General features: G+C 39.4%; 3 protein-coding genes across 6 annotated transcripts; 1 reads left to right on the forward strand and 2 right to left on the reverse strand.

The window, feature by feature from the left end:
• The first annotated feature begins 14,187 nt into the window (after positions 1-14,187).
• On the forward strand, positions 14,188-45,425 carry LOC115219279 (transmembrane protein 180). Of its 2 annotated transcripts, none has more exons than XM_029789441.2 (7): positions 14,188-14,366; positions 27,625-28,714; positions 37,047-37,173; positions 38,270-38,363; positions 41,470-41,641; positions 43,064-43,257; positions 44,953-45,425. In XM_029789441.2, the coding sequence occupies exons 2-7, from the start codon at positions 27,813-27,815 to the stop codon at positions 45,168-45,170; spliced, it is 1,707 nt and encodes a 568-aa protein (XP_029645301.1). In that variant the 5' UTR covers positions 14,188-14,366; positions 27,625-27,812; the 3' UTR covers positions 45,171-45,425. The 2 variants fall into 2 exon arrangements, with proteins under 2 accessions (XP_029645301.1, XP_036365079.1); XM_036509186.1 differs by lacking the exon at positions 14,188-14,366 and adding an exon at positions 23,065-23,370.
• Positions 45,426-65,772: 20,347 nt separating this feature from the next.
• Positions 65,773-97,694, reverse strand: LOC115219222. The gene is made up of 5 exons (XM_029789357.2): positions 97,383-97,694; positions 76,878-77,115; positions 73,886-74,021; positions 71,616-71,779; positions 65,773-66,659 (listed from the first exon to the last, which is right to left on the reverse strand). Exons 1-5 carry the CDS (start codon positions 97,499-97,501, stop codon positions 66,225-66,227), a joined length of 1,092 nt encoding a protein of 363 aa, XP_029645217.1. The 5' UTR covers positions 97,502-97,694; the 3' UTR covers positions 65,773-66,224.
• Positions 97,695-104,893: 7,199 nt separating this feature from the next.
• Positions 104,894-120,472, reverse strand: LOC118766041. 3 transcript variants are annotated; one of them, XM_036509188.1, is made up of 3 exons: positions 119,901-120,472; positions 109,545-117,709; positions 104,894-104,912 (listed from the first exon to the last, which is right to left on the reverse strand). In XM_036509188.1, exons 1-2 carry the CDS (start codon positions 120,324-120,326, stop codon positions 109,586-109,588), a joined length of 8,550 nt encoding a protein of 2,849 aa, XP_036365081.1. In that variant the 5' UTR covers positions 120,327-120,472; the 3' UTR covers positions 104,894-104,912; positions 109,545-109,585. The 3 variants fall into 3 exon arrangements, with proteins under 3 accessions (XP_036365081.1, XP_036365082.1, XP_036365080.1); XM_036509189.1 differs by lacking the exon at positions 104,894-104,912 and having other exon boundaries at positions 109,342-111,303; positions 111,343-117,709; XM_036509187.1 differs by lacking the exon at positions 104,894-104,912 and having other exon boundaries at positions 109,342-117,709.
• Positions 120,473-126,640: the final 6,168 nt, after the last annotated feature.

A 126,640-nucleotide genomic window follows, 5' to 3' on the forward strand; every position in this document is an offset into this window, starting at 1 on the left:
CCCACTCACCCACCCACCCACCCCCACAGACACTCACATACAGGAGATCCTTTACAATATAGTTAAAAAAAAAACAAATACAATGATAAAAAAAAGAAAAACAACTACACAAAATATGATAAAAAAAAAAACAATCTCACATTTTATTTTTCATGAATTTAATTATTTTTTGTAATTTTTTTCTGACCATTGATTTTTAAAAAAATTTTTTTTTGTTTCCGAGACAGAAAAACAAAATTTATTTAACAGTGAAAAATAAAACATTTTTCTTCCTTTCTCTCTTTTTTTAAAAAAAAATAATAATAATTAAAACAATGTTTTATTAAAATAAAAATAAAAGTTTACTTTTTTTTTTAAAAAAAAAAACATATATATAATGACAAAAAAAACTGCAGTAATAAAAGTCTTTTTTTTTTCTTTGTGTTTATAGTGGGACTTTTTGTGTATTTTTTAATTGCTAAATTTTAACTTATTTTCATGTTATTTTTTATTTACCTTCATATATATATATATATATATATACATGTGTGTGTGTATGTATGTACGTATACATGTTTGTATGTATATATATGTTTATATATATATTTATATATATATATATAATATATATATATATCTGTGATTTTTGTTGAGGGGTGGGGATGTCTGTTTTCTCTCATATTAAGTTTATGTTTCTCTTTGAGTTAGATAGATAATCTCTGGATTAACTTATCTGTAATATCCGCATTGCTTTATAAGCATTGCTTAACTTGCCGAAAAGTTCAGTCTTTCTTCTCTTTCTTTTTCTCATCATCTCTATCTACCTATGTCTGTCTAGCTATTCATCTGTCTATCTCTTCCATTTTCACTTTCACTTTCTCTCTTCTCTTCTCTCTCTCGGTCAGTCTGTCCAGTGGTTAAGCGAGACATTTTGCTGCCAATAGCTCCAGCACAACTCTTCTCTCGTGCCAGAATTGATCTACAAGTGACATTTACACATTTGTAAGAAAGCATCTGTCAATACCTCCGTGCTTAGGGTAGTAACAAAAGGAGAAGAAAAAAAAAATGAAGAAAACTTTTTGTTTTGTTTTTTTTTAAACTTTCGATGCTACTGTTGCTGCTCCTGGGCCTGCCAGCTCTCCATCATTGCTAGTTGATGCTGCTATGCTAAAACCAGTTGCAGTAGAAATTGCTTGGTCAACTTTAGCCTATTTGCTGTCCTGCTCAATTTAATTTTTATTTTATTTTTTTTTTTTAAAGAGAGCCTGGAAGCTACACTTACCAATATGGTTGTTGTTATTTAGCCCCAGGTCAGCCTGTGATTAGGCAGGCCTATGTATGATCAAAGGTGTTCCAGCTGTGACAAACACCCTCTGTCTTTTTGTATATTTGAAAAGGTAAAAAAAAAACCTACGTTTTTCCATTGTCTCTCCTTCCTTTGTTGAGATAGTAGGGTGCGATTTGAGGGACTTTGGCTTCTGTTTCTAGCAGGATGAACTACTGCCTAGAAGCTGCCTCAATAGTGGGCTGGATTTTTCAGAAAGAAATGGTTTTTATTGAAATTTGTTTTTTTTTTTAAAACAGATTAATCGACAGTTTTTTTTTTTTTTATTTTTGTTAAATGTGATTGTGGTTCACAAGTTGTTTAATTCTTATATTTTTCAACACCACAAATTGCCCTTCCATGTTCGGTTTACCATTTCAGTAAAGACGGACACTGCTTGCTGGTTTCTCGAGTCAGAATCAGTCAATCACCAATTTTTGTTCACTGTTTATTCTACAAGGGTGATTTCTTTGACTTGGCAATCTGGTGTCTCTGCTCTTTCTTATTTTTATTTCACACACACACATTATATATATAATATATATATATATATATATTATATATATATATATATTATATATATATATATATATATAAATCATTACATTTGCCACCTGATCATAGCATTAAGTGACAACTTTCCAATACAACTTCGATTGAGAGGCAATACACTATTTTAGTAATTTTTAAGCACATTTTTTTTTCCTTCACAACAGATATAAAAAAATATATTATTGTCAGATTTTTTTTTTTGTGAAAATTTTTTTAACATTTTTTTTTTCAATAAAAATGTCTTGCAGCTGTATCTTCATTGTTTTTTTTCTTTGTTTCCTCTTTCAAAAACTTTAGGGTTTTTTTTTCTACTCCAACAAGCCCCAACTGAGATGCATATAGCTGTATATCTCAATGCTCCTCCAGGAATTTCTGTGTGCCTTCATTAGTTGTGGCAAATTCTCAATTTCTATTTCTTTATTGCCCACAAGGGGTTAAACACAGAGAGGACAGACAAACGGATTAAGTCAATTATATCGACCCTAGTGCGTAACTGGTACTTATTTAATCAACCCCGAAAGGATGAAAGGCAAAGTCGACCTCGGCAGAATTTGAACTCAGAACTTAAAGACAGACGAAATACCTATTTCTTTACTACCCTCAAGGGGCTAAACATAGAGGAGACAAACAAGGACAGACAACGGGATTAAGTCAATTATATCGACCCCAGTGCATAAGTGGTACTTATTTAATCGACCCCGAAAGGATGAAAGGCAAAGTCGACCTCGGTGGAATTTGAACTCAACGTAACGGCAGACGAAATACCCATTTCTTTACTACCCACAAGGGACTAAACACAGAGAGGACAGACAAACAGATTAAGTTGATTACATTGACCCCAATGCGCAGACGAAATACGGCTACGCATTTCGCCCGGCATGCTAACGTTTCTGCCAGCTTGCCGCCTTGAAATGCATATACCTGTATATCCCAGTGCTCCTCCAGGAATTTCTCTATGCCCTCATTAGTTGTGGCAAATTCTCAATTTCATGTTACATGTATCTACTCACCCCTATTCTCTGACACATCATCACCACCATCCTTATTTCTCTTTCCATCTCCACTTTGATGATTCTCGCTCACTCTTGTATAATAATAAATAATAATAATAAAAGTATTGTATACAGTGCTCAGGTGCACCACAACTTGTCAGAAAGTGCATATAAAGTATATGCAGTAATGTACAAATGTCTGGAAAGCGAACAATGTATGAGTCAGATACATGCTTGTGTGTGTATGGAGGGGAGAAAATCAAGTGTAGTGTTGGCAAATCTCAGAAAGCATGGAAGTTTTGAAGGATGCAGTGCTCTAACAACTGATGCCGGCAGTTTGTTCCATGTTTCAGCAACTCTCAGCGTGAAAAAATAATGTGGGCACTATATTTTAAACCTGTGGTATAGACACTCACACATCATCCCTTATCTTTCCAAACCTTCCTATACTTCACACAGAGTTTTTGGTATATAAGTTGACCTGCCCTTTTAGGCTGTAAATTTTGGTTTGAAAATTTCAACTTGCATGCAGAAGTCATGTAGCTTCTCTATAGCAAGAAACTTATTCTGGTCCCAGTATGGTCATGAGTTCAATCCCTGGTGACAGTCTGTCCTTGAGCAAGACACTTTATTCCACATTGTTCCAGTCCACTCAGCTGGCAAAAATGAGTAGTACCTGTATTTCAAAGAGCCATCCTTGTCACATTCTGTGTCGTGCTGAATCTCCCCGAGAACTGCATTCAGGGTACATGTGTCTGGGGTACTCAGCCACATGCACATTAATTTCAAGAGTAGGCTGTTCCATTGTTCAGATCTGCTGGGACCCTTATCATAATAACTGATAGAGTGTCATTCTGGTCCCTTCTTTAATACTTTAACCCTTTTGAGACCAACCCAGCTGAAACTGTTTCTGGCTCTGTAGTACAAATGCCTTGTTTTCATAAGTTTTGAATTAAAATCTTCCACCAAGCCTTAGCCACAATTTATGTTCCTAACTCTAGCTTAATGATAACTAAGTTATTTTACTAAATTCTTTGTTATATTTAAAATTAATTGAAAGAAACACAGAGCATCTCAAAATAAATATGGTAACGAAAGGGTTAAACCTCTCATCACCTACCAGAAATCCACCTCCTTCACTAGCACTGATGCTGCAAAAAAATAATTAAATAAAAAGCATCCAGTACAGTTTGTAAAGTAATCTGCATCAGGAAGAGTACCCATCTGTAGAAACCATCTCGAAGCAGACAATGATGTATGCTGCAATCTTCAGATTCACTGAATATTATTACCCTGTCCAAATGATGCCACCAACATGGAAAATGGTCCTTAAAAAAAGACCTGATATTTCTGCTGGTAACATCAGTACAGCTGAGTGACCCTCATTTTCTATAAGGATGCTGACCCCCCACCCCCACCAAAAAAATAATAACTTCTGAGATGCAGGTGTGGCTGTGTGGTAAGAAACTTGCTTCCCATCCTCATGGTTCTGGATTCAGTCCCACTGCATGGCACCTTAGGTAAGTGTCTTCTACTATAACCTCGGGCCAACCAAAGCCTTGTGAGTGGATTTGGTAGAATGAAGCCCGTCAGATATATGTGTGTTTGTCCTTTCATCACTGCTTAACAACCAGTATTGGTGTGTTTACATCCCTGTAAGTTAGCATTTCGGTGAAAGAGACCAATTGAATAAGTACTAGGCTTTGAAAAAAATAAACCTGAGGTCAATTTGTTCAACTAAAACCCTTCATGGCAGCAGTCAAAGGACTGAAACAAGTAAAAGAATATGATAAAATATAACATCACTGCAAAAGCAACGACCAGTAAAGCCCACCCTATGTTGAGCAATGAAACAAGTAAAAGAATAAAAAAAAAAAACTATGCCATTTTAATCCCGAGCAACGCCGGATATCTCTGCTAGTCTTAATTAAAACTTTTCATCAAACTTTCATGTTGCAAACTTCAGTTTACAAACAACAAAGCTTCTTAAATAGATCCTTCGTTATTGTCAAGATTAATTGAAACAATAGCAGAGTAATTTAACAAAAATTAGGCAACAAAAGAGTGAGATGCTGGACCTTTGAGATGAGATGATAATAATAATAAGATGAGAAGATGATAATAATAATAAGATATATTTTTACGTGCCGGTGGCACTTAAAAAGCACCCACTACACTCTCGGAGTTGTTGACGTTAGGAAGGGCATCCAGCTGTAGAAACTCTGCCAAATCAAGATTGGAGCCTGGTGCAGCCATCTGGTTCGCCAGCCCTCAGTCAAAATCGTCCAACCCATGCTAGCATGGAAAGTGGATGTTAAACGATGATGATGATGAATGTGTCAGAGAAATATAGTGCTTGTGGGACTTAGATAGAGACAGTGGCACACATTATGACAGCATGTCCCAAGTTGGCACAGGAAGAATATAAGAAATGGAGGCATGACCAGATTGTAAAAGTTATACACTGGAAACTGTGCCAGAAACAGGGATTTGATGCTGGAAACACATGGTACAATCACCAAGTTGAAAGAGTACTGGTGTCTGGGGCATTGGGAACAGTAAGCAAAGAATATAGACAAACGGCTGAAGGAGATTGAAATAGAATGCCTGGTAGAGCTCTTACAGGAAGTTTGTCTCTTAGGGACAGCAAGGACTATCAGGAGGGTCCTGAACACTTGAAAGACTGCCGAAAACTTTTGGGTACCTAAGGTTATACAAGTAGTAACCCGCTATCCACATAAGTCCTAACAGGAATAAAACCAAGCGTGAACCAAATCAAAATAATAATAATAATAACAATAATGATGATATATATATATATATATATAAATAACTTACTTGGAGAAGAAGAAGACAACGATGCGTGCAATAAAGGATTGAGGTGACTCCTCCTAAAGATATAGAGTCAAAATTAAAAGACGAGTGCTATTGTTATCTAGTGAACGATATTTCGACATCTTGTGTGTCTTCAACTGGTTCAAAAAATAATTCTGTCAATCTACTTCATTTTGGTTAATATATAAGTTTGACTATATCTTCAGGAGGAGTTACCTCCATCCTTTATATATATTAACCAAAATGAAGTAGATTGACAAATTTATTTTTTGAACTACCTTGTCATGTCTGCACTTGTACTCCTTCTGCACAAGATTTCCACAAGTACTAACAATGTGAGCCACACTTCCGACCCTCTTCCCACACATTTTGCTGAGGTTCATTGAACTTGTATGGTATATATATCTCTTCACTGAGTTGGTATTCAATGCCTGATCCTGGACAGTGATTATTATTATTATTTTAATATTTTTGCATTTATAATTAGTCAATCAGTAGTGACATCAACAAAGTGAAGCATATTGTGTTTTTCTTTGTGTGTGTTTCTTTATGTGGGTGTTTAGAGCTAATCATTAAAATAAACTTGCCTAACATATGGTATTGATTCATTCATTGTTTAAGTTTCTCATTTCTCATTTTCTTGTTGGTTTAACCCTTTTGGCATTTAGATTACTCTGTCAAATGTAACGTTTATTGAATCAAATTGCTTTGAATTATACAAGCATTATCTCTCAGCTTCAAGATTTCAATGACGTGACTGTTAATTTTTAGAATTACACAGTAAGGTTGGAGTCAGTTTAAACAGAAAAACAAGTAGAATATTTTAACTGGATACGGCCAGTTTAAATGCTCTTTATATCATCAGGAAAATAGCATAGATCGAAACTTGTAGCTTTAAACATATGGCTTATGTGAATTAGAAAAAAAGTCAAAATCAAAATCAAGCTGTTTCTAACGATAAATATGATTAGGTTCACAATATTATATATGTGTATATATGGTGGCTGCCCCCTCGTTATCGAGTATGGCCATTGCACGAAGCTTAATCAATTTTGTTATCATGCAATGCCTGTGCAAAAATATTTTTTTTTAAAGTGAGGAAAGGCTGTGCACTGAGTCAATCCCACTCACTAAGCAACAGCAGCCATAATCCGAAAAGAAGAACAAGTCAACATCATCAGTAACCACTGAGCCACAGGTTTTATGTCGGAGTTATCCCAGTTACCTGAGTTACCTTCTCCTAGAAGGATGCCCTAACAAAGGCTAGGAGTCCTTTACTCCCAATGGTTTAACCGCACGATCGGGCATTCAGTCCGATTATTTCTATGTCCCCGCGCATGATACAGCCTTAAGACATTTATTGGATGGCCGTTGACTCTCAAGAGTTCCTCCGCTCTTTGACGGGTTTTGTTTTTTATCCCGCAGGGTGTCCAATAAACACCCTCCTCACCAAGCAAGCTTGGTGGGGTTGCCAGTTTAGTCGCCGATGACCCGACCATGCAACAGGTTATACTGGGTTACATGTTACCAGTAGCACTCGAATTTGACCTGACATATATACATGTGTGCATATATATATATTTCTTTACTACCCACAAGGGGCTAAACACAGAGGGGACAAACAAGGACAGACAAAGGGATTAAGTCGACTACATCGACCCCAGTGCGTAACTGGTACTTAATTTATCGACCCCGAAAGGATGAAAGGCAAAGTCGACCTCGGCGGAATTTGAACTCGGAACGTAACGACAGACGAAATACGGCTACGAATTTCGCCCGGCGTGCTAACGTTTCTACCAGCTCGCCGCCTTAGTGTGTATATATATATATGTGTATGTATACATCATGTGTGCATGCACACACACATTGTTCAAATTGTCATAAAGCTCTTCATAAAAAATGCAAAAGTCAAAATTTGGAAACACTTTAGGCAGTTTTGTCAAGTGGTAGTTTAGTAGTAGTTCTATCAGATTATAGTCCTAATATGCTAATGCAATAAAGCTAAATGTTCTTTGTTCATGTATATCTCCTCTACTTTAAATGCCATTTCATGTCAGAAGACAAAGCAGTCCTTCATATATCCTTCAGCTGAGTGCATCATACGAAGTGGTTGATCTAATAACTGGTAACTGTGAAAGAAATGCTTACTAGATGTGTTGATAGTAGATTTAACATTAAAAAAATATCAAATCAGTTTTATTTACTTCAAATATTTTATACTACTAATAGCCCAACAATTATAGAAAATAATGAAATGTTGGAGTCAGCCGTTGTAACGATAAAAGTTTGTTGTTATAATTGCTTACTATAGGATGTGAAAGATAAACAATGCATAAAGTTTTAAGAAAGTATTTATTTACTGTTACGTTACAATACCTTGCCTTGACAGCCAGGTTATAATAAATTCAAAAGCATGCAAAGCAAAGTTTGTGTTTTTGTCCTCTTCATTGTTTAGTAGTAAATACAGAGAGAGATAGAATGATGTTGTGAGAGAACAGAATTAGAGCTAGTGAGAGTTGTAGGGTGTTGTCTCATAGTTGCTGATAGAAAACTTTATTTCTCCCCTTAAGCAAGGTTCTAGCTGGCCAGCCAGACTTCATTCTCATTGAGTCGTCGCCATGTGACTGAACTCATTGAGTCGTCACCGACTGATTTTTGCTTGGGGTGTTCTTGCTTTTATAACTATCCAGAAGGACAGATATATCATTGAGAACAATAGATTTAGTTGGTGGTCTTGTTATCTCTATTCTATCTTTTGGTGAAGTAGAAGAAGTTAGAAAGGGTCAAGTAGTGAAGACATTATTTCGGCCTAGCTGAAGACAATCCGGCGAATATCAAACTGCTGTCACAGAAAAACCATTGTTCCACTGTGGGAAAAGTCCTGTTGCAGTATTAATTTAAATTTGGCTATGGTGGATCGAATCCACTTCATGCATGCAAGATCCACTACATGTTCAATGCAACTGTGAAATCAGTGCTATAGTACAGCAGTGAAACACGGGCTAAATGGATGCTACACAAGGTTGCTAGAAATAGCCCTAAGTGTGAAATGGCAGCAGCATCGCTTGACAACTGATGCTGGTGTGTTTACGTCCCCGTAACTTAGCGGTTCGGCAAAAGGAAACCGATTGAATAAGTACTAGGCTTACAAAAAGAATAAGTCCTGGGGTCGATTTGCTCGACTAAAGGCGGTGCTCCAGCATGGCCACAGTCAAATGACTGAAACAAGTGAAAGAGTAAAGAGTAATGTTTATAAATTGCAGCTCAGATATTCTATTCCCCCACCCATCCACCCATTCCGTCCCTGCAGACGATCGCATTTAAAAATTCGCTACTACCATTTTCAGGACTATCTCCCACCACAACTCCCTCCTCTTAGAGCGGCTTCAACGTGGTTGCTTGACATGCTAAAAATAGCAGCTAAGTGTGAATGGGACTGAATGATTGGGGCACGCCGAAGGCATTTCTTCAGGCTGTTCGCATTGTAAGCACAAGGTCGGCACTTTTGAGGGGAGGGGTATGGTCGATTATAGCAATCCCAATACAAGTTCAAATCCTGCTAAGGTCAATTCTCTGCAGGGTCGATAAAATAAAGTACTAGTTGAGTACTGGAGTCAATAAAGTCGACTAAACTCATCCTCTCAGATTTTCCGAGCTTGTACCTAAATTACAAATAATTAATACTGTTCCGTAAAATTCTGTCGAGGTCAACTTTGTCTTTCATTCTTTGAGGGTCGATGGTACCGACCAACCACTCTTCCTCCCAGAATTTTTAACCTCGTACCTAAATTAAAAACTGTTTTGTAAGAATCGTTAGAGCATCGGGAAAAAAATGTTTAGCGGTATTTGTTCCAAGCTCTTAACATTTTGACTTCAAATTCCGCCGAGGTCAACTTTGCTTTTCATCCTTTCAGAATGGGTAAAATAAAATAGCAGTCAAATAATGAGATCGACGCAATTAACTAACCCACTCCCATAAAAAAAAAAAAAAAACTGCCGACATTGTGCTTAAATTATTTTAAAACAATTACCGTCCCGTTTTGGACTGAAAGGTTGGCAGAATCGTTAGATCGTCGGAAAAACAATCTGAAAAAAAAACCCACTTCATGACATTTCTTCTGAATCTATTCGTCCTTTGTTCAAATCCTGCTATGTTTAGCTTCGCCTTTCGTTCTCTGAGGTCGATAAATTAAAGTACTTGTTGAGAACTGGAGGCGGTAGTATACCCACGAAACTGTTGGCCTTGTATCTAAATTAGAAACCATTATTATTAAGGCGGCGAGCTGGCAGAAACGTTAGCACACCGGGAGAAATGCTGAGCGGTATTTCGTCTGCCGTTACGTTCTGAGTTCAAATTCCGCCGAGGTCGACTTTGCCTTTCATCCTTAAATAAGTCGATTAAATAATATAATCGACTTAATCTGTTTGTCTATCCTTGTTTGTCCCCTCTGTGGCTAACCCCTTGTGGGCAGTAAAGAACTAAGAAACGTTAGCGCGCCGGACAAAATGCTTAGCGGCATTTCGCTCGTCTTTACGATCTGAGTTCAAATTCTGCCGCGGTCGACTTTATCTTTCATCCGTTCGAAGTCGAGCTCTGGGGTCGATGTAATCAGCTAACCCTCTCTCACAAAATTTCAGGCCTTGTTCCTATATTGTAGAATAAATTACAGTGTAACACAATTTTTGTCCTTGGGAAGCTAGTTATTTCTAAAAAGTAGGAAAATTGGCTAATATTTCCTTCAAATTTTGCTTTTGTTACATTTATTCAAACCCCAAAGAATTCCTCTCAACATATGGCTATGATGTTCCCCCACTACTCCTATTCATTGTGTAACACGATTTTTGTAATTGCTCCTGAAAAGTTTGAAAATTGGCTAATATTTCCTTCAAATTTCGCTTTTATTACATTTATTCAAACCCCAAAGAATCCCTCTCAATACATTGTTACGATGCTTCCCCACCACTCCTGCTCATGATCAGAGATGCATATATTGTCAACCACTAAGAGACATGCTCAAGTGATTAAGGTAAGGAAGTCTGCGGTATTGAGCACAATATTCACTATAACGATATTTCTGCTTCAGCAACTCAGCACTGCGTCTGAAATGTAATGGAAAATAAGTCAGTTTCAAAACATTGATATCCAGGTTACAAAAGCAAAGTTTGAAGGGAATAGTAGTCATTTCCTTTGATTTCCAGATAGAAACAAATCGGAGGCAATACTTACTGACCAAAGACAAAAAAAATGAAAACTAAAATTTTGTTACACAGTGTTATTAATGTAACACCAGCTGACAAAATCGTTAGAGCATCGAGCAAACACTGTATGATATTTTCTTTTGGCTCCGCTTCTCAATAAAATAAAGTACGGGTTAAGTTCTGGGGTTAATGTAACTGACCATAACCCTTCCATCAGAAGTGCTAGAAACGTTTATTGTCGTTACTATGCTGTGTTTTGAGCGGTTTCAGTCGCGTATCAGTTTTTCTGCGCGAGGAGAATTTTTGACTTCTCGCTCAACCATTATCCACTTCTGGGGGAAGAACCGATGTGGAGTGGTCTTCTGCAACTCCTCTCCCATGGGGCAACGCAGCCAAACTACAAACACAGCGAGAGGAAGGAAGGAAGGAATATAGATAGATAGATAGATAGACAGATAAATAGATAGATCGATCGATAGATAGATAGACAGACAGACAAACAGACAGATAGACAGACAGACAGATGGCAGACAGATAGATAGACAGATGACAGACAGACAGACAGATGACAGACAGACAGATGACAGACAGACAGATAGATAGATAGATAGATAGATAGATAGATAGATAGATAGATAGATAGATAGATAGATAGATAGATAGATAGATAGACAGATGACAGACAGATAGAAAGATGACAGACAGACAGATGACAGATAGATAGATAGATAGATAGATAGATAGATAGATAGAGAGACAGATGACAGACAGACAGAGAGATGACAGACAGATGACAGACAGACAGACAGACAGACAGACAGACAGACAGACAGGCAGGCAGACAGACAGACAGACAGACAGACAGACAGATAGATAGATAGATAGATAGATAGATAAATAGATAGATAGACAGATGACAGGCAGACAGATAGATAGATAGATAGACAGATGACAGACAGACAGACAGATAGATAGATAGATAGACAGATGACAGACAGACAGATAGACAGATGACAGACAGACAGACAGACAGATAGATAGATAGATAGATAGATAGATAGATAGATAGATAGATAGATAGATAGACAGATGACAGACAGACAGATAGATAGATAGACAGATGACAGACAGATAGATAGATAGATAGATAGATAGATAGATAGATAGATAGATAGACAGATGACAGACAGACAGATAGATAGATAGACAGATGACAGACAGATAGATAGATAGATAGATAGATAGACAGATGACAGACAGATAGATAGATATAGATAGATAGATAGATAGATAGATAGATAGATAGATAGATAGATAGATAGATGACAGACAGACAGATAGATAGATAGATAGATAGACAGATGACAGACAGACAGATAGATAGATAGATAGATAGACAGATGACAGACAGACAGATAGATAGACAGATGACAGACAGACAGACAGATAGATAGATAGATAGATAGATAGATAGATAGATAGATAGATAGATAGATAGATAGATGACAGACAGACAGATAGATAGATAGACAGATGACAGACAGATAGATAGATAGATAGATAGATAGATAGATAGATAGATAGATAGATAGATAGATAGATAGATAGATAGACAGATGACAGACAGACAGATAGATAGATAGACAGATGACAGACAGATAGATAGATAGATAGATAGATAGATAGATAGATAGATAGATAGATAGATAGATAGATAGATAGATAGATAGATAGACAGACAGATAGACAGACAGACAGATATATATAGAGAGAGAGGCATCAACGTCAATATTTGTCAGGTACTTTACTCATCAATCACGAGAGGATGAGAAGTAACAAAGTTAAATCGTCAGCGGAATGAGAAATCAATCAGAGAGCAAACAACCTGAATAAATATTCCAAGGACACCCAGAAGTTTCTGTCAATTTGCTATCGTCAACGGTCGATATTAATCGACGGAAACATTCGCCTAAGATGCTTTAGCAAGCCACAATTAAAATAATGAAACCGGTGAAAGAAAAGCAAGTATAAGCAAAGAGGGTTCTGTCACAAACTAGTTGCTATTGGGGCATACCTACACAAATGTGCCCCACCTATTTTGTTTCCGCATAACTTTCAGAAAAATGGATATTTTTAAATGAAAATTTCTACAAATACCTTTCGGATGGGCGTTATCGGGAATTGAATGTGAAAAAGAATGCATACGGGCATGTCACGATTTTTTAAAACTTTCAAGCTTCATTTTGTAGATATATATAATGTGTGTCAGTACACGCCCAACTTTTTTTTTTTTTCACAACAGAGATCTTTTCACTTTGACCGGCAGATTTTTAAAATAATTTCTTTGTAACTAAACACTTTTAAACTTCGTATACTGGTAGAATGTGTTACATAAAACATCTTTTTCTCTTGGCTTCCTTGAGAAAATTCTGTAGTTTGTAAGCTATTTCTTAGATTCCTACAATCGTAATTAACATCATTTTGCATAGAAAATTTTCTTTAAAAAAATACTCATTTTTCTGAAAGTTATGAAGAAACGAATGCAACTCGTGTGAAGTAATCGAAACTCTTCTCCCATTTCACCCCTAATTCTAATGCTTTTTTTTTGTTTTTTCACAACAAATTTCAATATAATAGGCATAGGAGTGGCTGTGTGGTAAGTAGCTTGCTTACGAACCACATGGTTCCGGGTTCAGTCCCACTGCGTGGCACCTTGGGCAAGTGTCTTCTACTATAGCCTCGGGCCGACCAAAGCCTTGTGGGTGGATTTGGTAGATGGGAACTGAAAGAAGCCCGTCGTATATGTGTATATATATTTGTCTCGAATAATATTTTATATATATATATATATATATATATATATATATATATACAAAATGAGAAAATGGAGAAATATATCTAAATCAATCATCAACTATCAGTCAATCATCAACTATCAGATAATACCGAATCATATACTTTATTAAAACACTACACAATAGCAATGGTGTGTGTATATGTTTGTATGTCTGTGTTTGTCCCCCAACATTGCTTGACAACCGATGCTGGTGTGTTTTCGTCCCCTTAACTTAGCGGTTCGGCAAAAGAAAACTTATTACAAAGAATAAGGTCCTGGGGGGGTCGATTTGCTCGACTAAAGGGCGGTGCTCCAGCATGGCCACAGTCAAATGACTGAAACAAGGAAAAAGAGTAAAAGAGAGAGAGAGTATAATCGTCATTTATATAAAAAAAACTCAGTGGATGTAGCCGGAGGGCACGATTGTGTAGGCGTGTCTCTTTAGGCTTGGAACTAATATCAAGCCGGGAATATATATCCGCTGACACCGTTAGTATAAGCTTAGAGTGAGACAGAGAGGAGGGGGTGGAGATGAACCGACGAGCGACCAAGAAAAATATCAGCGAATTTGAAAGAAGAAGCATCAGAAAGCAGCCAGCCGTGAGAGATTAACAGGTTAATCCAGATTATGTCTAGGAACAACTGAAAGGTAAGCTTACTTTATTCATTATTGTCTCCACTAAAACAAACCAACAAAAACAAAAGCATTCCTTGTCTTTTTGTTGTTTATTCATACGTAAAATAGTTTAAACTTTCGAAATATTTCCTTATATATATATATATATATATATATATATATATGTATATATATGTAAGAAAATGAAATGGCAAAGGAATAAACGGGTTGCCTTATGTGAACTTCATTAGCTTTCGGCTGTTTCTCTGCAATGTTGTGGTATCATAGTTGAGTGCCTGCGTAACTCCTTATAAACTTCGTCGGAACCTCGAATACGAAGTGACATTTATTTGGGGGAAAAGAACTGCATTTCTGCGTGTATGTATGTATATATATATATATATATACCCACACAGGTACTATTTATATATATATATATATATATATATATACAAACATATATATATATATATATACAAACATATATATATACAAACATATATATATACAAACATATATATATACAAACACATATATATATATACAACACATATATATATATATATATATACAAACATATATATACAAACACATATATATATATATATATATATACAAACATATATATATACAAACATATATATATATATACAAACATATATATATATATATACAACACATATATATATATATATATACAAACACATATATATTATATATACAAACACATATATATATATATACAAACACATATATATATATATACAACACATATATATATATATATACAAACATATATATATATACAAATATATATATATATATATATATATAAACACATATATATATATATATATACAAACATATATATATATATACAAACACATATATATATATATATACAAACATATATATATATAATATATATATATATATATATATACAAACACATATATATATATATATATACAAACCATATATATATATATATATCAAACATATATATATATACATATATATATATATATACATACAAACATATATAGAGAGAGATATATAGATATTGATATAGATATATATATAGATATATATGTAAATTCCTCTATTTACATAATATCGAGGTCCCTTTCTTTTGTTGTCTTACCGTATATATATATATATATATATATATATATATATGCTTTTCCCTATATACATATATATATATATATATATATATATATATATATACATATACATATATAGGAAAAAGCATCACCAATGAGAAAGTAAATACCTATGCGTAAGGGATAAAAGCCTCCCATAAATAGAATAAGATTGTGTGTCCCCGTGTATATATATATATAATATATATATATATACAGAGAACCATCTTAGAAGCATTATATAGGCCCCCGTATAAATCAATACACTGAATCTTATAAGATTTATTTATTGAGGAGTCACCAGCCGCCTGTGCCCACACCTTAAGACGGTTCTCTCTTTCTCTCGATAAGTATTTCATAAATGACCCGTTCGTACTTCGGTGTGAAATAATTTTTTCCCACGATTTTTTTCTTTTCGGGTGCATTCAACGTATCTGACCTCCAAACCTGACGCGAGCCACTTTTTTCCTGGAAAAGAAAGGGGGAAGGGTAGTTCGGGCCTCGGAGTTTCTCACCTGCGGAGTTTGTTTCGCGAGTTTTTGTTTTTCTTTTCCGGGTTATTTCGCGTACTGTCAACGAATATAACATTAACATCATGCGGAAACGGCTCCTTTCCCCAGAAAAGGAAAGATTTGGCTGCTATTTCTAACCACATAACAGCTCTTTGCGACAAAGGATGCCGCTATTTCGCTGATATATAGATTCCGGGTTCAAATGCCGCCGAAAGCGACTTTGCCTTTCAAATATTATTCGGGGTCGATAGAATAAAGTAACGGTCGAGTACTAGAGACGATGGAAATTTTAGGTTTTGTCTGTAACTAGGAAGACTATATATATATATATATATATATGTCTTTTGCGTGTGTTGTCTAGCGCTGATCAAAAGCTGTCAATCTAACTTTGACCATCACATCTTAGTTTTTACAGGCATGGTTTGAGAAATATTTGGCTATTGTTTCTAGGCTGTCAATCGACCATGTAGGGACGTGTGTCCCCGTCTCCATATCCTTATATATTAGCAACTTCCTTCATAACTTCCTTAGATTTTGACAGACGTGTATGTGTGTGTGTGTGTATTGTGTACACCTGCACATATAAGCGTATATATGTGTGTGTGTGTGTGTGTGTGCTTGTAACCTTTTAACATGACATGCTATCATAGAAGATGTGACCCTCATTCACTATGTTAACAAGTGTCACATTTTGGTGGTGCAAAGCTTTCTTTCTCTTTTGTACTTTCGTCGCTTTAATTTCTCAATAATATGTATGTCACAAGCAAACAGATGTTTTATTCCGTGTACATATGTATTGATATATAGTCTAAACACATACATTTATTTACACAACTATCGTGTTATCAAGCTGACGATCTGGGCTTCTCAACGTTATCACTCGACCAGCTTTTAAAATAATAGCGACCAAATCTCCCTCAAATAATACTGTCTTAGAAATAATAATAAATGAATAAGACTCGTTGAATAACGTAGTTTGGGGGTTCCCTGTTCATCCAAAAATGACAAGGTGGACACGGCTAGCATGCCTCTGGTATTAGACTACTCGATTACGGATGACCTGGGGTAAATAAAACAAATCAACAATCACGTAAGATTGGTAGCGGGTGGGGTTCAAATTAGACGTGTACGTGTGTGTGTTTTGTTTTCAATTACAGGTGCAAGTTGACGACACACAGCTATACATAAAAACACGCACCACTGATTCGTATTGTCCTCATTGTTGGTTATCAGATCGTCCCGGATCCAGAAGCTAACGAATTTAGTTAGGTACAGAATTCGGTTAATCGTTTTATTAGTCGGGTATTATTGCATAACATTTATATACACCTGAATGGTTTCTGACTAAAAAGAATCCTTCTCCCCCGCGCACACACGTATAGACACATCGTGTATACATATACACATATAATTCGTTTATATATAAATAAATGTATACATACTATCACACACAAGTATGTGTGTGTATATATATGTATATATATATATATTATATATATATACACAGGTATGTGTATATATATATCAGAAGGTTTGGAGATGATGTACAGGTATTATATATTAGAAGAAATAAGGTACTCAGAAATTTAGATGGTTTTATATTTACAGATATTTATTAATATGCCACATGTTTTTAGAAATCATATATTAGCGCTTGCGTCCACTCTAGTGGAGTCTTCAGATTGAACTTTTTCAGGAAATTTGTCTCTTTTTATAGTATTATTGTGTAGGTGTGAAGAGAGATATAAGATAGTACAAGAGGGTGAGGAATGGGGGGAAAATGAGAGAGAGTGTGTGTGTGTGTGTGTGTGTGCATGCTTTTTTATCTGAAAGAGGTGTCAATGGAAAAGAGAAGGAAAGGAAGAGAGAAAGAAGAGAAAAATATGTGTTGACATCTTTGCAGCTGGTCAGTTCTTTCAATAGGAAGTGATTCTTAGCTTTTAGAAATGGCAAATCCAGGTGGCCACTCCAAGAGGGGTAAATGTTATTTTTCAAAACAGTGTCTTGTGTGTGTGTGTGTGTGTGCTTTTGTATCTGAATGGAGTGTCAATGGAAAAGAGAAGGAAAGGAAGAAGGAAAAGAGAAAAATATGTGTGTTGACATCTTTGCAGCTGGTCAGGAAGTGATTCTTGGCTTTTGGAAATGGAAACAGGAATCAAACATTGGATTGAAAGAACTGAACAGCTGTATAGATGTCAACACAATTATTTCTTCTTCCTCTCTTCTTTCCTCCTCTTTTCCATTGACACTCCTTTTAGATACAGACACACATGCACCCCTACACACATGTATATACATAGACACACACACCCTTTTTACTCTTTTACTAGTTTCAGTCATTTGACTGTGGCCATGCTGGAGCACCGCCTCTAGTCAAGCAAATCGACCCCAGGACTTATTCTTCGTAAGCCTAGTACTTACCCTATCGGTCTCTTTTGCCGAACCGCTAAGTTACGGGGACGTAAACACACCAGCATCGGTTGTCAAGCGATGTTGGGGCGACAAACACAGACACACATATATGACGGGCTTCTTTCAGTTTCTTATTTCTTTACTGCCCACAAGAGGCTACACACAAAGGGGACAAACAAGCGGATTAAGTCGATTATATCGACCCCAGTGCATAACTGGTACTTATTTAATCGACCCCGAAAGGATGAAAGGCAAAGTCGACCTCGGTGGAATTTGAACTCAGAACGTAGCAGCAGACGAAATACCGCTAAGCATTTCACCCAGCGTGCTAATGATTCTGCCAACTTGCCGCAGCTTTTCAGTTTCTGTCTACCAAATCCACTCACAAGGCTTTGGTCGGCCCAAGACTATAGTAGAAGATACTTGCCCAAGGTGCCACGCAGTGGGACTAAACCCAGAACCATGTGGTTCGTAAGCAAGCTACTTACCACACAGCCACTCCTATGCCTATATATGTATGTATATATATATAATAGAAATATTAAAATTACTAAGTCTCTCTAAAGGAGATTACAGCAGCGTTACTGGAAATTAATAGTTATCGCCATTCTAATATGGCAGTCTTGTAAATATAAGACTAAAGCTGTCACTGGTTAGCTCCATGAGGCCACCGCCTCTAGCTAGCTATTTGACACACGAACCTGCGTCCATTACAAGTAAAAGTATGGAGTAGATAAGATCTAGGCTACATATGTTTCATAGTGAGTGGAATCTCAGAAGTGATAAATATCCAAGTGAGGTGTATACCGCAGGGCACTCTTCAAGTCAATGATATCTTGATTAAATGCAAGTTTACATTTTCTTAAGGAGGTACATGTCAACACATGGAAGATTCAATCAGAATATGATACACATTTATAGGTGCAGGCATGGCTGGGTGGTAAGAAGTTAGAAGTTAACTTCCCAACCACATGGTTCCATGTTCAGTCCCACTGCCTGGCACCTTGGGCAAGTGTTTTCTGCTGATGTTCCAGACTGACTAATGCTTTGTGAGTGGATCTGTTAGGTGGAAACTGTGTGGAAGCCTGTCATATATATATATATATATATATATATATATATATATATATAAAACTAGTGTACATTTAAACACAAAAAGAGGTGAGCCTTAACAGGTTGCCTTACATGCTAGAAAGAACAGTCAAAAGTTCAAACCACAGTTAAGAGCAATTTCGAAGGGGAATGAAAAATAAAAACATTTACCATGTTTTACAGCTGGACCTTAGGTTTCAACATTTAATTAACAAATAAAATAGTTTGCAAGGTGAAGTTCTCATCAGCAGGTATACCAAAACATTAACATATAAATTAGAGACAAAATAACACGTGCTTCATCCTTATATATTATAAGTTTTCAAATCTACCATGCAAGCACAATTTCAATTAGCAGCAAATAAAAAATTAATGTTAGTATTAGTAACTGTATTAATATTTAACAGCTTGTTATTATGTGAAGAGATAATTTGTTAACAGGGAAAAAATACACTCATCTATTTATATATATATATACACACACACACATACGAAGGGCTTCTTTCAGTTTCCGTCTACCAGATCCACTCACAAGGCTTTGGTCGGCCCAAGGCTATAGTAGAAGACACTTGCCCAAGGTGCTCCGCAGTAGGAATGAACCCAGAACCATGTAGTTAGTAAGCAAGCTACTTACCACACAGCCACTCTTGAGCCTATATATATATATATATATATATATAATGTGTGTGTGTATACCTTCCTGTCCATAAAGGGTTTAAGTTTATGGCTTATCGTCAGATCCCAAAAATCTGTTGGCACGTGGCCTCTTAAAATTTTGGAGCCAATCCGACCCCATCTAGTGACCCATTCCAATCCCAAAATGAGATAAACAAACTTTTCACATTTCAGCTTTATAGATATATATCGCGGAGTAGATGAAACAGAGGCGACTGAAGAAGGGGAATTTTCCGTGTGTTGTATGTCCTGTACTCTATTTTTTCGTTGTTTAAGAAAAATGTCCACTTCCTTGGTTTTGTGTTTGTTTTCGTTTCTCATTGTGTTCGACGTTTTTTTGGTGTCCTGTACCCATATATGCGTGTATATATACATGTAGATGTAGATACGTACATATATGTATGTATATATGCATATGCTTTATTTATTAATTTATATATATATATATATATTATATATATATATTTATATCATCATCATTTAGCGTCCGCTTTCCATGCTAGCATGGGTTGGACGGTTCAACTGGGGTCTGGGAAGCCAGAAGGCTGCACCAGGCCTAGTCTGATCTGGCAATGTTTCTACAGCAGGATGCCCTTCCTAACGCCAAAGCCCTTATATATATATATATATATATATAATTATATGTTAAATAAAATGAGACAACAAAGCCAAAGTTGTGTGGAATTTTCAGGACATTTACAAAGAGAAACTTAGTCTTACAGCTGTTTCTGGGACGATGTGAGATGGTTAAATAGAGGTAAATATTTGAGTTCAGTATGAGGAGTTATTTTGGAAAAGGAAGCAAATAAGGAGTATATAGTGAAATAGGAGAATGAATGTAGAAATAAAAATGAAAAATGATGTTATAGCTGCAGTTCCATTATCCAAGGAAAGTGGTGTGTAGAAGTGGTAGAAGCACTTCCTGTTCATATTTCTTTATACATTTTTATTTTTATTTCTTCATTCTCCTATTTCCCTATTTTCTCCTTATTTGTTTCCTTTTCCAAATTAACTCCTGTATTGAGCTCTAATATTTCCCTCTATTTAACCATCTCACATCGTCTCTGATGAAGGGATCATCATCATTGTTCAATGCTGGCGTGGGTTGGATGGTTTGACTTAGGACTGGTGAGCCAAAGGCTGCACCAGGCTCAATCTGGTCTGTCAAGGTTTCTACTGCTGGATGCCCTTCCTAACGCCAATCACTCTGAGAGTGTAGTGGGTGCTTTTACGTGCCACCGGCACGATGGCCAGTCAGGCAGTTCTGGCAACGACCACGCTCACACTCAAAAGATGTTTTTACGTGCTACCTGCATGGGAGCCAGTCCGGTGGCACTGGCAATGACCATGCTTGAATGCTGTTTTTCACATGCCACTGGCACATGTGCTGGTAAGGCAACGCTGGCAAAGATCATGCTCAAATGGTGCTTTTTACATGCCACCAGCATGGGAGCCAATCCATGGCCTTGGCAACAATTACACTCAGATGTGCTTTTAAGGTTCCACTGGCATGAATGCCAATCAGGTGGTACTGTCATTGACCACGTCAGTGATTTTGGTTCGTTTACACTTGCCTCAATAGGTCTTCGCAAGCAAAGGGATATCCCTAATATCTCAGAAACAGCTGCAAGACTATCTTTTTCTTCATGAATGTTCTGAAAACTCCACACAGCCTTGGCTTTGTTGTCTCATTTTATTTAACACTAGCACTATGACCCGGCGTTGCCAGGTCATAGTGCCAGTGCATACATATACAGCTGCATGCATGCGCACATACACGCGAGTACTGTCCAAATCTCCGACCAATCACATACAGCTAGCTGGCATTCAATTGGTGTATCAAGTTTCGGGCATTTTCATTGGGTTTTGGATAGAAAATTCACAAAAAAGTCACTTCTATTGATTTTTTTAATGGCTTTGCGGGGTGACTTTGTGGGGAAATGTAAAGATATGCACGACCACCCTTGGACGGTTTTGAATGACCATAGAAAGTGCGAGCCCTCTAACTGAAAAATTGTGGATTTGTATAAAGGACACACACACAGACAGACATTTTTCCGTTTATATATAGAGACTAGCAGTTGCACACTGTGTGTGTGCGTTTGCGTGTGGTGTAAACCAGACTAAGAAAAGCATTTGACACACACACCAGAATGTGAGTTTTCTGTAAATTTTGCTTAATTGGAGTTTAAATTTTAAAAACTGGACCTGGCATGACGCGATGCATTGTACTCTTAAAAATGCTAGGTAAATTGTAATTGAAGAAATCCTATATTGTAGATTTGTATAACTCCCAAAGGGAGGCAGATAAAATCTGCCTTTTATAATAAGAGATATACATGCTCATACAAGACTCGCATTAGACTCCTCACTCATATAATTATCGAAACGAAAGTTTAACTACGGTCCTTCCATAGCATTTACATAGCGTTACCTGCCACCTTGGGTCTTCTGGATACCAATACTTCTCATATATATAATTATGTATATGTACAGCGTGGCCCAAAATTAGGTTTACAATTATCACTTAGGCACTTTCAATTTCTTTTAAAACATTCTATTACATTTAAATTTCTACCTTACAATTAACTAACTTAGCATAGAATACTGGTTTCATACTTTATAATTAAGATCTAAATTGTTGATATATGAATGTGAAAGAGATAGTTGAAGAACTGTAAACCTACCTTTGGGCCACCCTGTATATATGTGTGTGTCATAATTTTTCTTTCTCATTTTGTACGCATGTCTATATGCACATGTGTGTGTATGTATATGTACACAGACACACGTATGCATATTCTTTTTTTTTTATTTTTTTATTTTATTTTTTTTATTAAAGACTGTGTATGAATATTCACACGAGTATCCTAAATTATTTGAAAGCACAAACGATTTCTGAGTCGGCCAAGCTTACCCTAGTTTCCTATTTCTCAATTTAACTGTGGAGTTAACTAGTCGTTTGTTTTCTCTTAAAAGACACAGGATGGCTGAGTGTTATTAAGACAAACACGACTGTGTGTCAATTGATTTTCCTTTCAATTTTGATTGGTTGTGTGACAGTTGTTATTGACATTAGGAGGCTAGATAAGACAAGACAGGCAACAAAGCTTTACAGTCATAGTTTGCTACCTCGTGTATCCAGGTCTAATTTTGTAGCTATTAGCCCTTAAGTACTGGAATCCTCAGAGCTTCATTAAGGTAAGTGTATTGTTTTACATATAGTGAAGGCATGTGGGTAAGGTGTTTGGCACATGATCACAAGGTAGTGAGTTCAATTTCCAGTGGTACATTATATCCTTGAGTAAAACACTTTATTTCACATTGCTTCTGTATTTCAAAGGACCGGCTTTGTCACATTCTCTGTCACGCTGAGAACTATATTTAGGGTATTCATGTCTTATTTCTTTATTGCCCACAAGGAGCTAAACATAGAGGGGACAAACAAGGACAGACAAAGGGAATAAGTTGATTAGATCGACCCCAGTACATAACTGGTACTTAATTTATCGACCCCGAAAAGATGAAAAGCAAAGCCGACCTTGGCGGAATTTGAACTCGGAACGTAGCGGCAGACGAAATGCTGCTAAGCATTTCGCCAGGCGTGTTAACGTTTCTTATTTCTTTATTGCCCACAAGAGACTAAACACAGAGGGGACAAACAAGGACAGACAAAGAGAATGAGTCGATTACATTGACCCCAGTGCGTAACTGGTACTTAATTTATCGACCCCCGAAAGGATGAAAGGCAAAGTTGACCTCAGTGGAATTTGAACTGAGAACGTACTCACAGACGAAATGCTGCTAAGCATTTCACTCAGCGTGCTAACGTTTCTGTGGGCTTGCCACCTTGTTAAAGGTATTCGTGTCTGTGGGGTGCTCAGCCACTTGTGTGTTGGTTTCCTGGGCAGTTTATTATCTTGATCTGATCAACTGGAACCCCTGCTGTCATAGCCAATGGAGTGCCAATTCATTTGTAATAAAATTTTTAAAAAATTTTTTTTTATGGGAATACATTATTATTTAAGAACACCTGTGACTGACAGGAATTACTCACAGGGGACAGTGCATCAAAAGTGATTTAGTGTTTACATATTCAACGTAGTGAGCAGGGCTGAATTTACATATGAACTACGTACCCCAAAGAGAGGGGGAAAGAGAGAGAGATCTAAAGCTTGTAATTAAGAATTTAAAAAAATATATCTATAGCAATCAAATAAATCATTTGTAACATGTATTTTACTTACTCTTTTACTTGTTTCAGTCATTTGACTGTGGCCATGCTGGAGCACCGCCTTTAGTCGAGCAAATCAACCCCAGGACTTATTCTTTGTAAGCCCAGTACTTATTCTATCGGTCTCTTTTGCCGAACCGCTAAGTGACGGGGACGTAAACACACCAGCATCGGTTGTCAAGCAATGCTAGGGGGACAAACACAGACACACACACACACACATATATATACATATACTAGCAGTATCGCCCGGCGTTGCTCGGGTTTGTAAGGGAAATAACTATAAAGCATTTTTAGAGAGTTATAGCCAAATAATAGCAAAAAGATGGAAAAAAATTATGGTAATTTTTTTTTTAGTTAAAAAAGGTGGAGTTGCGTCCCCTAGACAGTTTGCGGTTTGTGTTTCTGATTCTCGACCCCATGTCGAATTTATCGATTTTTTTCAGAACTGGGGGAACTTTTCAAAATTTTCGCTGCGTTAGTTTTGAATTATGACATTGGGCTATGTGTGTGTCAAGTTTCATCAGAGTCGGTTGAAAGCCGTGGTCAGGGTGAGGGTACAACCTAACAGACACACAGAAACACGCACAGACAAACTGCCGTTTATATAGAGAGAGATATGACAGGCTTCTTTCAGTTTCCGTCTACCAGATCCACTCACAAGGCATTGGTCGGCCCGGGACTATAGCAGAAGACACTTGCCCAAGATGCCACACAGTGGGACTGAACCCGGAACCATGTGGTTGGTTAGCAAGCTACTTACCACACAGCTACGTTTAAATTTTTTAATTGCATAGAGTTCATTTAAAAGTATTGAGCCCTTTTTTGATTTATTGGGCTCTTTCAGGTTTAAAAAGATATTAAATTTGATTGAGTCCCTCTGATTCTACCAAGGCCTTTTAAGTTTAGAGGCTTCTTCAAACTGTTTAGGGACCCCCTTTATTATCTTAATACAAAATTTGTATTCACAAAATCATAGAAACTCCCAAAACCTATTAGTACAGGGCCCCACCCGGTCTAAATCCAGCCCTGGTTGTGAGCAAATTCTGGGACAAGGTCAGCAATATTATGCGTAGGGGGTTAGTTGATTTACATCAACCCCAGTACTTGATTGGTACTTATTTTATTGACCCAGAAAGGATGAAAGGCAAAGACAGCCTTGGTGGGATTTGAACCTAGTACACAAGGCTGGAAGAAATGCTGTTAAGCATTTTGCCTGACATGCTAATGATTCTGCCAACTCACTGATTTAACAATAATGATAATAATCCTTTCTACTATAGGCACAAGACCTGAAATTTTGGGGGAGCTGACTAGTCAATAACATTGACCCCAGTGTTTCACTGGTTCTTAATTTATCGACCCAGAAAGTCGACCTTGGTGGAATTTGAACTCAGAACATGAAGACAGACTAAATGTCACTTAACATTTTGCCCAGTATGCTAACAATTTTGTCTGCTCACTGCCTTAATAATAATAATAATAATAATAATAATAATAAAAATCGTATTAACTGGAACAGCTCATGTACTGAGAAGAGCATTATCGTTGTGAAAACAACATCCATCCATGAATTTATTTATTTATTAATTTTTTAAGTACATATTTTGTCTGTGAATTTGCGTGTGTAATCTGGTAATACATACAATGAGCTTCTCTGCCCTAGGTGTATGGAAAACACTCGGCAAGAAATGGAAGAAAATTTGAAGAAAGAAGGAAAATAATAATAATAATAATCTTTTCTGCTCTAGGCATGGCTGCAGTTAGACGACTGAAACAAGTAAAAGAATAAAAGAATATCTACTAAACTAGATGTTTTGAATAAAAATTAACATCAAATTTGGATGGCAGCTTTTAATATAGATTACTGTGAAACAAGAAGTTTTTATCATTGAACCAGGGACCGTTTCAGATGGGTTGGTACCAAAAGGTTTAAAACTGAACCACATACAGTATTTTGGAATAATAAAAGGTCTTGAAATGTTTCATAGAACCAAATTATCTTTAAGCTTTTGGCATTCAGATTTCTCTGTCAAATGTAGTTCTTATTTATTCTTGTTGTTTTGAATTAATCATTCATAACTTCGAAGCTTCAGGATTTTGATGCGGTGGTAGTTTATTTTTAGGTTGACATTGTAGGATAAGTGTGAGGGGCTGGATCAGGCCAGATTGACCATAAAACAGGTAAATTATTGGGCCAGGTACAATCAGTTTAAATGCTAAAGGATTAAGAGTGGATCAACAACTTTATTCTGTAATTTGATTTTAATAAAATGTTTAGTTTCCTCTCCTTGTTGTACTCCTACATTGAAATGCCATCTCAAACTCCAGTGGGTGCCAGCACCCCAGGGTGGGGATCTTTGATGCAGAGGCTTCCTTATTGATTCAAGGTACCATAAATCCTCATGTATAATCCACACTTTTTTCCCAAAATTTAAAGGTCAAAATCCCTAGTGCGTACTATATACGAGGTTAAAAATGAAAATTATTTTCTAAGCAATGTCCGAGTCTCTATTTGCTGTCTGGCAATGTTTATTCAGACGCATTTTGTGACGTCCGGCACGAAAATACCTCAAGCTAAGCCTGAAAGCAATGAAGTCATAAAAGAATCATCCATAACTTGCAGTAAGCAACATTTATTAAAATAAAAGTATTCAGAACACAGAATAACATATAAAAACAATTTGCATACATATTTACATTCCCATATAACAGTTAAGAACATCACCATTATTGCATTACGCATGTGCGGAAGTGTTTGTTCAACTAGGTGCTGCTGGCTTAATTACGCACGACTCAAGCTAGAGAAGGGGTGCATATTATACACAAGGTTTAGGTTTTTCAGAGGTACAGCCCCCTAAAAATCCCCTACGTATTATACTCAAGGGCGGGCTATACTCGAGGATTTACTGTTAGAGCTGATCAACAACTTTATCCTGTAATTTGGTTTTAATAAAATGTTTAGTTTCCTCTCCTTGTTGTACTCCTTCCTTATCTCAAACTCCACTGGGTGCCAGCACCCCAGGGTGGGGATCTTTGATGCAGAGGCTTCCTTATTGATTCAGTATAGTTGAAATATTTGCATTTCAAAGGCAGACAGTCTATTATTCATCACTTTAAACTTTGTCTTTTAAAATAATTCTCCATGGTTTATCTCTTTATTAATTGTCTTCTCGTACTTCATCTGATTTTGTCTTTGTTCTCTTTTTCTTTTCTTTTAGAGCCCAGTCCGATGAGAGAAGAGAAATTCCTGAGAGAGTCTCAAAATTTGTAACCAAATGAACCCAGAAACAAGAAGCATCCCTTACTCTATACAAGACACTATTCAACTTTTGAATGCTTCTTGTAAAGCAACACACTTCTTTGATTATATCTTTTTGTTTGTCTTACTATTACAAGTCTCTTTGATATGATAGAATTCCTGGGAGACTTCAAAATGGCAAACACAGGCATTCCTCTGGATATTTGTTATGGTTCATTATCATTGTTCACCACAATTCTTCACAACATTTTCCTTCTCTACCATGTCGACATGTTCGTGTCCTTTTATAAAATCGACAAACTTTCCTTTTGGATTGGGGAATCCATATTCCTCGTGTGGAATTCCTTGAACGACCCACTTTTCGGCTGGCTCAGCGATCGCCAATACCTCTCACCACAACCAACAGCATTTTCTTTCAAAAGCAACGAACCGTACTCCAAAACCAATACAGGCTCCTCGTCGTCGTCCAAAGAAGAAAATCTCTACACATACAACAAATCCAAATACAGCGAAAAGACATTCCCATCGAGTTATTCCAACTACAGCAAGATCAGCAACCGACAGAGCAATCAAGAACTATTACAGTCCGAACCGAATTCTATCAATGCATCGATAATATCACACCGCCTCAACTCCCTTGCATGGAATGGACCCCTGTTTGCTATTTCCTTTGCCCTCTTCTGGGTATCGTGGCTGTCACCTGGCTTACAGTTTGTCGTTTGTCTCTGCCTCTACGACAGTTTCTTGACTTCGGTTGATCTCCAGCACAATGCTCTCTTAGCGGACTTGGCCATATCAGCGGACGTACGGACACGGCTTAATGCCTGCAGTGCAATCTTTAGTGCCTTTGGATCTGTGTCAGTATTTGTATCTTATGCTGTTTGGCACCGAGAAAACCTTGTATCATTCCGTGCCTTTTGTTTGTTCCTATCCGTTTTATCCATCTTAGGGTTCTACGTCGGAATCCGTCTCCTAAGGACAGCAGCCATTCCTCTCTGTTCAAAAACTTCATCTGTGACTGTAGAAAATACACAGTCAAAACTTTCTAGGTACATTTTTTTTAAATCTAAATATTTTCATCACCACCACTATCATCATCATCCTCATTTTAATGTTCACTTTTCCATGCTTGCAGGAGTTGAATGAAATTTATTGAGGCAGATTTTTTGTCACAACCTGTCACCTGTTTTCAAGCTTTGTAAATATTTTCCCCAGGAGTGGCTGTGTGATAAGTAGCATGTTTGTCAACCACATGGTTCTGGATTCATTTCCACTGCATGGCACCTTGGGCAAATGTCTTCTACTATAGCCTCAGGCCGACCAAAGCCTTGTGAGTGGATTTGGTAGAGGCAAACTGAAAGAAGCCTGTCGTATATATGTATGTGTGTGTGTGTGTGTATATATATATATATATGTGTGTGTGTGTGTATGTGTATATGTTTGTGTATCTGTGTTTGTCCCACCATCATCGCTTGACAACTGATGCTGGTGTGTTTACATCCCCGTAATTTAGCAGTTCGGCAAAAGAGTCCAATAGAATAAGTACTAGGCTTACAAAGAATAAGTCCTGGGGTCGATTTGTTTGACTGAAGGCGATGCTCCAGCATGGCCGCAGTCAATATATGTGTGTGTGTGTGTATGTGTATATGTTTGTGTATCTGTGTTTGTCCCACCATCATCGCTTGACAACTGATGCTGGTGTGTTTACGTCCCCGTAATTTAGCAGTTCAGCAAAAGAGAGTGATAGAATAAGTACTTGGCTTACAAAGAATAAGTCCTGGTGTCGATTTGCTTGACTGAAGGCAGTGCTCCAGCATGGCCGCAGTCAAATGACTGAAGCAAGTAAAAGAGTATGGCCAGACACGTTTTCAGGTGTGCTGCCAAATTTTGAAAAGAATAATAAGCGTACTGCAAGTGGAAAAAAGGTTGCGGATCACTGCTTTAGAGACTGAAAGCTTAATTGCATAGACAACTACTACTGATTGTCCTTACAAAAGAAAAACATGATCAGGTTTTTAAACAAGTGACTGAAACCTTTTGTGTGACTTGATCTTATCAGCAAATGAAGATGTCCCAAACAGGTTGTTGCAGCAAATTTTTTTCCTAACTGGGCCATGATGAAAAACTTCTTTTTTTTTTTTTTGCCTTTAACCCTTTCGCTACTGTATTTATATTGAGATACTCTGTTTCTTTCAATTACTTTAAATATAACAAAGAATTTAGTAAAATAACTTAGTTATCATTAAGCTAGTGTTAGGAACATAAATTGTGACTAAGGTTTGTTGGAAGATTTTAATTCAGAACTTATGAAAACAAGACATTTGTACTCAGAGCCATAGGCGGTTTCAGCCGGGTTGGTAACGAAAGGGTTAAGAATTGTTTCTCTATTATATATTTTAACCCTTTCATTACTGTATTTATTTTGAGATGCTCTGTGTTTCTTTCAATTACTTTAAATATAACAAGAATTTAGTAAAATAACTTAGTTATCATTAAGCTAGTGTTAGGAACATAAATTGTGACTAAGGTTTGTTGGAAGATTTTAATTCAGAACTTATGAAAACAAGACATTTGTACTCAGAGCCATAGGCGGTTCAGCAGCCGGGTTGGTAACAAAAGGGTTAAGAATTGTTTCTCTATTATATTTAACCCTTTCATTACTGTATTTATTTTGAGATGCTCTGTGTTTCTTCAATTACTTTAAATAAACAAAGAATTAGTAAAATAACTTAGTTATCATTAGCTAGTGTTAGGAACATAAATTGTGACTAAGGTTTGTTGGAAGATTTTAATTCAGAACTTATGAAAACAAGACATTTGTACTCAGAGCCATAGGTGGTTTCACCGGGTTGGTAACGAAAGGGTAAGAATTGTTTCTCTATTATATATTTTAACCCTTTCGTTACTGTATTTATTTTGAGATGCTCTGTGTTTCTTTAAATTAATTTTAAATATAACAAAGAATTTAGTAAAATAACTTAGTTATCATTAAGCTAGTGTTAGGAACATAAATTGTGACTAAGGTTTGTTGGAAGATTTTAATTCAGAACTTATGAAAACAAGACATTTGTACTCAGAGCCATAGGCGGTTTCAGCCGGGTTGGTAACGAAAGGGTTAAGAATTGTTTCTCTATTATATATTTTAACCCTTTCATTACTGTATTTATTTTGAGATGCTCTGTGTTTCTTTCAATTACTTTAAATATAACAAAGAATTTAGTAAAATAACTTAGTTATCATTAAGCTAGTGTTAGGAACATAATTGTGACTAGGTTTGTTGGAAGATTTTAATTCAGAACTTATGAAAACAAGACATTTGTACTCAGAGCCATAGGCGGTTTCAGCCGGGTTGGTAACGAAAGGGTTAAGAATTGTTTCTCTATTATATATTTTAACCCTTTCATTACTGTATTTATTTTGAGATGCTCTGTGTTTCTTTCAATTACTTTAAATATAACAAAGAATTTAGTAAAATAACTTAGTTATCATTAAGCTAGTGTTAGGAACATAAATTGTGACTAAGGTTTGTTGGAAGATTTTAATTCAGAACTTATGAAAACAAGACATTTGTACTCAGAGCCATAGGCGGTTTCAGCCGGGTTGGTAACGAAAGGGTTAAGAATTGTTTCTCTATTATATATTTTAACCCTTTCGTTACTGTATTTATTTTGAGATGCTCTGTGTTTCTTTAAATTAATTTTAAATATAACAAAGAATTTAGTAAAATAACTTAGTTATCATTAAGCTAGTGTTAGGAACATAAATTGTGACTAAGGTTTGTGGAAGATTTTTATTCAGAACTTATGAAAACAAGACATTTACACTCAGAGCTAGAGCCGGGTTGGTAACGAAAGGGTTAACCCTCCAACATGGAGTATAGGCCACTTATAGTTGAATTCCATGTCGCATAATTTTTCGCTTCTGTACTAATACTCTGCCATGAATGTCCCCCTTTCTCTTGTTCCTTTTGTGTTGATCTCCGCCATGAGTTCTTAGGCCTACCTCTCTTTCTATATCCATCCAGATTCCACTGTAAAGCACTTTCCGCTACATTTGGTGTGTCTTTTCTAATTGTGCAACCAATCCACTTCCACTTTTTCTTAAATATTTGCTCCCTAATCAAAACTTCATTTGTTCTTTGCCATAACTCCATATTGCTTGTGTGTTTGGGCCATCTTATTTTAAGTATACTACGCAAGCATCTGTTGATGAATGATTGTATTTGCTTATTTCACTTAACTGTTGTTCGCCATGTCTCAGCCCCATACAATAACACCGCTTTTGCGTTAGTGTTAAAAATTCTTATTTTGTTCTTTATTGAAATTACACTTGCGCTCCATACTTTTTTTAATCTACTCTCTTACTTACATTAAGTGATCAGATAACTTTGAAGGGGAACAGCAAGGTTGGTTTGATTTACACTGTCAGATTCATATGATTAAAGAGTCTGTGGGATTTGTTTTTCTTATCTAAAAATAACTAATTTAATGAATTTTAAATCAAAACAAATTTGATTGGTCTTATGCTGGTGGCACGTAAAAAGCACCATTCGAGTGTGGTCGTTGCCGGTGCAGGCTGACTGGCTCCCATGATGATGGCATGTAAAAAACACCATTCGAGTGTGGTTGTTGCCAGTGCCGGCTGACTGGCTCCCATGATGATGGCATGTAAAAAACACCATTCGAGTGTGGTTGTTGCCAGTGCCGGCTGACTGGCTCCCATGATGATGGCATGTAAAAAACACCATTCGAGTGTGGTTGTTGCCAGTGCCGGCTGACTGGCTCCCATGATGATGGCATGTAAAAAACACCATTCGAGTGTGGTTGTTGCCAGTGCCGGCTGACTGGTCCTGTGCCAGTGGTACATAAAAAGTACCATTCATGTGTGGTCAATGCCAGTGCCGGCTGACTGGTCTTGTGCCAATGGCACATAGAAAGCACCATTTGAGCATGGTCAATGCCAGTGCCAGCTGACTGGTCCCATGCCAGTGGCATGTAAAAAGCACCATGGTTGTTGCTAGTGCCGCCTGACTGGCTCCTGTGCCGGTAGCATGTAAAAAGGACCATTCGAGTGTGGTTGATGCCAGTGCTGGCTGACTGGCCCTCGTGCCGGTGGCACGTAAAAAGCACCCACTACACTCTGAGTTGTTGGTGTTGGGAAGGGCATCCTGCTGTAGAAACTTTGCCTGATCAGATTGGAGCCTGGTGCAGCCTTCTGACTCACCAGCCCTCAGTCAAACCGTCCAATCCATGCCTGCACGGAAAGCAGATGTTAAACGATGATGATGATGATGAATTTCAAGCTCAGAGCTCTCAAGAGGTCTATCAGGCTAATAATATTGATTGACCATATTTTTCAGCAAACAGGTCAATGTAGTATAGAGTGTGACCCTTCATACATTGTTGCTATTTTTCCCAAATCCTGTTGCATTTCACATGGAATTTTTGGTCCTTTAAAGTTGTTTTCTTGTCCAAGTTGACCTACCTTTTTGGGGGGCTGTAAATTTTGATTTGGAAAACTTGTATACTAAAAAATACAGTAATAGAATATCTTTAAAGGGTTTGCCAGTCCTCAGTCAAATCGTCCAACCCATGCTAGCATGGAAAGCAGACGTTAATCGATGATGATGATGATGATAAAATAGAGGAAGGATAGACTCTGAAGAGGGACTGACTTGGTTCAAATGCATGAAAAACCCTGTTCAAGAGAGGCCTTATGCCTGGGCTGAATGCATTTACTTTCTACCATGATATTAACATAAGCAAGAGCAATTCATCATCATCATCATTTAACGTCCGTTTTCCATGCTGGCATGGGTTGGACGGTTTGAAAGGTGGTGAGCTGGCAGAAACGTTAACATGCCAGGCGAAATGCTCAGTGGTATTTTGTCTGCCGTTACGTTCTGAGTTCAAATTCCGCCGAGGTCGACTTTGCCTTTCATCCTTTCAGGGTCGATAAATTAAGTACCAGTTACGCACTGGGGTCGATGTAATCGACTTAGTCCGTTTGTCTGTCCTTGTTTGTCCCCTCAATGTTTAGCCCCTTGTGGGTAATAAAGAAATAAGTTTGATTGGGGACTGGAAAACCAGGAGGCCACACCAGGCTCCGATCTGATCTGGCAAGGTTTCTACAGCTGGATACCCTTCCTAACATCAACCACTCCAAGAGTGTAGTGGGTGCTTTTTACATGCCACCGGCATGGGAGCAAGTCAGGCGGCACTGGTATCAGCCATGTTCGGATGGTGCTTTTTATGTGCTACTGGGGCACAGTAGCCAGTGGGGGCTGGCATTGACCACATTCAAATGGTGCTTTTTATGTGCCACCAGCTCGGGAAGCCAGTCAGATGGCACTGGCAATGACCCACACATGAATGGTGCTTATTACATGCCACCAGCACAAGAGCCAGTCAGGCTGCACTTGTATAGGTCACAACTACAATTTCCAGTTTTGATTGTGATTTGAATTTTTATTTTACTTGTCTCAATAGGTCTCTCCAAGCATGACGTGTTGTCTGACAATTCAAATTGTTTACGTTAAGTCATTCACTTCTTCTAACCTCACCCTAAGTACTTTCTCTTGTCCTTATTCCTTAGAAAGCATAAGAGAAAAGGCCAGAGCAGAACAAGTTTCAAGCTGTAGAGGAGCTGCATGACTACTCACTTGCTCAAACTGCTAGAAATAATAGTTAAATCTCATAACGTCTTTATAAAATGGGGAAGAGACATTGAATAAATACTGTCTCAGGTGTACTATGCCTGAGAAAGAAGGCAATGATCACATCTTGACTGTCTTTTATCAAATGTTTTGCAATCAGTATTGCTCTATTTTATCTTCAACTATCAACTTGCAAACACTTAATTCTGTCATATCAATGCCTTTCAATGTCACCAGTCTAGGAGAACTCTGGACATTGCTACCCTTTCTTGAAACTAATTCATTTAAAAAAAAAAAAAAAAAAAGAACAGCAATAATAAAATACCTTAGATCATCATCATCGTCATCGTTTAACGTCCGCTTTCCATGCTAGCATGGGTTGGACGATTTGACTGGGGACTGGCAAACCAGATGGCTGCACCAGGCCCCAATCTTGATCTAGCAGAGTTTCTACAGATGGATGCCCTTCCTAATGCCAACCACTCCGAGAGTGTAGTGGGTGCCTTTTAAAGTGCCACCGGCACGAGGGCCAGTCTGGCAGTACCGGCAGCGGCCACACTCGAAAATGGGTGTTTTTTACGTGCCACCTGCTCAGGAGTCAGTCCAGCAGCACTGGCAATGACCTCGCTCGAATGTATTGTTCACCCCAGTAAATAACTGGTACTTATTTCATCGACCCCGAAAAGATGAAAGGCAAAGTCGACCTTGGCGGAATTTGAACTCAGAACATAATGGCTGACGAAAAACCGCTAAGCATTTCGCCCAGCGTGCTAGCGATTCTGCCAGCTCTCCATTCCATTTGTTAAATTGCTGCATTTTTTTTCAATAAATCATCATCATTCATTGTTTTGCTGTCCATTTTTCCATGGTTGCATGGGTCAGATGCAGTTTATTGTGGCAGATTTTTTTATGCTTAGATACCCTTCCTGTCACATGTTTCCAAAGCAATAGGAGTGGCTATGTGGTAAGTAGCTTGCTAACCAACCACATGGTTCCGGGTTCAGCCCCACTGCATGGCATCTTGGGCAAGTGTCTTCTGCTATAGCCCTGGGTCGACCAATGCCTTGTGAGTGGATTTGGTAGACGGAAACTGAGAGAAGCCTGTCGTATATATGTATATATATATATATGTGTGTTTGTGTGTCTGTGTTTGTCCCCCTAGCATTGAATGACAACCGATGCTGGTGTGTTTATGACCCCGTCACTTAGCGGTTCGGCAAAAGAGACCGATAGAATAAGTACTGGGCTTACAAAGAATAAGTCCCGGGGTTGATTTGCTCGACTAAAGGCGGTGCTCCAGCATGGCCGCAGTCAAATGACTGAAACAAGTAAAAGAGTAAAGTGTATCACCAGACAAGTTTTTTAAAAATACTGCAAATGAGTAACATTCATTTACAACAGTCATACAGTGTTAAGGCAAGAGACACAAAGATACACACATACATACAAATATATGTGTATGTATGTATATATATATATATATATATATATATATTATATATATATATATTCTTTTACTTGTTTCACTCATTTCATTGCGACCATGCTGGAGCACCACTTTTAGTTGAACAAATCGACCCCAGGACTTATTCTTTGTTAGCCAAGTATTTATTCTATCAGTCCGTTTTGCTGAACCGCTAAATTACGGGGACATAAACACACCAGCATTGGTTGTCAAGCGATGTTGGAAGGACAAACACACACACAAACACGACGGGCTTCTTTTCAGTTTCTGTCTACCAAATCCACTCACAAGGCTTTGGTCGGCCCAAGGCCATAGTAGAAGACACTTGCCCAAGGTGCCATGCAGTGAGATTGAACCTAGAACCATGTGGTTGGTAAGCAAGCTATTTACCACACAGCTACTTCTGCGCCTATACATATACATGTATATATATATGAGGTAGAATAAGAAATAGAAAGTCCTTCGTACAATATTATATTTGAAAAAAAAAATGAATAGAATGGCTTTTCTGATAATTTTTCCACTTTAATAACGTCTAATTGTTAAAGTGGAAAAATGATCAGAAAATTCATTTCTATTCATCTTTTTTTTTTCAAATATGTATGTGTGTGTGTATAATGTATATATATAGAGAGAGGTGGGCAATAATGTGGATAAGCAAATTAAATATAACAGCTTGGGTTTGATAGACAAAATGTGTATATGTGAGAAAGAGACATCAGTCTAAGCTTGAATCATTAGAGTGCTACTAAGTGTTTTCTATACTTAGAATCTCTGGATCTCATCTGTTGACTATATATGTATATATATCTGTAAATATAATATGTGACAATTATTCAGTAGCCATGATAAAACTCCAAGTTTCCGGTCCAACATCTGAAACTCAGAGTTTTATTATGGCTACTGAATAATTGTCACATATTATATTTACAGATAAATTCTTCTATTTACATAATATTGAGGTCTTTTTCATTTTTTTGTAGTCTTACCATTTCTATCAATATATATACATACTACACACACACATACTGGTATCTTTGTTTCCATCTACTAAATCCACCACAATGCTTTGGTCGGCCCAAGGCCATAGTTGAAGACACTTGCCCCAACTGCCATACAGTGAAACTGAACCCAGAACCATGTGATTGAGAAGTAAACTGATCACCTAATTGTATGTTAATTTTCCTCTTTAACACAGCACAATGCTCTCTTTGTTCTTATTTTTACCAAAATGTTACTAATTCTTCGTTATTCTTCACAGCTCCCTCAACTATCTCCGTCATTTTGGATCCTGTTCAAAAAGTTCTACCGATGACCTTAAGAATTATATCCGTCAGTTAACGACTCATCAAAATTTTATATGGTTTGCTCTCATGAATCTCATCCAGGTAAGGAGAAGACACCTATGCAGCTACAGTGTGTGTGTGTAAACCTTCAGAATATTGTAATACTTATGTTTACCAACCGCAACTATAAATACATTTATCCAGCAATATTTTCTGTCACTGGACACCAGTATGGCCTGCCAATCATAATGCTTTTCTTCTGAACTGTTGGATTATTTTCTGTTGTATATTTGATAGGGGGAACCTTTCCCAAAATATAATGAAGGTATTAAACAAACTAAGTTTTGCATTGCTTAAAGATTTTTTCAAAAAAATATATTTCGGGTTTCCATGACATTAAGTAAACAAGATTCAAATCTCTCTCTCTCTCTCTGAAATTAGTCCATCATAGATAACTTTTCCTTAGAGAGGAATTACACACAAGACACTGAATTCATCATCATCGTTTAACGTCCGTTTTCCGTGCTAGCACGGGTTGGACGGTTTGACCGGGGTCTGCACCAGGCTCCAGTCTGATCTGGCAGTGTTTCTACAGCTGGATGCCCTTCCTAACGCCAACCACTCCATGAGTGTAGTGGGTGCTTTTTACGTGCCACCGGCACAGGTGCCAGGGGAGTCTGGCAGCGGCCACGATCGGTTGGTGCTTTTAACGTGCCACCAGCACGGAAGCCAGCCAAGGCGGTGCTGGCATCGGCCACATTCGGATGGTGCTTTTTACGTGTCACTGGCACTGAAGCCAGTCGAGGCGGCACTGGCATCGGCCACGTTCGGATGGTGCTTTTTACGTGCCACCATCACAGGTATCACAACTACTATTTCCATTGATATTTATTTCGATGTTTATGTACTTGACTCAATAGGTCTCCTCAAGCACAGCGGGATGTTCTGAAATCCAAGGTACCTCGAATGGGCAGGGGCTATGCGGAACTGGTGCAGTTGTCAATTTTTGCTCCTGCTGCATTCAGCAGACTTTTAGGATTTGAAAGCTATTTTGGAGCCAGTAAACAATGGCCACCATCTACCAATGCTTACCAAATCCATAACTGACGAACCAGTATTATCATAAATGTGAGATAAACCCCTCTTAGCATAGTTTTGATCTCTGCTCCCTTAATCCTCTTCTTTATCTCTTTTACAGGTCTTCCATTGTCATTTCAACAGCAACTTCTTTCCATTATTCTTGGATGTCATACTGGGAAAAAACGGCAATTCACTCGGAGCTCTGCTACTTGGTATGTCTGTAACCACAGTCTTTTTTTTATTCTGACAAAAAACTGAAAATCTTTGAATGTCTTCACCCTGTTTTACTGTCTTCCTGGTATTGCAGGAATAGCATAAATGTGATCTCTACCAGATTCCTGTTAAAGTGCTAGAGCCCCATGTTAATAGGGTATTAAGAGCACCATCCGAGTGTGATCGTTGCCAGAGCGGCTATCTGGCCTTCGTGCCGGTGGCACGTAAAAAACACCATTCAAATGTGATCGTTTCCAGCATTGTCTTACTGGCACCCGCACCGGTGGCATGTGTAAAAGATTCGAGCACATATAAGCACCCACTACACTCTCGGAGTGGTTGGCGTTAGGAAGGGCATCCAGCTGTAGAAACTCTGCCAGATCAAGATTGAAGCCTGGTGCAGCCATCTGGTTCGCCGGCCCTCAGTCACACGTCCAACCCATGCTAGCATGAAAAGCGGACGTTAAACGATGATGATGATGAACAACACACGAAGACAAAGAAGATAAAGTACTAAAACTAGATGACTGATCATGTTGCAGCTTTGTAGTCAAAATGTATTTGGGACTCATTGTTAATAACCCCCGCCAGAGCTGTAGTTTATTTTTGTCTTTAATTGAAAAAGAAAAAATGGATTTTTGTTAAGAAACAAGTGTGTAATGAACCCAGCACATCATCTTTCTTCTTCTTCTTGAGACAGCATTCACCCGGGGTGGGTTGAGCTGGCTTCATTCATCCTCAATGCTGCATCTCTCACAAACTCCGACCAGACCTGGCGATTTGAGGCTAACGACCGCATGATCTCCAACCACTCCTTATTCCAGCGGCGAACACTGTAGATACGGGGGCCTAGGTTGAGTTCCAGATCAGCCTTGACTGTCATCAGCCAGGTTTTTCGTTGTCCACCACATCGCTTTTGCCAACCCTGAAGGGGAGCTGGGGCAATTGCTTCGTCTGGTAAATAAGCAAGGCTGAAACCCTTTGCAATTGAGGAAATTACTGATGTTTCTTCTTCAGGCAAAGACTTTACCCTTATGTAGACAATGACAGTGATTTTGGACAATCAAACTGGCAAAAATAGGGAGGAAAGTTGCAATTCAAGCGAACACATATGGTCGTTGAGAGATAGGTCTATCATTGTTATTCTCCTGAATATTTTTTGTAACTCTGCCCACTAGTTTGCCTGCAATTGTTAATCTTGAGCTATGTAGGGAATTACTTATGTTTATGCTCAGGGGCCTAGGTCTGAAAGCGTTAATGAATTTAATTGGGGTATTTTAACTCGGATATTTATGCATGCTCTGACAGCAGATCTAGGGGTTCTGTTATATTTCTCTTGTTTTTTTTTTGTTTTTTGTTTTATGGCACTCTGTCAGTTACGATGACGAGTGTTCCAGTTGATCCGATCAACAGAACAGCCTGCTCGTGAAATTAACGTGCAAGTGGCTGAGCACTCCACAGACACGTGTACCCTTAACGTAGTTCTCAGGGAGATTCAGCATGACACAGAGTGTGACAAGGCTGGCCCTTTGAATTACAGGCACAACAGAAACAGGAAGAAACAGTGTGAGAGAGTACAGCAGGGTTCAACACCACCCCCTGCCGGAGCCTTGTGGAACTTTAGGTGTTTTTGCTCAATAAACACTCACAATGCCCGGTCTGGGAATCGAAACTGCGATCCTATGACCACGAGTCAGCTGTCCTAACCACTGGGCCATTGTGCCTCCACTTCTCTTGTTTACTTACAAAGAACAGAGTAATAATTCAGACAGGTGTGTTGTCTGTGGTTCAATATACTTCTCTCGTTTACTCGCAAAGAAGAAAACTCAGTGGTACTCCAGGCAGGTGAGAAGTCTGTTTATTCCAACTGAAAAACACAAGACTGTAATAATAACATAAACCAAAAATCAAGACACCTTGTGAATGTTCTCACGAGTTCCAGAACTTTGAATTCTATTGGCTGGTGATCTCCACAACAGGTTCACCAAGAGCAAGAAGGCTGGGTAATTATCCATAGACAGAAACTGAAAGAAGCCCATTGTGTCTACATACATATATATAAATGTTTTGCTGTGTCTTGAGAAAATGATTACTTCAATAACAACAACACATGCACAGGTTCAATTCCACTTCTTTACTGTTAGTTGGGACCATCAAGGATGGAGAGTCAGGACTGCCATTGATGGAAAGCTCTGGTGGACCTGGTCAGCTCTGTGCATGACGATGTCTCTGGAACCATTAACTTTATTGTGGGGATCAGTAAATATCAAATTAGAAATAATTAGATATTTGATGACTAAGAGGAACATATTAGTTAATGACTAATAGTATTTCAATTACTTCACAAAGTATGGGCAACAACTCTGGACATGTTTCTTTTTTACTGTGACCTCATCAGCAAATTCTAGTTTGTTTGTTTTTACCTCTGCCAAAGGAGGTTATGTTTTCATCGGTGTTGGTGTGTCCATCTGTGTGCAAAATAACTTAAAAAGATGTGAATGGTATTTGATGAAACTTGCAGGAAAAGTTGGTAATGACACAAGGTACAGATGATGAAATTTTGGTAGTTATCTGGGAATTTTTATGGATTCTTGAAGGATTTTTCATTTGTTATATCTACTTTACATGAAGTATTACAATGTTACGTTCTTTGATTATCTCCCTTGAAAATATGTTCATCATTTCCTCATAACCTATGGTGGCATTGCTGTTTCCAAAGTTTATTTTCGTTTCTCTATTCGTAATTTTACTTGCGGATCTATCTTAACATTCAAGTTTTAGGTAATTGTTGTTTCCTTTTAGTTGTATGGTGAAACTAGCTTGCTGTTGTCATTGAAGTATTATAACTGCTTCAGATGATTCCTGTTTTTAAAGGGTTTTTTTTTAAAAATCATATGACTGTGTTATTTTTTTTAACCCCCACCAAGGAGGTTATGCTTTTGCCGGCGTTGGTTTGGGAAATTGGGCGATTTTCAGCATGTGTGTATACAGGTGGAAATGAGCTGCTTGGCGGAGGTCTGGCTCTCCGAGTGCTTTTCTAGTTTTTCTTCTCAGTTGTTGCTTCCAGTGCTTCCTCCAACCATTAATGTTTTGTTTCTTTTCCAGGGGTCTCTTTCGTGTTCCCACACATCAACAACCTCTACTTTTTGTCCCTTTGCCGACGGCACGGAGTCTATAGAGTGGTTCTCCTTATGTTTGTTATGAAATTTCTATTGACCCTAACAATGTGTGGCATTGGTTCCAATTGTATCTGGGCCATCTGTATCTATATTGCAAGGTAAGTTCTTCTCACCATCTCTCCCTCTCTCTTTTGTATACATCTGCTCATCATCGTTATATTTACATACACTTCTTCATGGAAATTCTTTAGCATAGTGTCTCACCGTTTATTATTTGCCATTTCCTTTGTGAGATTCTATCCCTTGAGACCAACTTTCCCTTCTCCTCACATTTTTGTCTCCTTCTTCTGCTTAACTTTCCATTTCAATGGCTTTGCACATTTTTACCCAAGTGTCATCCTCTGTACACACCACATGCTTATAGCACTGCAGTACGCTAGCGTAGCTGGAATGTTGCTGCCCAGGTTGGCCCTTCCATCTTCCATTCTTGGCCCCCACAAAAAACACACATTGCCTACAGCAGACCCAAAAGTGGTGCCTCTTTAACAGTGTTGCCTGGGGTGGACAGACCCTACTGCCCCCTCCCCAGCTACACTAGTGCTGCAGTACCCTGTCGTACAAATTACATCCTTTTAGCATTTAAACCAGTGATATCCAGCCCAAATAATCTTCCTGTTTTATGTTGAAACTGACCAGATCCTGCCTCTCACACCTACCCAACAATGTCATCCTAAAACTAAATTTCCACATCAAGCAAATTTCAAAGCTATGAGGTCATGCATGATTGATTTAAAACAATGTGAATAAATAAGGATTACATTTGACAGAGTAATCTGAATGCCAAAAGGGCTAAATGAGAACAAGTTTTTTATATCATCAGGAAAGTGGGGGAGATCTAAGCATGTAAAAATAAACATATTGGGTGCAGGAGTGGCTGTGTGGTAAGTAGCTTGCTTCCCAACCACATGGTTCCGGGTTCAGTCCCACTGCGTGGTACCTTAGGCAAGTGTCTTTTATTATAGCCACGAGCCGACCAAAGCTTTGTGAGTGGATTTGGTAGATGGAAACTGAAAGAAGCCCATCATATATATGTGTGTGTGTTTGTATGTCTGTGTTTGTCCCCCGTACATTGCTTGACAACCGATGCTGGTGTGTTTATGTCCCTGTAACTTAGCGGTTTGGCAAAAAGTGACCAATAGAATAAGTACAAGGCTTACAAAGAATAAGTCCTGGGGTCGATTTGCCCGACTAAAGGCGGTGCTCCAGCATGGCTGCAGTCAAATGACTGAAATAAGTAAAAGAAAGAGTAGAGATATTGCTCATATGAATTAGAAAAAGGAACTTTGAGTATTAATCCTGTAGTATTTAAAACCCATATAGTCTCCCTGTTTTATGTTCAAACTGGCCATTTCCAGCCTCTTACACCTACCCTACAATGTCATTCTAACACTAAGCAATCACATCCTTGAAATCTCAAAGATAATTCATGATTAATTCAAAACACTATGAATAAATAAGCATTACATTTCACTAAGCAATCCGAATGCTAAAGGGGTTTTAATGTATCCTTAATATTTCAGCAACCGTGTCTTCACAGAAGGGACCTGTAAGCTCCTCAACCTCGTCGTCAGCGATCTGGTCGATGAAGACTGTGTCATACACAGCAGGCATCAACCGGTGTCGGCCCTGATCTTTGGAACTGTGGCCCTTCTATCAAAACCAGGTCAGACACTGGCACCCCTCCTGGGGACATGGATGTTAAGCTGGCAGACAGGTCAGTGATAATCTCCTTTCTTTTTTTTACCATTCTCTTTTCTTTTGCTTTCTCTTAAAAAAAACTTTTGGTGCCAAATTAATTACAGTTCAATCAGTCTTTCTGTTATCTTTTAGTTCTTTCAGTCATTGGGTTGCAGCCATACTGGAGCAATGCCTCGAAGGCTTTTACTTAAACAAATCGATCCCAGTACTTATTCTGTCAGGGCGGCGAGCTGGCAGAAACATTAGCACGCCGGGCAAAATGTGTAGCCGTATTTCGTCTGCCATTACGTTCTGAGTTCAAATTCCGCCGAGGTCGACTTTGCCTTTCATCCTATCGGGGTCGATAAATTAAGTACCAGTTACACACTGGGGTCGATATAATCGGCTTAATCGGTTTGTCTGTCCTTGTTTGTCCTCTCTGTGTTTAGCCCCTTGTGGGTAGTAAAGAAATAAGTACTTATTCTGTCAATCTCTTTTGCTGAACTGCTAAGTTAACCCTTTCATTACCAACCCGGCTGAAACTGGCTGAAACAAGAATTGAATCACTGTCCGGCTATGATGAAAAGACATGTGTCCAAGATGCCATGCAGTGGGATAGAACCCAGGACATCGTGACTGCAAAGCAAACTTCTTAACGATTCAGCCATGCTTGCATCCACGAAGGAAGTGATGTACTGGCATAGCTGTGTGGTAAAAAGTTTTCTTCCCACCCACATGGTTCTGGGTTCAGTCCCACTGTGTGGCACCAAGGGTATGTGTCTTTTACTACAGCCTTGAGCCAACTAAAACCTTGTGAGCAGATTTAAGTTAGTTTTCTACTTGAGTCATGTTAACTTATAAGGGCCGGTTTCCCGGTTTTCATAGCGTATATATATTCTCCACCAGTTCCTCACAGGTTTACTCATTTTTGCCAGCTGAGTGGACAGGAGCAACATGAAATGAAGTGTTTTGCTCAAGAACACGGGTCACCCAGTCCAGGAATTGAAACTGCAATCTTACAATCATGAGTCCAACACTCATAAGCCACACACTTCCACTGTGAGTGGATTTGGTAGATGGAAACAGAAAGAAGCCCATCATGTATGTATGTGTGTGTGTGTGTGCATGTGTATCTTCCATGTGTGTTTGTTCCCCCTCCCACTTGACAACTGGTGTTTGTGTTTTTACATCCCCTTAGCTTAGCGGTTCAGTGAAAGAGACTGACAGAATCAGTTACTAAGCATAAAAAATAAATATTATGGTCAATTGGTTCAACTATAATCCTTCAAGGTGGTGCCCCAGCATGGCCACAGTCTATTCAAAGTTTGTGTATTTACATCCCGTTAGCTTAGCGGTTCAGTGAAAGAGACTGACAGAATCTGTTACCAAGCATAAAAAATAAATATTATGGTCAATTGGTTCAACTATAATCCTTCAAGGTGGTGCCCCAGCATGGCCACAGTCTATTTAAAGTTTGTGTATTTACATCCCATTAGCTTAGCGGTTCAGTGAAAGAGACTGACAGAATCTGTTACCAAGCATAAAAAATAAATATTATGGTCAACTGGTTCAAGGCTGTGCCCCAGCATGGCCACAGAAACAACTGAAAAACACAAGATCTTAAACATTTATCACAGCAAATATGGTCCTTCTCCACTCTTTTTCCTTCACCGAAGGAATGTTGGAGAACAGATGTTCTAAATAGTTTCTTTTGCTTTCTCTCTTTTTGCAGGTCACGAACTGTTCACAGCCGCGTCCAGCGAGGTCCGGTCATCTGATCTGAGTTCAGACCCAAAGCACCGAATCGCCTGCTTCAACTTACTTGTTTACATCCCCATGGTGTGTGCCACATTCCAGATGCTCATTTGGCTCCTGAAGTTCCGTCTTCACGGACATCGACTGCACTGGATCAAAGCTGTTCGCTCTGGATCCTCATCTTTAGCTGTATAAGAACACTGGCTAAATTCATCTGTGTAAATGTATAGGGGCGGGGTGGGTGGGTGGGAATTATCATTCACATATACTCAGAGGTTGTATTTGGAGAAGGACAAATAATATTTTTTTTTTGTGTGTGTATAACTATGTATATACATATGTGAGATAGAGAGAAAGAGTGAGAGAAAGAAGGGATGAATGCAAGGATATCAAAATATTGTATAAGGCAGCTACTAAAATAAAACTGCTTTGTATAGACATCAATTTTACGATAGTCTATTGTCTATTTATTTTTGTAATGGTGCTAGAGGGCTGCCTTCACATATCTTTCTCTCTTTTCCAAATGGTGCAGCCCTTGTGTCATATTTTCCAGCAAACTACTAAATTTCTAAATTTCTCATAGGATTTATGGTCTTTCAAAGTCATTCCCTGAGACTCGGTCATCATGTAGGTGCAGGCGTGGCAGAATTGTTAGCACGCAGGGCGAAATGTTTAGCAGTATTTCGTCTGCCGTTATGTTCTGAGTTCAAATTCCGTCGAGGTTGACTTTGCCTTTCATCCTTTCGGGGTCGATAAATTAAGTACCAGTCACGCACTGGGGTTGATGTAATCGACTTAATCCATTTGCCTGTCCTTGTTTGTCCCCTCTGTGTGTAGCCCCTTGGGGGCAATAAAGAAATAAGAAACATTAGCATGCCGGGCGAAATGCTTAGCGGTATTTCATCTGCTGTTACGTTCTGAGTTCAAATTCCGCCGTCGACTATGCCTGTCATCCTTTCAGGGTCGATAAATCAGGTATCAGTTACACACCGGGGTCGATGTAATTGACCTAATCCCGTTGTTTGTCCCCTCTATGCTTAGCCCCTTGTGTGTAGTAAAGAAATAAGAAGCTTGCTTTTCAACCACATGGTTCTGGCTTCAGTCTCACTGCATGGCACCTTGGGCAAGTGTTTTTTTTCTATAGCCTGAGGCTAACCAAAGCCTTGTGAGTGGATTTGGTAGACGGAAACTGAAAGAAGCCCGTTGTATATGTGTATGTATTTGTGCATGCGTCCGACGGATAAGTAATAGGTTTACCAAGAATAAGTCCTAGGGTCAATTTCTTTGACTAAAACTAAAGAATAAAACAATTGCAGCGTGGAAGGTGTTTATAGGCCATTTAAGAAACACACAAAAACCATTAGATTCACTTCAACATTTAAATTTAATTTGCCAAATAAATGATCACTGATGCAGCGCAGAGTTTTGTCTGTGAACAGGTCGCGGTCTCAAAGCAAAGAAAATATTTTGACAAATTAAATTTAAATATTGAAGTGAATCTAACAGTTTTTGTGTGTTTCTTAAATAGCTTATAAACACCTTCCACACTGCAATTATTTTCATTCCAGCACACGATCTCAGATCAGGTCACTTGCTATGCAAGTACATCTCTGTAATAAAGAATAAAAGTATATCATAATGGCCTGAAAAATTCAACTTCAATGCCAGAAAATACGAAATCTCCTGCAGAGCAAAACGTTTGTTTCCGTTCCTTGATCTTAACTTGACTTCTTATTTTATTAGTTTGTTCATCATTGTCGACGATGACCAAAGATATCACCTGGGAGAAGATGAGGCGCAGTATGTCCAGGTATGGCTGATCCGTCTGGTGTGCGCTTGGAAGGGCTCTGGTGGTTTGCTTGGATTGAAGGCAAGGAGTTAGCTCTGGGCTTGTACAGTCCACCTTTTCTTTGTGCCCCTGCAATACTGTTTTGTTCATAGGAGGTAGAACTTATGTTGGTGCAGCTTCCCCAGGTAGGATGATCTTATGGTTGCATTTTCCAAGTTTTTGGGGGGTGGGGGTTGATCTTAGAGGTCTTCTTCAGTGAAGCTTTCGTTGAGTCATTGAGAAGAACCCATCTTTTGATTCTTTCCCGTGTCAACTGGAGCTGTGACCTGTCAATGCAGAGGGGTAGCAGCTTGACCTGGAGAAACACCCTGATCTCTGCACCCTGTCGAGTAACATTACTTCACACATCGGGTATTGTCTATATGTTAGACATGGCTGAAGCCCACTTAAGGGATATCTCTGATCATTTAAATAGATAATACATACATACATACGTGTGTGTGTGTATATATATATATATATATATATACACACACACGTATGTATGTATGTATTATCTATTTAAATGATCAGAGATATCCCTTAAGTGGGCTTCAGCCATGTCTAACATATAGACAATACCCGATGTGTGAAGTAATGTTACTCGACAGGGTGCAGAGATCAGGGTGTTTCTCCAGGTCAAGCTGCTACCCCTCTGCATTGACAGGTCACAGCTCCAGTTGACACGGGAAAGAATCAAAAGATGGGTTCTTCTCAATGACTCAACGAAAGCTTCACTGAAGAAGACCTCTAAGATCAACTAAGATTAATTTTCTCCTGTTTACGGAATTAATCTTTATTTGCGGTAGAAGCTTTGGCTGTTATTTCTAGTGGGTGAATGGCCTATTATAGCCGTTCCTTAATGGTTAATGTTGAACTTAAAAATGGTCTATGACTATTTAATTTTTTCCCACTGGGCCGCTGGTGGCAATAAAATTCTACAAAATTTCCCTTGCCACCCTATATTGATTAATTATGAATTTTTGGTAGTTCCGTAATGGAATCGACGGCTGATATTTATTTGCTGCCGATAAATTTGGCGCGAGTGCGACGATTTGAAAATTTTAGGTCAGATATTGCCTGGCAAGATTGGTATGCCTCGTGTAAATATCTGTTCCGACTTGGCTATTTCTTGCTGAAGAATCCGAGGGCTTATGGAAGATTGGCTTGATTTAATTTAATCAGGTTAGTTTACCATTAAACAGCGATGAAACGGTATACCGTACAAGAAATTACAGGGTAAATGTTTTTTTAATTTTCTCCTGTTACGGAATTAATCTTATTTCTTTAGAGGTAAGCTTTGGCTGTTATTTCTAGTGGGTGAATGGCCTATTATAGCCGTTCCTTAATTGTTAATGTTGAACTTAAAAATGGTCTATGACTATTTAATTTTTTCCCACTGGGCCGCTGGTGGCAATAAAATTCTACAAAATTTTCCTTGCACCCTATATTGATTAATTATGAATTTTTTGTTAGTTCCGTAATGGAATCGACGGCTGATATTTATTTGCTGCCGATAAATTTGGCGCGAGTGCGACGATTTGAAAATTTTAGGTCAGAATTGCCTTGGCAAGATTGGGTATGCCTCGTGTAAATATCTGTTCCGACTTGGCTATTTCTTGCTGAAGAATCCGAGGGCTTATGGAAGATTGGCTTGATTTAATTTAATCAGGTTAGTTTACGTTAAACAGCGGATGAAACGGTATACCGTACAAGAAATTACAGGGTAAATGTTTTTTTAATTTTCTCCTGTTTACGGAATTAATCTTTATTTGCGGTAGAAGCTTTGGCTGTATTCTAGTGGGTGAATGGCCTATTATAGCCGTTCCTTAATTGTTAATGTTGAACTTAAAAATGGTCTATGACTATTTAATTTTTTCCCACTGGGCCGCTGGTGGCAATAAAATTCTACAAAATTTTCCTTGCACCCTATATTGATTAATTATGAATTTTTTGTTAGTTCCGTAATGGAATCGACGGCTGATATTTATTTGCTGCCGATAAATTTGGCGCGAGTGCGACGATTTGAAAATTTTAGGTCAGAATTGCCTTGGCAAGATTGGTATGCCTCGTGTAAATATCTGTTCCGACTTGGCTATTTCTTGCTGAAGAATCCGAGGGCTTATGGAAGATTGGCTTGATTTAATTTAATCAGGTTAGTTTACGTTAAACAGCGGATGAAACGGTATACCGTACAAGAAATTACAGGGTAAAAATGTTTTTTTAATTTTCTCCTGTTTACGGAATTAATCTTTATTTGCGGTAGTAGAAGCTTTGGCTGTTATTTCTAGTGGGTGAATGGCCTATTATAGCCGTTCCTTAATGTTAATGTTGAACTTAAAAATGGTCTATGACTATTTAATTTTTTCCCACTGGGCCGCTGGTGGCAATAAAATTCTACAAAATTTTCCTTGCCACCCTATTTGATTAATTATGAATTTTGGTTAGTTCCGTAATGGAATCGACGGCTGATATTTATTTGCTGCCGATAAATTTGGCGCGAGGTGCGACGATTTGAAAATTTTAGGTCAGATATTGCCTTGGCAAGATTGGGTATCCTCGTGTAAATATCTGTTCCGACTTGGCTATTTCTTGCTGAAGAATCCGAGGGCTTATGGAAGATTGGCTTGATTTAATTTAATCAGGTTAGTTTACCGTTAAACAGCGGATGAACGGTTTTATACCGTACAAGAAATTACAGGGTAAATGTTTTTTAATTTTCTCCTGTTTACGGAATTAATCTTTATTGCGGTAGAGTAGAAGCGTTGGTGTTATTTCTAGTGGGTGAATGGCCTATTATAGCCGTTCCTTAATTGTTAATATATATATATATATATATATATATAAATAAGGGGTTACTCCATACTTTTCTAGAGTACAAATTTATTATTAAATCTCTGAACGAGATGTAAACAGTAACTGCTCGACAACGTAAAGTATACTAGCCATCTCAATATGGCTAACCACTAAGGGTGGGTGTTACTGTAGCTTTTAGACCCAGGAGATCATCGTCTCCAGCTGGCTTTAGGCACACTTTCTGTGCCGTTATGATATTTGCAAAGGGAGGTCATATTGCAAATAGCATAAGAGCACAGAAAGTGTGCCTAAAGCCAGCTGGAGACGATGATCTCCTGGGGCTAAAAGCTACAGTAACACCCACCCTTAGTGGTTAGCCATATTGAGATGGCTAGTATACTTTAAATTTATTATTCTTAAACAAGAATGTTGTTGATAGTGACTTTGAAGTTTTGGCCAGTTAAGCCATCACCTGACAATGGCTTAAGTGGCCAAAACTTCCAAGTCATTGTCAGTATTATTTTTTAAGAATAACCTCATTTGGATGGTGCCTTTTACATGCAAGTCAAGGTGGTGCTGGCATCAGCCATGTTTGGATGGTGCTTGGAAGATGGAGAAAATAAATAATGGATATATAGGCATATTTCAAGAATTTTCAGAGCCACATCCAACCCATTAACCATCCAGGAATTCATTGCTTGTTTGTTCCTTCTCGAGCCATGCCTGGCTCATAAGGGCCAGTTTCCTGGTTTCCTTGGCGTATAGGTTCCCCACCTGGATGGGACACCGGTTCGTTGCAGGTGACCTGCAGGAGGTAAGAGTGAGAGAAAGTTGTGGCGAAAGAGTCAGCAGAAGTTCGCCATTACCTTCTGCCGGAGCCGCGTGAAGCTTAGGTGTTTCGCTCATAATCACACGCATCGCCCGGTCTGAGATTCGAACCTGTGATCCCCTCGACCGCGAGTCCGCTGCTCTAACCACTAGGCCATGTGCCTCCACAATTCATTGCTTAAATAGCCATTAAATATAGTGGTGTAACATTATTGGACAGAGAGATTAAATAAGAAAGGACACACACACATAAAATCACAAAAGAAATTAAAACAGAAATCATTTCTCAAATTTTATTTTAAGTTCTTAAAAAAAAAAACAGGTGAAAAGAAAAATTTGTTAATTTTTTTTTCAATAATATTAAGAATGGGTAAAACAAAAACAAAACATAAAACCAGTTATTTAGTTAATATTCCACCCCCCACCCACCCTCATTTGATGTCCTGTTTCACGCTTTTTGTTTCATTGCATGTATGTATGTATGTGTGTGGGTTTGTATGTATATATGATTGTATGCATATGTGGGAGAATGATAGATTTAATCCGTCCACCCAGCTTCTTTTTTGGGGTTTTTTTTTTGTTTTTAAAAAAAAAATTACCTCTTGGCCGTAAGTTACCGTTTATTGGAAGAATCTCATCCGTTTTGCAAACACTCGGTCCAAATCTCTTGGGTTCGCTGACAACGTTACAGTAATCCCTTGCCATATCGTGGTTCACCTATCTGGAATATATCTGAGACCCCTTCGGTCACGACACAAACCATGGGATTGCACCTAGGAAGTTACCCTCCCAGGCACAAGTCCGGGCAAGGTTGTTTATGGAAGACCAGCAGTCGCCCATCATACCGGCCTCCCCTCTTTATGCCACTGATGTTACCCAAGGGAAAGGCAAAGGGGCCGATACAGTTTGGCACCAGTGACGTCGCAACTCATTTCTACAGCTGAGTGAACTGGAGCAACATGAAGTAAAGTGTCTTGCTCAAGAACACAACACACAGCCCGGTCTGGGATTCGAACTCACAACCTCACGATTGTAAGCTCGACGCTCTAACCACTGAGCCATGCGCCTTCACATATCTATATACATATATATCTGAAACAAATGCAGTTTATATATCAACTAAAAATTGGTTGATACTCACAAACACTCAGCACATCACGGATTTTTCTGGCTAATAGATGTAAATTTATACCTCTTTCTTTACTACCCACAAGGGGCTAAACACAGAGAGGACAAACAATGACAGACAAACAGATTAAGTCGATTATATCGACCCCAGTACGTAACTGGTACTTATTTAATCGACCCCGAAAGGATGAAAGGCAAAGTCGACCTCGGCGGAATTTGAACACAGAACGTAGCGGCAGATGAAATACCGATTAAGCATTTCGCCCGGCGTGCTAACGATTCTGCCAGCTCGCCGCCTTATAGATGTAAATTTATATCATGGACTCTGCAGTATATCGGGAGTTTCTGCAGGTGATGGGACTTTGCATTTTTTTAGATTTTAATTATTTCTGTGGGAGGTTTCGGAACGTAACGCCCGTGATAGTCAAGGGATTACTGTATAAGAAGCCTTGGTGTACTGCCTCCTTTTGCAGCAGGCAAACCACGAGTCATGGCATCTTCCGTTTTCTTCCTACAAGTCCTGGAGATTCTGTAAAGAAGATATGGGGACGGGGGGTTCTCCCCTCCCTTCTCTGACCAAATGCCAGAGGAAAAAAATAAATAAAATGATGGAGATCCAAACAAGAAAACGGGATTTAAAAAAAATTTAAGGGAAATAAATAAATAAAACTCTCCCAGTTGGCTTCAAATTTTGGCACAAGGCCCGCATGTTTAGTGGGGAACGGATTAAGTCGATTACATCGACTCCAGTGCTCAACTTGTACTTATTTTATCGACCCCTGAAAGGGATGAAGGGCAAAGCTGACCTTGGCAGAATTTGAACTCGGAACAAAAAGACAGCCAAAATGCTGCTAAGCATTTTGCCTGGCACACTAATGATTCTGTCAGTTCACCACCTAATTGATATGAGCCAATAATTGCTAACGAAGGCATCAGAACAGACACAAAAAAAGCAGAGAAGAACAGTACTACATACCTGACAATTTCAACTCTCTAAAACACAAACCCTTTAAGGACGGTAAAATAGGAATTTGTTGTCGTATTTACTGTTGCCTCCCCGACTCTCCTTCACCGCAAGCCAACTTGTCTTATTTATTCCTGGATTAATGAACCAATGAGGGAGCCCCCTACGTGGTTGCTTGTTCAACAAACAAGAAATAGCAGCCAAATAAATATTCCCCCAAATCACATCATGTAAATTTAAGAAAAGAAAAATACAGAAAAAAAAAGGGTTACACAAGACAATATAAGCCAGGGATAAGATATATATAAATTATGGAATGGTTAAGACTTGAATGATTGTGGTTATAGATAAGTTTGTAACTTGGTTAGCATTGCTAGTTGTTCAAGGAGCTCGTCTAGTAAACAAATAGACATTGGGTACATCTGCTCTGCTCTCAACCTAGGGGTACAATGATCTGACAGCTGGGGAGAGAGAGATAGAGAAACTGCATCAGTACTTGGTTGATACTTACAAACAGCTGAGTAAATTGGAGCAACATGAAATGAAGGGACTTACTCAAAAACAATGTACTGCCCACTCCAGGAATTGATCCCCTGACCTTGTGATCATCAACTGAACACTCTTACCACTAGGCCCAAGGCCCATGTGCCTTCCCCATCCAAACAGAATATGGCTTTGCATAAGAATAAATTTATGTAGCCTTGATTCACTGCCATACATATCTTTTACTTGATTCAGTAGTCAGACTGTGGCCAGGCTGGGGCACCGTCTTCAAGAATCTTAGTCAAATGAATCAATCCTAGTACTTATCCCATCAGTCTCTCTTGCCAAACTGCTAAGTTAAAGGGATGTAAATACACCAACACTAGCTGTCAAGCAGCAGTGGGGAACAAACACACACACACACACATAAAAAAACCTTGATTAATATATTTTTTAGTTATCTTTTGTTATAAAAGTTACAGGTAGAAGATAATCAGTGCCTTACCATGTCTACCTTCATCAAACACCTTGAAAAATTTTGCAAGGAAACAGAAAACACACCTTAGAGCTTGATGTGAGCAGACCATACGAGAAGGGACCTCAACTCCTGGCCAAACCTTCCTCTCATAAGAAACCTACAAAAGTAGCACACCAAACATTTCACACTTTGTTAGTGGGGTTGCAGGATCTGATATAAGGGCCTTGCAAGCAAGAACTATTCCAATACAATGAGATATAAGTTTGCTGTGGGGCCATTTCCAACAGCATCTGATTCTGTAGTTCAGCTCTCTCTCTCTACACATACACACATTTACCAAGTGGTGAAAATGCTGATGAATTATTTTACATGGCACCTGTGCCGGTGGCACGTAAAAAGCACCATCCATACGTGGTCGATGCCAGCACCACCTTGACTGGCTTCCGCACCGGTGGCACATAAAAACCACCAACTGATCGTGGCCATTGCCAGCCTCCCCTGGCACGTAAAAAGCACCCACTACACTCACGGAGTGGTTGGCATTAGGAAGGGCATCCAGCTGTAGAAACACTGCCAGATCAGACTGGAGCCTGGTGCAGCCTCCTGGCTTCCCAGACCCCAGTTGAACCGTCCAACCCATGCTAGCATGGAAAACGGATGTTAGATGATGATGATGAATGAAACTTGATATGATATCATCAATAATAATAATAATCCTTTCTACTAAATGCACAGGGCCTGAAATTTTGTGGAAGGAGGAGACTAGTCGATTACATCGACCCCCAGTCTGTAACTGGTATTTAATTTATTGACCCCGGAAGGATGAAAGGCAAAGTCAAACTTGGCGGAATTTGAATAATAATCCTTTCTATAAAGGGCACTGGGCCTGAAATTTAGGGGAAGGGATAGTCTTACATTAACCCCCAGGATGTAACTGGTACTTAATTTATCGACCCCGAAAGGATGAAAGATTAAGTTAACCTCAGAACATAGCGGCAAGCACCATACTGCTAAGCATTTCGCACGGTGTGCTAATGATTCTTCTAGCCCACTGCCTTAAGAATAATAAGAATAATGTTTACAAATTTTGCCACAAGGGCAGTGGGGATAGGCAATTACATTGACCCCAGTGTTCAACTGCTACTTATTTTATCGATCCCGAAAGGATGAAAGGCAAAGTCAACCTCGGTGGGATTTGAACTCAGAACGCAGTGACAGACGAAATAGCATTAAGCATTTCGCCCGGCATTCTAACGATTTTACCAGCTTGCCACCTTAATAATAATCCTTTCTAATATAGGCACAAGGCCTGGAATTTGAGGAGGTGGGGGGGGGGCTATCCGATCACATCAACCCCAGTACATGACTGGTACTTAATTTATCAACCGTGAAAGGATGAAAGGCAAAGTCGACCTCAGCAGAATTTGAACTCGGAATGTAGCGATACGTGAAATACTGCTAAGCATTTTGTCCAGGGTGGTAAAGATTCTGCCTGCTCACTGCTTTAATAATAATAAGTTTTCTAATATAGGCACAAGGCCCGTAATTTTGTAATAGGGGACTAGCCAAATACATTGACCCCACTGCTGAACTTACTTTATTGACCTTGGAAGAATTTAAACCCAAGATTTAAATGCCATTAAACTTTGTCCCAGAGGGGTAACAGTTCTGCCAAGCTTGCTGCCTTAAACAATGGTAATAATAATGGCTTCAAATTTTGGCACAAGGCCTGGAATTTGGGGAACGGGGTCGGTGTAGTTAGTCAATTATATCAACCCAGTGCTCGAATGGTACTTATTTTATTAACCCCAAAAGGATGAAAGGCAAAGTTGACCTTGGTGGGGTTTGAACACAGGACGTATAGAGCCTGAAGAAATACTGCTAAGCATTTTGTCTGTTGCGCTGCCGATTCTATCATCTTGCAGTTTTTGGAGAAAAACTAGAGGTATTACTACACATCAGCTGGATGTATAATTTTAGTAAATATGTATGAATGACATGGTACAGATGAGCTGAGAGATAAACTGGATTTAAGCAGAATTATTGTATTTTCCAGTATACAAGTTGAATTTTTCAGACCAAAATTTGCAGCCAAAAAGCAGTAGGTTAACTTATACACCAAGATGATTTGGCAGGACCAAAAGTTCCATGTTAAATGCAGCGGGATTTGGAAAGACAGATGTTGTTTGTTTACACTAGATGTTTATATTACATACTAAATAGATTTGTATGCCAGAAAATAACAGTGGGGTGGGAGTGAGAAACTGAAGGGTTTATGAATCTGGAATTTTGGTCACGTTATTTTGAATTGAAGCAAGGCAGGGCAAATAATAATAAAAAAAAAAAAGAGGAGCATTGCAAGCACCATAAAAATGGCCAAGAGAGGGATACATGGCAGGAAGGAGATAATGGTCAGTATACACTCACACCAGTACAACAGGATGACTGGAAGCTAAAAAGAAAGAAAAAAAAAGGATAAAAACGGCCATGGTTGGAGTAAGGATTTATCAACTACACACAACATCACCACATCTGTGTAAAAGATGGCAGGAGTAAAGTGGTCTCTAAATAACACTAAACAGCACTGCATGAAGATCACAACACAACTAGAATACATGGCAAGAACAAGAAACGGTCACTTATTAACAACAGCACCAGAGTATTACCAAAAAAAAAAAAAAAGTGGGTGAGACTTTGCGGCAAAGAGCAAAAAAATGTTAGTCATTCGTTAAATAATCAGCACCACAAAATTATCACAATACAGCCGGGGGTTAAATTAAATCGGTTGCCGTTCCTAATGACAACCACCGTTGGAATGAGCAAATAAAAAAACAACAATAGCACGTCAGGGTTCGATGGCCGGAGCGGTAAATGGTCATTGCGTACAACAGCAGCACAAGGTGACCACAGTACAACAGGAATACTTGGAATAGCACCATAAGATGACCAAAGTACAACAGCAAGGGGTGAGAGTAGGGAATGGCAAGGGTCTATAAATTTACAACAGGATCACAAGCTGATTGCTTCAAGATATGAAAAAAAATCATTTCAAATTTGTGCACAAGGCCAGTCATTTTGAGAAGAGATGACCAGTCGGTACTAAGTCAGAACTTGAATTTGGCTGGTACTTTATTTCAACAAATTCCAGAGAGATGAAAGGCAAGGTTTGAACCTCAGCAGAATTTGAACCCAGAATGTACAGAGCCACAAGAAATACCACAGGGAAACCTCACCAGTTATTTGCCTGTTTGTATCTTTATTCTATTACACACACACACATACATACATATATGTATGTATATGCATGTATATATATATACATGCATGCATATATATACATGCATGCATATATATATATGTACATACACACACACACATATATATATATACATACATGAATATATATATGCAGGTGGCACGTAAAAGCACTCACTACACTCTCGGAGTGGTTGGCATTAGGAAGGGCATCCAGCTGTAGAAACCCTGCCAGATCAAGATAGGAGCCTGGTGCAACCATCTGGTTCGCCAGTCCTCAGTCAAATCGTCCAACCCATGCTAGCAGGGAAAGCGGACGTTAAACGATGATGATGATTCTAGTGATTCTGCCAGCTTGCCATAATTCATGGCAGAGCAGCAGAGAATTATCAGTTGACACAGAAGATAGGCAGGTATTTATATGGCAGGAAGGAGCAGGAGATGGCCATAATGCTTGGCGAAAACTGAAAACCAGTGGACGGTAAAAACAAGCAGGGAAAGAAAGCATTATAGATCATGCATGAACCAGGAAGCGGGGGAGGGGGTTAATTTACTGGAAGACAGGGTTTTGGGGGTTCTTATAGACACAGAATGCAGTAAGGATAGCAAATGAGGAATTAGAACATACAAAATTGGTGAAACAGCTTTTGGGTAGAGGACGGTTGACAACATGGAAGGATCTTGTGGGTGAGATTGGAGAGCAACAGACAAACAAGATGTCAAACACACACACACAAAAAAAGCAATGGCAGGTGAACAAGTAGACAGAATTATTTAGTAGTTGTATAATTATTATTATTATGCTTGGGTGATTTTGGTAACTTAGTGCAAATTTGTTGATACAAGCATGGAAAGCCTGAAGTCAAGCAGCCAAGGTTCAAAGGACGTTTTCTATTTACTTATATATATATCTGTGTGTGAATTCAATTTGGGTATAAACCTTGTAGTTTACAAAGCTCATCTGCAGGTATTGGCTAGCAAATGCTATCGTACAATGAGATTTATCATATCGCTGGATACACATTTGCCATCCTGTGATATATTGTTCATTCTCGAGCCATACCTGGCTCATAAGGGCCAGTTTCCCGGCTTCCTTGGCGTATAGGTTCCCCACCTGGATGGGACGATGGTCCATCGCAGGTGAGTTGCAAGATGCAGAAGGAAAGGGTGAGAGAATGTTGTGGCAAAAGAGTCAGCAGAAGTTCGCCATTAGCTTCTGCCGGAGCCGTGTAGAGCTTAGGTGTTTCACTCATAAATACACACATCGCCCGGTCTGAGATTCGAACCCGCGATCCCTCGACTGCGAGTCCACTGCTCTAACCACGAGGCCATGTGCCTCCACATCCTGTGATATATAGAGTTTAAACATATAATAATGCCAGCGTGAGTAAAGATAAAAAAAAAATCCAACTTTACAGCAGACTACACCCCCTACCTTTAACTACTCAGTCGTGAAATGCGAACAGACCTGGCAAGCTGGAGCAAACAGTGTTGTGTGCCTTGCTCAAGGTGACGAATGGCTCTTCAGAATTAGTTGATAGCTCCTGTCACTTAAGCATCCAAATCAGCTGTGGATTAGGGGTAATCTAAAAGCAGAATACGCAAAATAAGAACAAAGTGAAAAACATTCTGGGAACCATCACACCAGATAAAAACGAGGAGATTTTCTCTTTGAGCCAAGGGTGGAGTGAGATGTGGGTATTGAATGGAAAAGATGCGAAAAGGTTGGAGAAAAACTTGAGGTATTACTACACGTCTGCTGGATGTATAATTTTAGTAAGTATGTACGAATGACATGGTACAGATGAGCTGAGAGATAAACTGGATTTAAGCGCAATTATTGTATTTTCCAGTATACAAGTTGAATTTTTCAGACCAAAATTTGCAGCCAAAAAGAGGTAGGTTAACTTATACACCAAGATGATTTGGGAGGACCAAATATTCCATGTTAAATGCAGTGGGATTTGGAAAGACAGATGTTGTTTGTTTACATTAGATGTTTATATTACATACTAAATAGATTTGTATGCCAGAAAATATGATACACATAGCACTAAGAGTACCATATGAGTGAGATCGTTGCCAGAGCAACAAGCTAGCCTTCGTGCCGATGGCACGTTAAAAACACCATTCGAGCGTGAGGGCATATTGGACAAAGAGAGGATGGTCTCGTTTGCAACATCTACGATCATAGGTTGCATAAGCAGAGTTGTCTTGGGGGTTAAAGAACAACATGGAAGCCTCAATGAAAACGTAGTAACCTCCTGTTATTGGAAAGGCATAACTGCCAACACACCTTCATGCAATATGACTGTCTATTTTGAAGTAGGCAATGGAATGGGAGGGGGTGACGGAGATACAGGGGAAAAAAAAACTGGTTGGTCATGGTGGGAAAGATTTCGATCATAGGTCTGCTTGATCTATCAAAGGTGACCTAGGGTTGTAAAACAATAATAACGATACAGGCTATGCTGATGAGAATTAAATTAGTGTAATTTTGTTGAGCAAGTCGGCTGGACACAGAGATGTGAAAATTACTTTGAATTAAATAAAAAGTATAAAGATAAAAATCCGAGATAGCTTTATCGGGAAAAAGTTTAAACCTCGACAGCGTATCAATATGAGATTCAAAATAAACACGAGAATTTAATAGATGTAGGATGTCACATGTGGGAGGGAGACAGAGAGAGAGAGAGAGATCATCTTTCGGAAACATTTTTTCACGCTAAGAGTTGCTGAAGCATGGAACAAACTGCCGGCATCAGTTTTTAGTTGTCGGAGCACTGCGTCCTTCAAAACTTCCATGCTTCCTGAGATTCATCAACACTACACCTGATTTCCTCCCCTCCATACACACGCAAGCATGTATCTGACTCGTACACTGTTCGCTTTCCAGACATTTTTACATTACTGCATATGCTTTATACGCACTTTTGACAAGTTGTGGTGCACCTGAGCACTGTATACAATAATTTCATTATTATTATTATTAAATAAAAGTCAATGAAAATTTTAATAAGTATGTGTGTGTATATAAATGTTAATGTTATTACAAAAAGCCAGTTCAAAGAAGGATAGCAACTGAACATCTACCAATAAGGAGATCACTACTAAAACAAATTTTATAATATATACATAGCATTTTGTATATCATACTTTATGCAAAAATACTGTAGAAATACACACACACACACTATATATATATATATGTATCTCTTGAGATCATGATTTCAGTACCTAGACCAGGTAGTGTGTTATGTTCTCGAGCAGAACACATCATGCCATGTTGCTCCTGCGATCACTTTGACACCTGATTCGTGGTACACAGTGCACCTGTTCAGGTAACATCGGCTTGATGGAGAGAGAGAGAGAGAGAGAGAGAGAGTGAGGTGACATGCTGCACGAACATTTGATCACTATAAACAAATAATTTTGGCAGGTCGTTTGGTGAAAGCTGGACACTCATATGCAGTCTTCAATGTGAGAGTCCATCTTTTAGGCTTTTACTTGTTTCAGTCATTTGACTGCGGCCATGCTGGAGCACCGCCTTTTAGTCGAGCGAATCGACCCCCGGGACTTATTCTTTGTAAGCCTAGTACTTATTCTATCGGCCCCTTTTGCTGAACCGCTAAGTTACGGGGGCGTAAACACACCAGCATCGGTTGTCAAGTGATGTTGGGGGGGACAAGCACAGACACACAAACATATACACACACATAAATATATACACACATACATATATATGACAGGCTTCTTTCAGTTTCCATCTACCAAATCCACTCACAAGGTGCCACACAGTGGGACTGAGCCCGGAACCATGTGGTTGGTAAGCAAGCTACTTACCACACAGCCACTCATATATATATATATAATCATGCACACTCATAAGTGGACAAATTAAAAATTGGCACTCAATGCATTTAGTAGGGGTTACAATTATTTTTTTAAGTAATAGTTTCGACATAAGCTCCATGTGACTTAAAGGGTTCATGGGCTCATAGAATAAACTCATCTGATACCGAGAGAAGAAGTAGATTTGTCCTACATGTCCATGAAACTTTAAGTCACATGGAACTGAGCCAAATTCTCATTAATATATATGTGCCACAGAAACCAGGAAAACCGATCTCATGAGTCTATAGGGATCAGAAAGAATCTTTATCCTATATACACAGGTACACAAACGTGTGACAGGAGTATGAGAGATGGACACTGGATTCAGGGGCAGTCAGCTGACTGGCCAAAGAAATCATTTAACCCTCAGCATTTTGTCTCTCCTATCCCCACTGGGTCTACTCACTTCTGCAAATCAGGTTGCTCCAGTCGAACCAGAATAAAATGAAAAAAAAAGGGGGGGGGGCATATGAAGAGGTCCAGCCCAAGCAAGGAGGCAAATGCATTGTTTGCACCAACGTTTTGTGCAAATCTTTTAGTTTGGGGTTCAAGTCTACTCCACCCCTGCCTCCCACCACAGTATCAAAAGAATTTTTATGAGATGAAGAGGCATTCCCTCAAGTCAACAGAACCATTGGTTCATGGATGGATGCATACGAATGGAGAAAAAGTTGAGAGAAATTGACATTATTTATAACCCCTGTGCCTGATGTACAAATATTGGAATCAGTATAAACTGAAATCACGTCAGTGTGCTCCCAACATATAAAGTACATTCTAAGCATATGGTCTTTCCCATGCTGCATCACTAATTAATGACTTTAGTGCTGGATTCCTAATTACACATAACTAATTATAGACCCTGGTTAAGAGGCTGACACCAATGAATGTAGATATCTCTTATCTATTAAACAAGGAACAAGCGTGTTCACGCACACATAATGGAATTTCTGCCTATCACAGAAATTTTTCCGCAAGGCTTTGGTTGGCCCAAGGCTGAAGAAGTCACTTGCCCAAGGTGCCGCACAGTGGGACTGAACCCCAAACCATGTGACTGGGAAGCAAGCTTCTTAACCACACAGCCAAACTTGATTACATAACAATTATTATACACAAACACACACACACACAAAAAAGGGTGCTGAAAAGTTCTTGGCTTTAAGAGTATTGTAAAAGGCGTAGTGGGAAGCCCAACCTTATGAGGTCTTTTGCAGGGTTCAGAAAAACTGAAGGACCGCTGCAATAAGTGTATGAATCTGAGAGGGGAATATATTGAATAAAATCATAATTAACTGATCCTCTTGTATCATTTTTATCCAAACCCAGGAACTTTCCAGTACCCCCTTGTGTGTGTGTGTGTATATATATATATATTTCGGCCAGGCTTGAAATCTGGCTGATGACAGTCAAGGCTGATCTGGAACCCAACCTAGGCCCCCATATCTACGGCGTTCGCCGCTGGAATAAGGAGTGGTTGGAGATCACGCGGTCGTTAGCCTCAAATCGCCAGGCCTGGTCGGCGTTTGTGAGAGATGCAGCATTGAAGGTGAATGAAGCCAGCTTAACCCACCCCGGGTGAATGCTGTCTCAAGACAAGGAGAAAGAAGATATATACACACACACACACACACAGTTGATGATAATCCTTTATCCAAAATTCAGAATCTTGTAAGGCAAAAGAAAAAAAAAAAAAAACAACTCTAAAAACCTGAAATGCTTCCTCTGCCCCACTCAAGTGAGAGAAGTGCGATACGTATAAAATTCCAGAAAGTGCTAAGAAAATTCCTTAGGAACGTGAACAGCTATTGTGAACCATGCTTCTAGCCATCAGCTGTTGCCCAACCTAAGGAATCGTCATCTGACTGAGGTTGGTCGATCAAAAGAGTAAATGGACAGATTTGTTTTGGTGAAAAGCACAAGCCTATCTCCACGGCCCCACAGCAGAGCAAACCTTTTTACAAGTGCATAATTGGAAATTAGTGCCAAATTTATATAAAATTATCTTCAAGGGTATACGTATGCATATTAGCTGGGTTGTGGATCTGTGAATGGATAAATATGTTTAGATAGGAGGGCTGTTTTCCTTCCTAAGATGTCCCATTTTATAAATGTAAATATACAACCATTAGAAACCCCAGAAACTGAAACAATTCTGGTCTTAAGCCTTTTGGAAAAAGGATTATCAATTGTGTGAGTCTGTGCATTTTACTTGTTTCAGTCATTAGACTGGCCATACTGGGGCGTCACCTTGAAGAGCTTTTAGCTGAATGAATTGACCCCAGGACCTTTTTTTTTTTTAAAACCTGGTATTCGTTCTATTGCTATCGTTTGCCAAACTGCTAAGTAATGGGGGACATAAACATACCAACACTGGTTTTCAAGTGGTAGTGGGAGATAAACACAGGCACAAAGATACACACAAATGTAAATATATATGATGGGCTTCTTTCAGTTTTCATCTACCAAACTTCCTCACAAGGCTTTGGGCAACCCGAGGCTATAGGTAGAAGACACTTGCCCAAGATGTCACACAGTGGGACTGAACCTGGAGCCATGCAGTTGGGAAGCTTCTTCTCACACAGCCATACCTACCCCTATATATATATATATAAAATATAAATTAGAGATAAAACCACTATTATGCAATTCAAACAGCGATAGACATATTTATACTGTGAAATTTGATTTAATACTAAATTGAATTTTTCCCTGTAAGTTTGGAGATATACTTCCTAATATTATTATTATTATATATATATATATATATATATATATATATATACGTATGTATATATATACACACACATATACATACATACATACACATATAATTTAACACACATGTGTATGATATTTATGCTTAGCCATACAGGGCAAATAGTAATCCTAACAAACCGTACGTTAGAATTCACAATAATACTCAAAATCACCGCTCTGCACACATGCATTGACCATGAGGTAGTGAGGATATCAGAGTAATCCATCCATCCATTCATTCAGACTTGCAGACACACACCCACCCACAACACAACAGAAGTACAATGATTGGCAGGGGTTGAGGAAGCGAGTTTTTTTTTTTAAATATCGTCAATAATAAACGACAAAATAACCGTAATTACATAAATAAAAATCCATCAGCTTTCAAAAAAAAACCAAAAAAAAAAACCACCAATATCAATGCTGGAATGAATTTAACATGTTAACCGCCCATGGCCGGTTACTGGCGTTTTTGTGAAATTTGTGACGAACCACCAACAGCACATGTAGCGGCTAACACGTTAATTACATTAATTCATGTTCTTTTGTCCTATTATTATTATTATTATTAGTAGTAGTAGTAGTAGTAGTATATAAGAGCAGTTGAAGTTTAGAACTCCACACACGATTATCGTTATCATCATCCAGTCTGCTTTTAGTAAAGTGGTTTGCTTATTACCATACTTAGAAGTAACAGTAGTACAAAGTATAGTAGCCGCTAGTATCATTTAGTGGTATCACCATGTGCATTGCACCACAGCCATAAAACATATATACTCTTTTACTTGTTTCAGTCATTTGACTGCGACCATACTGGAGCACCGTCTTTAGTCGAGCAAATCGACCCCAGGACTTATTCTTTGTAAGCCTAGTAGTTATTCTATCAGTCTCTTTTGCCGAACTGCTAAGTTATGGGGACGTAAACACACCAGCATCGGTTGTCAAGCAATGTTGGGGGAACAAACACAGACACACAAACATATACACACACATACATATATATATATATATATATATACATATATATGACAGGCTTCTTTCAGTTTCCGTCTTCTAAATCCGCTCACAAGGCTTTGATCGGCCCGAAGCTATAGTAGAAGACACTTGCCCAAGGTGCCACGCAGTGGGACTGAACCCAGAACCATGTGGTTCGTAAGCAAGCTACTTACCACACAGCCACTCTACGCCTATATATAGGGAGTAAACTATATAAAATTGTATTTATCATAATAATTTCTCTTATATGTGTATATGTGTGTATGAATTTTTTTAATTCTTTTACTCGTTTCAGTTGTTTTCCCATGGTTGGGAAGCAAGCTTCTTACCACACAGCGATGCCTGCACCTATATATATATATATATATAATATATATATATATATTATATATATATATATATTATATATATAGAGAGAGAGAGAGAGAGAGCGACTGACAGACAGACAGAGAGAGAGGAGTTAAGCTGGAAGCCAGGAAGAGCTGACAAGCAGTGATTTGGCCATATCTGCTGACCCATCAACAGAAGGATGTTATTGTTCAGGCCTGAGACACCTGATGACCATTGGATACTGTCTGATGGTTTCAGTTCCTCCTGGCCAAAGCTCCATTCTCTTTGGTGAGTGGAAAAGAAGGTGCCTTCTTCTAGGTATTATCAATAATGGATAGATAGAGACACACACATACACACACACACATACAGTTCTTCACACGAGCTGTGGTGTTAATGCTTGGTGTTACGTTTGACTGAATCTTAGAGCAATCCAGCCTCTTAGACTGGGTGATAAAGTGAATTATAGTCGAGACTCCCCACCACCACTAACAAACTAAATAGGTTTCATATATATATATATAATATATATATATATATATATATATATATATATATATAATATATATATATATATGTCACCCACTGTTAATGGGAGTGGGGGGGGTCTAGGAGAATATAGAATAGGGGTTTTGTTTTGTGTGTTGTCTGTACTGAATTGCGTTTCACTGGCTGGTAAAGAGCAGAGTATCAAGTAATCATAGACATGAAGGAGTAGTGCATCCACGTCGATGACCATGCACTCAACAAACACATATACACACATATAAGAATATGTGTTCTCTCTCTCTTTCTCAGACACACACACACACATGCGTTTACCGTATCACACACACACACACAGTCAATGAAAAATATACATGGGACACTGACAAAGAAAGAAAAGAAAGACGTATTGCCTGGCAAAGAAGTCAGCTGGGAATAGGAGATGAAGCCCAAATCATTACAAAAGGTCCTATTTGTGGGTTCCATTTTTTTAGCTTGTTTCCTCTTGATTTTTTTTTCTCTTTCTTAGCCCATTCTTTTTTTTACCTAAGTTCATGCACACACACAAACATACATACACACACACACACACACACACATACATACATACACACACAAATGAGCACATGCTTAGTACAATTGCACCCTGCATAAACTGATGCTATGCTGCAGCAAATATAAACATGTAGACCGTATCACACACACACACACACACATGGTGGGTGTTGCCGTTGCCTCTGACATAATATTTTAACTTTTCAAGCTCAGAATTATGTTTTCCTTAATTCTGTTTTTTCCCTCAAGTACGAAAAAAAAATAACAAAATTTGTTAAATCATGGGAAAGAGAGAGAGAGAGAGAGAGAGAGAGAGAAAGAGAGAGAAAGACATTGATATCATGTGCATATATGGATGCGCAAGTGTGTGCATGGGTGTAAGGTAGATACAATGTGTGTATGCCTATAGGTGTGTATGTGTGTTTGTGTGTGAGTGTGTGTATATAGAAAATGAAAGAAAATACAGCAATCTTAGCCGAGAAGCATCTGAATGTCTTCATCCCCGTTGCCGGCCGGAGAGTCTGCAGCGATCCGAGTATATGCTAACGTTACTGGCTGCTTCCTTCGTGTGAGGCGGTAGCGAACGGCAACGAGCACAACTCCACCGATTATGCAGAAGAAAATGACAAAGACTAAGACCAGGCAGGTGACGAGGAGCCAGTTCTTTTGCCCTTTGGTGTGCGTACCTGACGGCTGTACACCTGGTCTGATTAGCTGTTGCACTGTGGTTGTTGCTTTCGGAGAAGCAGTGTCGCTGTTTCCATGATCGGAGCCGGAGTCCTGTGATGGTGGTATGGAGGACAATTCCCCATTATTGTTGTTGGAGTTGTTGGTGAACCAGGTAGGGACGAAACACAGATCAAAAGGACAGCAACAAATTTCACTGGTTGCAGGTGGGTTTGTAATCTAGATTAAAAAAGGAGAGGAAAAAAAAAAATGAGATCAGTTAAACGATAAAATCTTGACCATATAGAGATAAGTTCAGATCATACTGCACTCATTATGAAAGAAAGTAGCACTCAATACATTTGGTTGGTGTTACATGTATTTTTTATAACAGTTTTGACTTGGCTTCACATGAAAACTAAAAATTTTGTGGATAGATAGGATATGTTCACCTCATCAAATGCAGAGACAGAGCAAAGGTTTTGTAAGAAATCTAATTGTCATCTGCTGTAGACCCTTACTTGTACTTATGACGGCGGTCACCCAGGGCAGGTTGAGCCAGCTTCTTCTCTGGTCCTGAGGGCATCACAAACCATGGCGACCCACGCTCAACGGTCCTGTGCGAGGTCACTGGAGATAGCGAGCCATTCGCGATTCCATCTGCGCAGACCGACCACCTGCGGACCTGAGAGTTCGGAGAGGTCCTCCTTTATCGTCGTTGCCCAGGTCTTCAGCTGCCCGCCCTTGCGTTCACGCCAGCTGGCACGTAGAGGTGGAAGGAGGACATCGTGAATCAGCTCACCACCTGTAAAACAAGCTCAACCAAAACCTTTGAGCGAATTTAGATGGAAACTGAAAGAAGCCCATCATATGTGTATGAGGGTGTCAAGTATGTATACGGAGGCTCGTGGCTTAGTGAGTTCGATACCCAATGTGTTGTGTCCTTGAGCAAGACCCTTTATTTCACACTACTCCAGTTCACACAACTGGCAAACTGTTCAGTGTATTTGTGTTTCGAGGGGCAAGCCTTGTCGTATATTGACTTTATATCACTTTTTTCTTAAGAAATTTACATGAAAAAACTAAATCTCAATTTCAGTCAATTTATCCAACTTTACATCGATCTTAGCAAAAATAAGACAATTAAGCAACACCTAGAAATCAATACTTATTTCTTTACTGCCCACAAGGGGCTACACACAGAGGGGACAGACAAACGGATTAAGTCGATTATATCGACCCCAGTGCATAACTGGTACTTAATTAATCGAACCCGAAAGGATAAAAGGCAAAGGCGACCTCAGCGGAATTTGAACTCAGAACATAGCAGCAGACGAAATACCTATTTCTTTACTACCCACAAGGGGCTAAACACAGAAGGGACAAACGGATTAAGTCGATTATATCGACCCCAGTACATAACTGGTACTTATTTAATCGAGCCCGAAAGAATGAAAGGCAAAGTTGAACTTGGAACATAGCGACAGACGAAATACCTATTTCTTTACTACCCACAAGGGGCTAAACACAGAAGGGACAAACAAGGAAAGACAAACGGATTAAGTCGATTATATCGACCCCAGTGCATAACTGGTACTTAATTAATCGAACCCGAAAGGATAAAAGGCAAAGGCGACCTCAGCGGAATTTGAACTCAGAACGTAGCAGCAGACGAAATACCTATTTCTTTACTACCCACAAGGGGCTAAACACAGAAGGGACAAACGGATTAAGTCGATTATATCGACCCCAGTACATAACTGGTACTTATTTAATCGAGCCCGAAAGAATGAAAGGCAAAGTTGAACTCGGAACATAGCGACAGACGAAATACCTATTTCTTTACTACCCACAAGGGGCTAAACACAGAAGGGACAAACAAGGAAAGACAAACGTATTAAGTCGATTATATCAACCCCAGTGCATCCGAAAGGATGAAAGGCAAAGTCGACCTTGGTGGAATTTGAACTCAGAATGTAACGGCAGACGAAATACCGCTGAGCATTTCGCCCGGCGTGCTAACGTCTCTGCCAGCTCGTCGCCTAACTATAAATCAATACTGAAGTGGAAAAAATCAAATAAATTATGTGCGAAAATACAGATAAACTATTTATTAAAACAGATATAAGGTAATAAATTTTTACAAACGACTAGCAGTATCGCCCGGCGTTGCTCGGGTTTGTAAGGGAAATAACTATATAAGCATTTCTAGAGATGTAAAGTATAATAGCCATCTCAATATGGCTAACCACAAAGGGGGGTGGTGTTACTGTAGCTTTTTACGTTCTGAGATTTAATAATAAAGTTTTAGAGAGTTACTTCCCTTATATATGACAAAAATGCATTAAAAATGGGAAAAATTGATAGCAAATTTTTTTTTAAATCGTAGACTCATCGTAGACGCGTGCTTATACCCAGAAGGGCTTGATATGAATCACAACTATAAGATACCCGGTTTTGGTTAAACTGCACCGCAAAATGTGGGAGTAGTTAGGAATCTAAATCGTAGGAGACAGACACACAACTTGACTTTTATTTATAAAGATTTTTCGTGTTAGGTTTTATCTTTTTTCTTTCTCTTCTTAATTCGCATGTCTTAGAACTCATTACAGCCTTAAGATGAAGTTTGCCAGTATTGCGTTGTGAGTTATCTCCCTTTACGCCAAGGATAACTCCATGATTTTCAATTCGCTACCAACCAAAGAAACAGGGAGGAAGGAGGTAAGGAGGACAAATTAACTGAAAGTGATGCTCCAGAATGACCACAGACTAATGGCTGAAACCAGTGACAGGAACTATGTTCTTTAACTTTGGCATACCTATCCAATTGTGCGCATCCCGACTCCTGTCTGTTTCTTTATCATTTTCAGAAAAATGGGTATTTCAGTAAATGAAATTTTCTACAAATACCTGAAAGAAGCCCGTCGCTGTGTGGTAAGTAGCTTGTTTACCAACCACATGGTTCCGGGTTCAGTCCCACTGCGTGGCACCTTGGGCAAGTGTCTTCTGCTATAGCCCCGAGCCGACCAAAGCCTTGTGAGTGGATTTGGTAGACAGAAACTGAAAGAAGCCTGTCGTATATATGTATATATATATATATATATATATATGTATGTGTGTGTTTGTGTGTCTGTGTTTGTCCCCCTAGCATTGCTTGACAACCGATGCTGGTGTGTTTACGTCCCTGACACTTAGCGGTTCGGCAAAACAGACCGATAGAACAAGTACTGGGCTTACAAAGAATAAGTCCCGGGGTCGATTTGCTCGACTAAAGGCGGTGCTCCAGCATGGCCGCAGTCAAATGACTGAAACAAGTAAAAGAGAGAGAGTAAGAGTATATGTATGTGTGTCTTTGTGCCTGTGTTTGTCCCTCGACCATCACTTGACAACCGATGTTGATGCATTTATGTCCCTAGCAGTTCAGCAAAAGAGACCAATAGAATAAGTATTAGGTTTACAAAGCGTAAGTCCCGGGGTTGATTTCTTCAGCTAAAAACCCTTTAAGGCAGTGCTCCAGCATGGCCACAGTCAAATGACCGAAACATATAAATGAATAAACTATGTTATACGAGCACTGTATTTCAACTCTACCTTTCATACCATCTGTATGTTGTTGTTTACATTTTGGTCAAGAGGATTGCCATACAAGATGTAATACTTGTATTTCTGATCAGGATGTTTTATGTAACTGCAACTGAGCACCAAGATGTCATGCGACACTGCTATGATTTTGTTGTCATCCATCTGTTGCCAAAAAACTGACAGATGAATGAAAGTTTAATATTTCTCTCATTTTTCTAGGATGTTTCATTTAGATCAGAGATTCTCAACCATTTTTTACTTTTCATCTCTTTTGATTCTTCTATTTACTCAGATCTGCCCTCCTAGCCATTCGATGTCTAAAAAATTATATATTTATAATAAAATATAAGGAATTGTATGTTAAAAAATTGCTAAAATATTTTGTGTATTTTAGAAGTATAACCAATTTATAGCACATAAATTTTAACAAGAAAATCTTACGTGGAACCCTAAGGGTCCTAAAGGACTCCAGATGGGAACCACTGATTTAGATAATAAAAAAATATTTCTTAACCCTTTCGATACCAACCCGGCTGAAACCAGCTCTGGCTCTGAGAACAAATGTCTTGTTTTTATAAGTTTTTAATTAAAATTTTCCACCAAACCTTAGTCACAAGTTATGTTCCTAACACTAGCTGAATGATAACTAAGTTATTTTACTAAATTCCTTGTTATATTTAAAATTAATTGAAAGAAACACAGAGCATCTCAAAATAAATACAGTAACGAAAGGGTTAAAATATATAATAGAGAAACAATTTTTAACCCTTTTGATACCCACCCAGGTGAAACTGCCTCTGGTTCTGTAGTACAAATGTCTCAAAAATCTTCCACCAAACCTTAGTCACAATTTATGTTCCTAACACTAGCTTAATGATAACTAAGATCATCATCAAACATCCATTGTCCATACTAGCATGGGCTGCACAGTTTGTCTTGGCTGGCTTGTGACAAGTGGCCGTGACCTTTGGCAATATACTATGCTTGAGATGACCTGTCAGGCCAAGTGAAATTGTCGTGGCTGATGCTGGTGTTACAGAACTGGCACCCATGTCAGTGATACATAAAAACCACCCATTACACTCTTGCAGCAGTTAGCATCAGGAAGGGCATCCAGTCGTAGAAACCATGCCAAATCAGATTGGACACTGGTGATTTTAGCACAGCTGTCTGGACGTTGAGCCTATTTTGGTGACTGTGGATTTGGTGCTGGTGACAAATTTACACGCTTGTACATGATGCTTGCATATGTAGAAATAGATACGGGCTTGAGAAGACCTGTCAAGCCAAGTGAGATCATAGTTTTGGGGAGTGCTGGTGTTTCGTAACTGGCACCCATGCTGGTGGCATGTAGAAAGCACCCACTACATGCTTGGAGTGGTTGGCATTAGGAAGGTCATCCAGCTGTAGAAACCATGCCGAATTTGATCAGAACCTGGTGTGGCTCCCCCAGCTTACCAGCTTTAAGTCAAACTGTCCAACCCATGCCAGCATGGAAAATGGACGTTAAATGATGATGCTGATGATGATGTTACCGTGCTTTGAAATATTAAGAGGTTGTGGGTTAGAAAACAAAAACAAAAAAGTTACTGTTAGTTTGGTGTGGTTACCTACATTGGCACAGGAAATATGAGTAGTAGTCAAGTTCAAATTATCGCAGAGATCTACAGGTTGGCAGGAGTAGCGTTCCTGGACAGATAGTGCTCCGCTGATCAAGGCAACAGTAGTATTTTTCACACACATGCCATCCGTTAGATGGCATTCTTCGTACTGTTGACCTGAAAATACAATATAGAGATTTAGAAAATGAAATCATCATTGTATGTTACATGAGCAGAAGGAAGTAATAAGAGGGCAAAAGCCAGGGTGTTTCCCAACCTTTTTAACACCAAGACCTATGGATCTTTACCTTTTGACCGACAGATTTAAAAAATAATTTTTTGTAACTAAACACTTTCAAAGTTGCTGCCTGACTCAGCTCCTACAACACTATGACTGGGTGTTGAAACAGCTGCTCAACCACTCAAATGTGGAAGTGATATATCTCGACTTTGCAAAGGCCTTTGATAAAGTCGATCATGGAATGATATGTCACAGACTGTGTGTTCCTGGCATGGGGCCATCTCCAATGACATGCAAATAGTGAGCGGTGTTCTGCAAGGCACTGTTTTGGGACCACTACTGTTCATAATGGCCCTCTCAGACATGCTTTCACCCACACAGAGAGCCATGTTCACAAGTTATGCAAATGATACAAAAGTTTCACAGGTAATACAGAACCCTGAAGACACTATGCACCTGCAATGTGAGCTGGACGAAATATACAAGTGGGCTGAAAAGAATAGCATTCAGTTTAATACTGAAAAGTTTCAAGTCTTATGCTATCAGAATGCAAAAACTAAATGCAATATCAATTAAATAAACTGGACCTGCAGAGATTGCAATCCCAGAGGCACAGTCAGTGCGAGACCTGGGCATTTACATGAGTAATGCTGCAACCTTTCATGTGCATGTTGCTAAATTGGCAACGGAATGCAGGTGGTTGACCGGATGGATTCTTAGAACTTTTAGAACAAGAGACCAGGAAACCATGATGGTCGTCTGGAGGACACTTGTCCTAGGCCACTTTGACTATTGCTCTCAGCTATGGTCACCAACAAGTGTCAAATTAGTCTCAGAACTTGAGGCAATCCAACGAAGCTACACAAAGAAGATATCCTCTATGCAGCATATAAGCTACTGGGAAAGACTCAAGAGATTAAGACTATTCCTTAGAGTGTAGGCGAGAAAGATATGCCTTAATATATATCTGGAAGGACTTGTCCCAAACTTTGGCATCGAGAGTTACACAAATACTAGAACTAGGCACCACTGCATAGTGCCAAGGACTCCAAATTTGCCATCAAGATGTAGGACAAGATACTGCAATAGCCTAGGCTTCAGAGGTCCACAGCTCTTTAATATCCTCCTGAAGGACCTGAGAGACCTGCATGGGGTAGATGTAAGTATCTTTAAAACAAAGCTGGACCTCTTCCCATCAAGTGTCCCAGATGAACCAACTTCGCGGTAGGAGGTGCAGATGAGGGCAGCTGCATCAAACTCTCTCATGCACCAAATGTCAATTCCTAAAAAGCATTCGTGAAGTAAAATTATGTAGCAACACCAAATGGCGGTGCCCCAGCGTGGCCACAGCTTGTGAGCTGAAACTAGATAAAATAAAATAAAATAAAAATAATATATATATATATATATCATTATATATATTATATATATATATATATAATATATAAAACTTAGATATGTTTCGACCAAAGATTGGTCCAGGCCATGTCTAACTTAATAACACCACCTGATAGGATTATCTAAATCCTGTTTAAGTCAAGTTTTGTTTATGGTCCATTCAAGTAGTGAGCTTTTGTTGGGTGAGTTGTATCCAATTATGGGTGGCTTATCTGGTATTTTTTGAAAGAATCTATCCAGACTCCGTTGGGATCCTTTTCCTCTTTGATCTCCCTCGGGACAATGTTAAATAGGGCAGGGCCTGTTGATGAAAAGAAATTATGTTGCAGTGTACATGTATGCTGTGATCTTGAATTGGGCAGGGGACGTATGGCCCGTGGTCCCAGTCTTGGATGAACCTTGAAGCTAATGTTCAGGTCGTTTGGGCAAAGTTGGCGGTATATTCTCCACATCGTACAAATGATGTACCATTATATAATATATATATATATATATCACCCTGTACAAGTAAACAACATCATCAACAGGGCAGTGATGATGGGGCTGATGAGGATGATACAAACTACTGCCTCTGTAAATATACATCAGTCAACAATTGGTGCACATCACAGGAAACAATACTGAGGAAACCCAGCTGTACGTACCTACAACAGTACCATTGAGCCTGGAGGCCTGGTAACATGTGGCAGTTATTGGTGGTTCTGGACCGGCTAGAGTATGGTTATTGCACTTGTTTCCCTCACAACAGATTAGCTGACCAGTAAGACCTTGATAAGATGTCTGCAAAGAAAATAGAATTATAAGCAGTTACATCAAAATTGCGAATGTGATTTTTCAAGCCTGTTTTTTTTATCGTAATAAACTTAACTGATACAAAAAAGATAAAGTTTGAACTTAGATTTTTAAAAAAAGTAGACGTAGGAGTGGCTGTGTGGTAAGTACCTTGCTTACGAACCACATGGTTCCAAGTTCAGTCCCAGTGCGTGGCACCTTGGGCAAGTGTCTTCTACTATAGCTTCGGGCTGACCAAAGCCTTGTGAGTGGATTTGGTAGACGGAAACTGAAAGAAGCCCATCGTGGTGCTATTAAGTTAGACATGGCCTGGGCCAATAATGGCCGAAACCTATCAAAGTATCAAAGTATCAAAGTATATATGTATATGTATATATATGTATGTGTGTGTGTGTATATGTTTGTGTGTCAGTGTTTGTTCCCCCCAACATCACTTGACAACTAATGCTGGTGTATTTACGTCCCCATCACCGATAGAATAAGTACTAGGCTTACAAAGAATAAGTCCTAGGGTCGATTTGCTTGACTAAATGCGGTGCTCCAGCATGGCCACAATCAAATGACTGAAACAAGTAAAAACATATAATAATGAGGTTTTATCACCCTCATCTTTTAATGTCCATCTTCTATGCTGATATGGGTCAAAGAATTTGACAGGATCTGATAGGACCAAGGACTTCATCATACTCTAGTGTCTGTTTTGGTAGGGTTTCTACAGCAAGATGTCCTACCTAATGCCAACTACTTTACAGGGTGCAGTGAGTGCTTTATTTCATGTTGCTCCAGTCCACAATATTGTTTGAAAAAAACGTTATATGATATAATGTAAGAGGTAGCCTATCGAAAGAGGAAGAATACTTTTAGTGAATGTTAAATATAAAAGAAAATTAATGTTTAAATTATATATAATGATAGAGATTACTTATATGAACTAAAGGTGTGTTTTTGCCAATGTTTACATCGGTATGCACGCTCTATAACTGTTGTTTACTAGGGGATTTTTAGAAAAAATAATGAAAAATAGCTCAGAATTATTGACAAGTTTCATTTTTTCACTTCCCTGAAGAGAAGATTGCATTGTTTTATACCATTTATTCTTTTGAATAATATCAGTGAAATCTTCGAAACATGTGTCGAAAGTAAAAGTATTTGATTTATACCTGCGTTAAACTCCCGTTTGCCAGCTCTGTCTGGCCCCGTGTCGGTGGCACGTAAAAGCACCATCAGTTCGTGTCCGTTGCCAGCCTCGGCTGGCCCCCGTGCCGGTGACACGTAAAAGCACCGTCCGCTCGTGGCCGTTTGCCAGCTCTGTCTGGCCCCGTGTCGGTGGCACGTAAAAGCACCATCCGTTCGTGTCCGTTGCCAGCCTCGGCTGGCCCCCGTGCCGGTGACACATAAAAGCACCGTCCGTTCGTGGCCGGTTGCCAGCTCTGTCTGGCCCCGTGTCGGTGGCACGTAAAAGCACCATCCGTTCGTGTCCGTTGCCAGCATCGCCTGGCCCCGTGCCGGTGACACGTAAAAGCACCATCCGTTCGTGGCCGTTAGCCAGCTCTGTCTGGCACCTGTGCAGGTGGCACGTAAAAAACACCTACTACACTCGCGGAGTGGTTGGCGTTAGGAAGGGCATCCAGCCGTAGAAACACTGCCAGATCTGACTGGGCCTGACGAAGCCTTCCAGCTTCACAGACCCCAGTTGACCCGTCCAACCCATGCTAGCATGGAAAGCGGACGCTAAACGATGATGATGATGATATTATACAAAATGTTCCACATAAACCCGAAGTTTCTACCTTTAAAAACAAGGAGTTACAACCTTTTTACTTGTGTGATTTTTTGCTACCCTGGTAACTATTTATATATTTTTTCCGTGTTAATTGTTAACAAGGGTAAAATATACTCATCTATATATATATATATATATGGCACGTAAAAAGCACCATCCGAATTGTGGCCGAAGCCAGTGCCGCCTCGACTGGCTTCCGTGCAGGTGGCACGTAAAATGCATCAATCCGACCGTGGCCGATGCCAGCCTCGCCTGGCACCAGTGCAGGTGGCACGTAAAAAGCACCCGCTACACTCACGGAGTGGTTGGCATTAGGAAGGGCATCCAGCTGTAGAAACATTGTCAGATAAGACCGGAGCCTGGTGCAGCCTTCTGGCTTCCCAGATCCCCGGTCGAACTGTCCAACCCATGCTAGCATGGAGAACGGACGTTAAACGATGATGATGATATATATATAAAATTTAATAAGGGTAGAAATTGATATTAATCAATTAAAACCAGTGGCCTAGCATATTAAAAAAATCTGAAGATTAAAATATTTTTACATACAAAATTTAAAGCACTGACCACTAAAAGTGGACGGTCAACATGCTAGATATAGACGTCAGAATTGCTATTTTGTGAAGAACACATTCTTTGTGGAAAATAACGATTTTCACATCTATATCTAGCATGTTGACCGTCCACTTTTAGTGGTCAGTCCTTTAAATTTCCCCGTGCCGGTGGCACATAAAAAGCACCATCCGATCGTGGCCGTCTGCCAGCCTCGTCTGGCATCTGTGCAGGTGGCACGTAAAAAGCACCCAACTACACTCACGGAGTGGTTGGCGTTAGGAAGGGCATCCAGCTGTAGAAACACTGCCAGATCAGACTGGGCCTGGTGCAGCCTTCTGGCTTCCCAGACCCCAGTTGAACCGTCCAACCCATGCCAGCATGGAAAGTGGATGTTAAATGATGATGATGATGATGATATATATAAGCTTTTCTCAATTTCTGGCTATCAAGTGAATAAAAAGAAAAAGAGAAAAATAAAAAGAAAAGAAAAAAAAGCAGCAACTTACATTATTCTGAATGGTGATTGATGCTTGCTTACAAAGAAGCTGGTGGTCACAGGCAAACAAGATTCCTTGTGTCTTGTTGCCACTGATACCATTATTCTGGCTGGTGGTGTTGACATATTTAAAGACAATACAGTGTGAAACCTTTGGCTCTGAACAGGCTACAATCCGGGTATTTGTGAAGTTGTCCCAGCTTCCGACGAAACAGCTCAGGGTAGAGTTGTCTTTATTTGTCAGGACACTGAAGAAGAAATACGGAAAGAAATAAGATTGGGATTTATAAAAACCTTTTTTTTTTTGTTTTGGAAAAGAGATTCAGTCAGAGGTCTGTCCCTTATGCCCAAAATGAAAAGATTTACTTTGGGTACAAGTCACACTCAAGAAGCAAAATACTATTTATGTTCCTTCCATGAAAAGGGTATTATAAAAGGAGAAAGGGACTCTCTACCCCCCTTTTGACCAGGCTCCCATGGCTTTTATGGGTTTTTCCACGTGAGACCTTTATTTTTTTCGAAGCGTCTCCTCTATTGGGAGTATTGTAAATTGTTGAATTTTTTCGTTGTTGTAAAGCTTGTTTACACGGACTTTTTCCTTTCGAAAAACGGACAAAACCTTTTGTAACCTTTCGTCCTGTTTTGTCCCTTTATGTTTTCCAATCGTGTGTGTCAGCCCTTGTGGCCAATAAAAAGAATTAATTATTATTAACCTCGGTCCCTTAAAGGCGGTGAGCTGGCAGAAATGTTAGCACGCCGGGCGAAATGCTTAGCGGTATTTCGTCTGCCGCTACGTTCTGAGTTCAAATTCTGCCAATGTCGACTTTACCTATCATCCTTTCGGGGTCGATTAAATAAGTACCAGTTATGCACTGGGGTCGATGTAATCGACTTAATCCCTCTGTCTATCCTTATTTGTCTCCTCTCTGTTTAGCCCCTTCTGGGTAGTAAAGAAATAGGTATTTCGTCTGCCGCTATGTTCTGAGTTCAAATTCCGCTGAGGTCGACTTTGCCTATCATCCTTTCGGGGTTGATTAAATAAGTACCAGTTACGCACTGGGGTCGATGTAATCGACTTAATCCCTTTGTCTGTCCTTGTTTGTCCTCTCTGTGTGTAGCCCCTTGGGGGCAGTAAAGAAATAAGAATCATTTGTGCACAGGATGAAATGCTTAGTGGTATTTCACCTGTCACAGCGTTTTGGGCTCAAATTCCACCGAGGTCGACAAATTAAGTACCAGTGAAACACTGGGGTCAATATAATCAACTAGTCCCTATCCCCCAAATTTCAGGTCTTGTGCCTATAGTAGAAAGGATTATTATTAACCCACTAGCATTTAAACCAGTCAAAATATTCTCCTTGTTTTATGCTCAACCCAGCCAGATCTGGCCTCTCACACCTACCTTACAATGTCATTCTAAAAGCATACAATCACATCACTGACATCTCAAAGCTACATGATGTACGAGTAATTCAAAACAATGTGAGTCAATAAGCATTACATTTGACAGAATATACCGTATTTTAACATGTATAAAGAACCCACATATATAAGGAATCCCCTAATTTGGGGGGTTTAAAATTTGGAAAAAAGGTTTTGTAAAGGATTACAATACTATTTACAATAATATTTTTTAACATAATTTTTGACAAAAAAAGTGTTCCTTATACACGTTAAAATATGGTAATCTGAATGGTAAAGGGTTAAGGCATTGAGCTTGCAGAATTATTAGCATGCTAGGGAAAATGCTTGGCAGCATTTTGTCTGCTTTTACATCCCTAAGTATAAATTTGGTAGAGGCCAAATTTACCTTTCATCCCTTCAGGAGCGATAAAATTAAGTACCTGTTGCATACGGGGGTCGATGTAGCAACTAACCAGCTCTGCCAATATTTCAAGCCTTAAAGAAGCAGTAATCAATCAATCAATCATTAAATTAATGGGTTAATTAGTTAATTCAGTGAATAACAACAACAATAAGGCCAGAAATTGTGAGGGAAGGCACCAGTCGATTACATTAACACCAGTTCTCAACCCTGAAAGGATGAAAGGCAAAGTTGACCTCAGCAGAAATTGAACTCAGAATGTTAAGACTGACGAAATGACACTTAGTATTCTGCCCTGAGTGAAAACAATTCTGCCAGCTCACCACTTCAGTATGATAAAAGAAACAAAGGTAACCAACATGTGTATTTCTACAAGCAAAATGACCCTCCCAAAGTACAACATCTGTTTCAACAAGATTTCATATTTAAAAAAAAAGTTGCATAACAAATACAAAAATGATTACTTCCAACATCGTATGTTTAAACTAAAACAGTTACATTGTGGTACAGTCACAGTAGCCATTAAAACACACACGCACACAATATATTCGCTTGTTGTTCATACACCTGTCTTCATCTTTTGTAAATTTGAACTCTCTCTCAATCTTATGGCTAAGATCAAGGTCTAATATCTACTCCTAACAGTTTTATATATATATATATATATATATATATATACGTGGCTGAAGAAGGCTTTTGATCTATCTGTTATATCGATTATGCATTGATGTGAGAATAAGTTGTTCTATAAAGCCCGAAACATATGTACTGCAACATCCTTTGCGTCCTGTTTTTTTCATTTATTTCATTTGATATATATATATATATATATATATTATATATATATATATATTATATATATATATATATTTATATATAAATTTATAAATAAGGATAATATCGATAGTTAAATATCGATCTTGTGGTTTTAAGGTCAGGGTTTTGACTGCTATTTCAGCATGGTGGTATCTCTCAGATACCCTAATTTATAGTTTTTATATATTATTATATACTCTTTACTTTTTTACTTGTTTCAGTCATTTGACTGCGGCCATGCTGGAGCACTGCCTTTAGTCGAGCAAATCGAGCCCAGGACACCTGATGAAGGCTGGAGGGTATATCAGCCGAAACATTGTGTTAACAACAAACAAGATGAAGACAAATATTCATGAAATATAAATAATGTACATAATTCCTCATCTCTTAAATATAGAACTGTATAAATTAACACATTAACATTTAGACTGGCCATATCCAACCAAACTATTCTACTTGTTTTGTGTTTAAACCAACTAGATCCAGCTTCTTACACCTACCCTACAATGTCATTCTAAAAATAAACAGTAACAACACTGAAATCTCAAAGACATGGAAAGAGAGAAGCCTTACATTTGCCAGAGTAATATGAATGCTAAAGGGTTACAGGCAGTGGTCCCTTAACGTCATAACTTCATTTTATCTAACCACGTTTAAGAACCTTAATTACCACCAAACAATTGTGTGAGCTTTCTTCCTACCTTTAACAGGTACAGGAAACAGATACCAATCTACCCCAGTCTACAACGGAAACCACAACAGGTCCAAAAACCTTGGGCTGCCATCACAATATATACATACACAGGCATGGCTGTGTAGTAAATAAGCGTGCTTTGCAACCGCATGGATTCGGGTTCAGTCTCACTGTGTGGAATTTTGGGCAAGTGTCTTCTACTATAGCCTCGGACTGACAAAAGCCTTGTGAGTGGATTTGGTAGATGGAAACTGAAAGAAGCTTGTCGTATGTATATATTTATGTGTGTATGTGTTTCTGTTTATCCTCACACTGCTTGACAACCAACGTTGGTGTGTTTACATCCCTGTAACTTAGCAGTTCGGCAAGAGAGACCAATGGACTAAGTACTAAGCTTACAAAGATTAATTCCTGGGATTGCTTTCTTTGACCGAAAAAATCCTATAAGGCAGTGCTCCAGCATGGCCGCAGTCAAATGAGTGGAAACGAATAAAAGAATACATGCATACATACTAGCACTCTGTCGGTCACAAGAGCAAAGGTTGCAGTCGATCTGATCAACGGAAGGAACAGCCTGCTCATGAGATTAACGTGCAAGTGGCTGAGCGCTCCACCGACACACGTACCCTTAATGTAGTTCCCAGGGAGATTCAGCATGACACAGAATGCAACAACAAGACTGGTCCCTTTGAATTACTGGTACAACTGGTACAGTTTTGCCAGCTGAATGGACTGGAGTAACATGAAGTAAAGAGTCTTGCTCAAGGACACAACATGTCACCAGGAATTGAACTCACGACCTTACAGTCGTGAGCCGAATGCCCAAACCACTAACCTATGCACCTTCATATGTCTTATCTTTTACTTGATTCAGTCATTTGACTGTGGCCATGCTGGGGCACTGCCTAAAAGAATTTTAGTAGAAAAAAGTCAATCCCACGACTTATTTTTTTAAAGCCAGGTACTTATTTTATCAGTCTCTTTTACTGAACCGCTAAGTTATGTTGATGTAAATGCACCAACACCGGTTATCAAGCAGTGCTGGGAGACAAACAGACACAAAGACACATATATATACACACACGAGCGCACGCAGTGGGCTTCTTTCAGTTTCCGTCTACCAAATCCACTCACAAGGCTTTGGTCGGGGCCAAAACTATAGTAGAAGACACTTGCCCAAGGTGCCATGCAGTGGGACTGAACCCGGAACCATGTGGCCGGGAAGCTAACCTCTAACCACACAGCCACACCGGATATATACATGTACAGCCACTTTTTCTCTATAACAGTAAATATTATCCCTCGTCTAATAATATCTTATCTTCACACCCCTGCCTATTCTGGTAGTTATCTCCCAACCATGGAACTTATCCTACAAGAATATGAAAAAAAAAAAAAACCCTTCCCCCCTCCACACACCCATTCCATTCCAGCAACAGCCATCAATGCCAAATTATATACTCTTTTACTCGTTTCAGTCATTTGACGGCGGCCATGCTGGAGCACCGCCTTTTAGTCGAGCAACTCGACCCCGGGACTTATTCTTTTTGTAAGCCCAGTATTTATTCTATCGGTCTCTTTTTGCCGAACTGCTAAGTGACGGGGACGTAAACACACCAGCATCGGTTGTCAAGCAATGCTAGGGGAACAAACACAGACACACAAACATATACACACACATACATATATATATATATATATACATAAATACGACAGGCTTCTTTCAGTTTCCGTCTACCAAATCCACTCACAAGCCATTGGTCGGCCCGGGGCTATAGCAGAAGACACTTGCCCAAGATGCCACCCAGTGGGACTGAACCCGGAACCATGTGGTTGGTTAGCAAGCTACTTACCACACAGCCACTCCTATGCCTGATATATGAACTTTTTGATGAAGACTTTAACAGAATGCAATATTTTGATAGAGAAGAAAAGAAATACCTCAGAACACTCACAACGAAGAATTTGATATTGATCCGGCAGAATATGGAAACCGAAACAGAAAGGTGAGAATGAAGAGAAGCGGAAGCCGTAGACAGTGGTTTAAGAAAAGGTTGAAGAATTAGTTTGCAGAATCTACAACATTTTCGCTAATATTAGTAAAACAGATCTACTGGATTGCCTAAGAAAAAAAAGAAAAAAAACAAAATAATATTTTTCTTGTGGCCATGCTGGGGCACCACCTTCAAGGGTTTTAGAAGAACAAATTGATCCCAGTATTTTTTTAAAGCCTGGTACTTATATCAGGCTATTTTGTCAAGTTGCTAAGTTACATGGACACAAACAAACCAACAGCTGTTGTCAAGCTGTGTTGGAGTGGGGTGGTGGAAAAGACATAGATATATGTGAAGGGCTTCTTTCAGTTTCTGTCAACCAAATCCCCTCACAAGATTTTGATCAGCCCAGGGCATTAATAAAAAAAAACACTTGCGGAAAGTGCCATGCAATGGGACTGAACTCAGAACCATGTGGTTGGGAAGCAAACTTCTTACCACACAGCCACACCTGCAATAATAATAATAATCGTTATTTAACGTCTGCTTTCTATGTTGGCATGGAAAAAGGAGGTTGGGAAGCAAGCTTCTTACCACACAGCCACATCATTTTATGTCTAGTTTTCCATGGGCCAGAGACAGAATTTGTTGAGGCAGGTGTCTTCTACAGCTGGGATGCCCTTCCTGTCACCAATCCTCACCCGTTACCAAGCAAAGTAATATTTTCGCCACAGCTAGACATGCTACTCATGGAACACTGGAACCAAGCAACCTTACATGTACGAAGATTATACACATTTACAGCAATCATATGATGCCGAAACAAAGGCACGCACACACCAGATTATAAATATGACAGGCGGCGAGCTGGCAGAACCGTTAGCACGCCGGGCGAAATGCGTAGCCGTATTTCGTCTGCCGTTACGTTCTGAGTTCAAATTACGCCAAGGTCGACTTTGCCTTTCATCCTTTCGGGGTTGATAAATTAAGTACCAGTTATGCACTGGGGGTCAATGTAATCGACTTAATTCGGTTGTCTGTCCTTTCTATGTTTAGCCCCTTGTGGGTAGTAAAGAAATAGGTATCTTGCCCGTCTTTACGTTCTAAGTTCAAATTCCGCCGGGGTCGATAAATTAAGTACCAGTTATGCATTGGAGTCAATATAATCGACTTAATTCATTTGTCTGTCCTTGTTTGTCCTTTCTATGTTTAGCCCATTGTGTATAATAAAGAAACAGCTTATAAATATGACACACTAACCACTAGGCCAGGAACCTTCACAAATGTAATGCTTATTTATTCACATTGCTTTGAATGACTCACTATTTCAGAGCTTCAAGATTTCAATGATGTGATTGTTTGTTTCCAGAATGCCGTTTTAGGGTTAAGTGTTAGAGGTCAGAATCTGGTCAGTTTTAACAAAAAAAAAGCACGTAGAATATTTAAGCCGGATACAGCTGGCTTAAATGCTAAAGGGCAATATGTAAATGTAAGTATCCATTAGCAAAAGTATTATCTTCCTCGGAATAGACAGACTGCCAAGAATAACACATTATTGGGCAGCACAAATAAGCATATCTGCATATTACAACACAAATATAATCAGCAGATTGTGTTTTATATATGTGTATGTGTGTATATATCTGTAATGCATTATTTTCATTTGAAGAGCACTTTTTTTTTTTTTTTTTTTTTTTTACACCCATATATTGACCTTCTGTGTAACGAGTGACCTCTGATTAAATCAGTGGGGAAAAAAAAATGACTGCAGTAAATAAAGCTATCTGCTGATGGAAACAGGAATGTATTCAAAAGTAGGTGATAAAAAAAAAAAGAATTGCACTCGTACATACCCGGGTAGCCAAGCAAATGATGCATAACAACAATTTAGTCAATATGTTGATAAGGTGCGTCAAGCTAAGTAAAAGTCTTCCACATATATTGGCTTGTCCTTTTACCTGTTGGTGCTAATTAAAAAAAAACTGTGCCAGAGGTGCATGGACACACCTTGGTGTTGTGTTGACGCACCCATCATCATCATCATCATCGTTTAACGTCCGTTTTCCATGCTAGCATGGGTTGGGCGGTTCAACCGGGGGTCTGGGAAGCCAGGAGGCTGCGCCAGGCTCCAGTCTGATCTGGCAGTGTTTCTACAGCTGGATGTCCTTCCTAATGCCAACCACTCCGTGAGTGTAGCGGGTGCTTTGTACGTGCCACCGACACAGGGCCCAGAGGAGGCTGGCAAACGGCCACATTTGGTTGGAGCATTTTATGTGTCACAGACACGGACGCCAGTCAGGCGGCACTGGCATCAGCCATGTTCGGATGGTGCTTTTTACATGCCACCAGCACGGGTATCAGAGTGCTAAATGGATGCACCCATGCTGGTGCTGTATGGGACGTACCCATGCCTGTGGGAGGTTAAAAGCACCCAACATACACTTAAGTGGTTGGCATTAGGAAGGGCATCCAGCTGTAGGAACCATGCCATAAGAGACAGTTGGGGGGTCTGGACAGCTCCTTGCTAGCCACTTCCATGTCAAACCCATTTCTTTATTACCCACAAGGGGCTAAACATAGAAGGGACAAACAAGGACAGACATAGGTATTAAGTCGATTACATCGACCCCAGTGCGTAACTGGTACTTAATTTATCAACCCCGAAAGGATGAAAGGTAAAGTCGACCTCGGCGGAATTTGAACTCACAACGTAACGGCAGACAAAATACCGCTAAGCATTTTGCCCGAAGTGCTAATGTTTCTGCCAGCTCGCCAAACCATCCAACCCATGCCAGCATGGAAAATAGACATTAAACAATTATGATTTCGCAAGCATGGCTGAGTGGAAAGACGGTTGCTTCCCAACCACATGGTTTCAGATTCAGTGCTGCTGAGCGAGTGTCATCTACCATAGCCCCAGGCTGACCAAAGCCTTGTGAGTGGATTTGGTAGATGGAAACTGAAAGAAGCTCATCGTGTGAATATATTGGTGCATGCACATGCCTGCATTGCATTATGTAAGTGAGTTTCACTGTCATGCAAATGTTGTACTATGTTTCTAATCTTCCAAGACATGTCTGGCCATGGAGACTTATTACCTCGCTTGTGTATATATGCATTCTCTTTACACTTTACTCTCTTACTTGTTTCAGTCATTTGACTGCGGCCATGCTGGAGCACCGCCTTTGGTCGAGCAAATCGACCCCAAGACTTATTCTTTGTAAGCCCAGTACTTATTCTATCGGTCTCTTTTGCCGAACCGCTAAGTGACGGGGACGTAAACACACCAGCACCGGTTGTCAAGCAATGCTATAGGGACAAACACAGACACACAAACATATACACACACATACATACATACAAATATATATATATATATATATATACACACATATATACGACAGGCTTCTTTCAGTTTCCGTCTACCAAATCCACTCACAAGGCTTTGGTCGGCCCGAGGCTATAGTAGAAGACACTTGCCCAAGATGCCACGCAGTAGGACTGAACCCGGAACCATGTGGTTGGTTAGCAAGCTACTTACCACACAGCCACTTTTAAAATGACATTGTCGGGTAGGTGTGAGAAGCTGAATGTGGTCAGTGTCAGCACAAAAGAGGTTATGGCCGGAATGAATGCTAAAATGTTAAATTTAAAACCCAGTTTTCATTATTCAATAAAGGCCGATTTGGAGCAAAAGGTTAAAAAAAGCAAAAAAAAAAAAAAACCCATTCTACCTATTCTTTATTTAAGTAGCGGACTTTTGTATGCAGTGGTAAATCACTACGGCTGGTGTTGGTGCTTTCTAGGAAATACCTAAATAGTTTGGTCCTAATTGAATTCACAATTTTTAATACAAGATCAATCACTTGTTGAATTTTTGCCAACATTCTGCACCGTATTTATTGGTGAATAATATTCTGGCAAGATGGTGAGCTAGACAAGTTGTTAAAGTAACAGATTACCTCTTGGCATTCATTCTGCCTTTCTGTACTCCAAGTTCAAATGCCACCAAGGTCAACTTTGCCTTTTATACTTTCGAGGTCGATACACAAAGCACTGTTCCTGGAGTTGATTCTCTCTCTCTCTCTCTCTCTCTCTCTCTATATATATATATATATATATATATATATATACATATATGGCTTCTGTGCCGGTGGCATGTAAAAAGCACCATCCAAGCGTGACCGATGCCAGCGCCGCCTTGACTGGCTTCCGTACCAATGGCATTTTAAAAGCACCAACTGATCATGGCCACTGCCAGACTCCCCTGGCACGTAAAAAGCACCCACTACACTCGAGGAATGGTTGGCGTAAGGAAGGGCATCCAGCTGTAGAAACACTGCCAGATCAGACTGGAGCTGCCTCCTGGCTTCCCAGACCCCGGTCGAACCGTCCAACCCGTGCTAGCGCGGAAAACAGACGTTAAACGATGATGATGATGATGATATATATACATATATATAAAATAATAATTTGAGAGAATATTATTCCTAACTTACAGCGAAAAATTCAATTTAGAAATACTAAATCAAATTTCACAAAATATAATATATATATAAATTAGAAAAACACACCTTTTATCAATTCAAAATGAAAAATTAAATTACACCATCTAGAAAATTATATATAACAGAAATATTAAATATAAGATAAAAATTACTTAATCATCGGTATATTATTTTTATCTTATATTTAATTTTTCTATTATATGTAATTTTCTAGATAGTGTAATTTAATTTTTTCATTTTGAATTGATAAAAGGATTTTTTTTCTAATTTATACATATATATCATCATCATCATCATCGTTTAACGTCCGTTCTCCATGCTAGCATGGGTTGGACGGTTCGACCGGGGATCTGGGAAGCCAGAAGGCTGCACCAGGCTCCAGTCTTATCTGGCAATGTTTCTACAGCTGGATGCCCTTCCTAACGCCAACCACTCCGTGAGTGTAGTGGGTGCTTTTTACGTGCCACCTGCACAGGTGCCAGGCGAGGCTGGCAACGGCCACGGTCGGATTGGTGTATTTTATGTGCCACCGGCACGGAAGCCAGTCGAGGCGGAGCTGGCATCGGCCACGAGTCGGATAGTGCTTTTTACGTACCACCAGACCAGGGATCCTGGCTGGTTCAATTCGATTTCGATTGCCCCAACATGTCTTCGCAAGCATATATATATATATATATACACATATATATATATCTGTCTTTTTTCTAGTCTGCTTGCTTCTCTCCTTTTCTGGAAGGAATCGACTGTGGCCAGACCTGGAGAGAGATGGACACGATCTAAAAGACGACCAAGACACTCTGTATGTCAGAACAGTACCTCTACAACTCCATCAACAGCTGAGAGCTCGACGCAAAGCAAGGCAGTAACTATGGTATGAATCAGATTTTGGAAACTCAGAATGCATTTTTTTTTCCTTCTTTCTTGGCAAAAGCAATATATTCCTTTGCTGCAAGCCAGCACCCTTATTGGCACACTGTTAATAGTAATCAATACAAGTTTCTCAAGTGATAAACTGTCAATAATCACTATTTATTATTATTAAGGTAGCAAGCTGGTAGAATCATTAGCATGTGCAGGAGTGTCTGTGTGGTAAGTAACTTGCTTATCAACCACATAGCTCCGGGTTCAGTCCCACTGCGAGGCACCTTAGGCAAGTGTCTTCTACTATAGCCTTGGGCCAAACGAAGCCTTGTGAGTGGATTTGGTAGACGGAAACTGAAAGAAGTTCGTCGTGTGTATATATATATATATATATATATATATATATATATATATATACATGTTGGTGTAATTACGTCCCTGTAACTTAGCAGTTTGGCAAAAGAGACCAGTAGTAGAATAAGTACTAGGCCTACAAAGAATAAGTCCTGGGGTTGACTTACTCGACTAAAGGCGGTGCTCCAGCATGGCCACAGTCAAATGGCTGAAACAAGTAAAAGAGAGTATGCCTGACAAAATGATTTGCAACATTTCTGTCGTCTTCACATTCTGAGTTCAAATTCAACTGAAGTCCACTCAATCTTTCAAAATTTTGGGGTTGATAAAAATAACTACCAGTTGAACACTGGGGTTAATGCTTTCGACTAGGGCCCCAACGACTTCACAATTAAGGCCATGTGCAGATAGCAGAAAAGGATTATTATTATTATTATTATTATTATTATCCAGCCGTAGAAACACTGCCAGATCAGACTGGGCCTGATGCAGCCTTCTGGCTTCACAGACCCCAGTTGAACCGTCCAACCCATGCTAGCATGGAAAACGGATGCTAAATGATGATGATGATTAAGGGGGTGAGCTGGCGGGATTGCTAGCATGCCAGACAAAGCTTAGCAGCATTTCATCTGACTTTGCATTCAGAGTTCAAATTCCACTGAGGTCAACTTTGCCTTTCTTCCTTCTGGGTCAATAGAATAAGTACCAGTCGAGCACTTGGAGCAATAATACTGACTAACCTCTTTCCCTAAAATTCAAACTATTATTAAAGGCAGTAAGCAGGCACTATGCTTAGTGGCATTTCATTCATCTCGTTTCAGCGAGCTGGCAGAACCGTTAGCACGGCGGGCGAAATGCGTAGCCGTATTTCGTCTACCATTACGTTCTGAGTTCAAATTCCGCCGAGGTCGACTTTGCCTTTCATCCTTTCAGGGTCGATAAATTAAGTACCAGTTACGCACTGGGGTCGATGTAATTTGCTTGGCGTATAGGTTCCACACCTGGACGGGATGCCGATCCGTCGCAGGTGAGCTGCAAGATGCACGAGGAAAGAGTGAGAGAAATTTGTGACGAAAGAGTCAGCAGAAGTTGGCCATTACCTTCTGCCAGACCTACATGAAGATTAGGTGTTTCGCTCATAAACACACACATCGCCCAGTCTGAGATTCGAACCCAAAATCCCTCGACCGCGAGTCCGCTGCTCTAACCACTAGGCCATGTGCCTCTACATCACTGTACAATTCCATTATTATGGATTTGAATTGGGACCTTGAATCATAGTGACTCTTACATTAGGTGAGTCACAACCATGGACACCACTCCTATGCAGTTTACTCTCTTCATAGAGCTTGGTGATCCTGAACGGTCATCTTCTCGGATTCCTCTGCTCAAGGCCAATGTAAGAAGCACCGTTGGTTCAGCTGAGCTCGGCTACTGCCTCTTTACAATCCACCAAAGTCCTATGACTTTGCCGTATCCCAGACAGAGTGGCCAAAGCAGGGCCGTCGCATGACTTTTAGAGACCCCTTGCAACTTTCTGTTTTGAGGCCCCATCTCGTCAATCAAAATTCATGATCTACGCACCTTTATTAACTGCAAAAATCAAACAGTCCCTTACAGCTTGCTGTATTTTAGAATCCCCACAGCAGATTCTGCTCTGATGATTCTAAAATACAATACATAAAAAACTAACGGTATATCTTTTTCTACCCCTCTGTACTTAGATACACACATACACACAAACTTGTGTGTGTGTTTTCACATGCACACAAACTTGTGTGTGTGTTTTCACATGCACACACCTTGTTTTTGGCACAGGAAGAATTTTGTCTCCAGTTTTTATTGCCTTAGGAGGTCAAAGGCCACTGTTCTGGGTACAAAGTGACCAGCTTTTCAACAATGTCAAATAACGCCATATATATATATATATATATATATATTATGAGTGGCTGTGCGGTAAGTAACTTGCTTACCAACCACATGGTTCAGGGTTCAGTCCCACTGCATGGCACCTTGGGCAAGTGTCTTCTACTATAGCCTTGGGCCAACCAAAGCCTTGTGAGTGGATTTGGTAGACGGAAACCAAAAGAAGGCTGTCATATATATACATATATGTATGTGCATGTATATGTTTATGTGTCTGTGTTTGTCCCCCCAACATCGCTTGACAACCGATGCTGGTGTGTTTACGTCCCCGTAACTTAGTGGTTCAGCAAGAGAGACCGATAGAATAAGTACTAGGCTTAGAAAGAATAAGTCCTGGAGTCGATTTGCTCAACTAAAGGTGGTGCTCCAGCATGACCGCAGTCAAACAAGTAAAAGAGTTAAGAGAGTAAAGAGTAAGGGGAGAGAGCAGCAGATGGTCAGAAATTTTGGTGGAGGGGGTTAAGAATAAGTATAACATAGGCGGAAGTGTTGTTTGAGAAATATCAGTGAGGAGAGAGAGGGGGGGATAAGGTGAGAGGGACTGATCAGAAAGTAGGGGTGATGTGTGGGTGGGTGTGTAGTTATAAATATCTTTTCATGGGAATTTTGTTATTAATTTAGTTTCATTTTCAAATGTGGTGTAAAACGGAAGTGCACAAATAAAAGAAAGAAAAGAAATTCTTCAAACATCAGAAACGCACACATAAAAAAAACAGATGCAATAAATTTTGGTTGCATTCTGGAAGAGATACCGTTACCCCACGGGGGGAAGGAAAAAGGTATGGAATTGGAAGTGTGGAGAGAGAGAGAGAGAGAGAGAGAGAGAGAGAGAGAGAGAGAGAGAGAGAAAGAAAAACAGAGAAATTTTCTGGGAGAAAAATATCTTTCAGACTTGTAATTCCGTGGCAGGAAACAGAGAAAAAAAACCCTTTTTTTTTTAATGAAAAAGAAACCCCCCCACCACCACCACCAATTCCTTACTCCCTTTCTTAAAAAAAAAAAAAAAAAAATTTTGTTGTGGTAGTTACTCCAAAATTCGAACTCCCCATCTTCTCAAACACACGAACATATTTTGATTTTTAAAATGTTACTAGCAGCAGATATTTGGAATTGTAGTGGAGGTGGAGGGAGAGGCGGTTCTCCAATATGATTAACGTCATTGGAACTTGGACGAAAGAATGTTGCAAAACAAAACATTTAGCAGAATTAGTGACAAATAAAAAATACAACCAACACGAGGTGTAATTAATTCAAAATTTGGACAGCAAAACTGTAATTAGAATCAAAAGAAAATGACAGTGAGTAAGCCTTGACCCGTGTGGAATAAACAAGATGTTTGTACAAATCTTCAAACCAAGGAAGGAGCTAAGATGGAAATAGGGAGAGGAGGGGGATGATATTCAGGGTCACGACGCTCTTCTAGCTTTTAGTTCACGGAGGTGAGACGGCTTATATTAGTATCTTGTCCCACCTTCCTAACTCCATCCTTGCGGACTTTAACGTATACTGGTCGGTAGTTCTCAATAGCTATTTGATTTGCATTACATCTTAGGACTTTCCTTAGCACAACGGTAGGCGTAACATTTAGGACGTTATGCAATTCTGTAATATAAATTGTGGCACTCGGTCGGTTACGACGGTGAGAGTTCCTGTTGATCCGATCGACAGGAAATTAACGTGCAAGTGGCTGAGCACTCCACAGACACGTGTACCCTTAACGTAGTTCTCGGGGAAGATTCAGCGTGACACAGAGTGTGACAAGGCTGGCCCCTTTGAAATACAGGTACAACAGAAACATGAAGAAAGAGTGAGAGCAAGTTGTGGTGAAAGAGTATAGCAGGGTTCGCCACCACCCCCTGCCGGAGCCTCGTGGAACTTTGTAGGTGTTTTCGTTCAATAAACACTCACTAGGAATCGAAACTGCGATCCTACGACCGCGAGTCTGTTGCCCTAACCACTGGGCCATTGCGCTTCCACTGTAATATACACAGCAGTAACTGAATCGTGTATATCAACAATAAATACTATTGAATCCTGCGACCCGCGGGATTTTATGAAATGGCATGATTTTTGGTTGTTTTTAGTAGTGACTCCTGCCTGATAAGCCCTGTCGCATGCAGGCCGCTTCTCGGGAAGGGCTACTCATGTCTGATTTAAATATTTTCAGCTGACGTCGGGACATAAACAGCTCAACTTTCGCGCGATGCATCCTGTTTTACTACAAATACCATCTTAAATCGTGTATACACAGGGCAATTTTCTAGGGGGACCCCACCGTTCTACAGACCCAGAGCTTATCAAGGTATGCCGTGGCTTGCTGTCAATAAATAAAGACTATAGGCCTCGGCTCCTAGAGTCTGCCTTCACCCACTATACTAATGATTTCTTTCAATTAAGACGGCCAGTCAAATGAATCGACCCAGTTTACATTTCCGGTGTTTATTTCCAATGTCACAGGTGGGTTGTGAGATAATAAACACAGACGATGGAGACGAGATAGTGAACCAGGGACCAAGAAGAACGAAACTAAATACTTCAATAGTACAATTCGATGATACACGGTTTGCTGTCCGAGAAATCAATCAACAGCTGGTACTTTCCACGTATTATCAATCATGAAATTAATCAAATTTACTCAAGCTATTATATCCTCTCTATGTTTATATTAGCTATATTTCATACACACACACAACTCTATTAAACGCACTGAATATATACATTGTTTAATATGAGTTGCTTTTGTTTGTTTAGTTCCAAAACCTAAGGCGGTGATGGGCAAAATGCGGCCAGCAGGATTTTCTGAACGGCACGACTAAATTAAATATCTTGATTTTTTGTTTAGTAGTTGTGACCCGTTTTTCGATTAAGGTTACTCATACTTGCACTAAAATGTTATTATTTAAAAAAAAAAAAAAGAGAGAGAGATTTGGCTGTTGTTTCTAGTAGGTTAACGACCGCGGTAAGCAAGAGCGGGCAACGTTACCCACTGGCAAAATCTCGTGAAAGAAAAACAAAACTATTTGATGTTTTTACAACCAAAACAGCAATTTAAGTTGTGTGCCTGTTATTAAATCAAAAAGATTTGTAATTTCCTCGATGCATTTGCGCTTGACACTCGCCCCTCTCACTGAAAAAGCCTCCCCGTTTTGGTCCAGAGGCCTCACTCAAGTCAGCCTTAATTGAGCAAAAAGTCATGGTGATACCTTATTCACCAAGTTTTAACAGCCGAACAAAATCCCCCATGGGGGCAAAAAAAGAAACCTCAATTAAAATGCAAAGAGAAAAAAAATGTATAAAATAAAACTTCTTTGTTTAAAGTTTTTCAACAACAAAAACGAAAACCCATTTTTTCGGGTAAAATAATGAAAGTGGTAAATGCATTCAATAAATGGTACTTCAGCACTTTTTTCATTCTACTAAAAAAATTGAATATTTAATTATCACATAAATCTTTTTCTCCTATTTAAAATCTTTAATTACTGAGTGTTTTTTTTTAAATCTCATTACAAGATTTCGGTTCTACTTCACATTTTAAAAGTGAAATTTGTTTGTCCCAGTCAGGTGGGTTGTACAAAAACTCAGGTAGGATATAACACTGTCTTTATCTAAAGAGCTAAATCAAGTTAACGCGTAAAGGATTGCCTTGCTGGTTTCGATAGTGTATATAATTACACATACCGTCATTTTGTGTGTATTTGTATACACACGCATACCTCAACTTACGTCATTTCGAGTTGTCTTTTTTCGACTTTACATTTTTTTTTTTAAAAGAAAAACCTCACCTTCATTTGATTTAGTCAACTTTACGTCGGCATATTCAAACACAGGTGAAAAAAAACAAATAATACTGAAGCGGAAAATCACAATAAATGTGAAAATATGTACAAACAAATTAAAACAGATATGAGCTAATGAAATTTTTAAACTGTCTTTTCGTGTTACGTCGTTTTTTCGAGTTAAGTCGCATGTCTTGGCACCATTACAAAAGCAAGTTGAAGTATGCCTGCATGTGTACACACACATTATATATATATATATATAGACTATAAAAACACTGGACTACCTGTCGTGCAATGTCTTACGTAATGTCTTAAACAGTTCTTTCACTATTTAGCAGTTTCCGTCGTTCAATTTCTAAACTCAAATCCGGCCAGGGTTGACAGATCGATATACTTTTTAATGTTCCAAGGGAGGGAGCGGGGATGAGATGAGAGGGGGAGAAAATGGATTAAATAAATACCAGGTATCTACTAGGACTAACCCAATATCAACGACATCCAAATATACCATATTTAACACAAAATACGAGGCCGTATGCTGTTGTTTTAAAAAAACAAAAAGAAATCTCAATTCAATGCAAAGGACACGAACAATATGGAACGTGTGGGGGTGTATAAAATAAAGGATTGTGTGTGTGTGTGTGTAGAAAATGAGAATTTGGATTTAAATTAGATTTAAATTGAGCGAACTAATTATCTGTAAGGAAATTAGAATGGATCATATACAGAGCTGTATAACCCCAAGTAAGTCCTGGCTTACCAGACAGAGCTAATAACCACAGGTGTTCCAAACATGGCAATCACATTTGTTTTTCCTTTTCGGGTATAAGCTACCTAGGATTACATTATCCAATGTGTTGTTCTCTTTTTAAAGTAACGTCGGATTTGAATAAGATTTGGCTGGGGTTTCTTTATTCTATTTTCTTGGTTTTTTTTTAAAGCAAAACCGAGTGACTGACTGCACAGAGGTTTTCTGTCCTTCCCTCATTAACTCTCCACAGCACCTGAAGTTGTTTATTTCACCGCAAGCCAGCCTCGCTTGAGAAGAGCTATGACGAAAAACGTTCCAACTATGACCATCCCACCTTTTTATTTATTTATTTATTTATTTATTTATTTTTTGTTATGAGTATCTAGGACAACTACAGGTAAACTGCGGCTCGTAGGACTTTGTAAATGATACATCTAACAAAATATTTGAATTCTTTAAGCAGTGCGGCCCACCTGACGATGAGCCACGTCTCATGCGGCCCGCTTTTCCAAAAAAGGTTGCCTACTATCAAATGAATCGCTTCTTTTTAAAAGATAGCTGTATGTAATCTGAGGGATATATTGCTGTTATTTCTAACTCAGAAGCGGTCACATAAAAGCTAATCTTATCGCTATGTAATAGAGCTGGTGTTTAGCCCAAGGCCTGACTCAGCAGTTCTCTCTTATCGAAAGCATTCTGACCGTGACCACTCCGTCCGTTTTCTCGCAGTGTCCTTTCAGTATTTAAGACGGTAAGGTGTCTTTTGAAGGATATTTAGCTGCCTTTTTTTTTCTTTAGCCAGCCAAACGACCATAGAGAGATTCCAAGTTGAACAAAGCATAATAAAGATTGTAAATTTTTATATTAAAATAATGGCATTCTTTCGTTTAAACCCGCAGAATGCCAAAATAATCGTGTCCTAGCAGTATCATAACAATTACCTGGTCGTAATTTCCTTTCACAAAACAAAAGCAAAGATTAAGTTAGCTTTAAGTTGTAATTACATACAGAAATAGATTAAAGTTTGTATATTTATAATATTTAATACCACAGTCTTGGTTTCAAACACGGCAGGTAAGTACACCGTAACACCAATTGCCATAAACATTATATATATATATATATATATATATATATATATATATAATAGAAAATACAAGGAGCAATTTACTGGGGTAAACAACCCTTTGAAAAAATAAATAAAATATATATGTTGGTAGAAAGCCTGTCATGTTTACAGAAGGTGTGGGTTCGTGTCCCACGGGTAGCCTTCGATTTTTTTCCCCTATCCAAAGGGTTCTGAAACCCACATTTACACGCTATTATTTATAGCTGTATTTGCTTCGAGATTCACCGTTTATATATATATTTATATATTAGTAAAATACATAAGGAGGATATGGCAGGAATTTCCCGCCTGCTCTTTTACAGCCAAACATCTCATGGAGGTGTGGTCAAGCCATACCAAACAATGACCAGTCTGTTCGTGTGCACGTCTCATGTATTATGTAAGAATAACTGTGCACTTTAGATACAATATGTATTCGTTCTGAAGGGTGAAGATAATGATTAAAAGAACAAAACAAGTCTTAACATTTTTTATCCTATGTGTGTGTGTTGGTCACGACTTGTTTACAACCGAATACTTGATGAAATCGCATATCCGTCTATGTATAGATATACATGTTATATACACAGGCATAATTTTAGTAATGTGCTAGTGTCATCTCAAAAATAAGTTTTATGTATGTTATGCAGTTTTATATAAAGCAGTTGAACGTTGGAATTAAAGAGTCTCTCAATACCAAATTAATTTTTACAAGAAAAAGGTTAAGTTTATATATATGTATACATATATAGAGAGAGGTTAAATCTAATTACACACGTTTACTGTTTGACTCGTTAAAAAGATTACTCGATACCATAGTATAAAGATTAACAAGATTAATGAGAGATTTTATTTTGGTCATAACTTGCCTGAAGAAGCTGTGAGCACTCACAAGCGAAACTCGGAGTAGCAAGAGGCTGACTTGATGAAAATTACATACATATATTCAAAATAAGCAACAGAATCAGTCTTATAATGTAAACACTATCAGTAATAGAATACAAACGTAAATGTTATTTAAACGCCAGGATTTTTAGAATGTGTGTGTGCGCGTGTATGTGTATATATATATATATATATATATATATATATATAGGAGAAAAAAATCTATCAGAAAGGAACTCTATCTCTCTTAAAAATATATCTTTTGATAAGCATAACAAATGCGCAACCGGTAAAAAGAACTTTCACCTAATTAAATACACTCTCCCTTGCTTAAATTATTTTGTCAGCATTTTCTTCATTTCCTTTTTATATATATATATATGTGTGTGTGCGTGTGTATAGGGAGAATTCACAAAGAAAAAGAACAAAAGACGAAGACAGGTGGTGTAGAAAACAAACAAATGTATTAGTATAACGCTCGGGAATTGAAAAAAGTCTTTAACGTTATATATATATATATAAATATATATATATATATATATATATAAATATATATATCAAAAAGGTATGTGTTTGTAAATAATGATATAGAAAAAATAAAATAAAGTAACGACATAATTCAGTTGCAAGGACCTACAAGTGAGTTTAAAATGGGAACTTTCAAAAGTGAAAGTAAGAAGAAACTAGCATTGAAGTAATAATCTTCCATGTTTTTGTGTAAAATAGGATTAGAATAATTTTTAAAACCATAAGCCAACCCATATTGTAAACATGAGTAAAGAAAAAAAATACATTTACAACATCACGACGTATTCACGAAAGCTTCCACGAATATAAAAATTAAACTAAATGACAGAATAAAATAATAATAATAATATACAGAATGGGAAAGGTGTATGAAAACATGTTGAAGGGACATTGGCAAGAAGTGCGGATACGAGACATGCACAGAGAGAGAGAGAAGGTTTCCCATTAATGTGTGTGTCTCTGAGATAAATATAACAACAAACTTACTTGTCTGAAGGGGAAACCTCGCTGCACACGACAAAGAACAAGAGGAAAGCACCAAGTAGATACCATCGATCCAATGTATACAACAGACTTCGAGATACACGTGAGGCTACTGCAGCCATTTTGCCGCACTGTTTTGGATTTGCTACAATGAAAAACCTTCATCGGGTTTTCATCGCCGGAACGAAACAATATTTACATGACCTCGAACTTTGGTGTCACAGTTTCGCTTATTTCCTCTTTCTATTCATCGAGCTGAGCCGAAAGACAAATAATGTGTGTCTGTGTGTGTATGAATCTATGTAAATTATTCGTAGGCACGCATGATATAACAGCTTATGCTAGTGAAGACAGTTGCTTCGTTAAACTGTCGACTAGAGAACACGTATTTTAACGGGTTTCGAAATACTTATATATGTATATATATATTATATGTATGTACATTTCTTCATATTTACTTGTTTCAGTCATTAGACTACAGCTATGATTGGGGCCCGTTTTCAAGGGTTTAATCCAACAAATGGACCCCAATACTTATTTCTTGTGCGTGCGTGTAATAATCCTGATACTTATTCTATGGGTCTCATTTTGCCGAAGTGATAGAATATTGGAAAGTAAACAAACTAACACCGGTTACCAATCAGTGGCGGGGGGGGGGACAAATTCAAAAACACACATAGATATATGCATATGCGTGAGTGAGTGAGAGAGAGAGAGAGCTTCTGTTTACGAAATTTACTCAACAGGCTTTGGTCAGCCAGGAGATCTTGTAGAAAACTGAGCCCGGAACCCTGTGGCTGGGAGGTAAACTTGTCACCACAGGGCGCCCCTCTCGGGAAAATTACCTATCAGGTAGGTGTGTGTTTGTGTGCGCGTAAATATTTATCGTGTTGGCTTTCTGCACCTGCACTGGACTGCAGATATGCAACTGGCTTTAGCCAATTATCTGGCCACAAGTTATCCTGTTATAATCAATCATATGGTCGCTAGTAATCCTATTGTTAAGACTAATTGATAGACCGGTCGAACTTACATATTGTCGCTATTGTTAAGAGTTTTCCCCCTTTAGTAACATATTCTAAAAGAATTCGCACGAATTTACATATATCTTTCCCAGACGAATACATATATGTCTTTTGATTGTTTCATTCATTAGACTGTGTCCATACTGGGGCACTACCTTGAAGAACCTTTAGTTGAATGAATTGACTCCAGTACTTTTTTTTAACCTGGTGTGCGTAAATATCTATCGGACCGTTTTGTCGCACTGCTAGTCTACGTAGACGTAAACACGCCAACACCGGTGATATGGGGACAAACACTCACACACACACACTTTGTTGGTGGATCATATATATATCCGAAAAAGAAGCACGCTCTAACGGTTAGAGCAGTAATGTATTTACATGTAGTCAAATATATGTCCGGTGATAGAGTGACCAGTGGTTTCGCATCCATAAAGCGGTTAGACTTATAGATGACTCGTCAGACTCCAGCGGTAACAGCTACAACTCTAGGCCCCAAACCAACAGAACACAACCAGCACTCAAGTTCAGAGATACATCAGGTCAGCTGGAACTGCCTTTAACCTTCTGTCTACCAATGTGTCCAGTGGACCCATTTCAGATTTTTTCAACTGCTCATTTCTACTGTTTATATTATTTGATTCAGCTTATTTCTCATGACTCATATTTGTCAAATGGGAAATTTTCCGTATATTTATAAGAGCTAGAAAATTTCACTTTATACATCAATTACTGTATGGGTCCATTAGACCCTTGACTTAAATTCTGATAATACTCTTGTCATTAACAGAATAAAAGCAGTGTCAAATATTATTTTCCTAGATATTTATCAGATAAAATGGCTAAAATTGTATTCAATTCATTTGCTGAATTTTGGATAAGATAGGAAAAATTATGAAAACATTCCTGTAAATTTGTGTGGTATTGCATTGCCTTCAATCAGCTAGGTTGTAGGGTGATGCAATATATATATATATGATGACACAATTCTTACAATATATTGTAGTCTTTCAGGAGAGTATTAATTTGTGAGAGAGCAATATCTCTCTTTAGTCTGCTATCAAGTTTCAATTGAGTTTTCCAATATGCCTAGACATGAAAACTTGAGAAAAGACCAAATATCGCAAAGGTTATTGGAATTAGATGAAGAATGGGAAGAAGATGGTAGTGATTCCTTCTATTGCTATGAAGACGATGGTGAAAGTGATTGTGTGCTGGACAGTTTAGGTTCTGTGTCATCAGATGAGGAAGATACTGAAAACCAATTATCTGCAAGCCACCCAATTATGAATGAGCAATATGTTTCTAGAGACAGACAAGAAGTTTGGCATTCTAATCCTCTTACTCAAGCAACAGTAAGAACTTTATCTTGCAATACTGTGCACCATCCTGTTTTGCTAAAAGGTCTTGTGATAGCATTGACAAATGTTTTACTATCTTTATGCACCAGAATCTTGAAGTAATTCGTAAATGGACAAATGTTGAAAGTCAGGTTGTTTACATGTGTGGCATCATAAGGATGAAGGAACTTCATACAAAATTAAATGGAGGATCATAGATTGGTCAGGGTCCTATATAAACAGGAGCAGATAATGCAAGGCTTGCATAGCAGAACGAACAAGGATCCATAAAGATTCGCTGGATCTGAAAGGTCTCTTAAACTCAAGACACAAGATCTGTAGTCCCTGCCCCATTTCAAATGCTACCTGCTGCAGGCATGGGATTCCCCCATTCATTGATTAGGGCTAAAAATTATTTGCAGACTGTAACCAGCCTAAGGGCAGAGATACCCTGTTTGCCCTTTATGTCCATAAAATTTGCCAACTGGAACAGTGTAAGGGTCCTATTTCTTTTGATCATGTTGTCTTACTGATTGTCATTTCTTAGACTGGACACAGGCAACCTTTACCAAGAAATGGGTTGCATGAGGCATGGCTTATCATCTGGTTGGCCAAGCAACTAGAACAAAAAGCGAAGGTAATTTTACATTAGATGTGTAATTCTGAACCTTCTGCAAGCTGCTATAAGCACAAGGCCCGGGTATACTTGATTACAGCGACCTCAGTACTCAACTGGTACATATTCTATCAACCCTGAAAAGACGAAAGGCAAAGTCAACCTTGGCAGAATTTGAACTCAGAACGTAAGATGGATGAAATTTCAACAAGCATTTTGTTCGGTGCTGTAACAATTCAGCCAGCTTGCCACCCTGATTGTCTTAGATATGATATTCTTTTCTACTCTAGGCACAAGGCCTGAAATTTTGGGGGAGGGGGCCAATTGATTAAATCAACTCCAGTATGCAACAGGTACTTAATTTATCGACTCTGAAAGGATGAAAGGGAAAGTTAACCTTGGTGGAATTTGAACTTTAATGTAAAGACAAACAAAATACCTATTTCTTTATTGCCCACAAGGGGCTAAACCAGAGAGGACAAACAAACAGATTAAGTTGATTATATCGACCCCAGTGTGTAACTGGTACTTTTTTAATCGACCCCGAAAGGATGAAAGGCAAAGTTGACCTTGGTGGAATTTGAACTCAGAATGTAGCGGCAGACGAAATACCGCTAAGTATTTTGCCCGGTGAGCTAACGTTTCTGCCAGCTCACCGACGTCCACACATGTGTATTCTTTTCTACTCTAGGCCGAAGGTCCAAAATTTTGAGTAAGGGGGCCACTCGATTACATCGACCTCGGTGAAATTTGAACTCAGAACATAAAGACAGATGAAATACCGCTGAGTATTTCGCCCGGTGTGCTAATGTTTCTGCCAGCTTGCCGCCTTTGTCTTAGATATTATTAAGCTCATATTGATGAAGACGTGTGGCTAAGTAGTTTGGGTATTCAGCCTAAGAATTCCTGCCAGTGAGTGGTGTTCTTTATTTCATGTTGCTCCAGTCCACCCAGCTGATAAAAATGAGTTGTACCTGCATTACAAAGGGCCAACCTGGTCAAATTCTATATCACACTGAATATCTGAAAGCTACATTAAGGGTACGTGTGTTGATGGAATGCTGAGATCAGCCAGAACCTTTGTCGTCCTAACTGATGGAATGCCAGTAGTATCTGTTCCAACCTTTTACATTCAGGACTCAATTCCGTACATGTTGAGCTTGTTGTTGCTGTGAATGTGCATGCTTAACGATTAGGGTATTTGGATCACTGAATCTCCACAAGAACTCTATTAGGGGTACACATGTCTGTGGAGTGCTCAGCCACTTGCATATTAATTTCATGAACAGACTTTACCACTGAGTGAATGAACAAGAATAATTGTTGTCATAACTGATAGAATGTGGAGGCACAATGGCCCAGTGGTTAGGGCAGCGGACTCGTGATTGTAGGATCGTGGTTTCGATTCCCAGACTAGGAGTTGTGAACATTTGTTGAGTGGAAACATCTAAAGCTCCATGAGGCTCTGGCAGGGGGTGGTGGCGATCCCTGTTGTACTCTTCTGCCCCAACTTTCTCTCACTCTCTCTTCCTATTTCTTGAGTAACGCTGCGATGGACTGGCGTCCCGTCAAGCCAGTGGGAACACATACGCCATAGAAACTGGGCCCATGAGCCTGGCTAGGCTTGAAAAGGGTGCAAAATAAATATAACTGATAGAATGCCATGGTATCAAAGAGTATCCAGACTAATTATGTTTGATAAAATAGAACTTATTTACCTGTTTTAAAATAGTCACTTTGGGCAACAATGCACCAATCCTAATATTCCTGCCACTTTTGGAATCTGGCTTGGAAGTCATTTCTGTAAGTGAACACAACGGTATTAAAATGATGACCTTTCAGCTGCATTTTCATCTTGGGGAAGAGATGGAAGTCTACAGGTGCTAAATCTGGTGAATGAGGGGGATGTGTGCAGAAGCAATACCATGTTAACCACTACACCATATGCCGATGGGCATATAGCATAGTGGTTAAGAGTGCTGGCTACTAAGCCCGAGATTCTGAGTCAGATTCCAAGCAGTGACCTGAACGATGATAATAATAATAATAATAACAATATCGAAAAATACCTTAGGAATGAGAACCCAGGTTCGAAATTTCCCCAAGACACCTGATGATGGCTGGAGGGTATATCAGCCGAAACATTGTGTTAACAACAAACAAGAGGAGGACAAATATCCGTCAAATGTAAATAATGTAAGTAAGGGTGCATTGTTGTCATGAAGAATCCAATTCTTCGCGTTCCACCGGTCTAGTCGCTCTTGCCAAATGTCCTTCTTCATTCACGTCAAAACATCACAGTAGAACTCTCAATTGATGATCTGGCTCTAGGGGAAGAATTGTCGATGCACGGTACCACATTTCCAGAGGTGACGCTCATAGCAAGTCTTCCGCATTTGAGGCACCAGTGCCCCTCAAAACATTGACATACAACCCATTGCCTCATCGCCATAAGCATACTTAATGCCACTGTAGCAGAAAATATAGAGATCTGCTTATCGAAATCAAAAAGATGTGCCATCTCAAGATGGTTACAATACCAGTGATTGTAGGAGCACTTAGAATGATCAAAAAAAGGAACTGAAAATTATTTGAGAATGATCCCAGGTTTACAATCCATGCAGGAAGTGCAACAGATTGTCTTAACTGGGACGACACACATACAGAGAAGAGCAGTGTCACTGTAAATTTTCTTTCTTTTCTATTTTTTTCCCCTTTTTCTGTCTTTCTTCCTCTTTTTCTCTATCACATGGCTTTGTAAATGAACAATCTGGTGTGTTTATTTTAATGGCTTACCAATGTATACAGGGCATTTCTCTGCCCTAGGTGTCAGGAAGACACTCAGCAAGAAATGGCAACAATTAAAAGAAGATAATGAAAATAATAATAACAATAATAGGTTCAAATTTGGCACAAGGCCAGCAATTTCTTTGCAGGGATAAGTCGATTGCATCAACCCCAGCGCTCAACTGGTACTTATTTTATCGAGTCCAAAAGGATGAAAGGCAAAGTTGACCTCGGAGAAACTTGAACTTGGAACAAAGACAGATGAAATGCCACTAAGCATTTTGCCCAACTTGCTAAAAATTCTGCCAGCTCTCCTTCCTAATAATAAACAAGAGCACTCAGAAAGCACAAACCTCCGCCAAGGCAACTCCAACGTCCCTTCAATGATTTTTAAACTGAGAATATCAGAAATAAACTCGACTGCTCTCACAAACAAGAATACTGAAAATGAATCCAATCGCTCTCAAAAATTAAGTGAAAAAAAAGAAACAGGAAAAATAATCCAGAAGCCTTGTCCGGTACCGGAACGATCCCAAAACCTAATGAGTTTGTGCCAGTCATGAGGCCAAACATCCCTGAAAGTTTCATTCAAATCCACCCAGCAGTTCTTGAGATATCTTGTCCATGGACAAAAAAATACAACTGAAAATAATACCTCTGCCTTCGTTAAGGTGGAGTTAATAATAATAACAACAAGAGCAATAATGATGACTGTTTTTTTTTTTTTAATTAAATGAGAAAACTTTTTACAAAAGTTTTTTTTTTTTTTGTCTTTTTCATAGATCTGATTGACCTTGAAACATACCTTCTTAATTATAATACATGTAATATTTTAACACATGCTTCACTCCTCTAACAAACACACACACACACAATTTCTTTTTTTTTTTTTTTTGACTAGGCACAAAAAAAAAGGCCCTATTATTTTATGGAAAGAATAAAAAATAAATAAATATAGAGGGCAGGTGTGGAGGGGGGGGGGGGCAGGGAAAAATTTTGTTGCAGGCATTTTTATATTGTCTCTTGTTCCTAAACGCATTTTGACAAATGCAAAAAGAAGACAAGCGAATTGGTCAGATGCAGCAGGAAAGTGAAAGTAGACTGCCGAGCTGTCTTCCTGGAAGCTTAACAGCCCCACCCCCCACCCCCACCCAACCTCCACCAGCTCTGATGTTTGTGTCAGGAAAAAAAAAAAAAAAAAAAAAGAAAAAATTAGGGAAGATGATAATAGTGATGATGATGATGATGATGATGATGATGTTCATCCATCTCCTTTTCCTCCTTAACCATCATCACCATCATCATTATCATCGTCAAAGGGGTTAACAGCATGAAAACAGCTCTTGCTATTTTTTTACTTTTACAGGTTCTGGTTTGTGTTTTCTTCCAACTGATTTGTTCTGAGTTCAAATCCCACGACATACATACATACATATATCACGTGATCACGTGACCACCGACCAGACCCTCAGATGTTGTTACACATCGCTGGTCACAATGCGTTCGCATGGTTTTAGCCTTCGAATGACGCCACCCCGCTGGCTAAGCGAGCAGGCCAACAGAAGAAAGAGTGAGAGAAAGAGTGGTGAAAGAGTACAGCAGGGATCGCCACCACCCCCTGCCGGAGCCTCGTGGAGCTTTTAGGTGTTTTCGCTCAATAAACACTCAGAATGCCCGGTCTGGGAATCGAAACCGCGAACCTGCGACCGCGAGTCCGCTACCCTAACCACTAGGCCATTGCGCCTCCACACACACACACATATATTATATATATATATATATATATATATATATATATAATATATATATATATATATATATATATATATATATATATATAATATATATATATATATACTCAAAATAAGCAACAAGAATGACTCCGGCAATTTGGCACAATTGTTTCGCACTACATCATTTTATTAAATGTTAAATGTTTTGTACAATTGTACCAAATTACCAGAGTCATTCTTGTTGCTTATTTTGATTATAATCACCCCACAAATTTTTATGGATAACACCATACAAAATTCTGGTGCATCTAAATTAAGTACCATATTCATTCGAATCTAAATTTTCACTTTATATATATATATATAAATAAGGATAAGATCGTTAATTAAAAATAAAACGATTCTTATCATGAGTGGCCAGCATGGAAAAAAATAACCTTCAAAGGTGATAATTATTAAAATTACAACTTAGGGTATCTATGAGATACCACCATGCTGAAAACCACCTTAAGTATTCATATAGCAACACGGAGAGAAGACAAAGAGACAAGATAAAACTAGTAAAAAATTACCAGTAATTACCAGGTGGTTTTAGAGTCAGATCATGGCTGCTATTTTCAGCATGGCAGTATCTCGTATATATATATATAATTTCTGATATACAGTCATATAATGAGTTAATTTGTTCCTGGAGAATGCTCATAAAATGAAAACTCATAAACCGAGGGCCTCGTAAAGCAAAGTATTACTGTATTTGGAAGGCACGATGCCTCAGATTCAAGTGTAAGAAAAAGGGCCATTGTTGTTGATGAAGCAGCCTCTGCATGGTCATCCACCTTGTTAGAAGCAGTAGCCAAGTCCCTCACAGATCACATCCTACCACCTTTTAAAACAGACATGATGGTTGTGAGCTGGGATGGTTCTTTTGACCATGGGTCTGCTTGATCAGGACTGATCTACAGCTAATCTTCGACTTTTTTAGTCAAAGAAATCGACCCTAGGACTTATTCTTTGTAAGTCAAGTACTTATTCTATCTGACTATTTTGCAGAACTGCTAAATAACAGGGATGTAAACACACCAACATTGGTTTTGGGGAAGGGAGGAAACAGACATACACACATATATATAATCTAGTAGCTCTGCGTTGGTAAAACTTGAAAAAATATAGAAAAAAGTGAAAGAGGTACTCTGCGCCCTGACAAAGGATTGAATCCGAAACGTTGGATATTCCACTCCTCACGGCAAGTTCACTGTACCCCTTTCACTTTTTGTATATATACATATATATATATGATGGGCTTCTTTCAGTTTCTGTCTACCAAGTCTAGTCACAAGGCTTTAGTCGGCCCAGGGCTATAGTTGAAGACACTTGTTCAAGGTGCCACATAAGAGGACTGAACCCAGAACCACGTGGTTGGGAAGCAAGCTTCTTACTACACACCCATGAAAAAAAAAAAAAAAAAAAAAGGGAGTACAAGGCCAGTAATTTTAGTAGGACCATTTCTCAAACTGGGACTTTTTTTTGACTTTGGAAGGACGAGAGGATTTTTGTCTGATGCTGTAACTATTCTACCATCTCACCATCGTTAATAATAATAATAATAATCCTTTCTAATAAAAGCACAAGGCTCGAAATTTTTGGAGGAGGGGACTAATTGATTACATCAACCCCAGTACTTGACAGGTACTTATTGACCTCAAGGGGATGAAAATCAAAGTCAACCATGGTGGGATTTGAACTCAGAACGTGAAGATGGATGAAATGCTGCTAAGCATACTGCCTGGTGTGCTAATGATTCTGCCAGCTCGCCCTCTTAATAATAATGCTTCTTGGCACAAGGCCAGCAATTTCGGGGAAGGAATGGGTTGATTAGGTTAACCCCAGTACTCAACTGGTACTTATTTTATCATTCCCCGGAAGGGTGAAAGGCAAAGTCGACCGCAGCAGGATTTGAACTCAGAATGTAAAGACAGATGAAATACCACTAAGCAACTTGCCTGGCGTGCTAACGATTCTGCCAGCTCACTGCCTTAATAATAATAATAATAATAATAATCCTTTCTACCGAAAGCACACGGCCATGAAATTTTGTGGGAGGGGACTAGTTGATTACATCAACCCTAGTGTTTGACAAGTTCTCAATTTATTGACCCCGAAAGGATGAAAGGCAAAGTTGACCTTGGTGTAATTTGAACTCAGAACGTAGTGACGGGTGAAATACCGCTAGGCATTTTGGTCGGTGTGCTAATGATTCTGCCAGCTCACCACCTTAATAATAATGATAACAACAACAACAACAATAATCTTTAAATAAGGATTTCTCAACATGAGACATTGCCTTAAATTTCGAGGCTCAGAACAATCAATAAATATCGACCTCAGTATATTGCTGGTACTTTCTACTTTCTTCACCCCGCCTGCTGCCCCAGAAAGGATGAAAGGCAAAGTCAACAACTATAGAATGAAAATATTAATAATGGTTTCTGGTTCCGGCACAAGGATAGCAAATTTAAAGGGGGGCATGGTAAAGCAGATACCAACAGCCTGGTTGTTGACTGGTCCATTACTTTGGCAACACCCCTCCAAAAAGAAAAAAAAAAAGACATGAAAGGCATAGCTGACCTTGGCGGGAATAATAATAATAATAATAATCCTTTCTACTATAGGCACAAGGCCTGGATTTTGTGAGGAGGGGGAACAGTCAATTACATCGACCCCAGTTTCAACTGGTACTTATTTTATCGACCCTGAAAGGGTGAAAGGCAAAGTCAACCTCAGCAGAATTTGAACTCAGAATGTAGCGAATGTGTGAAATACCGCTATGCATTTTGTCCAGCATGCTAACGATTCCGCCAGCTTGCCACCTTTATAATAATAATAATCTTTTCTACTATAGGTACAAGGCTTGAAATTTTTGGGGTGGGGAGCGGGGCTAGTTTATCATAGTGATCCCCAAAAGTATAAAAGGTGAAGTTGACTTCGGGAGATGAAATGCTGCTAAGCAATGTTGTCTGGTGTACTAAAGGTTCAACCTGCTAATTTAGATACAAGGCCAAGGGAGGTGGTTAGTTGATTACATTGGTCCCAGTATATGACTGGTACTCTTATTTTTTTTTTTTTTATCGACCAAGGAGAGATGAAAGGCAAAGTCGACCCCGGTAGGATTTGAACCCAGAAAGCAAAAAAAAAAAAAAAAATCAGAAGAAATACCACAAAGCATTGATCAAACACACTAAGAATTCTGCCGAACCACTGCCTGACTAATATTGACCCTTTCTACCAAAGGCACAGAGCCTGAAATTTTTGAGGAGGGGACAAGTTGATTATATCGTCCTGTGTTTCACTGGTCCTTAATTTATCAATCCTGGAAAGATGAAAGGCAAAGTCGACCTCAGCGGAATTTGAACTCAGATAATGCACACGGATGAAACGCCGCTAAGCATTTTGCCTGGTGTGCTAACAACCGTGCCAGCTTGCTGCCTTCACTGCCCTATTAATAATAAAAGTAATACTTTCTACTATAGGCACAAGGCCTGAAATTTTGGAAGAGAGCAGGTGGGGGGGGTCTAGTTGATTATATTGACAACCCAGTACACAACAGGTATTTGTTTCATCGACCCTGAAAGGATGAAAGGCAAAGTCGACCTCAGTGGAGTTTGAACTCAGAACGTAATAAATATTAAAAAATGCTGTTGAGTATTTTGTCCAGCACACAAACAATTCTGTCAGCTCACCACCTTTAATAATAGAAATGATTTCTGATTTAGGTGTAAGGCCAACCATTTTGAGGAGGGGTGGTCAGTCAATAATAGTAATAATTATTATTTCTACTCTAGGCACAAGGCCTTGAAAATCTTTTGTTGGGGGAAGGGGGCAAGTCGATTACATCGACCCCAGTGCATAACTGGTACTTATTTCATCGACCCCCGAAAGGATGAAAGGCAAAGTTGACCTCGGCGGAATTTGAACTCAGAACATAGCAGCAGACGAAATACCGCTAAGCATTTTGCCCGACGTGCTAACCATTCTGCCAGCTCGCTGCTAGTCCTTTCTACTATAGGCAAAAGGGCTGAAATTTGGTAGGAGTTGGGTAAGTCAATCACACTGACCTCAGTATTTGACTGGTACTTAATTTATAGACCCTGAAAAGATAAAAGGCAAAGTTGACCTCAGCGGAATTTGGACTCAGAATGTAAAGACAGACGAAATGCCCCTAAGCATTTCACCTGGCATGCTAACGAGTTTGCTAACTCGCCGCCTTAATAATAATAATAATAATAATAATAAGGATAATAATAATGGTTTCAAATTTTGCCACAAGGGCAGCAATTTTGGGGAGGAGATGAGTTGATCACATCAACCCCAGTGCTCAACTGGTACTTATTTTATCAACCTCGAAAGGATGACAGGTAAAGTCAACCTTGGTGGAATTTGAACTCAGAACGTAGCAGCAGATGAAATACTGCTAAGCATTTCACCCAGCATGCTAATGATTCTGCTAGCTCACCGCAATAATAATAATAATAATAATAATAATAATAATAATAATAATAATCATGATATCAAGCATTTGAGGTATTTCTAGTTCTGCATCCCAATTACAACATTATTTTTGTTTTAGTTTCCATCTTTTATATATAGATATATACACACACACACACATACATACATACATACTCACACATATGCGATGCAATGGAAATTAGAAACGAGGCCATCTTTGATGGCATTTAATGTGATTGGTGAAGTCATCTACTGTCTGAAATGTAAGGCCACAGCATTCAAACGTGAACTTGGTGTTGGAGCCATCATCTGTCTCTGAAGAATTGTCCTCGGCTCCAGACAGCTGGTCTTGGGTCTCCGAGACCATATCCACTTTGCTATTACTACTACTGCTACTACTACTCGGTCGAACAGCCGAGTGCTGTTCCGCGTACTTTTTCAAATGGTTGTGTTTCGCTGGTGATTTCTTCTTGGAATGTTTGTTGTTGTTGTTGGTGTCTCTGTTTCGGTAAGTCCGTGAAGAATTGCATACAAGCAGGTGTTCGGACATTGGGCATTCGAGTTTTTCTCTGCAGTTGTAACATTTGTGGATGTCAATTTCTTTCGCATGGCTTTGGCGGTGCTCCAACAACAAAGGTACACCAAGAAATGGCTTGCCACAAATGTCACAGGCAAACACGGCACAACGTTTGCTGACAGGATCTCCAACCCTCTGTTGTTGCCTCTGCAAGACATTCGGTATTTTTAACTTTGGGGTTTTGTTAGCAGGAAGGGACTCGTGGAGGAGCATGTTCGGTTTATCTTTACGTAGAGAACAGTGAGTTAAATGGATTCCTAAGTCATTCAGAGATTCGCAGACTTTTCTACAACATCTGCAGTGTAAGGTTGCCGTAAAAGACTCATTGTGGCACTGACGGTGTAGCAGCCCTTCCTTGATAGAAGGGAATTTCCTGCCACAAAAATCACATCTGAATAAACCCTTTGTTTGGTTCTGGTTTGGAGGAACAAATTTTGGACTAGAATCACTTAAACTCTTTCCACTGGTGTAGTTTTCTCCACTACTCAGTCCAGACACTGAGGCACTACCACTTGCGACACATGTGAGCAAGTGTTCGGCCATACAACCTGGTTGGATGAAAACAGCTGAACACAAGCGGCATTTATAGGGCATCTCATTAGTATGGCCTCTTCGGTGACGCATAATCCAATTGCTACCTGCAAATGTCTTTCGGCAGAAATCACAGTGAAAAAGCCTTTGAAGTTTCTGTCGGTCTGCAAAGACAAACCGACGCCAGGAATGTGCTGTGCCGTTTCTGATTATCATCGGAGGTGATGTCACTGTTTTACCATTGGCTCTTGGAGAATCATAACCCGTACGCCGACTCAGGCAACAAGAAGCCAAATGATCAGCAAACACACCAGACCGGTAAAAAACTGTATCGCATCGGCGGCACCTAAATATTCCTTCCTCTTGTACGTGATCTTTGCGATGTTTCATGACTCGTAAGCTATGGCCGAACCTTTGGCTGCAGAAGTCACATTTATACATCTTATCGGAATTATGCTGTCTCAGAGATCCGTCAGAACTGCTGTCTTTTGATTGCAAACGGCACCAGCTGAGATGTTGGGCTAGATCCTGTGAGGTTGGCAAAATTCGCCTGCAGTTACGGCACCAAAGACTCGTGTCGCTGATGTGTTTTACTCGGTGTTTTATGAGATTAGCTGCAACGGCAAATGCTTCTTCGCAAAAGTCACACCGGAATTTCGACTTCTTGCAGATCAAATTGAGGCTTTCTGCAAACTTCTCCAGTGAACTACCATATTCACTGTCATCAGAGCTGTGAGCATCGGTGCCTTTCTCATCACTTTTTAAAGCATTTTCTACACTTTGAGAAGGGCCTAAATTACAAAACGTAATTTCTTCTTTAAAAGGTAACACATTTTCTCTCCCACGATTTTCTTCCCGTTCTGAATGTCCAAAGTTTGTTTGGAGAGGTGAGTCGTTCTGACATTTTTCAAGATAATCTGTATTATTCTTTATTGAGGGACAATCAGAGAGAGAAGTTTCTGCCTGAAGAGGAGTCTTTGGTAATAATGGTGCATTATATTCTTCAGTAGATGACAAATTGGCTTTTAATTGATGCTTATTTTCATTGTAGATATTCTGTTGATTTCCAGAATCTGAGGAAGCCAATAAATTTCCGGAACTTTCCCCTACCATCAACTTACATTTTTTGTTAGGCTGTGTAAGCAACACCTCTTCATTTGATTGGTTAAAATAACTTTGATAGTCCAATGAACTCTTCCGCTTTTCGTTGGCTAGTTGCATTGACGAGACAGTGGAGGAGAAGGAACTGAAATCAGATGGCTTGCCACTGCTGCTTGGCACTCTACTGGACGGAAGACTGGTACTTTCAGTCTCTGATGTGTTATTTAGTTGATTTAAAGAAGGCAAAAGGTGAAGTTGGCTTTTAGCAGCCACATTATCATACGTATGTAATTTTAAATGTTGTTTTGATTCTTCACTCTGAGAGTGTCCAGTGTCTTTATTACAGCTGTTAGGAATGCTGTCTTTCCGTTGGTTTATCTTCCAAGGACGATGTATTTGTTGAATGCATAACCGACACTTTTTCTTCCCCTCCTCCACAACAGTCAGTTGCCTGCTGGGAAAATGTAAACCACAAAAATCACAAAGTGGAAATGTATTTAGAAAACGCTTACAATCGGCCGACCGTCCAGCGGAACGCAGCTTAGAAGAGGCCAAAGCTTCAGAATTCATCAGCGCCCTCTTCGCTAATTTGTAATCTTTCTTTGTTGGGCGTCTGCAACTTGTTAAGTGTGATGCAATTTGGTGAGAGTGCACGAAGCCCTCCCCACAGACACGGCATTCAAATATCGTCTCTTGTGTGTGCAGCTTTCTGTGACGTATGATCCAGTTATTGCTGCCGAAGTCTTTGCCGCAGAAATCACAAGTGTAAATAATTTTATTCTCCTGGTGGTTTTCTATTGTTGATGAGTCTGTCATTTTGTTATTCATAAGAAATCCAATTTCTTTGCTCTGGTGTTGTTGATTGGGGCTTTGATTGGAATTTTCCTGGTTCGAATTAGAACGGTTTGGCAACTCTGAGTTTCCTTTCGTCGAAGTATGTTTACACACAATCAAATGAACGGCCATTTCGTGCGATATATCAAAACAGTCTCCGCAGTTGCGACAAGTGTAACGTGACTCTTTGGTGTGCAACCGCCGATGTCGCATAACCCAGTTGTTACTAGCGAATGCTTGTCCGCAGAAATCACAGTGAAATATTTTAGAATTTACTGGTTGGTTCCACTGTTTCATTACAGAAGAAGCCACAGGTTTGCTAGGTTCGTTAACATTGTTAACGGAGCTGCCATCATCTGCAGACGTGTCTTTCGGAGTGTCGGCAGAAGGTTTGCTCAGTGGTTCTTCTTCAGCATCTTCCGTTGCTCTCATTTCGGCATTTGCACTACTGGAGATGCTGCTACTTGGCTTCTTAACAGACAAGTTCAGTGGTTTCATTGATACATTAAATTGCATGGAGCTCGAGGAATTAATCTCCATATGCACGTACTGGTGTTGTATCATTTGAGATTCCGTTGCAAACGCTTCGTTGCAAAATGTGCAGCGAAACAGATCTAAAGGATTTTTAAATATGTTGGGTTCCTGTTTGAATTGCTGTGGCTTCGGTAGCAGTTCTCTGTGACCGGGCAAAGGGTACAAATGTTTGGTATTGTTGCTAGTCTTGCAATTAACCCATGGACAGTGGCTGAGATGTTTGGCCATGTTTCCAGGGGTGCTTGCCACATACCCACATATCCTGCACAAGTATTTCTTCTCCGAAGTATGGAACCTACGGTGACGCATTATCCAATTACTCCCACCATATTCCTTCTGGCAGAAATCGCAACGATATTGTTTCGTTTCAAACGAGGCGGGAACACTATGTTTTTTCGTTGGGCTACAAGGATGTGAGAAATGCACCGCCAAATCGTTTAAATTAATGAACAACTTTCCACATCTACGGCAGTTCATCGACATTGTGTGCCGACACCGATGTCTAAGCAACGAACTGGCATTTGGGAAACCTTCAGAGCAATAGTCACACTTGTAACTATCCTTGGAAGCTATAGTATTAAGAGGCATTTTAGTGGGTGATGATGAAGGTTTAATCAAAGTACTGTTGTTAATGGTTAGTGATGGTTTTGCATTCCAAGACTCTTTCCTTTCCTTTGGACTAGTTTCTTTCAGACACTCTGAAAATTTAGCCGTTCCTTTTTCTTTCTTCAGCAAACAGGGGTCTTCGAGAGCATTTCCTGAAAGTGAATAGTCATAAGGTTGAGAACTTTTCTGGGGACAGTCCTGCAAATGACCGGCCAATTCGTATTGGTTTTCTAAAATGCTTGCGCAGTCGGGACACTGATAAGGCAGAGACCCGTCCGGATGAGACTTCCGATGCTGCAGCAAGATCGACGGGAGCAGAAATGTTTCGGGACAGAAGTCACACTGCAGTACACGAGCAGTTAGTTGCTGCGATACAAGGGGAGGGGCAAATGTAGTAGGAGGAGGAGGAGGAGAAGGTAAAGAAGATGATGGAAGGGAAGGAGGAGGTATACATGGAGGTGGAGGAGGAACTGAAGAAGGAAGAGAAGGAAGTGGAGGAAAGGCAGGAGGAGAAAGAGAAAGAGAAGGAAGTGGAGAACAAGCTTGACGGCGGGGTTTGTCATTTGACATATTGTGAACAGTTCTGGTATCCTTGTTGATGGTCCTTGCTACTTCATTGTTGAAGCCAGCAGGGGAAGGGACAGTGAGGGCACTAGCACTAGGAGTGGTTGTGTATACCACTGCTGCTGTTTCAGATGTACCCCCAATGTGACTGCTGCTGTCTGTATTTTGATTGTGGAAGATTTTGACATCGTCCTGCAGATGGCTTTCACTGCGTTTGACCAGATTCAAAGAATTTTCTGTTTTTGCACCAATGAAAGACTTCTTTCCTTTCTGTTGATTTTCGTAAATAACTTCACTCTGAGGCACTTCAGTGTTTGCGTGAATGGGGTTCCCTAAAACTATGACCGATTTTTGCCATAACGTGGGATCGGTATCAGAAACAATTGGAGCTGAAGTTGTTACGGTTGAGGTCACATTTGGAATTTGGTTTAAAGTACTGTTCTGTTCAAAATTTTTCATTGCCATCGATGATGACGCATTCATCATCAAAGAGTGGGGTTCCGTCGGAAGGTGGCAGGAACCAAGGTGTTTACTGATCTCGACTGATCTTGCGAAGACTTGGTGACAGTTTTGGCAAATGTAAGAATCGCCGTTGGAGTGGCTCCGTCGGTGCCGCATAACCCATCGGGCACTGGCGTAAGTCTGACCACAAAGGTCGCAAGAGAAAACCGATGTGTTTTCATCGTCTCGGATAAATGCCTCGGGCGAGTTTGGCTTGTGGCTGTAAGACGCTGCTGCTGCTGCCGCGGCCGATTCTGCGAACATCTGCGTAGAGCTGATCTGGGGACAAACAGCTAGATGCTTACCGAGGTCAGCAGACCGAGAAAACTGCCCACGACAGCGCTGACAAGTGAGGTTCTCTTCGGTGAAATGCTGTTTGCGATGGCGTATGACCCAACGAGCATTTGCGAAGCTTTGGGGGCAGTAGTCACAGTGGAAATTGCTTTCCCACACCTGCTTGTTTTCACCTGTCGTTACTGTTTGATTATCGTTAATCGCTATTGTTGTTGTTGCTGTGAGATTGGTATTGGTGTTGGTAGGGGTGGTGGTCACATTTGTCATATCTGTTTTAATAGTCGCACTGCTTTCATCAGAGTCGGCTATGGATTCTATCGAATTACATAATGTTGCCACATCTGGAGCATTGTCCTTGTTATTATTATTATTATTATTATCATCATCATTTTCATTTTCACATAAAATCACATCGTCTGTAACATTATCACTCTCACACACAATTGCAATTTCCGATGTGTTATCCTTCTCGTATAAAGTCACATCATCGGCACCGTTATCGCTATCACACAGGGTTGTATCCGGAGTGTTATCGTTTTCACATATGGTGACATCATCTGGGGCGTTATCACTTTCGCACGCGCTAGTTGTAGTATCTGGAACATTGTCGAGTTTTCTCTTGTTCGTACAATCAGTCCCTAGATGTTTACCAAGCTCAACAGATTTTTCGAAGGGTTTGAAACAAAACTGGCAGACGGGATCGGAAGAATGAATTTTGCGATGACGAATCACCCAACGTGCTGACGCAAACAACTGCCAGCAATAATCACATTTGAACTTTCTTTCCTGCTCACTGGAGCTTTTCTTTGCGGTGGTGTCACTCACAGAGGAATCTTGTGTGCATGGAGTTTCTTCAGTTGAAAGCCTTTTCTTTGGACTTTCTTTCTTAGGTAGACTTACATCTGGCTTTGTTTCAGCAGATTTCAGCTGTTTGGACTTCAAAATGGTACAGACAGATAAATGTCGGCCAAATTCTGAAGATTTTTCATATACTTTACTGCAAACTTGACACTCGTAACTTGAAATATTTCTTGAGTGTTCTCGGCGATGACGCATAACCCACGACACCGAAGCAAAAGAAAGAAAGCAGAAATCACAAGTGTAGATTTTCCCTTGACCTTTACTGCTTCCCTCGGGTTTCGGTACTTTCTTTGGTACTTTATCAGCTACTACTACCATAGCAGGTTTACCGGAATGGCACTTAGATAAATGATGACCAAGTTCGCAAGACCGAGAGAAAACATGTTTGCAGTTCTGGCATGTGAAAGACACTTCGGCATGATTTTTACGATGGCGCATAATCCAAGTTACAGACCCAAACGTCAAGTGGCACACGTCACACTGGAAAATCTTCTTCTCTGTCGACTGACCATCTTCCTTGATAGTTGGATCCATTTTACTTGAAATTTTTAATTTCTTAGCCAGTTTAGCACCAATTGTCTTTTTCAGGGTCGACTTTGTTATCCCGCTGGTCTTTGTTTTCGTCTTAAAACCAACCCGTCCGGTTTTCTTGGGTGCACCTTCAGTCTGTTTGGCATCGACAATGGTCACGTTTGTGTTTTCCTCATCAGACACCACATCGATGTTAATTACCGCAGCACTCATGGTGGGTTTGTTATCATTGCATTTCTTCACGTCTGGAATCGTTACCTCAACAACAGCACAATCATCATCATCGTCGTCATCATCATCATCACCACTACCACCATCATCCCTACCACCTCCGTCCTCATCATCGCCGTCATCTTCATCATCTCCCTCCTCCTCGTCAACATCCTTATGCTTATAACTAGTAACACACATCCCGTTGTTGGTATTAAGCCCTTCGCACCGAAGAACGGTAACGTCCTCGTTTTCCGAATCCACATCACTAATCTCCACACTTTGACTGAGGCATTCCTGGTGCTGTTTTACGACATCGTAACCTTCCGCTTGAACAGCAACATCGGGCATTTGATGGGACAGCACCAAACCGTCCAACATTGGCCTAAACGAGTCCTTTGTGCCAGCTTTATCCATTCCAGAGTCCAGTCTATTAGCTCTCAGTTCAGAAGCAACGGTCTCCAAAATACAGTCACAACTTGGACAGATCACTTGATCTGACTCTGTCACATGGCACTGGCCTAGGTTGAAAGTAAAGCGACACGCCTCGCATTGATACATGCCTTCCGACCGCTGACTATCGACAGAGAAAGAGACACCCTTCTCTTTTTCTGCTGTGACAGGATTTTTCAGTTCAGATGATACATCAGTACTACTCATTGTGTTTAACGGCGACGCAGCATCAAACGGCTTTGGCGTGGGATTAGGATTATCTTTGTTGGATTTATTACACTCGTCTTCTTCCATACATGTTGAGGCTGTATCAGTTTGCTCCGAATCAGAAGTGCATTGTGGCTGTGCGAGATGACTGCCGAGGAAAGTGCTATCGGGAAAGACATGCCCACAACAGTTGCAAGTTAAACTGGAGATGCCGTTTGTGTGCACATTCAGGCGGTGTTCCATGGTTAGGGACAAATTTGAGAAAGTGTTTGTACAGAAGTCACAACGGAAGACCTTCTTGGTTTTTCTCTTCTTTTCTGTTTTTGGCTGTCGTTTGTGTCGAAGGCTGCGTCTGCGTGAATGAGAGTCAATGTGTTCGGACAGATTCGCCAAACCCCCGATCATCTTGGAACAGGTCAAGCAGCGATAGACCTTGCCTCCGGGCGTCGACCACCGATGGATGTTGATTTCATACAACGTGGAAAATGTTTCAGAGCAGAGGTGACAGGTTTCATTTAACTGTGAAGAAAGAAAGAAAGAAAGAAAAAAAAGGGATTAGATTTAAGGGTCTATCAGATTAAATAACAAGATGTAAAGTAAAATAAAAACAAAAAAGGTAACTTATTTGTGGTTGTGTTGAAGTGCAAATGTGGTGGCATGGTAAGAAAGATTGCTTCCGAACCACATGCTTCTAGGTTCAATCCTACTTAATCCAGAACCACATGTGGCACCTTGGGGCAAATGTCCTTGACTATAGTGTAAAGTTAGTTATTACCTTTTTTTTTTACTGCCCACAAGGGGCTACACACAGATGGGACAAACAAGGACAGACAAACGGATTAAGTCGATTGTATCGACCCCAGTGCGTAACTGGTACTTACTTAATCGACCCCGAAAGGATGAAAGGCAAAGTTGTCCTCGGCGTAATTTGAACTCAGAACGTAGAGGCAGATGAAATACCGCTAAGCATTTCACCCGGCGTGCTAACGTTTCTGCCAGTTACCTTCTCAAGCCATGCTGACTCACAAGGGCCGGTTTCTTGGTTTCTATGGTGTCTAAAATCCCCACCCCTGGATGGGATGCCGGCCTGTTGCAGGATTACTCCATTTTGCCAGCTGAGTGGACTGGAGCAACGTGAGGCACAGGAGTGGCTGTGTGGTAAGTAGCTTGCTTACGAATCACATGGATCCGGGTTCAGTCCCACTGCGTGGCACCTTTGGCAAGTGTCCGAAAGAAGCCCGTCGTATATATGTATCTATAATATATGTATGTCTGTGTTTGTCCCCCCAACATCGCTTGACAACCGATACTGGTGTGTTTACGTCCCTGTAACTTAGCAATTCAGCAAAAGAGACTGATAGAATAAGTACTAGGCTTACAAAGAATAAGTCCTGGGGTTGATTTGCTCAACTAAAGGCGGAACAAACACAGACACACAAACATATACACACTACCACATGTATATATACATATATACGACGGGTTTCTTTCAGTTTCTGCCTACCAAATCCACTCACAAAGCTTTGGTCAGCCCGGGGCTATAGTAGAAGGCACTTGCCCAAAGTACCACGCAGTGGGAATGAACCTGGAACCATGTGGTTGGTAAGCAAGCTACTTACCACACAGCCACTCCTGTGCCTGAAATTTTGAGTGAACCTATCTGATTTTTGCAGTGAAAGGGTTAAGTTAGGGACTTATTCTGTTGGTCTCTTAAGCAGACTGCTAAGTTAAGGGGACATTGACAAACCAATATGAGTTGTCAAGCAGTAGGAGGCACAAATACATATATGTGTGACAGGTTCCCAGTTTCAACATCATCATAATCATCCTTATTTAGCGTTTGCTTTCCATGCTGGCATGGGTTGGACAGCTTCAAAGGAGCTGGCAAGCTGAAGGGCTGCCGAAGGCTCTAATTTTCTGATTCGGCATGGTTTCTACAGCTTGATGCCCTTCCTAATACTAACCACTTTACAGAATGTACCGGGTGTTTTTATGTGGCACCAGCACAGGTGCTTCCAACCACAAGGCATTGGCCAACCAGGTGCTATAATTGAAACCACTTGTCCTAGGTACTGCGCAGCAGGACTGAATCTAAAACTATGGGAATGCAAAGTGACTTATTTTCTTAACCCTTTCCTTACCAACCCGGCTGAAACTGGCTCTGGCTCTGAGTACAAATGTCTTGTTTTCATAAGTTTAGTCACAATTTATGCTGAATGATAACTAAGTTATTTTACTAAATTTTTAGTTATATTTAAAATTAATTGAAAGAAACACAGAGCATCTCAAAATAAATACAGTAATGAAAGGGTTAAAATATATAATAGAGAAGCAATTCTTAACCCTTTTGATACCAAGCTGGCTGAAACCAGCTCTGGCTCTGAGTACATATGTCTTGTTTTCATAAGTTTTGAATTAAAATCTTCCACCAAACCTTAGCCACAATTTATGTTCCTAACACTAGCTGAATGATAACTAAGTTATTTTACTAAATTCTTTGTTATATTTAAAGTTATTGAAAGAACACAGAGCATCTCAAAATAAATACAGTAATGAAAGGGTTAAGGGACTCTGGATGGAAGGTGTTGACCTGGGGCTACACAATGACAAAATGCATAATTCAATAACAAGAAAAATGTGAGTTTTGGTGGTGGTGGTGGTAATGAAGACATGGTGGAGAATAGGACAAGATAAGTTGTGCCTGTCATACCTTAGTTACATCAACATGTCTGTTGTTGCTGCTTTGTACACTATTGTCGTCCTCTTCCTCGTCTTCCTCTTCCTCATCCTCTTGGGAAGATGTCGCATTATTACTGCACAAATGGTGATTCAGCCGAGTGGTTTCGCTGAAGGTCTGCAGACAGACCTGGCACTGGATCAAAACCTGCAGGCTGTGGCAGTGCCGCATGTGTATCCTGAACTTGCTCATGGCTGTCGATGGGAATGTCTGGTGGCACAGAACGCAGCAAATGTCAGACTTCTCACAAGACACTGAAGAAGAGGATTTCGCCGGCTGTTCTTTGACTGTGGCATCATCAGCTTCCTGCTCTCCTAGCTTTGGGGTGTGGGTTCGCTTTTGCTGCCATTTTGAGGATGGTTCCTCTGACATGCCGTCTTCTGAAGAACAATCTGCCATTGCTGGCTCAAATATTCAGTCTCTTCACAAATTTTTTTTGTACCTGTTCTATATTTTAAAATTTTTTGTGTCTTTTATATATTTCTTTTTATTTCTGTTTCAAAGAATATCCAGTGACTTGTTTAGCAGTATCTGGAAACATCTCCTGTCAAATAAAAAAAAAGAGAAAAAATCAGAAAAGCATTCTAAATTATTAAAATTTTATTTTACATAAAATTAAACTTCAGTATTCAGATTACCCTGTCAAATATAATGTTTATTTAGTTACACTGTTTTGAATTAATCATGTATTATACACAATCCCTATTGATCGTCCCCACTTTTTTTCCACGATCCCTGGAATTCGACCCTTTTTTTTCCTTCTCTTCTTCCCAAAAAGAAAAGTTCTACTTTGTATTTTGTCCCTTCTGTGTTTAGCCCTGTGTGGCCAATAAAGAAATCTATCTCATATCTTTGAAATTCTGATGGTATGATTGTTAATTTTTTTTAGAAAGACATTGTAGGATAGGCATAAGAGGCTGGATCTAGCCTGTTTGAATATAAAACAGAGAATATTCGGGCCAGATATTGTAGGTTTAAATGCTAAAGGGTTAAAAATGTCAAAGAAAAAAGAAGTAGAAGGATAATTATCATCAAGGTGTCATGCAGTGGGACTGAACCTGGAACCATGTGCTTGGTAAGCAAGCTACTTACCACACAGCCACTCCTACGCCTATAAAAATTATCCTTTTAAAAGAGGTATTTTTGCCTATTTAGCACACACATTCATGCAACCCTTTCCAGCTATTTAAGGGCTGAGTTACCCAAATGAAGACAATATTATTGTAATGAAAGGTCACATGATGGCTTTAGGAAGAGAATAAAATGATTGTTTTTTTTGTTTAATAGTGGTAGTGGTGGTGGTGGTGGACTGAATTGTAAGACAGATGGACACACAGACAGACAAACAGATAATAAAACAATAATATTATTACAAACTCCAGCATGGTGGCGACGTAAAACTTCACACAAACTCATTGACGACCAGATTATATCTGGGTGATTAAAATGCTTTATTAATCACTTTAGTTGATGCGATACAGAGATTTGAGTTCCTCCCCCACTACCCCACCCCTTGACAACTGTCTCATCTTTATTACTCCCCTCTGCACCCCTGCCAACTCGCTCATCCACCCTTCAAACCCTACCCATTTCGATAGTCTGTCTCCCCCACCCCACCGCACCTCCATCACCTCATTACAATCTTGCAAACCAATTTCTTCAACTCATCTTGTGCCTTGTGGGGCTACCAAGACATTATTATTATTATTATTATTATTATTAAGGTAGTGAGCTAGCACAATCATTAGCATGCTGGGCAAAACGCTTAGAGATATTTCTTCGTCTGCCGCCAACGTTCTGAGTTCAAATTCCACCAAGGTTGACTTTGCCTTTCATCCTTTCAGGGCCAATAAAATAAGTACCGGTTGTGCACTGGTGTCGATGTAACTGACCTAACCCCTTCCCCAAAATTGCTGCTCTAGTGGCAAAATTTGAAGCCATTATTATTATTATTACTATTATTATCATCATTACTATTATTATCATTACTATTATTATTATTATTATTATTACTATTATTATTATCATTACTATTATTATTATTACTATTATTATTACTATTATTATCATCATTACTATTATTATTATCATTACTATTATTATTATTATTATTACTATTATTATTATTATTACTATTATTATTATTATGGCAGTGGGCTGGCAGAATCGTTAGCACACAGGGCAACATGCTTAACAGCATTTCGTCTGCCTGCATGATCTGAGTTCAAACTTCACTGAGGTTGACTTATCCTCTCAATATTGATAAATTAAGTACCAGTGAAACACTGGGGTTGATGTAATTGACTCGTCCCCTTGACACAAATTTCAGGCCTTGTGCCTTTAGCAGAAAGGCTAATTATCATTATCATTATCAAAGGCGGTGAGCTGGCGGAATCATTAGCATGCTGGGCGAAATGCTTAACTGTATTTTGTCTGCTGCTACATTCTGAGTTCAAATTCCGCCGAGGTCTACTTTGCCTTTCATCCTTTCGGGGTCGATAAATTAAATACCAGTTTCGCACAGGGGTTGATGTAATCGACTTAATCCCTTTGTCTGTCCTTGTTTGTCCCCTCTGTGTTTAGCCACTTGTGGGCAAAAAAAAAAAAAAAAGGCAGTGAACTGGCAGAATTGTTAGCATGCTGGGCAAAATGCTTAGCGGTATTTTGTCTGCTGCTACATTCTGAGTTCAAATTTCGCCAAGGTCGACTTTGCCTTTCATCTTTACGGGGTCGCTAAATTAAATAACAGTTGAGTACTGGGGTCGTTGTAATCGACTATCCCCCTCCCCCAAATTTCAGGCCTTGTGCCTATAGTATAAAGGATCATCGTTATCATTCATCTCTTGCAATTCCCGCTGTTCATTTTCTCTTTCTCATCCTTTCCCCTACAAGTTGTGAGTAGCCTTGCAGATCCTTGACAACAGGGGTTCTCAACCAGAGTTCATATGGCCCTCAGGGTCCCACATAAGATTTTGTTGTTAAAGTTTATGTGCAATAAATTGCTTATGTTTCTACTATACACAAAATGTTTTAATAACATTGTTTATACACAGACAAAAAGTGGTTGAGTACCACTACTTCACAAGAAGCTATACTCATCATCATTGTTCGACTGTGGTTGAGACAATGGAATTTACTATGTTACGCCAGACTTCACGGTCCATCATAGCATTACGGAGGTCCTGTTGCTGGATGCCTGTATCCCTGGAGATTACATCAGGGTAGGAGAGCGTGTGCCCTCTGGTATCGCGAGCAGATGGCTTCCAGAGGAGAAGAGCAGAAATTACCTCGTTTTTCAGCTCTACAACAATGTCCAGCAAACTGGACTCTTCTACCTTTCACAAGAGATGATACAGGTGGTAGTTTCCCATATATTTGTACTTTGGTTGGATGGCACTTCCATGATTGCATGCAACAAGGTCTCTCAAGAAAGAAGCTATACTACCCTCACCCCAACCCTTCTCATAGTTCAATCTCTACATCACCTATCACGAAGCCCCCACCTTACCCACCGGCTAAAGTTCAGCGAGCTGCATGGTGGCCTCACTAGTGTAAGCAGCATGTAAAAGGCACCAAGTCTGCGCAGTAAAGTGTGGGATGTTAAGAGCCTTCAGCCATGGAAATCATACCAATACAGGCACTGGAACAGATTGCAGTCCTTGACTTGACTTGAGACAGCATTCACCCGGGGTGGGTTGAGCTGGCTTCATTCATCCTCAATGCTGCATCTCTCACAAACGCCGACCAGGCCTGGCGATTTGAGGCTAACGACTGTGTGATCTCCAACCACTCCTTATTCCAGCGGCGTATATTGGCGTTGCAGTCCTTGGGCCTCATTGGATCCAGTCAAACTGTCCAACCCATTCCAGCATGGTAAAAAAAAAAATACAGACATTAAATGATGACAACTGTCTCACAACATATGTTCAATCAGAAAGGGAGAGCGTTTTGAAACTTGTGGCAGTAACAAAGAAGATTGACAACAAGGTTATTAGAATTGCAAAACAGATACGATTTAAATAAGTATATGCTAACGATGTGTCACGATGTGAATACAGTCATAAGAAATAAATGGGTTATGGAAGGTGCCTTGTTTGAATCCTGCAGGTAGCTTTTCCCCCAACCCCAACTTTTTTAATTTTTTTCCCCATCCAAAGATCTCAATGGATTATAAAGAAGAAGAAGAATTTGCTTCAAGATGCAACATTAAATGAAGACATATTTACATATTTTTCAATGCATCTACATTGGTATTCTAAAAGTAATATAATTTAAAATTTATTAAGAATTATATTGAGAGCTCATAGTATACTATATATATATATATATATATTGATAAAACGGTAAGATAACAAAAGAAAGAAAGAGACCTCAATATGTTACATTACTCGGTAGTCAAGATAAAACTCTGAGTTTCAGATGCCGAAGTGGAAATCCACAACACCATCTCTTCGGTTATCTGGCTATTTCCAGAAATAGCCAGATAACCGAAGAGATGGTGTTGTGGATTTCCACTTCGGCATCTGAAACTCAGAGTTTTATCTTGACTACCGAGTAATGTAACATATTGTATAGATATATATATATATATATATATATATATCAACTGGTATGCATGTATGCACACACACACACACACACTGGTCTTCTTTTAGTTTCCATTACCAAGTACACTCACAAGGCTTTGGTTGGCCAGAAAACAATCGCCCAGTGACACACGGTGGGCCTGAACATGAAACCATGTGGTTGGGAAGCAAACTTCTTATTACACAGCCACATCTGCATATGCATCACCTGATCTGGAACCCAACCTAGGCCCCCATATCTACGGCGTTTGCTGCTGGAATAAGGAGTGGTTGGAGATCACGCGGTCATTAGCCTCTAATCGCCAGATCTGGTCGGCATTTGTGAGAGATGCAGCATTGAGGATGAATGAAGCCAGCTCAACCCACCCCGGGTGAATGCTGTCTCAAGACAAGAAAGAGAAGATATACATATATCCATGAGTTAAGGAATGGAGTAGATAATATCCTGGCTACATATGTTTCATAGCGAGCGGGCCCCTTGGAAGTGGTAAATATCCCAGTGAGGTGTACAGCGCAGGCCACTCTTCAGTATACACCTCGCTTGCACATTTACCACTTCCGTGGTCCCACTTGCTATGAAACATATGTAGTCCGGATCTTTTGTGCTCCATTCCTTAACTCTTGTATTTTATTCACATAGCTGACAACTCAGCCTGCCTACTGTGAAATTTATTTTATTTATGCACCCTTTTTCAAGCCTAGCCATGCTCATGGGCCTGGTTTCCCTGTTTCTATGGCGTATGTGTTCCTCCCCAGCTGGACGGTACGCCAGTCCATCGCAGCGTTACTCAAGAAACAGGAAGAAAGAGTGAGAGAAAGTTGGGGCGAAAGAGTACAACAGGGGTCTCCACCCCCCCAGCTGGAGCCTCGTGGAGCTTTGGGTGTTTTTGCTCAATAAGCACACACAACGCCCAGTCTGGGAATCGAAACCACGATCCTCCAACCACGAATCCGCTGCCCTAACCACTGGGCCATTGTGCCTCCACCTATTTCTTTACTACCCACAAGGGGCTAAACACAGAGAAGACAAACGGATTAAGTCGATTACATCGACCCCAGTGCGTAACTGGTACTTAATTTATCGACCCTTGAAAGGAATTTGAACTCAGAACGTAACAGCAGACGAAATACGGCTACGCATTTCGCCCGGCGTGCTAACATTTCTACCAGCTCGTCTCCACATTTTTTTCATTTCCCTGCATTTAATGCATCCATATTGTGTATGGGAGACCAAGTGTTGTAGACCAAGGAGCTGGATGAATATAAGTCCGCTAGGAACAATGATTGTTACTAACAATAAAGTATTGACAACAAGCCAAAATATCAGAGTCAGAACACATTTATGGAAAATTGCTTACAGTGCATCGGCAGTTATGTGGAGAACTCATAGCATCTCATTCTACCTCCTTCCTCAGCATACATAATCAAAACTGGATATGTGGTTTACATTATTTAATGGCTCTCTTTACTCTTTTACTTGTTTCAGTCATTTGACTGCGGCCATGCTGGAGCACCGCCTTTAAGCGAGCAACTCGACCCTGGGACTTATTCTTTTGTAAGCCTAGTACTTATTCTATTGGTCTCTTGTGCCGAACCGCTAAGTAACGGGGACATAAACACACCAGCATCGGTTGTCAAGCAATGCTAGGGGGACAAACACATACACATAAACACAAACATGCATATATATATATATACATATATATGATGGGTTTCTTTCAGTTTCCGTCTACCAAATCCACTCACAAGGCTTTGGTCGGCTCGAGGCTGTAGTAGAAGACACTTGCCCAAGGTGCCACGCAGTGGGACTGAACCCGGAACCATGTGGTTGGTAAACAAGCTACTTACCACACAGCCACTCCTGCTGTATTACTTTTAAGAAGCAGTCTTTTAATAATCTAAATCAGTGGTTCTCAAATGGTGTCCACACAAACAAAATAGTAAATAGGGAATCTGTAGCAATATATTAAGGATCCAAGAAAAAATTTTGCTTTAGACATATTTAATGCATCTACGTTTTTTTTTCCTAACATCTTATGTAGTTCAACCTACACAAGTGAATGTGTGAAAAAGAAAATAGGAATTTTGAAAGAAGTATCTATAAAACTAGTCAGTAAACATTGACTG

This window comes from Octopus sinensis, linkage group LG14 (genome assembly GCF_006345805.1).
Source record: "Octopus sinensis linkage group LG14, ASM634580v1, whole genome shotgun sequence".
Classification (NCBI taxonomy): domain Eukaryota; kingdom Metazoa; phylum Mollusca; class Cephalopoda; order Octopoda; family Octopodidae; genus Octopus; species Octopus sinensis.

Bases quoted from the DNA above. Each gene is read 5' to 3' on its own strand.
- LOC115219279 (XM_029789441.2), top strand. From the start codon at position 27,813: ATGATAGAATTCCTGGGAGACTTCAAAATGGCAAACACAGGCATTCCT. The intron at 38,364-41,469 runs GTATGTCTGTAA...TTTCTTTTCCAG, and splicing joins ACTCGGAGCTCTGCTACTTG to GGGTCTCTTTCGTGTTCCCA. The intron at 41,642-43,063 runs GTAAGTTCTTCT...TTAATATTTCAG, and splicing joins ATCTGTATCTATATTGCAAG to CAACCGTGTCTTCACAGAAG.
- LOC115219222 (XM_029789357.2), bottom strand. From the start codon at position 97,501: ATGGCTGCAGTAGCCTCACGTGTATCTCGAAGTCTGTTGTATACATTG. The intron at 74,022-76,877 runs GTAAGTTGCTGC...TTTTCTTTGCAG, and splicing joins CAATCACCATTCAGAATAAT to ACATCTTATCAAGGTCTTAC. The intron at 66,660-71,615 runs GTAGGTAACCAC...TTTTTAATCTAG, and splicing joins CTCATATTTCCTGTGCCAAT to ATTACAAACCCACCTGCAAC.
- LOC118766041 (XM_036509188.1), bottom strand. From the start codon at position 120,326: ATGGCAGATTGTTCTTCAGAAGACGGCATGTCAGAGGAACCATCCTCA. The intron at 117,710-119,900 runs GTATGACAGGCA...CTTTCTTCACAG, and splicing joins GACATGTTGATGTAACTAAG to TTAAATGAAACCTGTCACCT.